This window comes from Nilaparvata lugens, chromosome 11, assembly GCF_014356525.2.
Source record: "Nilaparvata lugens isolate BPH chromosome 11, ASM1435652v1, whole genome shotgun sequence".
NCBI classification, from domain to species: Eukaryota; Metazoa; Arthropoda; class Insecta; order Hemiptera; family Delphacidae; genus Nilaparvata; species Nilaparvata lugens.
Genome location: NC_052514.1, coordinates 40,060,358 through 40,177,774, shown reverse-complemented (window position 1 = coordinate 40,177,774; position 117,417 = coordinate 40,060,358). Strand labels below are relative to the sequence as shown.

At 32.9% G+C, this 117,417-nt stretch overlaps 1 protein-coding gene across 1 annotated transcript; it reads right to left on the bottom strand.

Moving 5' to 3' along the window:
• Nucleotides 1-18,686: 18,686 nt before the first annotated feature.
• Nucleotides 18,687-113,297, bottom strand: LOC111050809 (mRNA decay activator protein ZFP36L1). The gene is made up of 3 exons (XM_022337169.2): nucleotides 112,962-113,297; nucleotides 25,063-25,313; nucleotides 18,687-23,569 (listed from the first exon to the last, which is right to left on the bottom strand). Exons 1-3 carry the CDS (start codon nucleotides 113,034-113,036, stop codon nucleotides 22,936-22,938), a joined length of 960 nt encoding a protein of 319 aa, XP_022192861.2. The 5' UTR covers nucleotides 113,037-113,297; the 3' UTR covers nucleotides 18,687-22,935.
• Between the last annotated feature and the right edge of the window lie 4,120 nt (nucleotides 113,298-117,417).

The window sequence follows — 117,417 nt, the reverse complement described above, 5'->3', positions numbered from 1 at the left end:
TCCATACAAGAGAGATTGATTGATTTATTTATTTATTAAATGGCAGGTCTTGAAACACCTATCGCATTTATAAGAATTACAATTATACAATTGCGAAATTACAAAATGAATTGATCCAGTGAAAATAAATTGAAATAGAGAAATGGATCAATGATGTTGTCTTTTTTCTTACCTTGCCCTAGCCCCTAGCTACGGGAATTGTTAATATGATGTAGAAATAACAGTACTGATTTAGTATAATGTTGATATAATTATTGTACTGGGTAGGGTATAAATTCACCTACTTTTTTTGAATTGTCTGGTTTTGAACTTATCAGCTTATAAAAAGCGTCTATTAGTCTCTATTTTCAAAAGATTAACATGAAGATGTGCTAGAGGATTACATGTGACAATATTAGAGAGAGAGTGGTGGGGAGCGAGAGAGAGAGAGTGAGAGAAATAGAAAGAGAGAGAGCGATTAAGAGAGTAAGAAAAAGAGAGAGATTGATACAGAAGAAAGAGAGAGCTATTAAGAGAGGGAAAATGAGAGAGAGGTAGAAAGAGAGAGTAATTTAGAGAGGAAGAAAGAGAGAGTGATTGAGAGAGAGAGAAAAAGGGATTGATTGATTGAGTACTTTATTTATGTAGATTACAATATATACTGGCTTATAGACTTATATACAATAGCATACAATACAGCAAAATTATAGATGAATTTACATAATATAGACTAAGAAAATAATTATTGAACTGTATATGATATAAAAAAGCAATTTGTAATATAATAACTATAGATAATTATATTGTTATGCATCTACATAAATTGGCGGAGCTTTGGACTTATCAATGTCCATTCTTCGGAAAGAATATTAAAAATATCCTCCCCACTTACTCTCTACCAAAACGTTAATTTCATTAATTCAACTAAGGATTTATTTGAATAAATAAATCTCTCCAGAAAGAATATTAAAAATATCCTCCCCACTAACTCTCTACCAAAACAATTTCATTGATACAACTAAGGATTTATTTGAATAAATAAATCTCTCTCTCGAGAGAGAGAGAGAGAGAAAGCGAAGAGAGGTAGGGAGAAAGAGAGAGAGGGTGTCAGTGTGAGAGCAATGTTTTCAATGTGATTTTCCATTAAAAAATACTATGTTACCAGAAAATTACCATGTTTCAAGTTTTTGAAGCTTTAAAAAGTTGATAAAACAAATTCCCCGTAAAATGGGGATATTCATCTTCCTTCTCCAACTGTCGTCTAGGAATTAGAATGTTGTATCTCGACCAAGTCAATATTATTGGAGATTCAAATTTCAAAGTAATATTCTACAAAACAGGCCTGTTATAACGTATAAGCAGATAGCATCTCTTGCTCAAGTTTACCATGCACATGGCTAAAAAAATATTATCATTTTTAAAAAATCCAACTTTATCTTTAGATACGTCTTTGAATAGTTAATTATCAGGCCATTGCGATAATTCTTCCGTCATCAGTCTGCTTGATAATTGATAATAGAGTAAAATATAGATTTATTAATCATTTTATATCTTGACTTTTGATTTCGTGCGTATCTTCAAAAACCACATCTTTCATGGAATCAATAATTATGAATAGTAATCTTATCAATGCATGTCATGGCTGAGCTCTTCCGGAAAATGAAATCATTTCTGTAAAAATGATTCATTTTTTTCAGCCACTAAAATAACCACAAAACTTCCTGATATGATTTCTACTTTGCAGACTCATTTTAACTGAGAATATGTATCAGCAATATGTACACAAATTATTGCACAATACTGTATACATAAATTACTTTTATTTATTTATTTATTGGATAGAGTAAACAATACAATGGTCGGTAAAGAAAACACAGGCTATAGCCCAAAATTTCTTCAATTTTCTAATTTTGTCTCAATTTTGTGTTTTACTATAAATATCGGGGCACCGAGCTTTGCTCACTAATTTTATTTATTGATAAACAGAACACAATTCTCTAAAATGATCGTGTTTATATTTCACAGCTGGCTATACGTAATCTTATGTATTTCGGCGATGCGATATTTTGATTTTTCACATACTCACTTTTTTACTATCCACAGCTGTTTCAGCCAAGGATAAATTATCCTTTTAATGTCGTTCAGCGAGTTTTCCAAAGAATGAGACCTAGTGCAATCGAATATTTTATATCATAAACCTACTATGCTCCAAATCTCGTGAAAATCGTTAGAGCCGTTTTCGAGATGCGAGATCCGTAAAACATAAATAACCACATATAAAAATAGCCAGATATGAAAATAACCAGATATAATAAAACTACAGAAATTGCTCGCTTAATATAGTAGGATTATAATATCCTAATTTTGTCTCAATTTTGTGTTTTACTATAATATATTTTTTTTAGTATAAAACATACGGTAATATTATAACTGAATGGTATTCTACTCTTATCAATTTATGTAGATGCATAACAATATAATTATTCTATAGTTATTATATTACAAATTGCTTTTTCATATCATATACAGTTCAATAATTATTTTCTCAGTCTATATTATGTAAATTCATCTATAATTTTGCTGTATTGTAAGCTATTGTATATAAGTGTATAAGCCAGTATATATTGTAATCTATATAAATAAAGTACTCAATCAATCAATCAATCAATCAATCAATCAATAGATTTAAGTAGAAATATATCCTACTATGTTATTAGTACTATAGTGAGTTCCACGTTACAATGCCAGTGGAGGAAGATAGGAGAACAGCGTTGTCGATTCTCTGCCCTGCCACTGCCTCCCATAGATGATAGCTGACACAGGTATATCTGATGTAATATTATCTGTTCATTCTTTTTTAAAATAATCTATTATATTTCATTCGTCAGGAAATTTTTTTTTTCAATAATTAAATAATACTTTTTCATAATTGAAGTTAAATATTTCGTTAATAATTAATCATATTTCTACATTGTTAAAACGATATGGCAACTTTGCGGAGCTAGAAAAGGATAGCTCTATCTGCTTTGTTGATAGATAGACAAGGATAACAACACCAATGTTGATCAAATACTGCCATTATAACGTGGACCTCACTATAATCATATTGTTAGCACTCTAGTGAGGTCCACGTTATAATGGTAGTGGATCAAGATAGAACGGCGTTGACGATTCTATGCCTTGCCACTGCCTACTATCATAGATGATGAATGATATTGGTATATCTGATATGTTATTAACTTGTTCAGTCTTGTTTAAAATATTCAATTATATTTCATTTGTCAGGGATAAATATTGAATAATAAATTTTCTTGGTTGAGAATGAATATTTTGTGCATTAATCATATTTCTACATTGTTGAAAACGATATGGCAACTTTGCGGAGCTAGAAAAGGATAGCTCCATGCTTTGTTGATAGATAGACAGGGATAACAACACCAATGTTGATCAAATACTGCCATTATAACGTGGACCTCACTATAGAATGTACAAGAACACTTAAATTGAAGTTTACTTTATAATGTCAGCATACCATTCCTTATACCATTGAGGAGTGTTTTAGAGCATTCATGTGACTCCATTCTAAAAATGACATGTTGTATGCCACTTGAGCACCGCTCAGAATTTGTGGCTTCACACAACAAAAATATAATAATAATAAATAATAATAATAATTCAAGCGATACTGAGTGCCGGTTGCACAAGAGCAGGTTAAATTTTAACCGTGATTAATCTCACAGGAACCAATTAAAGCGTTCTTTTCAAAAAGCCTTCTCTGATTGGTTCTCTTGAAATTAATTACGATTATAATTTAATAATTTGAGCAACTTAACATGTACATCCGAAACACGGACTAGATTAATTGATAAGTGATTAATGAACTTTACCCACTAAATAAGTGAACAGCTTTCCTACTACAATACAGTAGCTAGATTGTATCCTATTTTCCAATGAATTTGAGAGACAATACTATTTTTTCGTAGTTTTATTTTAATTTCTACACTACATGTACATAAAGTGTGGTCCACGTTATAATGGCAGTGGATAAAGATAGAAGAATAGCGATGCCGATTCTCTGCATTAAGTAATTATATTTTCACACTGTCAAAAACATGATTGGCATCGTTGTGGACTTAGAAAAGGATAGTACCACCGGCTTTGTCGAGTGATAGACAAGGATAGCAAAACCAAAGTTGATCAAATACTGTCATTATAACGTGGACCTCACTATAGGACACTTTTATTAAGTACTAGCCGTCAGGCTCGCTTCGCTCGCCATATCCGTCTAGCCAGGGGGCTCCGCCCCCTGGACCCCCGACTGGATTGTCCAAGAATAAGATTAGCAGGCTCGCTTCGCTCGCCTGCACTTTTATCATGTTAGACAATCCAGTCGGGGGTCCAGACTAAACGTCTGGCTAAACGGATATGGCGAGCGAAGCGAGCCTGACGGCTAGTAATATAATATTCCCAGATTGAAGTAGCAGTGCCCAATGAATTTTTCCTCGATAAATGCTTTAAATCTTCAACTTGGTGCCAACCTAACAAAGTCAACTCAACTTAATGCCAACCTGACAAAATTATTAATTTAGTTGCCAGTTAACAACTGTTTCGAAGAGGTACTCTATCTAGATTATAGTTCTATAGTAACATATGATATGGAAATTTCAATTATAATTAAGAGATTGGGAGAAGAAGAATATACATGCTAAAAGTCGAACTTTAAACCCTTAAAAACCACCCTTAGAGTTAAAATATCGCCAAAAGATTTCTTAGTGCGCCTCTAAAGGGCCAACTGAACATACCTACCAAATTTGAACGTTTTTGGTCCGGTAGATTTTTAGTTATGCGAGTGAGTGAGTGAGTGAGTCAGTCAGTCAGTCAGTGAGTGAGTGCCATTTCGCTTTTATATATATAGATTTGAGCCAAATGAGTTTGAAATTCTTGACGTAATAAGTTTGAAATGGAAACACATACGAAACGTAATAAGTAACGACCACATACATTATTTACTACGTGGGTTTACTCGTATCAAACTTTCTCCAACGCTTTAAAACCGTAATTGCTGCAAGGATGATAAATCTTACCGCAATATCCTTCCGCGTAGTCATAACCAAGTACTGTATTTGAGCAAACTAAACGGACACTGAAATGATTCAAAACTTTTTAAACCACAAACTATCTAGGCTATCGTTCACCCAATTTTGTGGTTGAGTTCACCCACAAATACTGATAAATTTAAAAAATTACGTTACTACTGTGCTTTTCAAAAAAGTTATTCGATGAAGCTGAAATTTGTTTTATGGATTTGTCGTCAGAGATTTCAAAAATTGACATGGAGATTTAAAAAATTGTTTTAAATTTAATGTTTTTTTAATAATTATCAATGTCTGGAGATTATTTATCTAGAATTATCATTTTTTGTTTTTCTCATTAATCAGAATTTCGAAATTAGTACTAGAGGTTTCTACTGTTTTTACTATGCAAGGTCTGATACTCAAAATTTTAGTGTTCTCCTAACTGGAATTTTTGATGGAACGCAGAGAGGTCTATGCTTTAACTCGGATTTTCTTTTGCATTCATTTTTGACAATTCATGCCATTTATGTGCTGGAATGTTTGTTGTATATTAAGAAAAACTTAGCCTGTCTTGCTTTGAATAGCTCTGTTCATAGCCATCAAACAAGAAATGCCTCTTCACTCAGACTGAATCAGATCAGTGTAATTATTCCTATACATTGAACTGTTTTATTGAATTTGGTACAAGACTTTATAATTACCTGCCAGATAGTCTTAAGGTTGACGATTTTGAATGTTTTAAAAGTAAAATAGAAACCTAACTTGTTGAAAAATGTCCTTATAACAGGAATGAATTATTTTTGAATATGTGATGTGATATGTATTTTATAGATATATTACATTTTATTATGTTGGTCTCAGTGGACCATATGAATAAAGTTGAGCATTTGCTTATACTTCTAAAATATGGAGCATTTGCTTCATTTTCTATGAATAAAAGTGAGCAAAACCTTTTGCTCATGCTCATCAAAAAAATAGTTTGAGCATTTGCTCAAAAGTAAAAGTTTATACTCATAATTGTATGAATAAAATAGAGCATTTGCTCAACGTTTGAAGCAATGTATCCTCCGTATGAGGATACCAGATACGATCACAACCAATAGTTGAGAACTAAAAACTCTTATTAGATTCAACCATGATATATATCACCATTATCCCTTCAAAAGATGTATTACCTGTAAAGATGTATATACCTGTTATAAAGATAGCCATCACAAAATAGGAGATAGGTATTTAAGAAGATGAGAGTGTGGACGATTATAAGAAGGCTATTGATATTATAAGAATATGCTGAAGATTATTGTAGAGATGACATTTTTCACGCTATTATTTCAAAATTCTAAACTCAACTAACTTAAAACTCAATTCATAAATAGAAAACAGAGCAGACGATACAAACACAAGCGGTGCCCCCTACTTGCATATTTAGCGCTTCCGTGAGCTATAAAAACAAAGTAAGGCTACAAAAGCGAATCAGTTGATGAAAAATCTTCAAAAAACGTGAGCATTTGCTCCAGATTTCAGGAGCATAAGGTAAGAGTATAAGGTAAAGCTTATTCATATAAAAATGAGCAAATGCTTTTGCTTCTACCTTTTGCTCATGAGCAAAACCTTATGCTCAATGATTTTGCTCATGAGCATTTGCTCTGGTTTTATTCATATGGGCCATTATCTATGTATTGTACTCATATTTTTATATTTCATTATACTATGTTTCTATGACTTTGTTATACATTGTATCGATGTCCACAACAATAAAAGACTTTGAATTTGAATTTTTGTAACGCGTAGATAGAATTCGATGAGATTTAACTGGAATACTCTTTTTTCAACTGCGCGTCGATGTAGGCCTATACACAAGGTTTTTTGAAATTATGTATTTTAAATATAATATGAAAAGAAAAGGAATTCCTTCATACTCCGATATCCATACTCCATATACTCTGACGATAGGATTAATCAGACTGTACAATTATTTTTGTAGCGTGAATGTTGATGTCGTGGAACTTTTCCATTATTGAATAGTCTAAAAATGCTGTCAAAAATAATTGAATAAAAATTATTATTTTACAGGAGCGTGTGAGCACACACAAAAGCATGCTCCTGTAATTGACCGAGCGAAGTGAGGTCTAAGATTCAAGTCTACGGTTTGGCATTTCTCTTGATGTTTAAATGTTTATATGTTGCGCATTTACGGCGAAACGCGGTAATAAATTTTCATGAAATTTGACAGGTATGTTCCTTTTTTGATTGCGCGTCGACGTATATACAAGGTTTTTGGAATTTTTGCATTTCAAGGATAATATAAAAGGAAAAAGGAGCCTCCTTCATACGCCAATATTAGAGTAAAAATCAAAACTATAGAATTATTCATCATAAATCAGCTGACAAGTTATTACACAGATGTGTGGAGAAGCCAGTCTATTGCTGTATTTTCATAAGGTGTATAGTTTCAATCAGGTACTTGTGGATGAGAATACTGCGTGAGGTCTACTGTTCACAGAACTACTAGTATATTATTTTTTATTCAATTAAAGTGGATTTTTGACAACATTTAAGTCTATTCAATTATAGAATTATTCATAATCAATAAGCTGACAAGTGGATTATTCATTGCATGCATTACACAGATGTCTGGAGAACATCTCCCACACTGTGGGAATCTGTCTCATAGTTTGGCAACAGATAATTGAGCCCCATGAGCCAATCATTTTTAGGTTATCGTTGAAGCTCAGGTTACCACTTGAATATCTACAACCACACATCTGGTATCCTTGAAACTACACGAATACAAGATGATTTCTGAGTTGGTTACCTAACTCGCAATGTCTATCTGTAGCTAGAGAAATCTATAGCTCGTAGCTGTAGTTTGTAGCTTGTAGCTTGTAGTCTGTAGCTGTAGTTTGTTTGTCTATAGCATAGAGAAACGATAGCATAATTAGATATCCCATGGTATAGGGCGTTTATAACGCAACTTTTACTGTTATCCCAAGCCGATAGTTCACATATTTCTTTCCCATGCAGCTGTGTGACGCTCACGCTGGTAGTCTCTCAAATTGTGCCGTTCCTACACTCTCACCCCAACAAAACAGTAAAAAATTGACAATAATCGACAGTAATCGGTTTGAGATAACAGTAAAAGTTGCGACATAAATTCCCTATACCATAGGATATCTACTTACGCTATTGTTTCTCTATGTCTATAGTTTAACCCCGTGGATACTGGAATACATTGTATACCCTATCAACATATCTTTGGTGAGAAAATAGGTTAGATTTTCGGAGTTCATTGTTATAAATTTGGGTAACGATTAAAAACTGCTATTTACATCAAAAATACAATACTCACATTATCTTCCTGATCCATTAACGAGCCACTAGATACCGGAAATATTCGTTAGAACTGCAAAATTCACGAGACCGGCGACACAGAGGTCACTTCCACTTGAAATTCGCGACGCGACTAAGGCAAAACAAAGGCAGAGGTGACTGGTCAAAATTTGACAAGTTATGACAGGAGACGTGCCTACCTGCGGGCCGGCAGACGCTTCATGGTTGCCGCGTGTCGTTTACCAGTTACCATGGTAACGGCGCTTGGCGGCACATTTGAAAATTTCAAAATTATTGCCGACTGAGTTTCTACACCTGTAGAGATATATTGTTGAGCATTGTTGAATGATGATTTGAATGCGGAAAAAGAAGAAGGAGAAGAAGAAGAGAAGAAGAAGAAGAAGAAGAAGAAGAAGAAGAAGAAGAAGAAGAAGAAGAAGAGAAGAAGAAGAAGAAGAAGAAGAAGAAGAAGAAGAAGAAGAAGAAGAAAGGAGGAGGTGGAGAGGAAGAAGAAGAAGAAGAAGAAGAAGAAGAAGAAGAAGAAGAAGAAGAAGAAGAAGAAGAAAGAAGAAGAAGAAGGAGAAGAAGAAGAAGAAGAAGAAGAAGAAAAGAAGAAGAAGAAGAAGAAGAAGAGAAGAAGAAGAAGAAGAAGAAGAAGAAGAATAAGAATAAGAAGAAGAAGAAGAAGAAGAAGAAGAAGAAGAAGAAGAAGAAGAAGAAGAAGAAGAAGAAGAAGAAGAAGATGATGATGATGATGAAGAAGAAGAAGAAAAAGGAGAATAATGAAAAAGAGAAAGTGATAAGTGAGAGAAGAAGTAATAATGAAGCAAGCTGATGATATTAAATGGGCTGCACAGCTGTTTAATTATTAACTCTCGTCTAGCCGCAGCGCATGCGCAGTAGCCTAATTTGCAATTTTTTTTGTAAAGGTGCATTTTTATTTCTGCGTAGATTTCCGCAGTCGACGACGACACGCATTGTTGACATTCATATTGTCCAAATTTCAAGTATAATGTTAAAATGCAACATGTGAACATTTATAATGTTTAAATGTTTTATGTTGCTCATCTACGGCGAAACGGGGTAATAGATTTTCATTAAATTTGATAGGTATGTTCCTTTTTAAATTGCGCGTCGACGTATATACAAGGTTTTTGGAAATTTTGCATTTCAAGGATAATATAAAAGGAAAAAGGAGCCTCCTTCATACGCCAATATTACCGAAAAATCAGACTATATAATTATTCATCATAAATCAGCTGTCTAGTGGACTATAATACTACCCGTTCAAAAACATCGAACATCTTGATAATGTATCTTTCCATCAACGTTGCAGACAGTTGCAGCCGGACCTGATAACAGCGCTCACACTCACATTCCGGGACGAAATGTCACTGTACGATATGACAGAAAGCTCTATATTTATTTATGATTTTTTCTAGACATTTTAAATTGATAAATTATTTGTTAATTTTTGAGAAAACATAACAACAGGTCAATCAATTACTATGACTTTGTCAATTACCTATATTGGTCTACGACAATAAAATCTATTTATTTATGTAACTTACTGGGCGCGAGGTCTACTGCTCACAGAACTACTAGTAACTTATCATTCATTATTTGTGTTTATTATTCAAGAATCAAACATTTCTAATATCAACATATTGCCATTCAAAAGTATGAAAAAGAATTATCTCAACCTCTCTCATTAAAACATAATTGAACATAATCTTTCAGGTTATTTAGAAAAATATTGAAATCTACCCAATCTGAGATTCTCACCCTGTCGTGGTCGACGACAGCATTCACGCACAAAGGAAGCCCCAGCTTAAGCTTGATTTGGAATAAAATTATTCATAACCTCAATATCTCAACAATGAGTAATTTAAATAATAATATAAGGATTAGATCGAATAATTGAATTAAACTATCTTATATCAATATATAATTAATTTTTATAATTTCATTATTTCTATCAAAATAATTCAATAGATATTTGAAAAAAATGGTTTATTGTATTGGAATCCAAGTATCTACTCCAACATTCTTCCACCTCTCATCTTCTAATTATCTTTCTGATTATTTTAGAGTCATACAGAATTCTTATCTATGTATTATTATATCTCTTGTTATTATGAGAATGTAATAAAATCAGTTATGTAGCTGTGTTATCATTTAAGATGATTTGTAAAACTGTAATTTTGTAACCATGTTACCATAGGCGACAAGCCTAGTAACAATTGTAAAATAAAATCTATCTATCTTTCTTCAAACTTCAGGGGTAATCATTTCAGATTCAATTTGTGTTATGACAGTTGTTATAGGACAGTACATACTGGTAATTATTCTCAAGCAAATACTCAATTTTCTAGGATAATTTAATGATTTTTTACTTTCCTTGCCCTACTACCAAAGGTAAGGAAAGTATTGCTTTCCAAAAAAAATTAAGGTACCCCAATTTCAAGTTTTCTATACGTTTCAAGGTCCCCTGAGTCCAAAAACATGATTTTTGGGTATTGGTCTGTGTGTGTGTATGTGTGTGTGTGTGTGTATGTGTGTGTGAGTGTATGTGTGTGTGTGTGTGTATGTGTGTATGTGTGTATGTCTGTGAACACGATAACTCCATTCCAAATTAACCGATTGACTTGAAATTTTAAACTTAAGGTCCTTATACCATGAGGACCTGACAATAAGAAATTCAATAAAATTCAATTCAAGATGGCGGAAAAAATGGCGGATAGTTACTAAAAAACCATGTTTTTCACGGTTTTCTCGAAAACGGCTCCAACGATTTTCTTCAAATTCATACCATGGATAGCTATTCATAAGCCCTATCAACTGGCATGAGTCTCATTTCTGGGAAAATTTCAGGAGCTCCGTAATATTCTTGAGAAAAATGGCTGATAATGACTAAAAAGCCCTGTTTTTCACGGTATTCTCGAAAACGGCTCTAACGATTTTCTTCAAATTTATACCATGGATAGCTATTTATAAGCCCTATCAACTGACATGAGTCTCATTTCTGAGAAAATTGCAGGAGCTCCGTAATATTCTTGAGAAAAATGACAGTTACTAAAAAACCTTGTTTTTCACGATTTTCTCAAAAACGGCTTTAACGATTTTTTTCAAATCCATACCCTGTATAGTTATTTATTAGTTCTATCAACTGACATAAGTCTTTTTCCTGGGGTACTAAAGGGAGGTCCACCCAATCCTTGAGAAATGGACTTTGTAACCTCCTTCGGTTTTTACTTTTTCTTCTTCCATATACCGTGGGTAGGTAGAGCAGTTCATAAAAAGAACACAGTCATAGTCAAGATATTTCATCTATAGAACAGCTGTTTTGACGAATTTCAGAAAAATCATCGAATTTTACAATTCACATAAAGGAAAAAGTACTCTGAAAACAATTGTATATACACATAATTATACAGTAGTCTGTCTGATCGTAGTTGCAAATATGTTGCCGTCAATCGTCATTATGTTATTCCCCTGAATTATTCTCGTTTGATAATGAGGCTTATAGTTCAATGAGCAAGGAAAGTTGTGTGAGTGTACCACACCAGATTTTTATTCCTTTTAAATTTTCCATTCCTATGCCTATAAACTCCCGAGCGGAGCTCGGTCCCCTGATATTCTACTTGAAGATAGGATTAATCAGACTATAGAATTATCCATAATCAATCAGCTGACAAGAGGATTATTCATTGCATGCATTACACTAGTAGTTCTGTGAACAGTAGACCTCATGCAGTTAAAAACTACAGCCTCCATCAGAGTGAATTATGTCCTGTCATGACGTGTCGGCGAGATAATCGTTGTGTAAACAACTAATGGCTGTTTCAATTGTTGTATCGACAATAATTATTAATATAAATTATAATTATTATCATTAGAAATCTAATAATTTTTGTAAACAACTATGCTACTCATCACTAAAATACATATCATTAAAAGCTTACCGAGTTGAAAGCAGAGAAAAGTCGGGAGAAAATAATAAGCTACTTTGAGTTATCAATATTACATGCCTCATCGCTTGCAATTAATAGTCCACACAACAGCTGATTTTTACCAAATTATATTGGGATATTGTCATTGCATGCAATTGATAATAATCCACTCGACAGCTGATTTTTGATGAATAATTCTACAGTTTGATTTTTATGGTAATATTGGCGTTCGAAAGAGACTTCTTTCCCTTTCGTATTATCCTTAAAATGCAAAATTTATTTCAAAAAACCTTGTATATACGTCGCCGCGCAATTCAAATAGTTAATTTTAGAATACTGTACCTGTTAAATTTCATGGAAATCTATTGCCGCGTTTCGCCGTAAATGCGGAACATAAAAACATATAAACTTAAAGAGAAATGCAAAACCGTTGACATGAATCTTAGACCTCACTTCGCTCGGTCAACAAATGTCTGAAAAAATTGATAGACTTTAAAACTCGAGACAGATATTTTCGAGAAAGACTGTTATCGCTGGAAGTAGAGCAGGTGGCACCAAATACTTGTGCATGAGGGAACTGCGTGAGGTCTACTGTTCACAGAACTATCAATATGATAGTTATTTCTAATAATTACTGAAACAGATGGAATTAAATAGAGAATGCATTTATTAATAATCAATTTAATTTTATAATAAAAAAATGCATTCTCTATTTAATTCCATTTGTAACTGGTTGGCCGCTATGGCTTCGTATAAAATGAGCGCTGCTATCCAGAGATTTCAGTTTGGTGTAAGGGTAAGCATTCCTGACTGGCAATTGGGAGGTACCGGGTTCGATTCCCGGGCTGGCAACTAATTTTTGGATAGTAGTTCTCATCCAATTTTCATCTAGCTGTTAGCCCTGTTGTCAATGTCTGCAGTAGCAGAGGTCTTCGGGGTGATTTTCAGCATTTATTTAGGATTTTCGTTAAATAATAATAAATTATAAATTACTGAGACATACATTTCGATTGTCGTTTACAAAAACATCCATCTAGCTGTTAGCCCTGTTGTCAATGTCTGCAGTAGCAGAGGTCTTCGGGGTGATTTGCAGCATTTATTTAGGATTTTCGTTAAATAATAATTATAAATAATAATTATAAATTACTGAGACATAGATTTCGATCGTCGTTCACAAAAACAGCTAATGAATCAAAACAAACTTTATCGTTTCAAACAAAGAACAGCGTCTGTAGTCGATTATGGTATTTTTTTCAAATAAAACCTAGAGGTTATCTACGAGGAACTGTTCGTTCACAAGCAATGCATTGATACAGCTATCAGTTCAGGTCGACTTTTTCGAGACCGATGATTTTTGAAACGGTAAAAAATGATGTAATCTGGAGTCGACGGTTCATTGAAATAGATACTCTATGACTGTGACCTTATTCTATCAGGGGTCGAGGGTGATAACAGTATATGCACTACTAAACTGTGGTCGGATTCCCTTGAATCTGTCAGTATTCCCTTATGAATAACATGGATGCTCCCCATGTAATCTGTGCTGACAGTTTGTAGTGAACAGGCTGGATGAATGTGAGATAGTTCAAGAGCTTTTAAACCTCTATGTTGTCATTTGCTGATAAGAATGAATTCTGTTTACTGAGCTATCAACATCGTACGAATGTTTTAAATATATTAAACAGTTCCTACTATGTACATATATCATGTTCATGCTCTTCATTATAATCTTGTATATTTCGTTTCATCAGTTCATCTCAGTTTCAAAAGAATTAAATGTTATTTATTGTTTTAATTTCAATGTTATTTGTTATATCCTGAAAAAGGACGGAGTAGTGAGTCAATTTTGTTGTTCAACGAACTTGACCTGTTATAAAGCTCGAAGAATAAGTGTACAAAATTTGAAGCTGATTGATCAATTGTGTTTTAGAACATACAAACAGACAGACAACGACTTTGGTCTTAAGTAAGTCAAAAGAGAGAACTCGCTAACGCCATAGCCACCTCTAATACAAGGCCCCGGCCTACGATATTGCAACGTCGCAGTGTAGGCCTTTTTCACCAATCATGTATTAGATTCTAGGCCTACACTGCGACGTTGCAATATCGTAGGCCGGTGTAGTATGCGCAGATCGCCAGTTGTGGGGAGAGAAATACCCCTCAATGACGTCATAGTTACGATAGGATAGGTGTGACATCATTTACGCGTGACGTCATTCATGGGCGTTCTGTACATAGTGGGCGATCTCCGCATACGACACCGGGGCCTTCTATTAGAGGTAGCTATGCTGACGCTCGTTCAACTAGGATTCAGTTGCTGTTTTTGGTGAGATATAGTGATAATTTATCTATACTATAATAGAGGAAAGAACTTGTATACACGTACTGACGTACGGGATACGAATGAGCACGCATCATCACGTCTCAACTACTGGACTGATTGACTTTGAAACTGATTGAATTTTGCATTTAGATTCTCAATTCACGGAGGATGGTTATAGGCCTATTTTTACTTTCCTTGCCCTATTACCATAAGTAAAGAAAGTATTGCTTTCCGAAAAAATTAAGGTACCACAATTTCTAAATTATTTCTATACGTTACAAGGTCCCCTGAGTCCAAAAAAGTGGTTTTTGTTTTGGGTATTGGTCTGTATGTGTGTGTGTTTGTGTGTATGTGTGTCTGTGTACACGATATATCGTCTCCCAATTAACGGAATGACTTGAAATTTGGAATTAAGGTCCTTATAATATAAGGGTCTGACACGAACAATGTCGATCAAATGCAATTGAAGATGGCGGCTAAAATAGCGAAAATGTTGTCAAAAACAGGGTTTTTCGCGATTTTTTCGAAAACGACTCCAACGATTTTGATCAAATTTATAACTAATATAGTCATTGATAAGTTCTATCAATTGCCACAAGTCCCATATCTGTAAAAATTTCAGGAGCTCCGCCCCATCTATGCAGAGTTTGTTTTTAGATTCCCAATACAATCTTCAGATACAACTGAAGAAGAAGAAGATCCCCAATTATCAGACTTCAGATACAATTTAAACAAAGAATTTCTAGTGAAAAAGATTGCGCATGAAAATCTCTAGGTACAATTAATGCTAGGTAACATTTTCATAACGGCAAGGAAAGTTGTGTGAGTGCGCCACACCAGATTTTTTGTTTCATCAGTTCATCTCTGTTTCAATATATAACTAGAATTAAGATACTGTTTTTGGTGAGACATAAGCCTGGTTTCCACTAGTAGAGATAGTGGTCGAGTAATGGCATACTAACTCTACCGAGCTACCTCTACTCTACTTACTTGGTCGAGCAACTGTTTTCACTACAATTGAGAATAGTAGGTAAAGTGTATTGTCTAGTGAACGGAACTCTACTCTACTCTACTCTACTGTACTCTAGTCTACTCTAGAGGTATCGAGCTACCTCTACTCCAAGAATAATGTATAGAGTAGTCCAAGAATAGTGCTATAAACCATCCTTGCTTCTACTCTACTTACTTGATCGAGTGACTGTTTTCACTACAATTGAGAACAGTAGGTAAAGTGTGTTGTCTAGTGAACAGAACTATACTCTACTCTAATCTACTAGCTCGAAACTGTTTTCATTAGCATAGTAGTGGTAGAGTAGAGTGAGAAGCGGTGGTGGGGAAAGGCAAGTGGTAGAGTACTATCACATGGTGCTATCCCACCACTCTGCTTTACTAAAAACTAAACTATAGTACTAAAGTTAAACTAAACTAGAGTACTAGCCTATAATACTCTACCATGAACGTTTTCATTGGGAGAGTTTAGCCAATACTTGCCCAGGGAATTCTACCACTAACTCTACTGATGAAAACCAGGCTAGTTGTATTTATCTATACTGTAATATAGAGCGAACTAGCTTATACACGTAGGGGATAGGAAATACATGAATAACGCGCATCATCACGTCTGAACTACTGGACTGATTAACTTGAAATTTTGCATATAGGTTCTTAATTCACCAAGGATGGTTATAGGCCTACTTTTAATTCTTCAAGATTTCATTACGTCAAGTTTTCATTTTGTCATGCTTCCAGTTTGTTATATCAAAGACAAGAAATATATGCTTATGCTTATCCTTTATCTATGGTTATATTTTGCTAACTTTGATTGAGAGTAACTTTGATAGATAAAATAGTGTATCCAACGGTTTTATATGTTCTCACTATATTCACCTCAGAACCATAGAGTAAAATTGACAAACGTTTACCGAATCACCGTATTTCAAAACATAAAAACCATTTTCCATTATAGAATTTGATATAGAGGTAAGTGCATCATCATCGATATTGTTTCTTCCTTATAAATCTAGAATTAAATACTAATAAGGCGCTCTATCATGTACCATAGCCAGCATGGTATTTATCAGAACAAATCTCATCCTATCAATCAAAAATGTACAGTGTATATATTATACATTTTCCTACAGTTACGTTGAAAAGTGGCCATTGCTGCACTGATTACAGAACGCAAAGAATCACTTTTCCGCTCTAGTGCGGGAAAAATTTTTCTGCACTCCAGATTTGCAACATGGCAACGCAAAATACTTAGTAGGTTATATGGAGCAACAGTGCAGCAAAATCAAAATGAAGTTGGTAACAGTGACTGGGCTGCTATAGTGTGCAGAGGTGCAACCAAGCACAACGCGCTAATTATTACTATTATATATTATAACCAAGGACTACATTTTTATTCAATTTGACAATAAATTAAGGATTTTATCAATAATAAAATTATACAGAAAAACATTTGATGCATTTCAGGCAATTTTACCCATAATTACCCACTTTTCATATTCAATGGTAACTGTAGGAAAAACTTAATGTGAAATACGTGCGCAAAGTTCCTCTGCTGCACTCAACAAACCATTCCGCCCTCGCCTACGGCTCGGGCGTAAACGTTTCTTTCGGTGCAGCAAACTGTCACTTTGCGCACTAGTTGCACAAATAACTATTACCAAAGCCAGCATGGTAAATATTACAACACAAGTTTACCTATACAAATATTAATAGGTATTTTAAATAGTCATTAATCGTCAGGTATATTATTTTTCAGCATAAGCAGCAAAGTATTTGGTACAATAAATTCATCCTAACATAACTACTAAGAAATTCGATAGAGACGCATCATCACGTCTGAGCTACTGAATTGATTAACTTGAAATTTCGCACATAGATTCTTAATTTACTGAGGATGGTTCTAGGCCTATTTTCAAACTCTACAAGATTCCACTCGGTCAAGTTTCCAGTTTGTCAAGTTTTAAATTAGACCCTTGCAAAGCACAGGTTACCTATTAATCCGTAATAAAACACTAGAATATTACCTGGAAATATATCTCGAATTTATTAAAAAATTACAAAGATGTTTCAACACCTATGGTCAAACGCTGAAGATGACTCCCTAGGTTTTGAAACATGTTTATAACTTTTAAATTAATTCGTGATAATTTTGTGTTTTATTATGTAACTAAAAACTGAATTTGAAGATATGAAACTATAGTCCGTGTGAACGTTAGTTTGCAGCACGGGGCTTCATCCTTTATGGCCAATGGAATTCGAATTTTCTCGGAATCCTCCAATTTTTTATAATTTTGTATAACTTATTAAAATTTCGGGCATGAATCTGCCAATTTTCTATAATTTTGTATAAGTTATTAAAATTAAACTTACTGATATATAGATGTAGTTCAAAGTCACATTTAGTGAGTTTGAGTCTCAAAGAATGACATCAAACTATACTCCGTACAAAATTACTTTGGACTTGAGAGGGACATGCGCAGCAGAGAAGGCCTACAGAGGTAGGGATACAACGGTGGCGAAGTTTCCGTTCTGAACCGGCCAGTATTCTCTAATTTCTAGTGAGTAATCAGACGCTCATGTTGAACTTACAGAGTTTCCTCTCTGGAAGCGATCAATCGACCGACTCTAATCGACAAATTGGCAACTGCGCTTCCACCAATGCCTCTATCCATCACTGTGATTGGCTGATCTCCCTCGATTTCTCTGCGCCGCATATTCCTCAAAGTTAGAAGTAATTTTGTACGGAGTATAAACATTAGGACCACTGAGTGGTTTATTAAGGTGCGTACAGATATACGCGCCGCGAACATGAACAATAATTCACTTTTAATCAGCTGATGCCAAGCTTTTTATATCTGTATCTTACAGTTTCTGTAAAAATACAGATATAGTCAGCTGATTAAAAGTGAATTGCTCATGTTCGCGGCGCGTATATCTGTACGCACCTTAATACTGTCTATGAACAGCTTACAAGTAAATTTTTAATTCAAAGGAAAATGGAATAAAACACTGATACTCGAAAAACATGTATGTATTCAAAAAACTCGGAATGATGAAGTCATCAAATAATACAGTACTGAATAATAGAAAAAATATAACTGAGAACACAAATATCTAGTATTAAATATAGAAGTATCTTCTTCTTCCCATTAGAATAAATCAGGAGTCCAAATTTTAAAAACTTGGAATTATTGTTTTCATCACAATATAAAACCATAGAATGATTAATGATTGCAATGAGAATATTGAAAGACTCTGAAATGATAAAATTTTATAATTTTTGATCTATAATAGATTTGTACATTGCACATGATAAATTTATTTACAACTGGATTTTTTACAAATGATTTTTACAAGTTCATGCAGTTAACTAACGGTTTGAAGGTGGAGTAGTGATAAATATGTAGCAAAGATAAAATCACTATTTCGTAAAAATTTATAAAAACAAATTTTTAAAATTTTGGAGTCTATTTTTTTGGTATGACGCTAATTTACTTGATAAAAAACATTTATTTGGATCATTAAAAAATAAGTGATGTTTTGTGGATGTATTTCAATAAAAGATACTTTACATTAAAAATCATATCAGATTATAGCAGAGTGTTGTCTGCAAGAGTATTAAACCAGGTTCAAATTTACAATTTCCACACGTTTTAAAAATGAAGAAGATACTTCCATTACAGTTATAATGAGTTTGATACTAAAAATACTGCACAGACATCCAACTATGGAACAGTATTATGTTTATTTTGTATTTGTGTTTGATAATTGGTTATATAAACACAATAAATAATAGAAAATCCACTCGAGAAGAATGACATAACATGCTCATTTCAATATAAATAATAAATAATAACTTTACATAAGAAATACAGTAATGAGAAACCATCATCATTATTGTAAGCTATGATACTAACATAATCATGATTTATTATGATCGATAAATGAAAATACATTTTAACACTTAGTGATATACACTTCTAGTGTGGTCCAAATATAAAAAATGATACTGAATATATTGTTTTGGGATTACTTGTTCCAATAAGATAATAAAAATATTGTATTTGAAGAGACTGCATATTCGAAAATTATAGGCCTACTGCTTCCTGAGTTGTCAATATTACTGAATACAAAAAAGTAGCTTGAGTAAATGTTCACGAACATCATAAGTATCGTAAAAAGTAATGAATAAATAACACACATATATAAAATGAATATAGAAAGAAACCAAGAATAATTAAATCAACAAAGGTACTAAATAATAATATTGAATAAATAAACGAACAAAAACATAACTAAACTCATAATAACAACCGATCTGGTTGAACATAATAATTATAGCTTAAATACATCAAAAGAAAGAAAAATGAAATCATCAACTCAATTAATGCTTTCTGATTCCAAAAATACTATTGAACTGATACATCATTCAGTCCAATCACAGGTTTGTTATACTATAATAATATATAATTTAATGGTAATTGACTGACTGTGAGTACAATCAAATTTATATATATAATAATCACAATATTATCAAAAGTACAATCTATACGAAAGATATATAATACAAAATGATGAAAAAGTGTTCAGATATACAACATAGAAATGCATCTGGATTTTTTTTGTGAATTTTTTATGTGAGTGAGGGAATTCAGTGACTTATTTAATAGAACTACAGTGCTGAGATTACAAAGGCACAGCTTTACCAAGGCACTACAGTCTTTTCCTCAAAGGCACACAGATTTCAAAAATGTCGAATCAAAATTAACTTCAACAAACAAAACTTTTGTGACTTCATACTGATTTACAACACTATCAAAAACTAACAGTACAAAACTTCAAGAAAAAGCAAATTGAAAAGCGATTATCGAGAATTGATGAACAAAAATCGATAGTTGCAACATCGAGAATTGATTAACAAAATATTGATAGTTCCACCATCGAGAATTAATCAACAAAAAATCGATAAGTTAAAACTTTGATAGGAAAACTTCCAAAAAAAATTAATTCAACTATGATAAAGAGTCTCGAGAATTGATGAACAAAAAATCGATAGTTGCAACATCAAGAATTAATGAACAAAATATCGATAGTTGCAACATCGAGAATCGATTAACAAAATATCGATAGTTCCACCATCGAGAATTAATCAACAAAAAATCGATAAGTTATAACTTTGATAGGAAAACTACCCAAAAAAATTAATTCAACTATGATAAAGAGTCTCGAGAATTGATGAACAAAACATCGATAGTTGCAACATCGAGAATTAATGAACAAAATATCGATAGTTGCAACATCGAGAATCGATTAACAAAATATCGATAGTTACAACATCGAGAATTAATGAACAAAAAATTGATAGTTATAACTTTGAGAGGAAAACTTCCAATATAAATTAATCCAACTATGATAAAGAGTCAACTAAATTTTCATTCTTTCTTGGTAAAAAATATACAGCTTGAAAATACTCAAGATTCAAAAACCAATACAGATTTTGATGGTTGAATCTCAATAGAGACTAGTCAGCTCCATAAACTTGAAAGCAGAGCTTTAATATGTACAATGAAGTTAATTCAAACCGATGATAATACAAAATTAACAAAGATGAATAAATGTGGAGAAACTGAATATGATTAAAGATATAATGATCGATAATAATAAATAATGGAAGACAACTTCAAGAAGAAAAATCACCAAAGAGCTCATTACAAAAGTACATAATCTACAAAGAAAAATTTAACATTTTTGAAGTTTCGGAGTGCACCAACTCTGTAACTCGATCTTAATTTTTTCAATAAATTTAATCAAATCTCATAATATACCACCATATAAATCAAAAGCAATAAAGAATAGAGTATTTAGAGTATCCAAGAATAGAGAGTGAATGATGGGGGAGAGTGAAGTGGACGATGAACGGTGGAGAGTAACGGTGGATGATGTCTGGGTGAAAGGAAAATACTGCATGCTGGAGAGACAGAAAGAGGAATGGTGGAGTAGGAATCATGAATGAACCTGCAGATCATGATGATAACGATTATGATTGGATATAGTCAACATTCAATTCACAACTAAACTTCATTATAAAGACAAAAATAAATAAACATAGATTTCAGACTGAAACTGAACACCAATACTACTGTTCAATAATAATACCAGATTAATGAATAACATTCCAAACCCAAAAAAGTAGAGAATAAATAAAAGTGAGTGAAATATAATAATATTGGAATAACATAGGTGCAAACGAGAGAGAAAAATTGAAGTGCCAAAAATAGAATGATAAAGATAAGTGGAATATCATTGTGGTAGTCATATCAGTGAATGAGAATACCACAAAGATATATAATATATTAGTCCTGATAACATAATAATCAAACTTCCTCCATGTTAAATCAAATAAAACTGATAAATAAATTGTAGATCAATCCTGATTACAAACTGATTAAATATTAATACTTGGATTGATAATATCAATCAAAAATGCACCTTATTAAATATAACTGATAAATATGTATGTTGTACTGATATAACCTAATAATCAATAATCAAACATGCTCCTGATATGATTTAACTTATTCCTTGATAATAATCATGAATAATCAAGCATCCCTCGTATCAAATGTAACTGATAAATTAACTGATGTATAAATTGGTACTAATTATAAACTATAATGATTGAACTTGCTCTTGATTAAATACAACCATAGTTCTTGATATACTGTTAGATATAGTCTCATAATATAGTCTTATATTCAATAATAAGTGATTAATATAAGACAACTATTTCTTGATATAATGTAGTTACAACGTAAATAGTTATTCCACTGATTCATTGACTGAGTGGAAATTTCAGTCCCATTGAGAAATTGGAAATTAAATATAGCTCCTGATTATAACACACAGCTCTTACTGAGCATAAATAATGGCCATTGATGTGACCTATAATAATAACAAACTTGCTTCAAATTAAATAAAATAATATACTTCTTGAACTAATGCTAATACTCTGAACAATGAGAAAGTTCATAGATGTGGAAGTGCACATCTAGAGATGTGAACAAGCTTAGTACTATGATCTATGTTTGAACAAGTCCTTCAGACGAATGAATACAAAACTTATATTGACTACAGTACTTTTAACTAAGTTTATGTCTTGAATGAGTCTTTGAGACGAATCAATATGAATGACTATAAAATGTAATGCAACTTGTTTTATTTTTGATCGAGTTGTTGGTGCACCCTACCTCAATTGGCTCACTGCTCACAGAGTGAGATCGTTGAGCATCCGGAGACAGTCGATCTGATTGCGACTGAGTTCGTTGAAGACGGGCAGTCGTGATTCGCTGAGCGGACTGGACGACCTTGGGAAGTCGACGAACGGACTGAGCGGGCGAACGGGGCTGCTGAACGAAAACGCTGTGTTGGCAGAAAACGCCGAAGGTGGGGGTGAACCGCTCGCCAGGCTACTAGTCGGGGAGGAACAGAGAGAGGAGGATCGCAGATCGAACGAGGACGGAAGTAGATCCGGAAGTGGGTCCGCGGAGGACGGAAGTAGATCCGGAAGTGGGTCCGCGGAGGCCGGAAGTTGAAATAGGTCCCCCGGAAGTAATTCTCCCGCCGCCAATGCGAGCATTACTGTGCGGAGTTTTTCGGAATGGCGGAAGTGACAACGGGATCCGTAGGGGCACATGCCGTTGGAGTGGTAGGTACGGCACAGTTCCGTCTTGTACTTGGGGTGACGCGTCAGCTTGCGTAAGTCCTCGGGGCCGTGTGCGAACTGGCATTTGTCGCCATACTTGCAGAATCCGCTCTCCTCGAAGGAGCGACACAGTTCCGTCTTGTAGCGAGATGTGTTCACTGCCAACGCGGCTGCGCGGCTCGGCTCTGACTGCGTTCTAAAACAAACCCAAGACAAACAAAATTTGTAGATTTCATTCATTCATATTATGTAGGGCACCTGCATCAACTTCAACTATAATAGTTCATCAAAGTTTAGTTGAAGTTGAATTTTAGCTAACAAGTTTCATTCAAAGTTTCAAGACCGATAGATATATTACTACTTTTAACATTAAAATTGCATGATTCTATCTGATACCGATTCTGTCCGATAAACTTATGAACGATTTTTTTATTCTGTCCCATAAACTTATGAACGAAAAAATTATTTTTCAGGAATTTATTTCATTTTGATAACTTGTCACAATACAAATGAAAAAAAATCAAAAGTGCCACCAGTAAACTGTTTCCAAAATGGCTTTGCACAGCCTTAAGAACGGAACCGATTTCTCCTTGCACAGTTTGTAGCATGGACAGAGAGAGAGAGAGGAGTAAGCAAGCTGCTCACAATTAGATGCTGACACAAAAGTAGGGAGAATGCTGTAAGGTAGTGGCAGTGATCAGTGAAGAGCATCGGGCCTCTCTGTCTTTGAGAAAGAGTCGAGTAAAATGTAATATCTGACATACATGGCAGTCTGACACGTCAAAATTGCCACAAAACTACCAAAACGACACTAATTTTTATTGAAATTGACGGTTAAAATTATCATAAAACTACCAAAACCACTATAATTTGTATGTACATTCGACAAGTAAAAATTATTATGAAACTATCAACTCTACAATAATTTGTATTCAAATTATTTATTTACATTATTTTTCACAACATGTGAAGAATTTCTGCATTGTCAGCATACAATTCAATATCAACATATTCAATTATACAAATCACAAATTCATAATATTATAATAATTCTGTATATTATGTACATATTCATCATAATCATAATTCATAATAATACACTAAAGGCCGATTTCCGAGCCCGAGATTTTGCTAAGTTCTAGACTTTAAACAGCTGGAGTCAGAAAATTGGCTTTCAGAAACGGGGTGCAGTCGCAGTCCACGTTTAAATTAAATTTCGAAAAACTAGAGACTTTAACACAAAATAAAATAAAGAGAAAATAGTGTAGAGTTTCAGCTATTTTGAATTATTTAGGAATGTTTCATTTCGCCAATGAGAAACGTCTCTAATTATTATAGAAAAATGAGAAAATGAAAATTATCATAAAAACTGTGACTACGACCTATTTCGGAAAGCCGATTTTCTGACTCCAGATGTTTAAAGTCTAGAGGTGCGTACAGATTTACGCGCCGCGAACATGAGCAATTCACTTTTGATCAACTGATGTCAAGCTTTTTATATCTGTATCTTACTACCGTTTCTGAAAAGATATAGATATAGTCAGCTGATTAAAAGTGAATTGCTCATGTTCGCGGCGCGTATATCTGTACGCACCTTTGAACTTAGCTAAATCCCGAGTTCGGAAACCGGCATGAATAAGTTTAATAATGAGTTTTGTATTGAAATAAAAATAGATGACAATAACCTACCTCTCAACCCTTCTGTGCGGAGCGACTGCGGTATCGTAGGGCTGTGCGGACACCTGACGGGACAGCTCCCGGTTGTCAGCTGATTGCTGCTGCGTCTGTTGGCCCCACCTCAGGTTTGAGATTTGGTTGAGCAGCTGGAGCTCGACAGCTGATAGCTGACTAGCTGACAGCTGACCAGCTGTGGGCGAGCTGATGCCGCTGGCGAGGCTGGAGTTGGACGAGCTCAGTGGACTGACCAGGCCGCTCTGCGTCTGTTGACACAATGAAACACAAGTGCAAGGTTAGTTTTTGTGATTGTAAAATAAATAGATATTTACATATAAAATTTTGCAAAATTACTCAAAAAATTCCAATTTGTAGAGATTTGAGTGAAATATTTTTGTTTTTAATCAGTTTTTAAATATCAAAATTCAAAATTTTCAGTTTAGTCATTAGTTTTGAAGTGGAAATTGAACTTTTTGAAGTGAAAGTGAAATCTTAACCTTATTCTTTTTTGAAACTTTTATTTGTAAAAATTTGGGAGAAGACAGTTTTGGGCTCTGCCTGTTGTCTTCTCCCAATTATATTATATTTATTATAATTATAATTTGTAATTGTCAATGAAATAAATAAATAAAAAAATTATTTCATAGTTTTTATTCATGAAGATTTGAGGAATGGATTATGAGTGTAGTGATCTTGAGGTGCATACAGACTTATGCGCCACGAACACTCGTATTTCACTTCTAATCATCAGCTGCTATTCTTATTATAGAGTGGATAATAATTTCATCTTTGAATGATGATATTCATATTTATGATGTTAATATTTTTCCTATCTTCCCCCCTCATTCTTTCTTTCTCCCATTATCACCCACTTTTATACCATCTACCAGCCTATTACATGGGAAATCATAGTTGGTTAGGTATTTTTCCTCCTCTCTTTCTTCAGAAAGAGAGGTAGAGAGTAAGGGCGAGACTATAGTTGGCAGGGCAGGACCAGGATGCTCTCCGATTGGCTGATTATAAAACGCCTGAAAAATCGCCCCAAGAGAGTAATATTGTTTACTAAAAAACATTTTCATCAATTTTAAATTTAGATTTACTGTGTGCTGTAATAGATTTGAACTATACTGTTGTGAGACGGAACAGGCAAGAGTCTAATCCTTGATGGAAAGAAGAAGAAGAAGAAGAAGACGAAGAAGAAGAAGAAGAAGAAGAAGAAGAAGAAGAAGAAGAAGAAGAAGAAGACATTTTCTGGCTTCAACTGTAATGAAACAAATGAGATCATGTGAAACAAAATCATGGAGAGCTCCTATAAATATTTATTAAGTTCATGCAGCTCGTTGCTAGAATATAACGATTTCCCTAACGTTTTCCCTAAGTTTTCAGACAGTAGAGTTGTATTGTAGTTAAACTTCAACGGTCTCCCTTCCAACGGGCATACGTTTGTGTGTAGATGACAAGTGTCAAGCAAGCTATTGATGAGAAATAAGATTTTCTAAGACTGAATATCTGATTGTCACACAAGCAAAAGATTGAATAGATGATTGTCACACAAGCAAAAAATTGAAAAAAATCTGGTGTGGCGTACTGACACAACATTCCTTGCCATTATGTGAATTGATCACCTGACGCTAGTGTTCCCGCGCATCTCAAGTCTACTATTCAAAGATTTCAGCCAGCTGGTGACAGGGCAATAACGCTGGAGACACACGAGGTCTGCTATCTGTTCATAGTGAATGATCTAATAGAATCAACAATAATTTGCAATTGAATAATCACATTTTCTCGAATTTAGAGTTTATTTTCAATTTTAGGTGAAAATGTTACTGGACATTGATTGTAGAGATTTTCATGATCAATCTATTCCACTTGATTTTTTTTTGTTTAAACTGTATCTGAAGCCTGATAATTGAGAATGTAAAATCGAACTTTGCAGATGAGGCGGAGCTCCTGAAATTTTTACAGATATGGGACTTGTGGTAGTTGATAGAGCTCATCAATGACTATTCTAGATATGAATTTGATCAAAATCGTTGGAGCCGTTTCGAGAAATCACGAAGAACCCAGTTTTTGACAACATTTTCGCAATTTAAGCCGCCATCTTGATTTGCATTTGATCGGAATTGTTTGTGTCGGATCCTTATAGTGAAATGACCCTAAGTTCCAAATTTCAAGTCATTCCGTTGATTGGGAGATGAGATATCGTGTACACAGACGCACATACACACACACATACAGACCAATACCCAAAAACGACTTTTTTGGACTAGGGGACCTTGAAACGTATAGAGATTTAGAAATTGGGGTACCTTAATTTTTTTCGGATGCAATACTTTCCTTACCTATGGTAATAGGACAAGGAAAGTAATATGATTGTCACACAAGCAAAAGACTGAATATCTAGTTTTCACACAAACAATAACGTACTGTACAATTGTTGTAGTACAGTTTACGTTAAACATATATATACCCCTCTCTTACTCCTTGATTAGATGACACTACATAACATAGATATAGATCACGTGCCAAAATTGTATTGAATCTCCTTTCAGCGGCATTGTATTCACAGTGAGATTCACCTAAAATTGTCAGTCATAGTTGAATGTGAAACACAGCCTTCATCTATGAGGAGTAATGACAGTAACAAATCAACCTCACTGTATCTTTTGTCCAATCTGAAGCCATTGAACCGAAAAACGTAATTAATTATGTCGCGCATGCGCTCTGATGCTTTGTTTGCTCTGAGTGAGTATGTTGTAAGTGTGAGTGAATACGTCTATTGTAAGTGTGTGAGTGAGTACCTATGTATGTTGTAAGTGTGAGGGTCGTTACACACACTCACTCACTAACAGCGTGTACTTACAACGTGTGTAGTATGTGTGAGTGAACAAGTGTAAATTCTTCTTGGGGTAAATCAAATAATTCAAATTTCAACTCTCATGAAGACTTTTGAGTGCCTTTTCGACCGAACGAAGTGAATTCTAAGATTCAAGTCGACGGTTTGGCATTTCTCTTAATGTTTATATGTTGCGCATTTACGGCAAAACGCGGTAATAGATTTCCATGAAATTTGACAGGTATGTTCCTTTTTTAATTGCGCGTCGATGTATATACAAGGTTTTTGGAAATTTTGCATTTCAAGGATAATATAAAAGGAAAAATGAGCCTCCTTCATACGCCAATATTAGAGTAAAAATCAGACTATAGGTCTAGAATTATTCATCATAAATCAGCTGACAAGTGATTACACTGATGTGTGGAGAAGCCAGTCTATTGCTGTATTTCCATAAGGTTTATTGTTTCAATCAGGTACTTGTGGATGAGAATACTGCGTGAGGTCTACTGTTCACAGAACTACTAGTGTAATATAATTTCGGTGCGTATTTGAAAAGTGTAAATTCTTCCTGGGGTAATTCAAATATTTCAAATTTCAACACTCAGGAAGCCTATTGAGTGCATTTTGTAATATAATTTTTGGTACGTATTTGAAAAGTGTAAATTCTTCTTGGGGTGATTCAAATATTTCAAATTTTGACACTCATTAAGACTTTTGAGTGCCTTTTGTAATATATAATTTCGATACGTATTTGAAAAGTAGTGTGAATTCTTCTTGGGATGCCTGAAAGCTTTGGAAGTTATCAATCATATTATTTCTGTGTTAGCTACATTAGATAATGTCAGAATAAGTGTAGGTATTATTGTTAGCAACAATATTACTTTAATAGTTGAACTGCAGAATAACAGACAGAATTTTTTTTTAATCAGGCTCTCAGGTGTCCAAAAGGAGCAATACTCTAATATCCGATTCATCAATATTGATTTCGCAACACACAGCTATCATTAGTTAATATGGGAGTGCTAGAGATTGGGAGAAGCGCAGGCCCAACCAAAATCAACCAATCAATAATCAATCAATTTATTGAGCCTGAAGATATAATCGTACATAAAATCTTCATGTCTGGAATTTTGAGTTTATTCTATGAAATGGTGAGTGTTTCATCTTAATTTATTACAAGTACAGCATTATCTGACAATAAAATGAATGTACTGTTCTAAGATAGTACAAAATACAAAACTGAATGGGGATAGTTCCCTTCTATGAATAGATGAAAGTTAATCATGTGCTACATCATGAATGAATTAATTCTACATGAATTATCAGTTTTCATTTTATTTTTTTTGTAGTTGTCTTTCTTTCTCTTCTAGTATTGCTATTCCTCTCATTTTTCACCTCCCTCACACTTCGTCTTCATACTATCGATTCTAGCTCATCATCATCATCATCTTCTTCCGCTTCCTCTTCCTCTTCTAGTTCATCATCATCTTCTTCCTCTTCGTCTTCTTCTTCTTCTTCTTCATCTTCTTCTCTAATTTCTTCTTTATCTTCTTCTTCCTGTTCTTGTTATTCTTCGTCTTCTCTTAGTTAAGAAAAAATCGTATCTTCAAGTTTATTTCACAGTTGTCTAGTCTGAAGTATATTTGATTTCAACAATCAAAGTATAATAACAACATATAATTATTAACCAAGCAACTGCTGCTACCTAGTGACTGAATCTGAAAACAGTCACTTGGAGTTGGAACTGTCGACCAATCAGGAAACAGTTGAGGCGTTTGGAGGCGTGTCCTAGTAGGTGTCAAAATCTGGAACTTGCTTCTGATTGGACCGTTGTTTCAATGCTTGAAATGGCTGTTACCAACGTAATAATGAACAAATTACATTTTTAATTAAATTGATTCCTTGCAGTTCACTTAATTTCATTTTTTAATTAAATTGAGTCCTTGCAGTTCACTGAGTTTCATTTTTAATTCAATTGATTACTTTGCAGATCACTAAATTTCATTTTTAATTCAATTGATTTCTTGCAGTTCACTGAGTTTCATTTTTAAATCAATTGATTCCTTGCAGTTCACTAAATTGCATTCTTAATTCAATTGATTCCTTGCAGTTCACTAAATTTCATCCTTAATTCAATTGATTTCTTGCAGTTCACTAAATTTCATTCTTAATTCAATTGATTTCTTGCAGTTCACTATAAATTTCATTTTTAATTCAATTGATTTCTTGCAGTTCTGTAAATTTCATTTTTAATTCAATTGATTTCTTGCAGTTCAGTAAATTTCATTCTTAATTCAATTGATTTCTTGCAGTTCACTATAAATCTCATTTTTAATTCAATTGATTTCTTGCAGTTCACTAATCAAATCGACATTGTTCTCTCCAGTAATGGAGTAATGAGTACTTCTTCGTCTTCTTCTCATCTGCTGTTTCTTCTTCTTCTTCTTCTTCTTCTTCTTCTTCTTCTTCTTCGTTTTCTTCATCTTCTTCTTCTTCAACCGCAGAAGTGGACAGACAGTAGACAGAGACAGTGACCAACTTTCACTGGTTACCTCACTTGCACACACTCCACTCTCCATTTCAACCTGTCCTCTTTCTGCTGCTTCTTCTTCTTCTTTCTCTTCCTCTCGTTCTCTCACACTAACAAATAGATTGCTTATATCTCTATCTCGCTCTCCAACTCTTTCTCTCTACATATTTTTTGTCTTCAGGCGTCCTTACGAAAGCTATTATGTTACAAGTCGTATCCTCCCAGAGTGTTATGTTATAGCGTTGTCATAATCATTATTTAAGGTGTGGCTTGAAAGAGACAACACTCTGTAGTACATAAAGTGAGACAGAAATGATGAGTTAAAGAGGGATAGAGTGAGGGGTACAGTAGTGAGAGTGGGTGAGCAAGAGATTGATTGATTCATTCACGGCCGTTATTTAATGAAGAGATTGATTGATTTATTGAGTACTTTATTTATGTAGATTACTATATACACTGGCTTTTACACTTATATACAATAGCTTACAATACAGCAAAATTATAGATGAATTTACATAATATAGACTAAGAAAATAATTATTGAACTGTATATGATATGAAAAACGCAATATTGGTAATAGCTATATATAATAGTGTTATGCATCTACATAAATAGAGTAGAAGAGAGTAAATATGTGAGAAGAGAGTAAGAGTTGGTAGTAAGAGAGAAATAAATAAATGAAGAAAAGACACAACAATAATTTACAAGTTTCTTGAATGAGAATGAGTACAAGATTATTGAATGAGAGTGAAATAGAATGAGTATGAGAGTGAGAGAGAATCAAGTTTATTGAATGAGAGTGAGAGGGAATGAGTACAAGTTTATTGAATGAGAGTGAGAGAATGAGTACAAGTTTATTGAATGAGAGTGAGAGGGAATACGTACAAGTTTATTGAATAAAAGTGTTAGAGAATGAATACAAATGGATGAGGAAATATTGATTGCTTTATTTATGTAGATTACAATATATACTGGCTTATATACAATAGCTTACAACTTACAACACAGCAAAATTATAGATTAATTTACAAAATATAAACTAAGAAAATAATTATTTAGCTGTATATGATATGAAAAAAAGCAATTTGTAATTACTATAGATAAAATAGATAATATTGTTATGCATCTACATAAATTGGCGGAGCTTTGGACATATCAATGTCCATTCTTCGGAAAGAATATTAAAAATATCCTTCCCACTAACTCTCTACCAAAACGTTAATTAAAGTGAGAGAGAGAGAGAGTGTGTGTGTGTGTGCGAGTGAGGTGAGAGAGAGAGAGAGGATGTTGTGTGTGAAGAGTGCGAAAGAAAAAGAGACGAAATATGTGAGAAGAGAGTAAGAGTAAGAGGTAGTAAAAGAGAAATAAAGGAATGAAGAGGAGACACAACAATAAATTACAAGTTTAATGAATGAGAGTGAGAGAGAATGAGTACAAGTTTATTGAATGAGAGTGAGAGAGAATGAATACAAGTTTATTGAATGGGAGTGAGAGAGAATAAGTACATGTTCATGGAATGAGAGTGAGAGGGAATGAGTACAAATGGATGAGGAAGACAAAGAACAATAAATTACAGGTGTATTCCTGAATGAGGAAATCAAGTTCTGCTGGTAATAACAGAATTACAAGTCTATTTGTAATCTTGAGGATATTTACAGTCCTGTAATTTCAAAATGGTTAGAATCAATTAACCTACCAAGTTGAGTAAAAAAGTTGGATTTCCCTATAAATAATCCTTTTCATTCAATTACTCAATACTCTTCCTATTCACAAGTTGTAAGTTGAATCTGGTTATAAACAAGTTGCATTCATGACTATAGTGAAGTCCACGTTATAATGGCAGTGAAGAAAGATGGGAGAACAACGTTGCCGATCAATGCTTGTCAATGCTTTCTATAGACGGTAGCTGATACAGGTTTTTGTTGATGTAATATTAACTGTTCATTCTCGTTTAAAATAATCAATCACACTTCATAATTAAGATGAAATATTTTGTTAATCAATGATTAATTCTACATTGTTATAAGACGATATGGCAACAGAGCAAAGCGAGAAAGAGATAGCGCTATCCGCTTTGTTGAATGATAGACAAGGATAGAAATACAATTGCTAAACAAACACTGCCATTATAACGTGGACCTCACTAGAGTTCATAGTATTTACATGCATTACAAGTATAGAGCTAGTTTTGCAATGTTTACTAGTGAACATCGTCTATTTACAGTGATTTTATGTGCTGCTAATGATTTCAAAGCTAGAAAACTAATAAAAAATTGACTGCTTCAATTAACGGTAAATTGTGAAAACAACTTGTGGTGTTGTGAAGGTCAAAGTAGTTTCAAGGTCACCCTGTTCTGTGACTGTAATCTAGCGTGATTATTTAGTTACGGTAATTTTATACTTCGTGTTTTTACATAAATGCATACCTAGATGAAAAACAGAAGAATGAAGTAAATTCTATGTGTTAATGTTACCAAACTGAGTGGAACTTCAACAAAATTTTCCATCGTCTTGTCTTCAAGATTCATTCAATAGTTATTTGTGCAACTAGTGCGCAAAGTGACAGTTTACGAAAGAAACGTTTACGCCCGAGCCGTAGGCGAGGGCGGAATGGTTTCTTGAGTGCAGCAGAGGAACTTTGCGCACGTATTTCACTTTAAGTTTTTCCTACAGTTACCATTGAATATGATAAGTGGGTAATTATGGGTAAAATTGCCTGAAATGCATCAAATGTTTTTCTGTGTAATTTTATTATTGATAAAAACCTTAATTTATTGTCAAATTGGATAAAAATGTTGTCCTTGGTTATAATATCTAATACTAGTAATTTGCGCGTTGTGCTTCGTTGCACCTCTGCTCACTATAGCAGCCACAGCAGTCACTGTTACCAACTTCATTTTGATTTTGAAGCACTGTTGCTCCATATAACCTACTAAGTATTTTGCGTTGCCATGTTGCAAATCTGGAGTGCAGAAAAATTTTTCCCGCACCAGAGCGGAAAAGTGATTCTTTGCGTTCTGTAATCAGTGCAGCAATGGCCACTTTTCAACGTAACTGTAGGAAAAAATATATACTGAATTGTAAATAGTTATTTGTGCAACTAGTGCGCAAAGTGACAGTTTGCTGCACCGAAAGAAACGTTTACGCCCGAGCCGTAGGCGAGGGCGGAATGGTTTCTTGAGTGCAGCAGAGGAACTTTGCGCACGTATTTCACATCAAGTTTTTCCTACAGTTACCATTGAATATGAAAAGTGGGTAATTATGGGTAAAATTGCCTGAAATGCATCAAATGTTTTTCTGTGTAATTTTATTATTGATAAAAACCTTAATCCTAAAATCCTAAAGTCCTCGTTGTCCTTGGTTATAATATATAATGTAATAATTAGCGCGTTGTGCTTCGTTGCACCTCTGCTCACTATAGCAGCCACAGCAGTCACTGTTACCAACTTCATTTTGATTTTGCTGCACTGTTGCTCCATATAACCTACTAAGTATTTTGCGTTGCCATGTTGCAAATCTGGAGTGCAGAAAAATTTTTCCCGCACTAGAGCGGAAAAGTGATTCTTTGCGTTCTGTAATCAGTGCAGCAATGGCCACTTTTCAACGTAACTGTAGGAAAAAATATATACTGAATTGTAAATAGTTATTTGTGCAACTAGTGCGCAAAGTGACAGTTTGCTGCACCGAAAGAAACGTTTACGCCCGAGCCGTAGGCGAGGGCGGAATGGTTTCTTGAGTGCAGCAGAGGAACTTTGCGCACGTATTTCACATCAAGTTTTTCCTACAGTTACCATTGAATATGAAAAGTGGGTAATTATGGGTAAAATTGCCTGAAATGCATCAAATGTTTTTCTGTGTAATTTTATTATTGATAAAAACCTTAATCCTAAAATCCTAAAGTCCTCGTTGTCCTTGGTTATAATATATAATGTAATAATTAGCGCGTTGTGCTTCGTTGCACCTCTGCTCACTATAGCAGCCACAGCAGTCACTGTTACCAACTTCATTTTGATTTTGCTGCACTGTTGCTCCATATAACCTACTAAGTATTTTGCGTTGCCATGTTGCAAATCTGGAGTGCAGAAAAATTTTTCCCGCACTAGAGCGGAAAAGTGATTCTTTGCGTTCTGTAATCAGTGCAGCAATGGCCACTTTTCAACGTAACTGTAGGAAAAAATATATACTGAATTGTAAAATGAATTGAATATAGATGAATACTGTATTCATCAATACAGTATAATACTGTATTCATATTCATTAACGTATCTGTAACAATAATCTTGACTAAGTATGTGTTCATGAAATCAAAATTTGGACAAATTAGGAAATGTTAGCAATTTTTCATAATCTTGTCAAGTAATTGTGTTGATTTATTTACAGTTCAAGTATACTGTATTTAGCAGTATCTATATTTATCAACACAGTATTGATATCTATTGGTATACCATCTATAAGATCTCTTCTTATAGAACACGAAGTATGTGTTCATGTAATCAAAATTAGGGAGACGTTGGCAAACATTTTTCATAATCTTGTCTAATAAAAGTTATAATGTTGATTATTTACAGTACTAGTATACTGTATTTAGCAGTATCTATATTATTATCAACACAGTATTCATATCTGTTGGTATTTTTATCTATAAGATGTCTTCTTATAGAACACGAAGTATGTGTTCATGTAATCAAAATTAGGGAGACGTTAGCAAACATTTTTCATAATCTTGTCTAATACAAGTTATAATGTTGATTATTTACAGTACTAGTATACTGTATTAAGCAGTATCTATATTATTATCAACACAGTATTCATATCTGTTGGTATTTTCATCTATAAGATCTCTTCTTATAAAACAGGAAGTATGAGTTCATGTAATCAAAATTAGGGAGACGTTAGCAAACATTTTTCATAATCTTGTCTAATAAAAGTTATAATGTTGATTATTTACAGTACTAGTATACTGTATTTAGCAGTATCTATATTATTATCAACACAGTATTCATATCTATTGGTATTCCATCTATAAGATCTCTTCTTATAGAACACGAAGTATGTGTTCATGTAATCAAAATTAGGGAGACGTTAGCAAACATTTTTCATAATCTTGTCTAATACAAGTTATAATGTTTATTATTTACAGTACTAGTATACTGTATTTGGCAGTATCTACATTTATCAACATAGTATTCATATCTATTGGTATTTTCATCTATAAGATCTCTTCTTATAAAACACGAAGTATGTGTTCATGTAATCAAAATTAGGGAGACGTTAGCAAACATTTTTCATAATCTTGTCTAATAAAAGTTATAATGTTGATTATTTACAGTACTAGTATACTGTATTTAGCAGTATCTATATTCATCAACACAGTATTGATATCTATTGGTATTCCATCTATAAGATCTCTTCTTATAAAACACGAAGTATGTGTTCATGTAATCAAAATTAGGGAGACGTTAGCAAACATTTTTCATAATCTTGTCTAATAAAAGTTATAATGTTGATTATTTACAGTACTAGTATACTGTATTTAGCAGTATCTATATTATTATCAACACAGTATTCATATCTGTTGGTATTTTCATCTATAAGATCTCTTCTTATAGAACACGAAGTATGTGTTCATGTAATCAAAATTAGGGAGACGTTAGCAAACATTTTTCATAATCTTGTCTAATACAAGTTATAATGTTGATTATTTACAGTACTAGTGTACTGTATTAAGCAGTATCTATATTATTATCAACACAGTATTCATATCTGTTGGTATTTTCATCTATAAGATCTCTTCTTATAAAACAGGAAGTATGAGTTCATGTAATCAAAATTAGGGAGACGTTAGCAAACATTTTTCATAATCTTGTCTAATAAAAGTTATAATGTTGATTATTTACAGTACTAGTATACTGTATTTAGCAGTATCTATATTATTATCAACACAGTATTCATATCTATTGGTATTCCATCTATAAGATCTCTTCTTATAGAACACGAAGTATGTGTTCATGTAATCAAAATTAGGGAGACGTTAGCAAACATTTTTCATAATCTTGTCTAATAAAAGTTATAATGTTGATTATTTACAGTACTAGTATACTGTATTTGGCAGTATCTACATTTATCAACATAGTATTCATATCTATTGGTATTCCATCTATAAGATCTCTTCTTATAAAACACGAAGTATGTGTTCATGTAATCAAAATTAGGGAGACGTTAGCAAACATTTTTCATAATCTTGTCTAATAAAAGTTATAATGTTGATTATTTACAGTACTAGTATACTGTATTTAGCAGTATCTATATTATTATCAACACAGTATTCATATCTATTGGTATTTCCATCTATAAGATCTCTTCTTATAGAACACGAAGTATGTGTTCATGTAATCAAAATTAGGGAGACGTTAGCAAACATTTTTCATAATCTTGTCTAATACATGTTATAATGTTTATTATTTACAGTACTAGTATACTGTATTTGGCAGTATCTACATTTATCAACATAGTATTCATATCTATTGGTATTTTCATCTATAAGATCTCTTCTTATAGAACACGAAGAATGTGATCATGTAATCAAAATTAGGGAGACGTTAGCAAACATTTTTCATAATCTTGTCTAATCAAAGTTATAATGTTGATTATTTACAGTACTAGTATACTGTATTTAGCAGTATCTATATTATTATCAACACAGTATTCATATCTGTTGGTATTTTCATCTATAAGATCTGTTCCAGAACATATTTCATTCATTATTATTTATTCATTTTTATCCTATATTAATTAATTCATTCAGAATTACACAACTGTAGAACATATTTCATCACTAACTTCTGAGATTTTATAACTTGATTTATCTATTTAATTATCAATAGACACAATCACAAGTCATATAAATATGATTGGGAAGGAACAACAGGCTTGACCCAAAACTGTTCCCAAATTTTGATAATGAATAAATTTGATAATGATTACATTCCCAAATTTTGATAATGAATAAATTTGATAATGAATACATTCCCAAATTTTGATAATGGATAACATGTCCAAAAAAGTAGGTTTTGTATCTACTTCAAAAAGTTCAAGTTTTAAATCATATACCCGAGAGTTATGTGTGGTTTAAATATGATCAATACAGATTAGAGAAGTTATTTGAAAAACTTTCACTATAGAGGTTAATCAAAAACTTCAATGGAAGGTTCCTTAAACATGACATTAAAAATGGAAGTTGTGGTGGACTTGAACAAAAATCTCGCTAGATCTTTCTGAACAATTTGGTATATATTTCATGATTATTGGTAGTGAAATATCTTTTTTAAAAAATAAAATAATTTTTATCAGTGCATTGTTGAAAGAATCGAACGGTAAAAACAACATAATCAAAAAAATAAAAGATGAATAACCCTAATAAACTCTCTAGATCCCTAGATCTTTCTGAAAAATTTGGTATAATTTTCATGATTATTGGTAGTGAAATATCTTTTCAAAAAAGTGAATAATTTTTATCAGTGCATTGTTGAAAGAATCGAACTGTCAAAACAACATAATCAAAAAGATAAAAGATGAATAACCCTAATAAACTCTCTAGATCTCTAGATCTTTCTGAACAATTTGGTATAGTTTTCATGATTATTTGTAGTGAAAAATATCTTTTCAAAAAAGTGTTATATTTTACTAGTGAATCTGAACAATTTGGTATAATTTTCATGATTATTGGTAGTGAAATATATTTTCAAAAAATGAAATAATTTTTATCAATGCATTGTTGAAACAATCGAACGGTCAAAGCAACATAACCAAAAAGTTAAAAGATGAATAACCCTAATAAACCAAACATTGATTGGAGAAGTAATAATAGGAGATTGATAATTATTGAAAGATAATCCAGCAATGATATAAGTTCTGTTGAAATATATTGTTAAGGATAAATAAAACTGAAAATGAGAGATAAGTGAAGAAGGTCGGAAGATTGAATTTAAAGGAACAAGACATGGAGAATTTTTATGACAAGGGCCGACAAAATTCAAAGAATAGATAGTCTAATTATTTCGAAGTTCTAGAGTTCTCTGCGTGGGAAACCTCGTTTCTGATGGTTCACAAATCTCTTATCTTCATCGTTCTCAGAGATATTAGAATTTGAAATTCAGTATCTCTCAAAATCCAAGTTTGATAAAACGCACATGAAAATACAAGACGTCTTCTGAGTTTGTGTCTTTGTTGCATATTGTCCCTATATTGAATCATCACAAGATGAATAAGTTACTGGAACGAAAATTGATTAGAACTTGAAAAAATTTATTATTCCATAAATATTAATTTTCAATCATGAAATAAAAACACAAATATATTGTCAAATTCTACCGTTTTATTTGGTACAGGACCATGGTTTCGTGACCATACAAGTCACATTTTCAAGCTAATTTTCAATTATCATGTTTGTTTCAAAAGTCAATTCGGTCAGTTTTCAATAAAGGATTAGAACGTATGCGATTAGAACGTAAGGATTAAGTCAATTCGGTCAGTTCACTTCAGATTAAATAGTTCAGGATTCAAAAAAGGATTAGAACATATTCGATTAGAACGTAAGGATTAGAACGTATTGTAATCTTAGGCCCGATTGCACAAAAGCCAGTTAAATTTTAATCTAGGTTTAATTTCACGAGAAGCAATCAGAGAAGGCTTTTTTTGAAAAGACGGCTTCTATGATTGGTTCTCGTGGAATTAATCACGATTAAAAATTAACCGGCTTTTGTGTGACAGACACTTACAAATACAACTAATCAATTCAAATTAACTAAATAGAAATATATCATGCTTTCTTCATACTGTATTTAAATTATTATAGCAAACTCAATTAGAAATACAAGACTTTGTTGACCGAGCGAAGTGAGGTCTAAGATTCAAGTCGACGGTTTGGCATTTCTCTTAATGTTTAAATGTTTGAATGATTAAATGTTTATATGCCGCGCATTTACAGCGAAACGCGATAAAATTTTCATGAAATTTGACAGGTATGTTCCTTTTTTAATTGCGCGACGACGTATATACAAGGTTTTTGGGAATTTTGCATTTCAAGGATAATATAAAAGGAAAGAGGATCCTCCTTCATACGCCAATATTAGAGTAAAAATCAGACTATAGAATTATTCATCATAAATCATCTGACATGTGATTACACAGATGTGTGGAGAAGCCAGTCTATTGCTGTATTTCCATAAGGTCTATAGTTTCAATCAGGTACTTGTGAATGAGAATACTGCGTGAGGTCTACTGTTCACAGAACTACTAGTTATAGCGAACTAAATTAGAAATATATAAAACTTTGTAGTTTATGAGAACAATTAAATATGAATGGAATAGGATATAATATAGAAACGATCTCGTACCTCGCACACAGGCGTTGCCTATGTGAGGAAACTTCTTCAAGTTTTGTATATGTTAATCGTTTGTACTTTCTAAAAAGAAGAATAAAGATAATTTCTATTTCCTACAGTTACGTTGAAAAGTGGCCATTGCTGCACTGATTACAGAACGCAAAGAATCACTTTTCCGCTCTAGTGCGGGAAAAATTTTTCTGCACTCCAGATTTGCAACATGGCAACGCAAAATACTTAGTAGGTTATATGGAGCAACAGTGCAGCAAAATCAAAATGAAGTTGGTAACAGTGACTGCTGTGGCTGCTATAGTGAGCAGAGGTGCAACCAAGCACAACGCGCTAATTATTATTCATTATATATTATAACCAAGGACAACGAGGACTTTAGGATTTTAGGATTAAGGTTTTTATCAATAATAAAATTACACAGAAAAACATTTGATGGATTTCAGGCAATTTTACCCATAATTACCCACTTTTCATATTCAATGGTAACTGTAGGAAAAACTTAATGTGAAATACGTGCGCAAAGTTCCTCTGCTGCACTCAAGAAACCATTCCGCCCTCGCCTACGGCTCGGGCGTAAACATTTCTTTCGGTGCAGCAAACTGACACTTTGCGCACTAGTTGCACAAATAACTATTTTAATATTATACATGATAGTTTTTCAACTCTCATCATTTTTGAGAGGCTTGAACAAAACTGCATCTTGAAATGGTGTGCAATTTGAAAACTACTGTAACTCTTTCAACTACTGAAAACATTAATGAAATTGTTGAACAATAAAAGCTGTACAGTATCATCTAAGTAAGATGACTATGTGCAGGTTGCACAAAAGCCGGTCAAATTTTAATCGTGGTTAATTCTACGAGAACCAACCAATCAGAGAAGCCGTCTTATCAAAGATTGGTTCTCGTGAAATTAATCACTGTCAATATTTAACCGGCTTTTGTGCAACCGGGCCTATGTAACAATAAGTAACACTGACTATTAAAGTATGAAACTAAAAACCAGATAAAGAAGTATTTCACAAAATATACATGAATCACATCTGGTGAAACGATCTAATTGAAGATTCAAGACCACTGAACAGTCTGTAGATGATTTTTAGATAATAAAAGAACAGCTACCTGAAAAATATGAATCTAGCTGCTACTCCTACATAATTTATGAATACATTGCAGTCATTTGAAAGTTTGATCATTATTCATAACGAATTTCTCTTTTCAACGGTAATGATTATTACTCTATAGTGAGATCTACTTTGAACTATCAGTATATTTTGCTTCCTATACCCATTCAACGAAGAAGACGAACAAGAAGAAGACAGAAGATGATAGAAGAAGTAGCAAAGTGAGTGGGACACTGTATTAACACAAGAATTGAATGAATAATGAAACGTTGATTATTAACTTACTTCTAATTCCATCCTTCTCAGATTCATTTAGATTTTTTCAGTGTAGAGTCCTGCTGTCATTTCGATGGTAATTTTATAGTTTCTTGTGAGCGCAGTTGCATATAATCAGATGCAAAAGTGCATCAAGAGCTGCATATATTTGTCATATGCAATGATGTTTGATCAGATGCAAAAAGTGCATTAAATGCATTAAACTAAATATTGTTTCCAATTTGAATATGTATTACAGTGGTTCATTTTATGTTAATTAGATAATATTGGGGACCGAGCTTCGCTCTGGAGTACAAAAGCATAAAAAAATCTTCACGAAAGAAGAAATTATAATAACATCCATACAGGAATCTAATAACAGTAAATTGAGATCAATTCCCAGAGGAATGCAAAAATATCCCTCATAAAGGCCCAGTTGCACAAAAGCCGGTTAAATTTTAATCCTGATTAACTTCTCGTGAACCAAATCAGAGAAGACCATTTCAAAAAGATGAATCTACTGGAATTAATCAGGATTGAAAATAACCCGGCTTTTTTGCAACCGGCACTAAGTACCTGATTGAATGATTACAAAAGTTCAACAGCTGAGTCATAATTTTGACACAGTCACACACACATGACCTCGCTCACTCACTTCCATCACCAACCAAAGGGAAACCATATACTTGATATATTTGACATGTCGTACACCGTTTGAGCTGTGCTCATCATATGCGGTTTTATACGATGAAATAACAATAACAATAACCAACAGACGACGAAATAATTATTATCAGCTGTTTTTCCAAGGATGAATAACAATTATCCTTTTAAATGTCCTTCAGCGAGTTTTCCCAGGAATGAGACCTAGTGCAATCGAATCTTTATATTAAAAACCTACTATGTTCTGAATTTCGTGAGAATCGTTAGAGCAGTTTTCGAGATCCGGTGAAATACAAACATATAAACATCTAAACATCCAAACATCTAAACATATAAACAGAAGTTGCTCGTTCAATAGTATAGGATTCACTTCCAAAATCAAGAGTAATGAAAATGCATCCGAAAAAAGCATATTAATTTACATGAAGAAATTGAAATTATTATAATGAGTGTTTTATAATTATTTTTCAAGCTGTTAGCATTGGCTGAATGAAAAGCAGTGATGTTTTCTACAACTAATGCTGACTGTTTAAAGTGTATATCATTACATATGAAACTGAAGAACTGATAGCTTAAAGTTTCTATTCATATTTTATGATGGGACGGAGAGATTGAAGTAGTACTTACATGAAAAATAAACTTATTTAAGCACCGACTTGAACCGTTACTTGAGGAGGACTCGATAATCAAGTTCACGAGGATATCAACAAAGGATGATATTATTGAATCAATCTACTTTGAAATACAGTAAGGATTCGGTTAATGAGAAATGTTAATTATTTGAATGTCCAACAGCTGAATACTAGAGGTATTAATTTATATTGAATACAGTAGTAGTAAAACTGTGAGCGAAACAGTCAAAACAATGAAATGCAGAATATCTGAATATTGAATCATATCCTGGAAGGTTTGATGAGAATTCAGGTTAATTAGACAATGAATCATTAATAGTGTATTATTATACTGAGGGGTAATTCTGAACCAATATTATTACATTGAAATCAATAGAGAATCAAGGATATAACGATATAGTCCCGTTATTTAGGAGGATAATTTCAATCTACTGTATTCAAACTTCTTTCACATGAGTAAAAGAAAAGCGAAAAGTTCAAAGATGTAAGAGGAAGGAGGGATAGGAAATAGAGAGGGAAGAAGAATAGGGTGGTGAGGGACATATTAGAAAAAATTCAACTATTTTCGACTTGAAAATTAATTTTAACTGATAGCTCATCCTTTAATAGATTCTTGATTGAAGAATAGAAATTTTCATTAGCTAAAGCTCTAATACCTGATGGAATAATAAAGTTTTAAAGAATAATACCATAGAGAAACAATAGCGTAAGTAGATATCCCGCGTTTATGTCGCAACTTTTACTGTTATATCAAGCCGATAACTGTTGATTATTGTCGAATATTACTGTTTTGTTGGGGTGAAAGAGTAAGAACGGCACAATATGAGAGACTTCCAGTGTCACACAGCTTCACGGAAAAGAATTAAATGAGCTATCGGCTTGAGATAATAGTAAAAGTTGCGACATAGATGCCCCATACCATGGGATATCTACTTATGCTATTGTTTCTCTATGATAATACTTTGTAATAAATATCTTTTCGATTTTTCAAAGACCTCAATGTGATCAAACACAGAAGCTACGACTTTTGGTGGAGGATTCTTGGTTGAAGAGTTTAAATTTTCAATAGCTGAAGCATTACATGATTGAGAACAAATCAACACTGATAAATTATTGTATCGACATTTAAATCAAAAGATAATCAAGGATATTGATAAAGTCCCGTTATTAACATAATAACATTCTTAAAGTACCGTAGAATAATAGTTATTTGTTATCTATTGATATGGTATGCAATTATTTAAATAGCGTGATTGTAAAAAGTTGAAATATTGTTAATGTAAGAGCAACTCTTTGTATGAGCTAACGCCTTAAACAAATAAACTTATTTATGAGTGAAAAGCACCACTTTTTCTCCCTGTGGGAAAAGTTTGAAGCCCGAGGCGAAGCCGAGGGCAACAATTTCCCTGAGGGAGAAAACATATTTTCCATTCTTCAAAAGGATTTCCAAACCTCAATGTGATATAATACACAAAAGCTATGACTTCAGGTGCAATATTATCGTATGCCGGTGGATTAAGTAGAAGTCGAAAAAACAATGAATTGAAATGACGTCGAATTTTTGTGTGAAATGAAGCATGCTCTCACGGTCAGTGTCACAGCCACTGTCAAGGTCACATACCTCTCTCACTCTCACACACACACACTATCACTCACTCTCTCTCTCTTCTTGCTCTACCTCTATTTACTGTGCAATCACATTCATGATAGCTTTGTTCCTATCGTATTCGATTAGCCTTCAACGAAAGTCTCATTGATTTGGCAAAATAGTTTAATTTTCAGACATGGGTATTATTCAATAAATATTAATATACAATACACACGGTTATCAGGATAATGTTAGCAATAATAACAAACAATCACTGATACAGTAGCCTACAGTTTATCTATTCGGATAAGTAATTACTGTTACTGATAAACTTGAATTTGAAATAAATAAGTTTATTTATTTAATAAACATAGTCTTACTGGGGAAATTCCACTCAATCAATATGTTCTTTGTACTGTTTTTGTAAAAATTCAATTCTTATTTTGTTGAATATCAAATATAAATATGTACATGTATTGTATGCCAGGTGGAAATAAACGAATTGAATTGAGTTGAGTTAAAAACATTTATTATGTCCAAAAATTTCATTAAAATTGATTAATTTATGCCGCAAATAACTGAATTATCTTTGGAATACAGTAGTAAGATATGTTTGTGTCGAGTCCAGTACAGGACAAACTCGAGAAGTGGAACGAGATATATACTGTTTATTATTGACAGTAGGCTATTGAAGTTCAATGAGATACTATTACTATATGAATAGAACTGGGATCAATGAAACATAAAGAGCAAGCCAGGGTGAGGGTATGCATAGATGTCTATTTATTTATTTGAATGTGTTGTAGATTAGATTAGAGTTCTTTATTTATGTATGTTACAATATTTACTGGCTTATACACTAATTTGAATTGAATGACGGTATAGCTATAGTATAGCTATAGTATAACTATAGTAAGACTTCAGTCCCTGATGAAATTCGTATTTTTTCATTTGATAACGATATCACACGATACCAAGAAGAAATTCAATGTAACGGTAATTCATTCATGATAACAGGGCTACATCTTCAACGAATTTTACAAAGTATAAAAAATTAATCAATGAGAATAAAGATTGAATGCAATTAAAATAACGAAATAAATTAAAATATTGTGAAGCAACTTTATAAGTCGGTGGTGTTTCTAGTGTTCTGATTTCACCATCTAATTTACGAGTAAGTTTCTAGAAACATGGACATATAATAAAAATTTGCAAACATGAATCATAGTTTTTCTATGGTCAAGGGTCAAGGGTAACACCACAGCCTGTGTCACATGACAAAATTTATGCGCATGCGTAGCCACAGGTTACAATTTCAGTCACGAGTCACAAGTACAGAGTATACAATGTGTATTTATGTATAGGTTAAGAGAATAAAGATTGAATGCAATTAAAATAACTATCATTTATAATATTGTGAAGCAACTTTATAAATCGGAGATGTTTCTAGTGTTCTGATTTCACCATCTAATTCACGAGTTAGTTTTTACCAACATGGACATATAATACAAATTTGCAAACATGAACCATAGTTTTCTATGGTCAAGGGCACCACCACAGCCTGTGTCATGTGACACATCTATTGCGCATGCGTAGCCGCAGGTTACAATTTCAGTCACGAGTCACAAGTACAGAGTATAGAATGTATATTTATGTATAGGTTTAATATAGATGGAGTATATTCTGTGAGGAGAACCTGTTTGGAGGCTGTCATCAATTATTGCAGGCTACAGGACACGTAATAGCAGCTACTTCATATCCGCATAGCATCAGTAACAGAGAAAGTAACTACTAAATAATGCTCTAGGCTAGATTAAATATACAGTAGTGGTACTATATATAGGATTTGAAGGTATCAGAGGTGGAGAGATGGTATTAGTTCAGTTTGTTTGTATCTTTCTTCACAGCTTTTTGTGTAGTTGAGAAGTTGATATTCATATTTGAATGAAAAAGACTAAGAAAATTGTCAAAAAACCACTGATTTATTGATAATTAGAAAGACTGGTTTCGGTTATTACACCATTGTCAATCTCTGATAAACTGGTTTATCTCTAATAAACTGATAAACACATTGTCTGAGTTTATCAGACATTGACAATGGTGTAATAACCGAAACCGGTCTTTCTAATTATCAATAAATCAGTGGTTTTTTGACAATTTCTTCACAGCCATTACTAGTAGTTCTGTGAACAGTAGACCTCACGCAGTATTCTGAATGAAGATTGGTTGCAATTTGAATAACGATAATATAACTACATGAATCGGCAGTGTTTCAAAAAATAATTGTGACATAGAGGAGCTATAAGCAATGCCAATGTACCTAGAATGCATTGTATCCTAGGTATATTGCACTATACTGTGTTACTGTAGACTGTAGATAAATAATATTTCTAGATGCTGTGATGCCAATTCTATCCGGTAGCTAGGTTTCACTTTCTGTTGAACAGCTGATATAGGATAGGAAGACTGAAGAGAAAGATGGAGAGCAATAAAGAGAGGAAACTGTAATCGGTAGACTGCATTTCTTGTTTGTACAGGAAACGAAGCAACCGGGAAGGAGAATAGAAGTTTTAACATGCGAAAAAAAGAAAGAGAACCAGCACAGGAATGGAATGGAAAACGAGTGAACATGATTGGACTTGATCGACATGAGAGGAGAGATCTACTTTATCTCTAAAACTTGAAAATACTTGGAACATTCCAGGAAAATTGAAGAGTTCATGGCAGAGAAAACATATACTAAGATTAATCTTCAATTTTTTATTGTTAGGAAATGTTGAAAATTAAAACAGCTTGTGAAAGATGGAATATGAATCAAACTAATGCAATTTGCAATTGAAACTTAGATTGTAATCCTATTATATTAAGCAAGCAATTTCTGTATATATTATATGGTTATTTTTATATCTGGTTATTTATGTTTTACGGATCTCGAAAACGGTTCTAACGATTTTTACGAAATTTGGAACACAGTAGGTTTATGATATAAGGATTCGATTGCACTAGGTTTCATTCTTTAAAAAACTCACTGAACGACATTAAGCTAGAAGGATAATTTATCCTTGGGAAAAAGATGATAATTTCATCGTCTCTCGATAACAGAAGATGCGTGTGCCAGTATGGGAGAGAGACAGAATTATTTCCAGCTGTGTAATCATAATCAATCAGCGAGAAATTTCATCTAGCTAGACAATTTAATCGATTTGATCAACATAATCTGATTTGTTGACATGTCATGATAATCCTCCTAATCATAATTTTCAAAGTTGATCATTATTTGAAAATTTCAAGTGATTAGTGAGTGTTATTTTGTTATTCAATTTGATTTGTATATAATCTAAATTAATTTTTTTTGTTTTCAAATGTTTGAACAGAAAATTGAACCTGAATTCAAGTGTATGGAACATAACCTACATTCTGGACTATTTATAGTGTATAAATCAAAATTCGGGAAAGAAACAGTTTTGGGCTGTGCCTGTTAGTACGTCCCCAATCATTTTAAAGAATTGTGTTCGGTTTATCAAAAGTTAATAAATAAATAATGAGCGAAGCTCAGTGCACCGATATTATGTGTGAAAATGAGAAGAGTTCTTTCACCTCCAAAAATCATCACAATTTTTTCTCTCCTTTTTTTGTAAATATTCTACACCTGATAATATAATTCAATAATGGCTCAACTAAAAATTATGTGAAGCAAGTAATAATAATTTATACAGAGTCGAGCTGTGTGTAGTGGACCAGTACGTGTAAAGACACGAGTGAAACAATGTCTGCAACACCGGATATGAGGCGCCAACTGTTTGTTGGCCTCTATTGTGAATGAGTCAGTCCATCTGAAGGTACTGATATAATACATATTATTTTTTATGAATGCAGAGAAATGACCATGATCAGTTATATTACAATTGGGTGTAAAGGATCAGGTGTAAAGAGATCATTAACCCTCTTCGGAGTTGTAATAGAATAGAATGACAGCCTATATTTTATACCTGGGAGGGCGAAGTTAGGGCGCAGTCGGCCCTCTCTTACAGAGGTAATACAGAACATAAATATAATTATAATAGTTTTATTGTTGATACTCAGATGATGAGATGATACTGCAGTCTATAAGGCATAATCACAGAGAAGACGTAAGAGTAAGTAATTTCTTCTACTTTGTGGCATAATATCATTGTGATATGTACTGTACAATCATTAACTAGTAGTTCTGTGAACAGTAGACCTCACGCAGTTTTCTCATCCACAAGTATCTGATGTCACCTGTTCTAGTTGATGATTCAGTTGAATCACAATTCACAGTTCAATCATAATTTTCTCTTAAAAACTATTATTTGTTTTCTCCAAGATCAAAAACTCACTTATGTTAATAAACTCAGTTCACGTTTGAATTTGAATCCCATATGATAATTTATCAAGTTCCGTGATAATCTTTCCATCTGATAAAAATATTTCTCAACAATTATTAATTTTTTTCAATCAAGAATATTATAATTTCTTCAGCATTATCTAGTTCATTTAACCATTTTTTATTTCATTTTTAATCACCTATTAAATCTGTTTTGAGTTGTGAGAATATTGATACTGATGGGCACGCATCATAAAAAAATATTGAAACCCTACCTTATAGAAATAGACACGGCCAGACATTTGTATAAGGCATGCGATGCATAATCCATTTGTCAGCTGATTGATTATGAATGATTCTATAGTCAGATTAATCCTATCTTCAAAGTAGATTATATATTTAGTGATATTAGAGTATCCAGGAATTCCTTTTCTTCTCATATTATCCTTAAAATGCAATATTTCAAAAACCTTATGTATATATCGACGCACAGTTGAAAAAGGAATATTCCTGCCAAATCTCTTTGAATTCTATCAACGCGTTTGGCCGTAATCGCGTTACAACATACAGACAGACAAAAGAAAATCCGAGTTGAAACATAGACCTCACTACGTTCGGCCAATTATTCACATAAGTATCATACATATTATATCAAATATAATCTATTCACATGAATATCATTTTGATATGTACTGTGTAATCATTACATAGTAAGTACAGTAGTTGTTTGATCTGAACACTCACATATCTAATTATCTCTGCTAATTTTTCTATGATCGGACGGTAGCTTTCTCCAGTAACTGTGTGACTTTTCGACATCATCCAACAAAAATGAATGTCGGAGCCACCTGTCAGGTGTTGTGACATAGTAGACCTTTCTAGCATCCACAGGTGAAGGCACTTTTCTAATAATTACTTCCTGAATATTGAGAGGGCAGCTGACTGATCAAGACACTTGCTCCTTCTTCCGTCTTCTTCTTCTTCTTTGCAATGTTTGCTTCTTCCTTTTCTAGCAGTGGAAAGTAGGTCATCTATAATAATCGCACAGCCTGAGGAAATGTTTTGTGAATTTCAATGAGGGACATGCGCACTGTTAAATAATAGGTGGACTTCCTTTTCAATAAGTGTTGTGGTGAACCGAAAAACCGATATAGCTAACTATAGTAACCACATTTTATAGGGAGTAGTTTGTTCCAAAATGGTATTTCGTTGTTCAATTCATCGGAAATAAGTAGTGGTTTGAACCGTTGTTCAATTCATCGGCTGTGAATTAGTCCACTCAAGTTGGCATTCAATTACTTACATTTATCAATTATTACGATTAACATGTAATTGACCGAACGTAGTGAGGTCTATGTTTCAACTCGGATTTTCTTTTGTCTGTCTGTATGTAACGCGAATACGGCCAAACGCGTTAATAGAATTCTATGAGATTTGGCAGGAATATTCCTTCTTCAACTGCGCGTCGATGTATACACAAGGTTTTTAGAAATTTTGCATTTTAAGGATAATATGAAAAGAAAAGAAATTCCTTCATACTCTGATATCACTATATAAATATAATCTACTTTGAATATAGGAATAATCAGACTAAAAAATATAATTCATAATCAATCAGCTGACAAGTGGATTATTCATTGCATGCATTAAACAGATGTCTGGCCGTGTCTATTTCTATAAGGTAGGGTTTCAATATTTTTTATGATGCGTGCCCATCAGTATCAATATTCTCACATTTGTAAAACAAAAATTTAATAGGTGATTGAAAAGGAAATAAAAAATGGTTGAATGAACTAAATAATGCTGAAGAAATTATAATATTCTTGATTGGAAAAAAATAATTTTAAAATTGTTGAGAAATATTTTTATCAAATGGAAAGATTATCACGGAACTGGATAAATTATCATATGGGATACAAATTCAAACGTCTACTGAGTTTTATTAACAGAGTGAGTTTTTGATCTTGGAGAAAACAAATAACAGTTTTTAAGAGTAAATTTTGATTTAACTGTGAATTGGTAATAGTGAGTAGGTTTTTGATTTTGTATTCAAATTTTTCAAATAAGTGCAATATTTTTCAAGTTGTTAATTTATTGTGATACAATCATTCTGTGATTCATTTAGAATATAACACCAACCTTCAAAATTCAAAATTTTCAACTCATTATTCCTGGACTGAAAATCAAGTGATGAAGCAGTGTGTGATTACATAACCTTATCTTTTGGACAAAATTAACATTTTATAAAAATTTTTGGAGAGAAATAGTACAGGCTCAGCCTAGTTTTTCCTCCAATGTCATAATTGTATTATTTTATGATTATAGTGTTTTATACAATAAATAAAATAAAATTATTCAACTGAATCAACTGGAACAGGTGGCATCAGATACTTGTGGATGAGAAAACTGCGTGAGGTCTACTGGTCACAGAACTACTAGTGTTATAGTGTTTGATTGGAAAATTAGACAACATTTTATAAAGTGGAGAAAACATAACCTATTTTCTGGACTATTTTAATGAATCAAAATTGGGGGGAGGAACAGTTTTGGGCTGTGCCTGTTGGTCCTCCACAAATTATTTTGAAAAATTAAGTGTATCGTTGAATCAATAAAGGAATAAAATATTATACTTCATATTCTGTTAAATTCTAATCCTGATTGAATGCTACGAGAACAAACCAGAGAAGGTTTTTCCGAAAACAAGTCATCTCTGATCAATTATTATTTAACGAAAATCCAAATTAAATAATGCTGTAAATTACCCCGAAGACTTCTGCTACTGCAAATATTGACAACAGGGTAAACAGCTAGATGGAAATTCGATGAGCGCTACGATTAAAAAATTATTAGTCAGCTCAGGAATCATCATCTCTGATTAGTTCTCGTGGCATTTAATCAAGTTTGAAATTTAACAGGCTTTTGTGCAACCAGGGCTAAAACTGTTCCATTCCAAAACTTAATTACTGAGGCAATTTTTGAATGAAAGGGTTTGTCATTTATATACGTTACTATTTCGTTTAGAATCAATCTTGTCTAACTGTTTTAAGAGAATCCTCAGCATCTTTCAAGGCTATATCAAATGAGTCTTCCTAAGATTGATTTTTCCCAAATTTCATTCAAAATCAATTATTTAAATCGACGAGACATTTTCTAATAAACTTATCATAGGGGGAACAAAGATTTTGAGAAATTTATTCCGATTTTGGCCCCTATAATTTACAAATTTTGTGAAATTTTTCCCCCAAAAGTAAGGGGGGAACAAAAACCACAAACAGATCCAAGGAAGCAAATCTATGTTCTCAAGAAGAAACAAAACTAACGAAACTACAGTTAAAATATAATTGATCATTAAAGTTAAAATATAATATCAGTTAAAATATAATAGATACACAATAGCAATAATAATTGATGTTTCCTATGTCCAATCTTCTATCCTTTTCTCTCTGATTAATTTCTTTCCCAACATTACACTCTTCATCTCTTACCCACTCATACTCTCGCTCTCACTCTCTCTCATTCTTTTCCAAATTGTAAACACGTGTTTTCCTGAGAGCGCCGCTCTCTACAATAGAAGCAACTCTCATCAATTTTGATGATCTGAGAACCAATTTGAAGCTGATTTTAGGTTTTCGTCAAAAACAATGACACAATGACGTAAATTGTGTGATTCTACAGATTGAGATAGTGAATTCAAATTTTCGTGAAAAGTATTTAGATTTTTTGTATGGATTGATGTTTGCATGAAGGAAATAACTATTATCGTAATTTTTTATTTGAAAAATATGTAGCAAATGATTTTCACATTTATAAATAGCAAAATTACAACTTGCAAGTAAAATTATTTCCTACAAGTAGCATGTTAAGTTTTGTACCATTATATATTACTTGAAGATAATTATAATTTTTAATTTTATAATCTATATATTTATTTATTTATTTATTATTATTATTAGATAGAGCGAACAATACAATAGTCGGAAAAGAAAAAACAGGCTATTGCCCAAAACTTCTTCAATTTCCTGATTTTGTCACAAATCGTCCAAATATTATGTAGGTTATGTTCACTTCAATTTCAACACCAAATCTTCAATCTGAAACTATGAATCAGAATAAAACAAAGAATTTCAAATTTAGATAGATTGATAATGAAACTTCCGTTAAAACAAAAACTAAACTTCAAATATTCACAAAATATAGAATAAAATCACTTAAATTTTGAGCTCGAAAATATCACTTTCACCATAGCTACAACAGCTGTTTTTGTTGAAGATGATATTACTTGAAGATGATTATAATTTTTAATTTGATAATCTATATAATATTATATCTTAGAGAGCGTGGAGATGTTATACTGGAATCTATATATATAAAAGCGACATGGCACTCACTCACTCACTCACTCACTCACTCACTCACTCACTCACTCACTCGCATAACTAAAAATCTACCGGACCAAAAACGTTCAAATTTGGTAGGTATGTTCAGTTGGCCCTTTAGAGGCGCACTAAGAAATCTTTTGGCAATATTTTAACTCTAAGGGTTGTTTTTAAGGGTTTAAAGTTCGTCTTTTAGCATTTATATTCTTCTTCTCCCAATCTCTTAATTATAATTGAAATTCCCATATCATATGTTACTGTAGAACTATAATCTAGATAGAGTACCTCTTCGAAACAGTTGTTAACTGGCAACTAAATTAATAATTTTGTCAGATTGACATTAAGTTGAGTTGACTTTGTTAGGTTGGCTCCAAGTTGAAGATTTAAATGCATTTATCGCGGAAAAATTGATTGGGCACTGCTACTTCAATCCTGGGAATAATATATTACTAGCCGTCAGGCTCGCTTCGCTCGCCATATCCGTTTAGCCAGATGTTTAGACTGGACCCCCGACTGGATTTTCCTAACATATGATAAAAATGCTCAAATGGAAAATGCAGGCGAGCGAAGCGAGCCTGCTTACCTCATTCTTGGACGATCCAGTCGAGGGGTCCAGGGAGCGGAGCCTCCTGGCTAGACGGATATGGCGAGCGAAGCGAGCCTGACGGCTAGTACAATATAAAGTACTGCTCTAGCAAGTTTATACAGTAAAAATTCGAAACAAGATAGAACTAGACGATTTTGTACAGGTCGTCATCTTATATAGGTTATTATATCGTTGTTTATCATAAAACCAATTCTTCAATTTTCAGTTGAATTCATTCTAGATAAATAAATAATAAATAAATAAATTTGTTTTATTGACCAATAAATACATTTGTACAGTACATTTCAGGCCTCGTCAAAAGTTCAAGATTACATGATGTAAGTCACTAGCATAAATACATTTTTCGTCAACATCTTATTCTTAATAAAACTTGAATGAACATTTTCAATAACATCAGTAGGTATAGCAAGATCATTTTTTTCAATTATTTTATTTATGAGTTGTTCATTTTCCCTGTGGTATCACGTATCATTATGAATCTAAATTTCAATGATCAAGTCACAAAAGAAGTGGACTGCATTCCTATAGCACTGCTATAATACGAGGAAGAAGGAAGGTTTGGCAGAAAATAACTTGTTGAAACGAGAAATAGACAAGTTTTGCAAAAAGTTGACTTGATCAAGTCACCTCCATTAGCCAATCATCGTCCTGATTTACCTGGTTTCCTTGTGCAATATTAGTGGACAATTCTGTCTTCCTCATCATGCATTCTTGTGTTTTTTACTTCCTCTACAGACTACAATATATTATTGTATTATCATCCCCTCTTTCACATAATCTCCTCAATTATCTACCTTATTCATCTTCCTCTATTGATAGAGAGTTAGTGGGGAGGATATTTTTAATATTCTTTCCGAAGAATGGACATTGATATGTCCAAAGCTCCGCCAATTTATGTAGATTCATAACAATATAATTATCTATAGTTATTATATTGCAAATTACTTTCCATATCATATACAGTTCAATAATTATTTTCTTAGTCTATATTATGTAAATTCATCTATAATTTTGCTGTATTGTAAGCTATTGTATATAAGTGTATAAGCCAGTATATATTGTAATCTACATAAAGTACTCAATCAATCAATCAATCTATTTATTTTTTTTCAAACTCTCCTCATTTGTATACATCTCTCTTATTCATCTTCTTCTACTGACTATCTCCATTTTTTATTTTCTTCTTTTCAATTTCTACGTCTCCCATTCCATTTATTCATCTACTTTTAAATTTATTTATTAATTTTTATTCATCTTCACGATCTTCATTTATTCTCTTTACTTTCTTCTCAACCTTTCTGTCTTTCTACTCATAAATTTGTTGTTGAAATACAAATCAGAACATAGATCTAGAAACATTAGAAAATTAAATGGTTATGTCTAACAGAAATTCAAGAATACAGTTAGTCGAAATGAGAATAGTCACAATAAAGATATATGGAAACGATATTTAGTACTCAATAATATAAATGTTATAGAATCCTCAAGTAAAAATGAATACACTGATAAATTCACTTCTATAAGCAACAATAGATGTAAAGCTTGTTAAAGTAAGTTAGGGTTGATATCTTATACTGAACATTCATCGATTGTATAATCTACTCATTCTAATTCACTATGATTAAAGTAAGTTAGGGTAGATATCTTATACTGTACATTCATTGATTGACTGTATAATCTACTGATTTAAATTCACTATGCTTCTAATACTAATTTAAATCACTGATATACGGTATAATCTACAGATACAAACAGATTTGATCAACGACAATTTTTCAAAAATGCAATACTGCCCTTGTTAATACATCAGAGACCAGTGATAAATGTTTTATTGACTTACTACTAGCTGCTGTGCATCAGTACATTTCCCAAACAGAAAAGATTCATGGTTTGGATTTCTCACCTGGAAGCAAAAAATGTGAAATATTAGTAAAAAATGCAATACAAACTGAAATATCGAATTTGAAAAAATAAGTTTGGAAAAAAGGAAAGAAATAGATAGATCTACAATACGAACAAAAATATTCATGAGTCAAATGAAACAAAGCTGCTAATAATATAAGTTACAAAACAACTGAGAGATATTTTTTATCATTAACTTCAATAGAAACTAAAATATTTGATTGGAACAAAATAAGATTGGAAAAAAGGACAGGAATAGATCTACAATACGAACAAAAGTATTCATGAGTCAAGTGGAACAGAGCTGTTAAAAATACAAAACAACTAAACAATTTTTAAAAGCAGTTTTATAGAAATGTAGGTGAGGAAAAATGTTGTGTATATCACGAGTGAAAAATGTTTTTTCTCCCTCAGGGAAATTGTTGCCCTCGGCTTCACCTCGGGCTTCAAACTTTTCCCTCAGGGAGAAAAGACAGTACTTTATAAATATACAAATAACTATTTATCAATTGACGTGAAAATTAAAAAATCGAAGTCCCCTTCCATTTTTATTTTATTCTATTCTAAGTGAGAAATAAAATGAAGTTGATGGAAGGGGACTTTAATTTTTTGATTGTTATCTGAATACAAGTGTCCCTTACAAAGAAAGTGGAAATTTATCCCTTGTTGTTCTAATTAACACAATATAAAAACTTTTAGTACCCTTTTATTGAAAAGTTTAGAATATTTCAACGACTAGTTCCAACCATAGGTCATTTTCAAGTTCATATGTCATATAAAAGTTTTTATATTGTTTTTATTTTAATCAAGTAGCCCATAGTCTATAAGCGATGTGATTTCTTGTTGTTCTACTAAGTTGAAATGAGCCCACACTGTTTCAAAGATTAGATATGTATTATTTTAGAATTCCTCTTCAAAATTCTAATTTATATTCCAAGTTCTGAAAGTTTTCTACAAAGAAATCTTCAATCAGAACAAATCACGACCACACTCAACCAAAAACGCTACAAAACCAGTCAAATATCCAAATTTACATTTCTGATAAGAATGACCCTCCAGTCGCCACTTCACAGATGGTTTCCTGTCAAACATTTTTGGCCTTCAAAAAAAAAAACAAACGCTAATTTTCGTGCGAGAACAGCCAAAATATCAACACCAAGATTATAGTTGTATACCGGAAGTATATGAATTTCATACTCATCTAGTACATATATGTACAGTATATAAAACAATGCATTACTCATCAAGGACTGTTGACCGTAATTGTGTTTCATTACTGCCACTAGAATATGAATTGGAAGCTAAAATTTGACCTGAATTGTTTAGGGACGAATTAAAAAACAATAACAAAGCTGGTAAGATGCTTTTTATACTGTCAGCATGTAGAAAGAATTGTTATTTTTGTCTGACCGAAGTAGTTCTCACTCTAGTAGAATAACTATAGTGAGGTCCAAGTTATAATGGCAGTAGAAAAAGATAGAAAAACAGCGTTGCTGATTCTCTGCCTTGCCAGATTATATTCATAAATAGTTGAATAACAATCTGGTATTGTTGTGGAGCTAGAAAAGGATAGCTCTCTGCCTTGCCAGATTATATTTCTAAATAGTTGAATAACGATCTGGTATTGTTGTGGAGCTAGAAAAGGATAGCTCTCTGCCTTGCCAGATTAAGTTTCTAAATTTTTGAATAACGATCTGGTATCGTTGCGGAGCTAGTAAAGGATAGCGCTATCTACTTTGTCGAATGATAGACAAGGATAGCAACATCAATGTTTTTCAATTACTCACATTATAAAGTGGATGTCACTATAGAACTCACATCATATGCATTCATATGTAGTACAAAACTTCATAAATGTAGGTCTACAGTATATACTTAGTCCAATATAGAGTTGCCCTAAGCAAGAAGTTAGTGTATATATACTTATTGTAGGTCTACTAAACTAGTAGTTCTGTGAACAGTAGACCTCGCGCTCAGTAAGTTACATTGACCTGTTGTTATGTCTTCTCAAAAATTAATAAATAATTTATCAATTTAAAATGTCTATAAAAAATCCTAAATAAGTATAGAGCTTTCTGTCCTATCGTACCGTGACGTGTCCCGGAATGTGAGTGTGAGCGCTGTTATCAAGTCTGGCTGCAACTGTCTACAACGTTGATGGAAAGATAAAATTTTAAAGATGTTCGATGTTTTTGAAAGGGTAGTATTATAGTCAACTGTCTACTAACGTTGATGGAAAGATAAATTTTCAAGATGTTCGATGTTTTTGAACAGGTAGTATTATAGTCCACGAGACAGCTGATTTATGATGAATAATTCTATAGTCCGATTTTTACGGTAATATTGGCGTATGAAGGAGACTCCTTTTTCCTTTTATATTATCCTTGAAATGCAAAATTTCCAAAAACCTTGTATATACGTCGACGCGCAATTGAAAAAGGAACATACCTGTCAAATTTCATGAAAATCTATTACCGCGTTTCGCCGTAGATGCGCAACATATAAACATTTAAACATTAAGAGAAACCGTCGACTTGAATCTTGGACCCCACTTCGCTCAGTCAATTAAACATATTGTATATTTCAGTATAGTTATTTTCAAAAGAAACTTATTGGCTAATGCTAATATATATTATATGCCAGTGAATGGTATACTAACACTATACTGGGGTCCACGTTATAATGGCAGTGAAGAAAGATAGCAGAACAACGTTGCCGATCCTCTGTCTTCTCAATGCATTCTATGGAGGTTAACTGATACCGGTTTACTGATGCAATATTAACAGTTTAAAATAATCAATTATATTTTATCAAGCAAGAAATTATTTTTTTCAATAATTTTATAATGAAGATGCAATATTTTTCAAGTAATTATTAATTCTACATTGTTAAAAGACGATTTGGCAACAGAGCAAAGCGAGAAAGAGATAGTGCTATCTGCTTTGTTGAATGATAGACAAGGATAGCAATACCATTGTTAATCAAACACTGCCATTATAACGTGGTCCTCACTATAGTGGAGACAACTATATGTATTGAAAGTCATTTTTATTTTTGGACACCACATTCGAATGTTTATTGATCCATCCTTGTTACTTATTAAGTTCACCAATGAATGATTAATTGGGCAGACGGAAGTCTATTATTCGTTCTAGAATCAGTGGATACTAGCAGTAGCTCTATAGTCCTAGTATAGTGTTCTTTGAATGTTTCTAATTTTTATTGAGTTAATATTAACTCTGTAGTAGAGATATAAATGGATGTTTTGGAATACAGTACTGAATTCATAGGCAACGAGTGGTCTAGATGTATTGAATACAGAAATTTTAGTTTTTAGTAAACACAAAAAACGTGTTCCAAATTCTGTGGTAGAAGAATAGAAGAATAGGAAGAGGAGGAGGAGGAGGAAGAAGAAGAAGAAGAAGAAGAAGAAGAAGAAGAAGAAGTAGTAGTACTCATTACATTCATTACTCCATTTCTGGAGAGAACAATATCGATTTGATTAGTGAACTGCAAGAAATCGTTTAGATTAAAAATGAAATTTGTTCATTATTGCGTTGGCAACAGCCATTTTAAGCATTGAAATAAAGGTCCAATCAGAAGCAAGTTCTAGATTTTGACACCTACTACGACACGCCTCCAAACTCCCCAACTGTCTCCTGATTGGTCGACAGTTCCAACTCCAAGTGACTGTTTTCAGTCACTAGGTAGCAGGAGTTGCTAGATTAATATTATACATTGTCATTTTAGTTTGTTGAAATTAATGATACTTTAGACTAGATTACTGTTAAAGAAACTTGAAGAAACGTTTATTTTTTTAACTAAGAGAAGACGAAAAAGGAGAAGAAGAAGAAGAAGAAGAAGAAGAAGAAGAAGAAGAAGAAGGAGAGAAATAGTAAGGAGAAGAAGGATGGTTAGAGTTCAAAAATATTTTTTCCCATTATATCGGGGCACCGAGCTTCGCTCGTTATTTTTATTCATTGATGAACAGAACACAATTCTCTAAAATGATCGGGTTTTATATTTCACAGCTGGCTATACGTCATCTTATGAATTTCGGGGATGCGATATTTTGATTTTTCACATACTCGCTCACTCACTTTTTTACTATCCACAGCTGTTTCAGCAAAGGATGAATTATCCTTTTAATGTCGTTCAGCGAGTTTTCCCATGGATGAGACCTAGTGAAATCGAATCTTTATATCATAAACCTACTATGTTCCAAATTTCGTGAAAATCGTTAAGAGCCGTATTCGAGATCCGTTAAACATAAATAACCAGATATATAAATCTATATATATATATATATATATATATATATATATATATTTACAGAAATAATTGCTCGCTTAATAAAATAGGATATTATATTAAAAGTAGCCCTAAAGAAAGAAAATATGAGAAGGACTAATTATTATTATAGCATAATAATCTTCCATTTATGACTATAACTTACAATTCATTATAATCCTACAGTCACGACTAAATTACAAAGAAATCCCATTTCTCGTCACATCTAATTTCCATATTACAATTGACATAAAAAATGGTACGAACTTTCTGCACTAAGAATATTGTAGGTATATAACTTACTACTTACAGACCCAGTTAAAAGAATACAATCTTTATAGACTTTAATCTATAGGTATGATGGTCTATTAAATTTCTGGACCAACACTTGTAGATAGCTTATCACTTATAGGCCTATTACCACATATTTATAGCTGTTGAGTTATGAAAAATTTAAACTATATTGAATCTAGGTTTGATGGTCTATTCAATTTTAAATGTCCTAAGAAACAGGCCACAGAGTTATTTAATTTCGACATAATTATAATTGCTCCAACATGTAAAGTTGCCAACAATAATACTTTATTTCAAACTATGCGGAAGAATATTAACCTTACATCCAGTTTTTGACATGCATTTTCGTGATGAGTTTTTGTGACCTTACTGAACTCCTTCCTTCTCTATTTCCTTTCCCTCTTCACCTTCTCTATTTTCATCTTCTTCTTCTTCTTCTTCTTCTGGTTGTTCTTTTCCTTTATTTTCTTGTTCTAGTTACGCTTGCCTTGAACCATTAACGCCTCCTTGTTCCGTTTTCTGTTTTGATGTTGATGATGATGATGATGATAACTTCCTCCATCATATCCCGACTCTGGATTTTGACCTTGAAACAGCGAGAGAGCATAAACTACGTCGTTCTCTCTTTCTCGTTTAGCCCGCATCCACAGATTCGCTTCAGCTGTTTTACTTTTGCTTTTCCATTGTAACGAACAGAGAGAGAAAGAGAGGGAAATCGAGGATTGAGAGAGAAGGAGTGAGCAAGGGAGAAGAAAATAAGAAAACTGTTGTGGATTCGAGTCGTGACCTTGGAATGATTGGACGTGGTTATTGGAGCTTCACATTTCTTCTATTTTTACTCAGATTGTGTCTAGTGAAAGGAAGTTTTTTTTGTGGATGGTCAAGGATTTGGAAATTAGAAAAATGGAAATCCCTTCCATTGCTCACGCACAAGTCTTGGGGATCATCATCCCAATACCCGAGAAATAAAAGTATATTTTGTAGTTGAAGACTCAATCATAAAGTTCATCCTATACTATTAAACGAGCAACTTCTGTTCATATGTTCAGATGTTTATATGTCTATATGTTTAGATGTTTATATGTTTGTATTTCACCGGATCTCGAAAACGGCTCTAAGGTTTCTCACGAAATTCAGAACATAGTATGTATACAATATAAAGATCCGATTGCACTAAGTCTCATCCCTGGAAAAACTCGCTGAAGGACATTAAAAGGATAATTATTATTCATCCTTGGAAAAACAGATTATAATAATTATTTCGTCGTCTGTTGATGATGGAATTGAGTGAGCGAGTTCATGTGTGTGGGACTGCGTCAAGATTATAACTCAGCTGTTGAACATTTCTAATCATCCAATCAGGTACTTAGTGCCGGTTGCAGAAAAGCCAGGTTATTTTCAATCCTGATTAATTCAGTAGATCCATTATTTTGAAATGGTCTTATCTGATTTGGTTCACGTGAAGTTAATCAGGATTAATATCTAACCGGCTTTTGTGCAACTGGGCCTTTGTGAGGGAAATTTTTGCCTTCCCTTTGGGAATTAATCTCAATTTACTGTGATTTGATAGAACATTTCTGTATGAATGTTATTATAATTTCTTCTTTCGTAATAAATTTTTTGTGCTTTTGTACTCCAGAGCGAAGCTCGGTCCCCGATATTATTTTTTGAATCGAGAGAACATCATCTTGTATCATATGATTCGAAGGAAATCAAACCATCATAATAATGAATGTCTATTATTCACTTTCTTGGTATATTTCACTTTCTTGGGCTACTCGTATCAAAATGGAAAATCTAATTACTCTGTCTTCAACTAAATTCACTTGAATATTTTTTGTATTTGGTAATAATTTTGTACTTTATTCCTTCGATACATCCTACGAAAATATATTGAGAATGAACCATTTTTCGTTTCATTGTCATTTTTCCAGCATAAAATTAAACCAAATTTTTGTTTAGAAAGAACTTTCTCAATGAGTATTCTTGATATTATTATTATTTTGTTCTTCATTCCTTTGATACATCCAAAAATATATTGAGAATAAACCATTTTCCTTTTCATTGTCATTTTTCCAGCTTTGAATTAAACAAAATTTTGTTTAGCTAGAGCTTTCTTAATAAGTATTCTTAACATTATCATTTGTACCGCAATTCTAAAGATCAAAATGCCTACTGGAGGTGCATTGTTTGGAAGTTCTCCATCAAGATCTCAAAACAGGAAAATATTGAGAATAATTTTAATGAATACAACTATATAGCTAGCTAAAAGAGCTGACTCAATCCTATTACATTAAGTGAGCAATTTCTGTATTTATATATCTGGCTATTTTTATATCTGGTTATTTATGTTTAACGGATCTCGAAAACGGCTCTAACGATTTTCACGAAATTTGGAACATAGTAGGTTTATGATATAAAGATTCGATTGCTCTTCCTTGGGAAAACTCGCTGAACGACATTAAAAGGATAATTCATCCTTGGCTGGAACAGCTGTGGATAGTAAAAAAGTGAGGTGTATGTGAAAAATCAAAATATCGCATCCCCGAAATTCATAAGATGACTGTGAAATATAAACACGATCAATTTAGAGAATTATTGTGTTCTGTTTATCAATAAATAAAAATAACGAACGAAGCTCGGTGCCCCAATATTACCTACAAATACTACAGTGTTGCCAGGTCGTAGGGTCATAGATTGGATTCTACTAGAGGTGTCTGCGGTAGAGAATTAGTTCTAAAATTAGTTTGAAAGAGTAAATAATTTTGTGATAATGGAGGCAGTGAATCATGCGATATAACTGTAAAGTTTTGAGCCGTTTAGTGAAATCTTGTTACTCATAACCATAACAACAACTACAACCCTAATTTTCCCATTACATCACAGGGTTATTGTCGTAATTCGGTCTTTACTGGGTCCTATGCGCAGTAAATGGTTTGTGGCTTAGTGGTCTTTCATTTATTATGTATTACAGTAATATAACAGACAACCATGGTTTGTATCTGTGGTAATATCCTTTGATGTCATTCAGGAAAAATTGTAGCTCTTATCCTCTCATGCATTAAACTTACCTCAACAATCTGTGATTGAGATAGAAGAAAAAAAATTAAAACGCCGAGTTACTAGGTTTTATCTACTGGTATCACCAAGAAAAATCATAGATTTTTTCCTCTCGTATGATAAGTCTCAGAAATTTGTGATTGAAATAAAAGATGATAAAAAACGTCGATTTCTGAACACTATTACAACATAGGTTCAATTGAATTTCAAATAGAGTTGTTTCAATCTGCTAGAAATCTTGAGGAAAACAAGCAAAAATACTGTTTCATATTATTCTGGTTGCAAAATATCCTGTACCGTAAATTAGAATGTACGTTGTAAAAAATTTAACCAATTTTGTTTCCAAATTGCTTTACTGTGTCCTATTACAGTTTTCAATTATTTTTTGCTGTTTATTTGGTGGTTGGAAGAATATGATTTTTTAGGGATTTGTTGTTCAATCGATAAAAATATACCAGTGAGATTATTTTTATATTTACATGAATTTTTCAATGATCATCTATAATATCGTCGCTGGTTTTAGGAAACCTCGTATGTGTTGAATTTCATTTTTTCAGGAGAGCAAAAAACAACTTAAATTTGCTTAAATTATTTTTATATTTACATAAATTTTCCAATGATCATCTATAATTTATAATAAAGGAAAGAATTGACTTTTACACTTACGGGGTAGGGAATACACGGATAACGCGCATCATCACGTCTGAACTACTGGACTGATTAACTTGAAATTTTGCACATAGATTCTTAATTTAGGGAGGTTGGTTATAGACCTATTTTCAGTTGATCAAGATTTCATTACGTCAAGTTTTCATTTTGTCTGAATTTATCAAGGTTGGTTATAGGCTTATTTTCAGTTGTTCAAGATTTCATTACGTCAAGTTTTCTGTTTGTCTAAATTCAATTTATTTGTGCTTCTAACAGACACTTGCGAAGAACGGGTTGCCTGCTAGTAAATAATATGGGTACAAACTAATGGGTATGTGAAATCTGTATTAAATACTTGTGAACGTTGAATAAAAAAATTTATAAAGGTGCGTACAGATTTACGCGTCGCGAACATGAGCAATTCACTTTTAATCAGTTGATGCCAAGCTTTGTATAACTGTATCTTACTGTTTCTGTAAAAATACAGATATAGTCAGCTGAATAAAAGTGAATTGCTCATGTTCGCGGCGCGTATATCTGTACGCACCTTAAGATTTACATAACTTTTATGGGAGGGGAACCCTTGCAAAAAAATTCAACTCACCAGAGAAACGGGATGAAACTAGGGGAATACCTAGGTTTAGGTGAGATCCGAACCTCTCAGTAAATTATAATTGGTTAGATTACGATAACTAATAATATTATAAACAATACAGCTCACAGTTCTGACAGAATGACAATTACTGAGCTTCATTACTAAGATCTGAACTCTCCATTCAACAAAAATGTACAGTTATCAATCTAATCAGTACAATCAATGACTTTTGATGACAGTTAGGATGTCAACTATACTACTACAACCTATTCGACTATACAGTGATTGGTTAGAGTTCAATGACCTCCTACACTGTTACAATATCAAACCGATAAATATACGGTACTGTCTTACAGAAGCATTATCAACATAAATAAGTTTGATTAAAATCAGAACTGTATTGAACCTTACGAAAAAATCCTGAAATCATGTTATTCAGAATGATGCATGAATAGCCATCTCATTCAGCACTCTATCTAGCAATCAAGTCTAAGCAAATTTACAAAAAAAACATGATATGTATGGCTTCAACTTATTATTACTAGAAGTTCTATGAACAGTAGACCTCACGCAGTATTCTCATCCACAAGTACCTGATTGAAACTATAGACCTTATGGAAATACAGCAATAGACTGGCTTCTCCACACATCTGTGTAATCACTTGTCAGCTGATTTATGATGGATAATTCCATAGTCTGATTTTTACTTTAATATTGGCGTATGAGGCTCCTTTTTCCTTTTATATTATCCTTGAAAAGCAAAATTTCCAAAAACCTTTTATATACATCGACCCGCTATTAAAAAAGGAACATACCTGTCAAATTTCATGAAAATCTATTACCGTGTTTCGCCTTAATTGCGCAACATTAAGAGAAATTCCAAACCGTCGACTTGAATTTTAGACCTCACTTCGCTCGGTCAATTATTAGTCATTTTTGACTCAATTAACATAGTTTTTACAAAATACCTACAAATGGAACTTGCAAATACCTACAAATGAAAATTATGGGACTGCTGATTTCTGTTTCAGTTCAAACCGCATATAATTTTGTCCATTATGGAATTGTCTGTCATTAGTTTCACAAAATATTAATTTGTTGTAATGAATTCACATGACTCCTTTTTTATGAAATGTTCATTATTGTAAGACAAATGAACATTTGTCTTAATTTTTAATGTTAATCTTCTAATGAATTTAAAAAAAGTTCATCTTTTTAATAAGCAAATTAATCATCTTTACAATATAATCAAATTAAACATCTCAAGATGAACTTCTACGTGTCATCAGAGCTCTAAATATCAGTAGAAAACATTTGAACCTCGATTCAACTTCAAATTTGATTACACTGATGTAAACAATTGGAAATGATTATTGTTTACAAACAGTACAACATTGTAACCAAGTAGAAACAAGTAATGAATCTTCAACATTCCTTGTTAAAACAATTAACACAAGTCCATAACACTGCTCAACAATAAAGACGATCTCACAAAATACTTTACTTGAAAACTAGTTCATTCATGCACTTATCATAAAATACAGAAACTGGACTAACGACTCGAAAACGAAAACTGACGTAAATTATTGTATAACAGGCTAGTTTAATAACGATGTTTAGAGGTGTTTTGTATGTGTTACAGCGGTGGGTAACTGTAACTGCTACTATGTAACAGTTATCGGGAACTGCTACGTCACCGATCGCGTCAGCACTGTGACGAACAGTAGTCGTAATAATAATTTCACCGGCAGTGACTTTCTCCTTTAGTTCCTCACCTGGCGAGACGGTAAACGATTTTTGTAATATTGTTGGAGAGAGACAGAGAGAGTGAGAGTGAATGTGAGTTTCAGAGAGAGGGAGACAGAGCTAGAGAGCTTCCAGCTTCCAATCGACAATCGACAGCGGTATAGACGGTAGACGATTTGATATTATTATAGTGGAGAATAGAGTGAGGTTGTGTGTGAGAGTATGAGAGAGAGAGAGAGAGAAGAGAGAGAGAGAGAGAGAAAAAAGAGAGAGAGAGTGAGAAAGGAGATTGAGTGAGGGAGTGAATGTGAGTTTCAGAGAGAGGGAGACAGAGCTAGAGCATCCAGAGCTTCCAATCAACAGCGGTATAGACATTAAACGATTTTTGTATTATTATGGAATACATGGAAGAAGGGAGGAAAGAGAGGTTGAGAGAGAGAGAGAGAGTGAGAGAGTGTGTGTGTGATTGAGCGTGATGGAGGGAGTTTGTGTGTAAGTGAGATTGATTGATTGATTGAGTACTTTATTTATGTAGATTACAATATACAGTATACACTGGCTTATACACTTATTAGCTTAATAGCTTACAATACAGCAAAATTATAGATGAATTTACAAAATATAAATTAAGAAAATAAAAATAATTAGTGAGAGAGAGAGAGTGATAGTGATGAGAGAAACAGTTACGGAGAGAGAAGCCGTGAGAAAGAGGATAGAGTGTGCGTAAGAGTGAGTGAGAGAGAGTGAGCGAATGAGAGAAACTGATTCGGAGAGAGCAAGCAGTCAACTGCGGTAGCATTGAATCAGGAAGTATTTTTGTGATTGGAGAGGAATTTGATGAAAATTGGTAGGAAAATTTGGATGATTTCTGAAGGATGAAGCAGAGGGAGGTGATGATGATGATGATGAAGTGTAGGAGGAGGAGAAGGTGGAGGAGGAGGAAGAGGAGGAGGAGGAGGACGAGGAAGAGCAAAAGAAAGGAGAAGAAGTAAAATAACTTCTCTAAAAACAAAGAAAATAGGGAGGAAGAAGGATGTGATAATGACGAAGATGATGATGAGGAAGATGAGGAGGATGACGAGGAGGAGGAGGAGAAGGAGGAAGATGATGAGCAAGAGAAAAGAGAAGACGTTTGATTTTTTTCGAAAACAAAGAAGATGGAGACGAAGATGAATAGAATGACTTTTCATTTGATAACGTGGAGAAGTTTGGACAGTAATGTCCGTCCACTCTACCAACTCACCATGAAGAATGCTCCATAAGAATGAATATGAGAAATTAATAAGAAGAAGATAATATAGAAAGTATAATAATATATTGATAATATATAATAGATAATATATTGCAAAAGTCCGCAATAAGATACCTGGAGGGGCTCAAATTTCCACAGACATGTCGGGAGTCTTTCAGTAGCCTAAGTATTTTAACTGTTCCATCATTGTACATTTTCAAATCAATATTACAAGTGAAGGATAGGTTGAATTCATTCCAAGTTAACTCAGATATTCATGGCTATAACACTAGAGGAAGGAATAACATTTCAGTTGAGAGACATATGCTGTGTGTATTTGAGAAAACACCTACTTATAGGGGACAAAAGTTTTTTGCGAAACTTCCGGCTGATTTGAGAAGTATTGTTGAAGAAAAACAATTCAAAACAAAACTATATTCTTTTCTCAGTGAGAAGGCTTTCTATGAGGTTGACGAATTCTTGTTAGAATGAAAAAAATTATTATCTAAATTTTGCAAATTTTAATGAATTGTTAAATGTTATTAGAGTTTTATTTTAAGATTGATATTTTATGTTATTATGTTATTTATCTGTGACGTTTTTCAACTGTATTACATTGTTTTTGTTATACTTTTGTTGAGAATAAAATATTATTATTATTATTATAGAGAGAATAAACAAGAAAGAAGAGTGAGAGTAAAGTACACAGAAGAGTAAGTAAGAAAAGAGACAGTTGATGAAAAATAAAAGTGAGAGGTTTTATGTGAAATTCATGGAAAATGAATTCATGAAAAATCTAGCAGGTGTACTCAGCAACATCATGTTCACTACTACCTTAGATTAAATAAATAATTTACACTAAATAATATCATAGAGAAAAATAGCATAAGTAGATATCCCATGGTATAAGGCGTTTATGTCGCAACTTTTACTGTTATCTCAAGCCCATAGTCCACGTAGTTCTTTCCCGTGACGCTGGTAGACTCTCATATTGCGCCGTTCGTACACTCTCACCCCAACAAAACAGTAAAAATTGACAATAATCGACAGTAATCGACTTGAGATAACAGTAAAAGTTGCGACATAAATTCCCTATACCATGGGATATCTACTTACGCTATTGTTTCTCTATGATAATAATTATATACTTTCTTTATGCTACTACACAAGAAAACTTTATTACAGTCAGAGTTATCAAGAACTTAAACTTGAAAGAACTAACAATAAAACTTTCAAGATAAGAGTTGGAAGGCGAAGGAAATTATTCACTTGTTGTAGTGTAGAGCTAAGATTCATTCTGAAGACATGATTAAATAAAATAAATAATTAATTAATGTTTATTTCCCAAAAAAAACTAAAACTACAACATCAATTACACAAGATATTAGATAAATGACAATATTACATACAATAGTTAGTTACAAAAAATTCTTATAATGTGTCCTCTACTTGTTTAGTTTTTTCTGTGTGGAAATTGACCTACTCCACTATGGCGTACCATGTTCTAGAGTAGGTTTTGTTAGTTTTTTGTGCGTATTAATAATTAGTTAGTGTTTAGTAAGTCATTAGGTGGTTAGTTGTTATTTGAAATAATGTTTTCTATGTTCTGTCTTCCTTTGCTCATCAACCAATTGTGTACTATTGTTTTGAACTTTCTAGGATTATGGCATTATATAGCCGGGAAATTTTAATAAATGACTCAATAATTGAGTCATTTATTAAAATAATGAAGTGATAATAATTATAAGTGATAATAATTATAATAATGAAGTGACTCAATAATTTTAAAAAGTATACTCAGATTTATATTTTTATTTATATTCATTCTGAAGGATTTGACAATCAGAACCATGAAACAAGGAGATTCAGTTTTGAGAAATTGATAGAGGGAGCTTTCTCACGACACGCGTCGGGCTGATTCAAAGAATTATTGAAGTCGCTTCAAGGAATTGAAGATATTATTTCGGCGCGCCAAACAATCAGAGAACGAGGGAAGCGGGCACCTTACAAACATTCCACAAATCGACACAGTTGATGCAGAGTTGTCAATTTGAATAGATTCAGTCATATAGGCTTGCATGAAAAGATTGGAATTTCGCACAATTTGGCAACACGGATATTTTCTTCAAGTCTAAATTCATTTTATACAAACTTTCAACAGTTTCTTATTCATTTACAAAGACAACTTTCTACAAGTATTTTAATATTACAATATGAAAATTTCTTAGATATAGCATTTATTCAAATGCTAAGGAATTAATAAATGCTAACTAGTAGTTCTGTGAACAGTAGACCTCACGCAGTATTCTCATCTACAAGTACCTGATGAAACTATAGACCTTATGGAAATACAGCAATAGACTGGCTTCTCCACACATCTGTGTAATCACTTGTCAGCTGATTTATGATGAATAATAATTATTCAATAGTCTGATTTTTACTCTAATATTGGCGTATGAAGGAGGCTCCTTTTTCCTTTTCTATTATCCTTGAAATGCAAAATTTCCAAAAACCTTGTATATACGTTGACGCGCAATTGAAAAAAGAACATACCCGTCAAATTTCATGAAAATCTATTACCGCGTTTCGCCGTAAATGCAAAACATATAAATATATAAACATTTAAACATTAAGAGAAATGCCAAACCGTCGACTTGAATCTTAGACCTCACTTTGCTCGGTCAATTAATTTAAATCTAGCTGTTCACCCTGTTGTCAATATTTGCAGTAGCAGAAGTCTTCGGGGTAATTTGGATTTTCGTTTAATAATAATTATTAATATTACAATATTTTATTCGGCAACACGGATATGTTCTCCAAGTCTCAACTTAAAACTTTTTCATAGGCGAAGAAGCATTGGAAGAGTCATCCGTTTTTCAAAGTAAGTTTACAAAGTTTACTAAAGCTGCGTTTACACCAAAGTTATTAACAAAATGTTAATAACGTACTCCTTATAGATTCTATTAGATTGAACATAACTTATCATACACCTGATGAACATATGTGTTTGTAAAGTTCCGTTCAATCTGATAGAATCTATGGGGATTAAGTTAGTAACATTTGTTACTAACTTTTTGTGACTAACATAACATTTTGTTAATGACTTTGGTGTAAACGGAGCAAGTAAGAGGTTGACATGTGACAAGAGTGATAACTGATAAAGGACAGATAATAATAATATCGAGTGATCAGGTCTGGTGTCAGAGTTTTCAGGTCGCAACTGATCAATTTCAGGGCCTCGACATGACCTAACGACTGCTTTTTAGGCAGCCGGGACAGACTGTTAACGTGTCCATCCCAAACATGGTACAGATAAACTCTGGGCGAAAGAGGCAAAGAGTGAGATATAAAGAGATGGAGAGAAATAAGAGAAAATGGGATTCAGATTTGAATTTTATATTAAATAGATAAGAATAATTGCAGGTTTATACATTATAGTGAGGTCCACGTTATAATGGCAGTGGAGAAAGACAGGAGAACAACGTTGCCGATCATCTGTGTCTTGTCAATTGCTTCTATAGACGGTAGTTGATACAGGTTTATTGATGTAATATTGAATGTTCATTCTCGTGTAAAATAATCAATTATATTTTATTAAGCAAGAAATTATATTTTTAATAATTTCATAATGAGTTTTCATAATTAGGATGAAATATCTTGTTAATTAATTACATTACTTATTAATTCTACATTGTTAATAGACGATCTGACAACAGAGCAAAGCAAGAAAGAGATAGCGCTATTCGCTTTGTTGAATGATAGACAAGGATAGCTAATCAAACACTGCCATTATAACGTGGATCTCACTATAGTTTGAAGTGAATAACCAAATCTTATAGAACTCTCAGTAAAGTAGAATTGTAGCTTCTAAGTTTGTAAAGCTCATGGAGCATCTTTTTGAATTAATTACTGTTGATTTTTCTGTACTAAAAATTTATTTATTGACCGAGCGAAGTGTGGTCTAAGATTCAAGTCGACGGTTTGCCATTTCTCTTAATGTTTAAATGTTTCGATGTTGCGCATTTACGGCGAAAAGCGGTAATAGATTTTCATGAAATTTGACAGGTATGTTCCTTTTTAAATTGCGCGTCGACGTATATACATGGTTTTTGGAAATTTGGCATTTCAAGGATAATATGAAAGGAAAAAGGAGCCTCCTTCATACGTCAATATTAGAGTAAATACAGACTATAGAATTCATAATAAATCATATTCATCATAAATCAGCTGTCGAGTTGATTATAAATTGCATGCCATGACGCATACAAATCAATATCTCAATGTAACTTGGTAAAAAAATCAACAGCTGTGTAGACTATAAATTGCATGCCTTATTGCATGCCTCATTGAATGCAATTTTTATGCACTATTAAATTTAATAGGATGCAAAGAACTTATAACAGCTTGTCTGGGCGCCTAGATGTCTTCTGGTTTTCTTGCGCTAAATTCCAGAAAGCGTTATATGATCATTAAATCTTGTGTAAGCATGATCTGATCAAATAAATAGTTAGTGTATCAGTGTGGATGTGCTTATGGTTTGGGACGTCGTTATATCTGCGCGAGGTCTACTGTTCACAGAACTACTAGTATAGCTAATCAAACACCACCATTATAACGTGGACCTCACTATAGTTCATGATAACTAATATCAATGAATCAATGAATTTTACAAAATTACAAAATGGGGACTGGGGAAAAGAGAGTGAGTGAGAGAGGGACTAAGTATGATTGATAGGACAAGCTGCTCGTTGTGACCTTGTAAACCGGTCGGTTGGGACTCATCTTGTGAGTTTATATTTGAAATTTCGACACAGTAACAAGTTGGTCGCGGATGAAGTCGGAAAACCAGAATCGTGATTACAAACATAATCGCCGACGACTAAAACCACCGACCAGAGCCGGTTGATTATGTGATATTGTGAAACACACACACACACACAACACACACACACACACACACACACACACACACACACACACACACACACACACACACTGACAGGTGCGTCCCTTCACAACTCTTACATCCAATATTACAACTTTTTCTTTCTGTTTGACTGTTTCTCTCCAAGTCTTGGTAGGTTGGGAGTTGAGTCTGCCGTATGTTATGAAGAACTTGGTCCTTCTTGGAGTCCTTTTACTTTCTTCTTCTCATCATCACCGTTCTTACATATCATTCTATTCTTTTCTTCTTCTTCGTCTTCTTCTCCTCCTCCTCCTTCTTCTTCTTATTCTTCTACTTTCTCTCGTTTCACAGTTTCATTTCCATTCACCTCCTCCCATTCTCATTATCTTCTTTTTCTGTTTTTCCCCCTATTTCACTTCTTTCTCATCATGTTCTTCTTCTCCCTTCTTGTTGTTCGTCTAATATAGGTAATCGTGTATATAGTACACGTTTTAGAGGTCTTACCCACCCAAATCATAGTCACATTACTTGAGAAGACCCATAATACATGGGGATAAAAATGTTCAATGCTTTGCCACATAGAATTCAAGCCAGTGCTTTCCATGATCGTTTCAAAGAAAGCCTTGAATTTATAGTCTCTTGTATATTTGCCCATATAAAATTGAATTTTTCTTCGAACAAAATCTTCACTGAAACTTAATGCTATACATATCCTAAGAATAATAATAAATAAAACGATACATATCCTAAAATGTATCATCCATTCATCTATTGATTCATTCTTCATTGTTTCCATTTATATTATGTTGACGTTTCAAATATCACTAGAGCTTTGCTAAATCAAAAGTGATTTCATGTGAAAATTGTGCAATAAATAGATTAAATAATAAAATCAATCTAGCAATCAATTATATTCCTATCTCCTTCTTCTTCACCTCTCCAATTTTCATCTCTAAATAAAAAAATCACTTTTCTATCAAATATTGCATCTGTTTTGTGTATTAAATACAATAAAACATTAAATAATACATAAAACTGGTGCAATATTTTATAGAAAAGAGTGATTTTTTCTATTTTTTATTCTATTGAATGCATTTTTCATCATCAATGACACATTATATTTCACACAGTATTGATAGAAGAAATTCTTACGCAATAAATACCTAGTTCCAAGATAAACAGAATTTCTAATAACTGCCTACCAAGTTGTAAATGTCAAGGTGATTTCTCAACACTTTTTACTAGGACTGGTTTAAAATTACAAGTTTTATTGCTTGAATATGTTATTTTCGATAACAACTTACTTCTTATTTGAAGAAAACATACTGCACTCTGATTCTAATAATGAATACGTTTGACTTGATTCCTTCTACTCCGAATGCTATTAAAAAATAGGCAAAATTCGAATCTTTGCACAACTTATAACCTACATAGAATAAATGTAATCGAAAATATAAGATATTATCCATGCATTAAATCACTTTTCACATTTGAATCGTTACATGCACTACTCATTTACCATGTATCTAGATACATTTATACAACGATGTTTAAAAACATCGATGTTCAAAAACATCGATGTTTACTGTTCGATGTTTTTCACTTATCGATGTTAAGGTGAAAAAAACATCGATGTTCAAAAATCGATACCCATCCCTAATTTAAATCAGTACAAGAATGATGATTTCACTCAATTACACAGGAGAACCAATAGGAGGACTGTAGGAGAGCCAATTAATTGTACTTACTATCAGTGGATCATTTCCATTATTGGGATCAGTGAAGGATACATACCTGAAAAATAAGAAGAACTTAGTCAAGTATATTGTATAATGAACAGACGTCCAACTCATAATTAGAATTGGATTGAAATTGAAATTATCATAATTCTTCTTCTTAGAAAGTACAAACAATATACAATATACATATAGAACACTTGAAAATAAACATCACTGTTAGCTGCTATTTAAAAACCTGAATTTTTACTGAGGATAATGTTCTTCATACTCTATTACCATAGCCACCTCTAATACAAAGGTATTACTCCTATAATTGAAAATGAAAATCTGGGTTTAGACCAGAGTTATAAACAAAATGTTAATAACATAATCCTTATAGATCCTATTAGATTGAACGGAACTTGACAAACAAATATGTTCATCATGTGTATGATAAGTTATGTTCAATCTAATAGAATCTATAAGGATTAAGTTATTAACATTTTGTTATCAACTTTGGTGTAAACGCAGCTTAAAGCTTTAGTAACTTTTTTAAAATTATTTAATTACAACATGTTTTGTCTATGTCTATATGATGGGATTATCAAGACTTTATATTCAAGAGTAGCTCTATAATCAACAAAATTATTACTCCTTAACAAGAGTTTTTTTTTCAATCACAATTTGCAAATATTTATCTTAAAACACTCAAGAAAGTCAAGTTTAATATTTTGAATCTTGAAAATATTTCACACGAATATTGCAACAAAATTAGGTCAAACCAAACAAGTACTGTATTCACTGTTTCTGGTCACAAATTTTAATCACACCAGATAAGCTCGCGTACTCATGTTCAAGTGATTATATTTTTTACTTTCCTTGCCCTATTACCATAGGTAAGGAAAGTATTGCTTTCCAAAAAAATTAAGGTACCCTAATTTCATGTTTTCTATACGTTTCAAGGTGCCCTGAGTCCAAAAAAATTATTTTTGGGTGTTGGTCTGTGTGTGTGTATGTGTGTATGTGTGTGTGTGTGTATGTCTGTGAACACGATAACTCCATTCCTAATTAACCGATTGACTTGGAATTTTAAACATAAGGTCCTTATACCATGACGATCCGACAATAAGAAATTCAATAAAATCAAATTCAAGATGGCGGAAAAAATGGCGGATAATTACTAAAAAACCATGTTTTTCACGTTTTTCTCAAAAACGGCTCTAACGATTTCCTTCAAATTTATACCATGGATAGCTATTTATAAGCCCTATCAACTGACATGAGTCTCATTTCTGGAAAAATTTCAGGAGCTCCGTAATATTCTTGAGAAAAATGGCGGATAATGACTAAAAATCCATGTTTTTCACGGTTTTCTCGAAAACGGCTTTAACGATTCCCTTCAAATGTATACCATGGATAGCTATTTATAAGCCCTATCAACTGGCATGAGTCTCATTTCTGGGAAAATTTCAGGAGCTCCGTGATATTCTTGAGAAAAATGGCGGATAATGACTAAAATTCCATGTTTTTCACCGTTTTCTCGAAAACGACTCTAACGATTTTCTTCAAATTCATACCATGGATAGATATTCATAAGCACTATCAACTGGCATGAGTCTCATCTCTGTGATTTACAAAATTACAAAATGGGGACTGGGGAAAAGAGAGTGAGTGAGAGAGGGACTAAGTATGATTGATAGGACAAGCTGCTCGTTGTGACCTTGTAAACCGGTCGGTTGGGACTCATCTTGTGAGTTTATATTTGAAATTTCGACACAGTAACAAGTTGGTCGCGGATGAAGTCGGAAAACCAGAATCGTGATTACAAACATAATCGCCGACGACTAAAACCACCGACCAGAGCCGGTTGATTATGTGATATTGTGAAACACACACACACACACACACACACACACACACACACACACACACACACACACACACACACACACACACACACACACACACACTGACAGGTGCGTCCCTTCACAACTCTTACATCCAATATTACAACTTTTTCTTTCTGTTTGACTGTTTCTCTCCAAGTCTTGGTAGGTTGGGAGTTGAGTCTGCCGTATGTTATGAAGAACTTGGTCCTTCTTGGAGTCCTTTTACTTTCTTCTTCTCATCATCACCGTTCTTACATATTATCATTCTATTCTTTTCTTCTTCTTCGTCTTCTTCTCCTCCTCCTCCTTCTTCTTCTTATTCTTCTACTTTCTCTCGTTTCACAGTTTCATTTCCATTCACCTCCTCCCATTCTCATTATCTTCTTTTTCTGTTTTTCCCCCTATTTCACTTCTTTCTCATCATGTTCTTCTTCTCCCTTCTTGTTGTTCGTCTAATATAGGTAATCGTGTATATAGTACACGTTTTAGAGGTCTTACCCACCCAAATCATAGTCACATTACTTGAGAAGACCCATAATACATGGGGATAAAAATGTTCAATGCTTTGCCACATAGAATTCAAGCCAGTGCTTTCCATGATCGTTTCAAAGAAAGCCTTGAATTTATAGTCTCTTGTATATTTGCCCATATAAAATTGAATTTTTCTTCGAACAAAATCTTCACTGAAACTTAATGCTATACATATCCTAAGAATAATAATAAATAAAACGATACATATCCTAAAATGTATCATCCATTCATCTATTGATTCATTCTTCATTGTTTCCATTTATATTATGTTGACGTTTCAAATATCACTAGAGCTTTGCTAAATCAAAAGTGATTTCATGTGAAAATTGTGCAATAAATAGATTAAATAATAAAATCAATCTAGCAATCAATTATATTCCTATCTCCTTCTTCTTCACCTCTCCAATTTTCATCTCTAAATAAAAAAATCACTTTTCTATCAAATATTGCATCTGTTTTGTGTATTAATACAATAAAACATTAAATAATACATAAAACTGGTGCAATATTTTATAGAAAAGAGTGATTTTTTCTATTTTTTATTCTATTGAATGCATTTTTCATCATCAATGACACATTATATTTCACACAGTATTGATAGAAGAAATTCTTACGCAATAAATACCTAGTTCCAAGATAAACAGAATTTCTAATAACTGCCTACCAAGTTGTAAATGTCAAGGTGATTTCTCAACACTTTTTACTAGGACTGGTTTAAAATTACAAGTTTTATTGCTTGAATATGTTATTTTCGATAACAACTTACTTCTTATTTGAAGAAAACATACTGCACTCTGATTCTAATAATGAATACGTTTGACTTGATTCCTTCTACTCCGAATGCTATTAAAAAATAGGCAAAATTCGAATCTTTGCACAACTTATAACCTACATAGAATAAAATGTAATCGAAAATATAAGATATTATCCATGCATTAAATCACTTTTCACATTTGAATCGTTACATGCACTACTCATTTACCATGTATCTAGATACATTTATACAACGATGTTTAAAAACATCGATGTTCAAAAACATCGATGTTTACTGTTCGATGTTTTTCACTTATCGATGTTAAGGTGAAAAAAACATCGATGTTCAAAAAATCGATACCCATCCCTAATTTAAATCAGTACAAGAATGATGATTTCACTCAATTACACAGGAGAACCAATAGGAGGACTGTAGGAGAGCCAATTAATTGTACTTACTATCAGTGGATCATTTCCATTATTGGGATCAGTGAAGGATACATACCTGAAAAATAAGAAGAACTTAGTCAAGTATATTGTATAATGAACAGACGTCCAACTCATAATTAGAATTGGATTGAAATTGAAATTATCATAATTCTTCTTCTTAGAAAGTACAAACAATATACAATATACATATAGAACACTTGAAAATAAACATCACTGTTAGCTGCTATTTAAAAACCTGAATTTTTACTGAGGATAATGTTCTTCATACTCTATTACCATAGCCACCTCTAATACAAAGGTATTACTCCTATAATTGAAAATGAAAATCTGGGTTTAGACCAGAGTTATAAACAAAATGTTAATAACATAATCCTTATAGATCCTATTAGATTGAACGGAACTTGACAAACAAATATGTTCATCATGTGTATGATAAGTTATGTTCAATCTAATAGAATCTATAAGGATTAAGTTATTAACATTTTGTTATCAACTTTGGTGTAAACGCAGCTTAAAGCTTTAGTAACTTTTTTAAAATTATTTAATTACAACATGTTTTGTCTATGTCTATATGATGGATTATCAAGACTTTATATTCAAGAGTAGCTCTATAATCAACAAAATTATTACTCCTTAACAAGAGTTTTTTTTTCAATCACAATTTGCAAATATTTATCTTAAAACACTCAAGAAAGTCAAGTTTAATATTTTGAATCTTGAAAATATTTCACACGAATATTGCAACAAAATTAGGTCAAACCAAACAAGTACTGTATTCACTGTTTCTGGTCACAAATTTTAATCACACCAGATAAGCTCGCGTACTCATGTTCAAGTGATTATATTTTTTACTTTCCTTGCCCTATTACCATAGGTAAGGAAAGTATTGCTTTCCAAAAAAAATTAAGGTACCCTAATTTCATGTTTTCTATACGTTTCAAGGTGCCCTGAGTCCAAAAAAATTATTTTTGGGTGTTGGTCTGTGTGTGTGTATGTGTGTATGTGTGTGTGTGTGTATGTCTGTGAACACGATAACTCCATTCCTAATTAACCGATTGACTTGGAATTTTAAACATAAGGTCCTTATACCATGACGATCCGACAATAAGAAATTCAATAAAATCAAATTCAAGATGGCGGAAAAAATGGCGGATAATTACTAAAAAACCATGTTTTTCACGTTTTTCTCAAAAACGGCTCTAACGATTTCCTTCAAATTTATACCATGGATAGCTATTTATAAGCCCTATCAACTGACATGAGTCTCATTTCTGGAAAAATTTCAGGAGCTCCGTAATATTCTTGAGAAAAATGGCGGATAATGACTAAAAATCCATGTTTTTCACGGTTTTCTCGAAAACGGCTTTAACGATTCCCTTCAAATGTATACCATGGATAGCTATTTATAAGCCCTATCAACTGGCATGAGTCTCATTTCTGGGAAAATTTCAGGAGCTCCGTGATATTCTTGAGAAAAATGGCGGATAATGACTAAAATTCCATGTTTTTCACCGTTTTCTCGAAAACGACTCTAACGATTTTCTTCAAATTCATACCATGGATAGATATTCATAAGCACTATCAACTGGCATGAGTCTCATCTCTGTGAAAATTCCATGAGCTCCGTAATATTCTTGAGAAAAATGGCGGATAATGACTAAGAAACCATGTTTTTCACGGTTTTCTCGAAAACGGCTTTAACGATTTTCTTCAAATTTGAACCATGGATAGCTATTCATAAGCCCTATCAAATGACATGAGTTTTTCACCTGGGAAAATTGCAGGAGCTCCGTAATATTCTTGAGAAAAATGGCGGATAATTACTAAAAAACCATGTTTTTCACGATTTTCTCAAAAATAACTTGACTGATTTTCTTCAAATTCATACCCTGCATAGTTAGTTATTTATCAGCTCTATCAACTGGCATGAGTCTCCTTTCTGGGAAACCAATGGGGGGGTCCACCCCATCCTTGGGAAATGGACTTAGTAACCTCCTTCTCGTGCATGAGGTAGGTAGGTAGCGCAGTTCATAAAAAGAACACATAATCGAGATATTTCATCTGTAGAACAGCTGTTTTGACGACTTTAAAAAAATGATGACTAAAAAAATAATCGAATTTCACAATTCACACAAAGAAAAAGTACTCTAAGAACAATTATATATACACATATACAGAAGTCTGATCGTAGTTTCAAATATGAGCAAGGAAAGTTGTGTGAGTGTACCACACCAGATTTTTTCCAAAAACGTTCCAATCTATATGACATGTCACATGCATTAGTATGTACAGTGCAATGTACAGTCGTAAACAGGAAGAAACAAGATACTAACATTGTATGTTTCTCTCAGAGAAGAAACATTGTTTATGATAAAAATAATAGCAGTGCCCTATGTGAACTAAGAGATAAGAGTGGTCTTGTATTGTATGGCTTCAACACAACTGAATACAAGTTGAAAAGAGGAATAATACGGGTGGGAAAAGATAGCGAATAATAGAGAGAAAAATGTTGATAAAAATAGAGAGAGAGGGGGAAGGAAAATATATGATTTATATTATAGAAATTGCAGTTCAAGCAACTGCTGGAATATTTTACTGTACAATAATTATTTCAAACATTTATTCAATGGTATCAAATTATTTCATTATCAATTTCCTTGGTCAATATCAATGTAGTAGCAGAAGTCCTTATAAGTTCTATTTTTCTATTTTTCCTTAGAAGTTCTATTTATTTCATTAGATTTCATTGGATATTTATACTATAATAAAGTAAAGAACTGGCTTATACAAAATACGGGATACGAAAATTATGTTTGACACATCATCACGTCTGAACTACTGGACTGATTAACTTGAGATTTTGCATATAGATTCTTATCTAACCGAGGATGGTTGTAGGCCTATTTTCAATCCTCCAAAATTTCATTACGTCAAGTTTTCAGTTTGTCAATTTTCAAAATAGACCCCTGCGGAGCTCGGGTTACCTGCCAGTCTGAAATAATTATTATAGGCCTACAGAAAGAGGGGAAGATAGTTCCTTTACAGAGGTTGAACAGAGAATGAATGAGGTTTGGGAATAATTAGAAATTATATGAAAAGAGAGAATAATATAGAGGAGAATTGAATTGAATATATTGCCAAAAATTACAAATTAATACATATTTTTACAATAAAATATAAATAGTATTGATTGTAACTTAAGAGCATCAATAACATGACTATGATACTTGGTACTGCCAACATAAGATTCCTAAAGGGAAGAAGAGAAGAGTGTTTCTGTACAGTGCAGAATTGTTCCTGCACATGGGAAAAAATATGGGAAAATTTTTCTACTGAACTTTGTTGTGATATCATTACTTTTTGATTAGATGAGATAGAATAAAATTAATGTTTCCAGATTTATGTTACAAATTTTATTTAAAAATAGAGATATTTTATTCGATAAAAATGTAGGTTATCCAAGTACAAAGATAAGATATAAGTTCATGCAGCTGCATATTGAACATGTTTAAAATGGATTAAATTTGAATTTTTGTAATGTAAAGATCGAAGAGGTTGAAATTGATTTTTCTGAAATATTAGCTCCTATAACTATAGGTATTATAATACCACAATATTATTCTTGTTAATTTAGTCTATGTTTCTACTACTAGTAGTTCTGTGAACAGTAGACCTCGCGCAGTTATAATCCACAGCTTCCTCTTATACTGTCCATCGGAGTAAATCCTGTTTGTATGTCGTGACGGCGAGATATCGGTGTGAAAACGGCCAATGGCTGTTTGGGTTGGTGTTTCAAAAATTTTAACATCAAAAGCTAATCTCCTTCAAGACATACTACTGGCAACAGGACAGCCCGAGTTCAAAGCAGAGAAAGGTCGAGAGACAATACCGTGTTATTTTAGTTATTAATTGCATGCGTTATTGCATGCAATCAATAGTTCATTTAACAGTGCATAAAAATTCTATTCAGTGAGGCACGCAATTAATAGTCCACAAAGCAGCTGATTTTTTACCATATTACATTGAGATATTAATTGCATGCGCTATTGCATGCAATTAATAATCCACTCGACAGCTGATTTTTGATGAATGATTCTGAAGTCTGATTTTTACGGTAATATTGGCGTTCGAAGGAGACTCCTTTCCTCTTTGTATTTTCCTTGAAATGAAAGATTCCAAAAAATCCTTATGTATACGTCGACGCGAAATTCAAAAATTTGGTGTGACGCACTCACACAACTTTCCGTGCCGTTATGAAAAATGATCACCTGACGCTAATGTTCAAACGCATCTCAAGTCTACTTATAGACAAAGATCTGAGCCAGCTGGTGACAGGACAATAACGCTGGAGACATACGAGGTCTGCTATCTCCTCATAGTGAATCATTCAATAGAATCAACAGTTGGCAACAGTTTGCAATATTCGGATAATCACATTTTCTCGAATTTCGTGCTTATTTTCAATATTAGGTGAAAATGTTACTGAACATTAATTGTAGAGATTTTCATGCTCAATCTTTTCCACTAGAAATTTTTTGTTTAAATTGTATCTGACAATATTACCTAATTGGAAATCTAAAATCAAACTTTGCATAGATGGGGTGGAGCTCCTGAAATTTTTACAGATATGGGACTTGTGTCAGTTAATATAGCTTATCAATGACTATTTTAGGTATGAATTTGATAAAAATCGTTGGAGATATTTTCGAGAAAATCGACGGAACTCAACGTCCTAGCAATTTGATGAAACTTTTTTCAACTTTCTGCATGCCTGTGTGAACCATTCAGTATGAAACATTGATATAATAGACACGTGATCCCACATATGACACACGTATCTTCAATTTTGTTATTGTTATAATCCACGCGTGTCTTTGCCCACATGGGGTGGTGACTTGATAGAGGGGTAACTGCGTCCAATAGGGGTGAAAAACATTGCGCACAATTTAATAGGCCCTCATGTCTTCAATTATTACCCTGCTGGTTACATCAAGATATAATATATATATACTTCCTATAATATTATATAGGAGGATCTCGTCCCTTGGAGAAGGAGAGGGATAAAGATAGGGATGTATATATATATATATGATATAATATATACTTCCTATGATATATAGGAAGTGCTGATCCCTTGGAGAAGGAAAGGGAGAAAGATGGGGATGGATATATATATGTAGGAGATGATATATACTTCCTATAATATATAGGAAGTCCTATCCCTTGAAGAAAGGAGGGAGAAGAAGATAAAATTAGTAAGAAAGGGTGAGGTAGTATTAAGAATAGGAAGTTTGTGAAATTCACTTCATATTGACAGCAATATTTAGTATAAGTATAATATCAAGCCTACCAATTCAATGATGACAGTTTGTAATGAATCTTACAAAGTGTATTTCTCAACAACTAGTTCCTACTTGTTGATAATATAAAGCCGCGTTTACATTAAAGTTATTAACAAAATGTTTATAGCTTATAGATTATAGATTCTATTAGATTGAACATAACTTATCATACACATGATGAACATATGTGTTTGTCAAGTTCCGTTCAATCTGATAGAATCTATAAGGATTAAGTTATTAACATTTTGTTAATAACTTTGGTGTAAATGCAGCTTAAGTTTCTGATGTTGAATAAATTCTACAAGTTTCTACTAATAGATGAAAATAGATACGGTAATACTTTGGACAAAATTAAAAAATAACTCCATAAATACAAGTATTTGAAGTAAAAAAATCACAAGTTAAATTAAATACAAAATAAAAGGAAATATACTCCTAGAAAAATAAAAAAAGAGAAAAAATTGCGTTTAAAACAAATGAACATTAAAATATCAAAATGTCTTCATCTTACAAACAAGGATTAGACTATAACGTGTTCCGTCTCACATCTAGCCAATTATTCAAATAAACATAAAAAACCCATTATTGCCACCGCTTGCATGGTCTGCCAGAATCTCTTTTGCCTACTGGCTGATAATTATAGACTTTAAAGGGTATTCTTTCAGCTGACATTCTTTGAACATGCTCCCTCCATTGATGCCAATTTTCCGTAACTCTTACATTCATGCTGCAGATGATCAAAATATATAATATCGAGTGACCTGGCACTACCTCCGTAAACAAAGCCATAGTGCATGACAGGTGGTTGATGGTAACGTCATCACAGGTAGATCTCCTACACTAGCTGATATAGATCAGCTGAAATCAACAAATTTCTATTGGTGTAGGAGCCCTACCTATGCTGACGTCACCAGAATGCACTATGGCTTTGTTTACGGAGGTAGTGGACCTGGCCGGCTAAGGTCTGGTGTCAGAGTTTTCAGGTCGCAACTGATCAATTTCAGGGCCTCTGACATGACTTGACTGCTTTTATTAACGACATACAGATGATCAAAATCATGCTGCAGATATATCAAAATGTTTGGAGAGAAATACTACAGGACCTACTGGGCCATGTACATAATTTTATTATGATAATATTTTTTTGTACAATAAATAAAAATAATGATGATTGATAATGTTTATGACAATAATGAAAAACCAAGCAAAACATGGATATTGTTATTTTCAGGATTTATGGTGTTGTTTTTGACCTGCCATTCTAGGCACTTTGCAAATCTCCTCTCTTTATCCTTTGTCCTTTTCCTTTGTTCGCTTCGTCCTTGTATCCCCCTATCACCTTCCTTGTCTTTTACAACTCCCCTCTGACAACTTTCCAATTCTACCTGCTCTCAAAATTCTCCCCTTTTTTGTCTCTTTTCAAAACGGTGACCCTACTGACGCTGTTTCTCTCCCTCTAAAAGCCAGTATTGACACAGTACTATATAGTAATACAATACTGTAGTATGGTCACGTTTTCTACAGGGTATTAAACTATATATTCAGCCGTCTTTTACTGACTTGTGGAGCCCGAGTGTCGTCAACACAGATCTTTGGTTTTTCTGGATTTTTTTTGTAACTTGTCAAAAGATGGAGACTGGAGACAGTCTACTATTTACTATGTACTACAATACTATTCAGACTCCCCTATCTCTATCACAGGGTGATGCTTATCTTCTGCTCTCTCTCTATAATTTCTGTCTTTCTCCTTCTTCTTCGTTTTCTTCTTCTCCTTTTACGTCCTTTTCTTCTGTCCTGTAGTAATTTTCCACTATACTCAGTCACTGACTGGCACTGATTCGAATACAAATTCATTTCTTCACAATAGCCAGGACATTTTTCTACTCCTTCTTCTTTTTCTTCATCACCAACAACTTATTCTTCTTCTTCTTCTTAATCTTCAACATCAAAATCAACTTCTTCTTCTTCTTCTTCTTCTTCTTCATCATCATCAACTTCTTCTTCTTCTTCTTCTTCATCAACAATTTTTTCTCCTTCTTCATCATCAACTTTTTCTTCTTCTTCTTCATCAACAATTTCTTCTTCTTCAACAACAACTCCTTCTTCTTCTTCTTCTTCTTCTTCATCATCAACAACTTTTTCTTCATCATCATCATCATCATCATCATCATCATCAACAACTTCTTCTTCTTCTTCATCAACAATTTCTTCTTCTTCAACAACAACTCCTTCTTCTTCTTCTTCTTCTTCATCATCATCAACAACTTCTTCTTCTTCATCATCATCATCATCATCATCATCATCATCATCATCATCATCTTATCCTCTTTCTCCTTTTTTCTTATACTTTATTTTTTCTTTACCATCCACTTGTATTTTCTTTATTTTACTTTCTTACATGTATTCAATAATATTTCGACTGATGCAGCCTATATAGCAGTCATGAATTCTCTCAAATTTCACGTTTCCATATTTTTCCAAATTTCAAGTTTTCAATGATAAGAATTCACAAAAACTTTCCATAAGCTAATTAAAAGATATCTTTAAAATTGATCAATACTTGATTCGTACAGTGATCATGTTTTAAAATAATCTTCAAATTGTCTTAGATTTCAGAAAGTTTGCCGAAATTTATTAGGAGTCAATGAACTCATTCGAAATTCTAGATAAGTGTTTACAGTTTCTCTTGTAGTCATTGAATAATCTTTAATATTTTGATCATTTAATTTGGTTCTTTATAGGGGCTACTTCAAATTAAAATCATTATTATTCTTTATTTATTGTTTTTACAATGAAGCACAGATCGGGAGAGAAAAACTAAGAATAACTTGTACTATTTCTCTACAAAATTTGGGTAAGTCCGAAATTAAATTATTACTACTTCAAATCATTAATCCTGGACCGAAAATCAAGTGACGAAGCAGTGTGTCATTTCATGAACTTAACCTTTGGACAACATCATTCTATCAAAATTTTTGGAGAGAAATAGTACAGGCTCAGCCTAGTTTTTCCTCAAATTTCATATTTATATTATGATAATAGTGTTTTGTACAATGAATGAATAAATAAAATAAAAATACAGTATAATAAAATCAATAAAATCAGACATGCGTTTACAGAACTGTAATGGAACCTAATTTACTTGCGAATAAATCCCCATATTTTCTTAATAATTTAAAAACTTAAAATTGTATAATTCAAATTCTAACCTTATCTTGGACTTTGTCACCTATAAATTTGGAAGAAAAATAGCACAACGACTACCTTATCATTTTATCTTCTATAATGTTATTGCATTAGTGTCATTCGCATTGTAAATTAATAAATAAATATATGACAACAAAATTGTTATTATACTTAAAAACAAGAGATTGTAATTCAAACTCTTATTCAATTTTGAACTTAACTAACCTTTCTCAAAGGTTTTGTTTCTTCAAGTCTCAGGCACTTATAACATTCAATTTTCTATTTAATGTACAGTTTCCTGATGCATGACTCTCAATTTTTTCTAAATATGAGGGAAACTGAAGAAAGAATTTATTTGAAAAGCTCCTAATTGTCGCTTCAAGGTTTTCACACACTTAAAAGCTAACTCAGAGTCATTGACGTAGCAATTTTTACATACAAATGCAATTTTCTTGAGGAAAAATAGACGACATCACTTAGCAATAATTAGTTTATCTATTGTAGTAAGTACTCGGAATGTTAAAACTAATGCTAAAGTATTGTTAGAGTGGTCAAGCTATGTTTTACTATAGATAGAGTTTGACAACTGAGTTTTTACTTTATGCAACAGCTTCTAAATAGTAGCTTCCAGTAAGGAATATAAGTTTATCTACAATACGAATTTTACTGTAGTGGAATACTATTTGTAATGAAGTGTGATTACTGTATTTTGAAATTGTTTTCATGAAACAAATGAACATCTATTCTATTCTATTCTATACTGCATAGTGTATGAATTATTGGTAAAGGCCCGGTTGCACAAAAGCCGGTTGAATTTTAACCCTGAGTGACTTTACGAGAACCAATCAGAGAAGCCGTTTTTTTTTTTTTTAAAAAGACGGCTTCTCTGATTGGTTCTTGTGGAATTAATCACAGTTAAAATTTAATAGGCTTTTGTGCAACCGGCACATAGTCTCTAATAGAGTATTTTGATAGGGCAAGTTGAGTTGTTTAATTAATATCGAAATTATTAGTACCCTCTTTATACTTTTTTATAAAAACAAGACAAGGTTCGAGCAGTCATGCCATTTTCAAGTGTCTGTGATGAATTTGTATTTAACTTACTTCAATTTATAATTCATTTAATTCATCCAAGAGAATGGAAACATTTTGACACTTCAAATAACATGAGTGCTCGAAACTTGTCGTGTTTATATGAAAAAGTATAGACTGTACTATAGTGAGGTCCACGTTATAATGGCAGTGGATAAAGATAGAAGAATAGCGATGCCGATTCTCTGCATCAATTAATTATATTTCTACACTGTCAAAAACATAATTGGCATCGTTGTGAACCTAGAAAAGGATAGTAACACCGGCTTTGTCGAATGATAGACAAGGATAGCAAAACCAAAGTTGATCAAATACTGTCATTATAACGTGGACCCCACTATAGTAATATCTATAAAAATCTTAGTATAATATACTATCGGAATAAAGTAGCCTACTATATTATATTGTAAAATATATTGACATATTAATTGATGAATGTTTGTATAGCATGCATGACTATTTTAGAATAGATTGGAATCGTTTTATGAGATTCATATTTTATTGTATTGTACTGTTAATGACTAATCTTAGTGTTTTGTGTTTGTTTTATTTACTCTAGTGTTAAAAAATTGACCAATGTATCCAAAGTCCATGTATTCATGTGAATATTTTATGACCAATAAAATTCTATTCTATTCTATTCTATTCATACATTATAATACAGATTACTACATCTTATTATATTAAGCGAGCAATTTCTGTATTTATATATCTGGTTATTTTTGCGGATCTCGAAAACGCCTCTAACAATTTTCACGAAATCTGGAACATAGTAGGTTTATGATATAAAGATTCGATTGCACTAGGTCTCATCCTTGGGAAAACTCGCTGAACGACATTAAAAGGATAGATAATTCATCCTTGGCTGAGTGAACGAGTATGTGAAAAATCAAAATATCGCATCCCCGAAATTCATAAGATGACATAATATAGCCAGCTGTGAAATATAAACACAATCATTTTAGAGAATTGTGTTCTGTTTATCAATAAATAAAAATAACGAGTGAAGCTCGGCGCCCCGATATTTTTCTGAATATAAGATACATTTAAAGTATGGGAAGACGGAGCATATTTTTCTGTGAGAGTATTTTAGTAAAATTTCTCCAAAAACTATCCAAAGGTTTTTTCAAAATTTTCTAATCTAAAATGATATAGCTCATGAGCGAGTTCTTCAGCCCAGGGGGCTCACTATTTATAATATGTTATTGGCATATCATAATTCAGTATGAAGATAAATGTAAGGACACTAAAGTATAATTAAGTATGTGAAAGGAACCATGAAAATAGTAAAGTATAAAAATAGATTGGAATGATTGAAAGATGTGATTAGAAAAATGATGAATAGAGATGTTATCACGTGCGTGGGGCGTGGCGAATGTGAAGTAAAGAGTGGAGAAGATGTGTGAAGTGGAAGGAGAAACGAAGACAGAATATCCCAAGGTCAGACTGGCTCCAAGAGAATACCCTACAAACAAAGTAGAGAATAACTCTCTCATACACTAATACACTAGTAATGAATGAAGTAAGGACCTAGTACAATTTATCAGTATTCGATGTACCCTCTCACTTTATCTTGTATCTTTCGTATCTTACTTCTCTGACCTTCTCTCTCTCCTTCAATCATATCTCTTTCTCTCAGTTCGTCCAATTGTTCTTCACGTCCGCTGGCAGTCATGCATGCTTCACTCGTTGTCGTCTCTGTGTTTGCTCCTTCCTCTTTCTTCTTCTTCTTCTTCTTCTTCTTCTTCTTCTTCTTCTTCTTCTTCTTCTTCATGTTCTCACATCTTGTTTTCTTCTTCTACTTCTTAATATACATTTCTTTTCTTCCTCCTCCTCCTTCTTTTTTATCTTCTTCTTCTTCATCAACTTCACCTTCTTTTCATCAACTTCATCTTCATTTCATCAACTTCATCTTCTTCTCCTTCTCATTTATCACCACCATCATCATCATTATCATCACCATTATCATCTTCTTCTTCTTATTTTTCATCTTCTTCATAGTTTACTTCTTAAATAAAATTCTTCGTAAATGCGCAACATATAAACATTTAAACAATAAGAGAAATGCCAAACCGTCGACTTGAATCTTACTTCGCTCGGTCAATTATATACTTTGAGACTCTCTATGTAGGTAAAAAACCGGTTCACATGTTCTATGTAATAGCACTGACCGAAAGTGAAAACATCTTTCCTTTTCTTCTCTGTCTTCTTCTTCTTCTGCTTTGACCAGGACAGGTCCTTGTTTGCTCCTTGTTTTTTTTTCTTTCTAAGTTTATTTGTGTATGTACATATGTGTGTGTGAAAACAGCAGAAAGAAAGAGAGAGAGAGAGAAAGAGAGAGGAATAGAAAGAATTTGATATGTTTTTATAGGAATTATGTTGACAGGATTGAGAAGGAGGGCTAGAGAATTGGATAGAGATAAGATTTGTTCCTGTAAACTTCAAAGGAGCATAGAATAAGAGAATACAGATTTATTGGTGTAAATTTGTGGATTTGAAAAAGAAGAAGAAGAAGTGGAGGAGGAGAAAGAAGAAGAAGTAGAAGAAGAAGAGAAAGAAAAAGAATGTAATGGGATAAAAGGTACATAGAGAGAAGATAAGATAAGATAAAAGTACAGAAGATAAAAGAAGAAGATAAGATAAGAGTACAAGACAGAGAGAAGAGACACTAAGAATAAGAATGGAAGAAATGAGAAGAGGAAAGCAAGCAAATGAAGGTTGGAATAGAGACGTAGGGGAAGGAATTAATATTGAAGAAGAAATTGAAAGATTAGGGAGAAAATGAAGGAGTTGAAAGCAAAGAATAAAATAAGGGTTGTACAAGAGTACAGTGAGGAAGAAAGAATAAAGAGGAAGAAGAAGAAGAAGAAGAAGAAGAAGAAGAAGAAGAAGAAGAAGAAGAAGAAGAAGAAGAAGAAGAAGAAGATTGAGATGGAGATGAAGGAGTGGAGAAAAAGAAGAAGAAGAAGAACAACAACAACAAAGTAATGATTATGAGAAGAAGAGAAGAGGAACTGATAGCTTATTGTATGATAAAGATGGATAGAAAAGAGTCCACCAATTCAGTAATTGTAATAGGATTGAATGATTCAGAGAAATCCAAAAATTGTCTCAACCTATTTACTTGAAAATGTTTGAGTATTTAACTCGGTTGTCCAGTAATTTTATCAAACTCTAGTTACTACTTAAATACTGAAAACATTGGTTTAACCTAGCGAAAGCGGTATCTTACTTTGTGTACCTATTCGTACTTGCAGATAAATTATTTATTTATTGGATAGAGCAAACATTACAATAGTCGGAACAGAAAAACAGGGTATTGCCTAAAACTTATTCAATATTTTGTCTCAAATCATCAATCTGAAACTAGAAATAAAATATAACAGACAATTTCAAATTAAAATGGATATATAATAAAACTTTCCTGAAGACATGAAACAAACTTACTAGTAGTTCTGTGAACAGTAGACCTCACGCAGTGTTCTCATCCACAAGTACCTGATTGAAACTATAGACCTTATGGAAATACAGCAATAGACTGGCTTCTCCACACATCTGTGTAATCAGCTGATGATGAATAATTCTAAAGTTTGATTTTTACTCCAATACTGGCGTATGAAGGAGCCTCCTTTTTCCTTTTATATTATCCTTGAAATGCAAAATTTCCAAAAACCTTGTATATACGTCGACGCGCAATTAAAAAAGGAACATACCTGTCAAATTTCATGAAAATCTATTACCGCGTTTCGCCGTAAATGCGCAACAAAAATCATATAAACATTTAAACATTAAGAGAAATGCCAAACCGTCGACTTGAATCTTAGACCTCACTTCGCTCGGTCAAAAAAACACATGAATTTTGAGCTCAAAAATATCACGTTCACCACAGACAATCTATTATGATGGGTTAAATTGCACAAGTACATTTTTTATTGGTAAATAGTACAGGTAGTCACAAACTTTAATCATTCGGCAATAGAATTTACGACTAACATAAGCTATAATTTAGCTGATAATATGCTAATGCCAAATTCGTAATACTAGATGAAATACTGTATCTCGCAATATAGTTGGCATTTGAATGGTGTTATGGGGAATTTCCACTGGTTTCAGAAACAAGTTTTCGACCACAGAGAGTAAAATCAAGAGAGAGAGATAGATAGTTAGATAGTGATAGAGAGGGAATGAGAGAGTAGATCCATGACTGCCTTCAGAGAACGTCTGATACCAACATCCAAAAAACGTTGATCAACCAATCTGAGACTTATACAATCTCAGACCACTACTGTACTACTTTTTTCTGCCTTTGCCTCTTTTTCTTCTTCTTCTTCTTCTCCTGCCTCTTCTTCTTCTTTCTTTCCTGATATTCTTCTTTTCCTTCATTTTCTTCTCCTTTTGTTCTTGTTCTTTTGTAACTCCTTCTTCTCCTCCGCCACCGTATTTACTTCCTCTCACGGTTCCAATTGCTATTAAGCGAGTTCCAAGTTGTAAATTTGCATTTCAAAGATAATATAAAAGGAAAAAGGAGCCTCCTCCATACGCCAATATTAGAGTAAAAATCAGACTATGGAATTATTCATCATAAATCAGCTGACGAAGTGATTACACAGATGTGTGGAGAAGCCAGTCTATTGCTGTATTTCCATAAGGTCTATAGTTTCATTCAGGTACTTGTGGATGAGAATACTGCGTGAGGTCTACTGTTCACAGAACTAGTAGTTATTCCTAGATCAAAAATCAAGTGACGAAGCAGTGTGTGATATCATAACCTCAAACTTTGCACAACATAACTTTTATCAAAATTTTTGGAGAGAAATAGTACAGGCTCAGCCTATTTTTTCCTTCAATGTCATATTTATATTATGATTTTAGTATTTTGTACAATAAATACACTGTTGAATACAACTACAGTATAACTGTATAAATCAACAATATATATTTCAATAAACTATAACTGTTGGAGGGAGGGTAAGCAGGTGATATTTAGGAGAAATAACTGATGAGTATGTGTGTAGGTTATGTGAGGTGCATTCTATGTGAGGGAGAGTCCCATACAATGAACAAGTGTTCGTAAGAGGGTGCAGAAGAAAAGATGGTAACCACCTGCACCGTTATATTTGGGGAGTAAAAGGGGTCTCAGTCTTGGCCTTGAAATCCCCTCCGGTTCCTTTCACCCACAAAACATCTGGATCCCTCGGGACATTGGTGACAGATGCCCCTGTGATAAGCATGGAAATTTCGAGACTGGGATCTGATGTATTCACTTGGAAATGTCAGCAGTAGATGATTGGGGAGAGTTGGTGTAATATTTATAAGGGATAGGTGATTTGCACTTGTATCTCAGGTTTATATTTTTACTTTCCTTGCCCTATTACCATAGATAAGGAAAGTATTGCTTTCCGAAAAAAATAAGGTACCCCAATTTCTAAATTTCTATACGTTCAAGGTCCCCTGAGTCCAAAAAAGTGTTTTTTGGGTAATGGTCTGTATGTGTGTGTGTGTGGTGTGTGTGGTGTGTGTGTGTGTGGTGTGTGTGTGTGTGTGTGTGTGTTGTGTGTGTGTGTGTGTGGTGTGTGTGTGTGTGTGTGTGTGTGTGTGTTGCGTTTGTGTACACGATATCTCATCTCCCAATCAACAGAATGACTTGAAATTTGGAACTTAAGGTCCTCACACTATAAGGATCCGACACGAACAATTTCGAACAAATCCAATTCAAGATGGCGGCTAAAATGGCGAAAATGTTGTCAAAAACGGGGTTTTTCGCGATTTTCTCGAAAACGGCTCCAACGATTTTGATCAAATTTATACTAGAATAGTCATTGATAAGCTCTATCAACATGCCACAAGTCAAATATCTGTGAAAATTTCAGGAGCTCCGCACCATCTATATAAAGTTTGATTTTTACTCCAATACTGGCGTATGAAGGAGCCTCCTTTTTCCTTTTATATTATCCTTGAAATGCAAAATTTCAAAAACCCTGTACATACGTCGACGCGCATTTAAAAAAGGAAATACCTGTCAAATTTCATGAAAAACTATTACCGCGTTTCGCCGTAAATGCGCAACAAAAATCATATAAACATTTAAACATTAAGAGAAATGCCAAACCGTCGACTTGAATCTTAGACCTCACTTCGCTCGGTCAAAAAAACACATGAATTTTGAGCTCAAAAATATCACGTTCACCACAGACAATCTATTATGATGGGTTAAATTGCACAAGTACATATTTTATTGGTAAATACTGCAGGTAGTCACAAACTTTAATAATTCAGCAATAGAATTTACGACTAACATAAGCTATAATTTAGCTGATAATATGCTAATGCCAAATTCGTAATACTAGATGAAATACTGTATCTCGCAATATAGTTGGCATTTGAATGGTGTTATGGGGAATTTCCACTGGTTTCAGAAACAAGTTTTCGACCACAGAGAGTAAAATCAAGAGAGAGAGATAGATAGTTAGATAGTGATAGAGAGGGAATGAGAGAGTAGATCCATGACTGCCTTCAGAGAACGTCTGATACCAACATCCAAAAAACGTTGATCAACCAATCTGAGACTTATACAATCTCAGACCACTACTGTACTACTTTTTTCTGCCTTTGCCTCTTTTTCTTCTTCTTCTTCTTCTCCTGCCTCTTCTTCTTCTTTCTTTCCTGATATTCTTCTTTTCCTTCATTTTCTTCTCCTTTTGTTCTTGTTCTTTTGTAACTCCTTCTTCTCCTCCGCCACCGTATTTTCTTTCTCTCACGGTTCCAATTGCTATTAAGCGAGTTCCAAGTTGTAAATTTGCATTTCAAAGATAATATAAAAGGAAAAAGGAGCCTCCTTCATACGCCAATATTAGAGTAAAAATCAGACTATGGAATTATTCATCATAAATCAGCTGACGAAGTGATTACACAGATGTGTGGAGAAGCCAGTCTATTGCTGTATTTCCATAAGGTCTATAGTTTCATTCAGGTACTTGTGGATGAGAATACTGCGTGAGGTCTACTGTTCACATAACTACTAGTTACTTTATGATTTTAGTATTTTGTACAATAATTAAATAGATACACTGTTGGATACAACCGCAGTATAACTGTATAAATCAACAATATATTTCAATAAACTATAACTGTTGAGGGAGGGTAAGCAGGTGATATTTAGGAAAAAGAACTGATGAGTATGAGTGTAGGTTATGTGAGGTGCATTCTATGTGAGGGAGAGTCCCATACAATGAACAAGTGTTTCGTAAGAGGGTGCAGAAGAAAAGATGGTAACCACCTGCACCGTTATATTTTGGGGGAGTAAAATGGGTCTCAGTCTTGACCTTGAAATCCCCTCCGGTTCCTTTCACCATCAAAACATCTGGATCCCTCGGGACATTGGTGACAGATGCCCCTGGTGATAAGCATGGAAATTTCGAGACTGGGATCTGATGTATTCACTTGGAAATGTCAGCAGTAGATGATTGGGGAGAGTTGGTGATATATTTATAAGGGATAGGTGATTTTCACTTGTATCTCAGGTTTATATTTTTATATAATCATAGAGAAATAATAGCGTAAGTAGATATCCCATGGTATAGGGCGTTTATGTCGCAACTTTTACTGTTATCTCAAGCCGATTACTGTTGATTATTGTCGATTTTTACTGTTTTGACCGGGTAATAGTATATGAACAGAGCACAATATGAGAGACTACCAGCGTCACAGAGCTTCACGAGAAAGAACTAGGTGGACTATCAGCTTGAGATAACAGTAAAAGTTGCGACATAAACGCCCTATACCATGGGATATCTATTTATGCTATTGTTTCTCTATGATATAATGCTATATTCTTATTATATTTCAAAAACTAAGTACACATTTTCTTAAGGTGCGTACAGATATACGCGCCGCGAACATGAGCAATTCACTTTTAATCAGCTATATATATCTGTATTTTTACAGAAACTGTAAGATACAGATATAAAAAGCTTGGCATAAGCTGATTGAAAGTGAATTGCTCATGTTCGCGGCGCATGTATCTGTACAGAGCAGTTATTACAACAGTTTTTCCATGCATTCATTCATAACATCAGCTGAGACTTTTTGGGAACTTTCATACAGACAGTCCTTCATCAAAGTTAATTTGAACTTGGATAGATGATATAGCATTCAATCTGAATTTGAACTTGGATAGATATAGCATTCAAACTTAATTTGAACTTGGAGATAGTTATAGCATTCAAACTAAATTTGAACTTGGATAGTTATAGCATTCAATTTCAAACTAAATTATTTGAACTTGAATGCTTGATGTGGTGAAGTGATCTAGTCTCTAGTGGACTCAATCTCTAGGTCTTTCTCATAGTCGATTGAAGACTGTATAGTTCCCCTTTAGGCTCCCCCTTTCAACCCACCCCCCACACTATATCTTCAACTCTTTCAATGCAATGTTAATCATGTGCTGCCTCTCTCTCTGTATGGGCCGGCCAGCCTACGTTCCAACTTTGGAGCATCTTCTTCAACAAGCAGTAGGATCTACTGTAGTGAAATTCACATTATAATGTCAGTAGAAATAATTATAGGAGGGCATAGTTGCCACTTTCCCTCTTATTTTGCCTTGTATAGTAGATAGCTGTGATTCAAGTTATCCCGGTACCGTATGATCAAACTCTATCGTTTATTAATTCACGTATAATTATATCGTATCGATTCTTTTGGTTAATGATCAATTATACAAGTATAATAATTATTTATCTATGTATATAAAAGCGAAATGGCACTCACTCACTGACTGACTGACTGACTCACTCGCAGAACTAATAATTACCGGACCAGACGTTCAAATTTGGTAGGTATGTTCAGTTGGCCCTTTAGAGGCGCACTAAGAAATCTTTTGGCGACATTTTAACTCTAAGGGTGGTTTTTAAGGGTTTAAAGTTCTTTTAGCATGTGTATTCTTCTTATTCCAATATCTTAAAATTATAATTGGAAATGTCCATACCATATGTTAATATAGAACTATAATCTAGAGAGAGTACCTCTTCGAAACAGTTGTTCTGGTAACTAAATTAAAAATTTTGTCAGGTTGGCATTAAGTTGAGTTGACTTTGTTAGGTTGGCACCAAATTGAAGATTGAAATGCATTCATCGCGGAAAAATTGATTGGGCACTGCTACTTCAATCAGAGCTATTCCTGGGAATATTATATTACTAGTCGTCAGGCTCCCTTCGTTTGCCATATCCGTTTAGCCAGACGTTTAGTTTGGACCTCCGACTGGATCGTCCTAACATATGATAAAAATGCTCAAATGAAAAATGCAGGCGAGCGAAGCGAGCCTGCTGATCTCGCTCGCCTGCCGATCTCATTCTTGGACGATCCAGTCGGGGGTCCAGGGGGCGGAGGCCCCTGGCTAGACGGATATGGCGAGCGAAGCGAGCCTGACGGCTAGTAATAAAATAAAGTAAAGAACTGGCTCATACATGTTCGGGATAGGAAATTCACGAATGAAGCATCATCACGTCTGAACTACTCAACTGATGAACGATTGAAATTTTACAAATAGATTCTCAATTTACCGAGCATGGTTATAGGTCTATTTTAAATTCTTCAAGATTTCAGTACGTCGAGCTCCTTATTAGTCGCTCGCGAAGCACGGGTTACCTGCTAGTCTATACTAGTCTTTACTACAATAAAGTGGAAAACTGGCTTATACACTCATGAGATAGGAAATACATGAATGACACATCATCACGTCTGAACTACTCAACTGAAGTAGTAAATGGGAAAGAAATAGTTCAAGGAGTATCCTAAGTTTTTCTCTTCCGATCAGTGCTTCATTGTGAAATTTATAAATGAATAAATTGAATAATTAACTAACCTATATCTCCTAACTAAAATTCTCCTAGTATTACAAGATACAAGATTCAGGTTTGTTTTTATGACAAATCATAAAATAACATGTATCAATCATAAAAATAAAACCATAGAGAAACAATAGCATAAGTAGATATCCCATGGTATAGGGCGTTTATGTCGCAACTTTTACTGTTATCTCAAGCCGATTACTGTTGATTATCGTAGAATTTTACTGTTCTGTTGGGGTGAGAGTGTATGAACAGCACAATATGAGAGACTACCAGTGTCACACAGCTTCACGTGAAAGAACTACGTGGACTATCGGCTTGAGATAACAGTAAAAGTTGCGACATAAACGCCCTATACCATGGGATATCTACTTACGCTATTGTTTCTCTATGCCTATATTAAACTAAAGAATCGGCTTATAGTCTACAACATGTAGGGGAAAATTCAAGAATGACGCATCATCACGTCTGAACTACTCAACTGATCAACTTGAAATTTTGCATATCGATTCTCAATTTACCAAGTATTTTTATAGACCTATTTTAAATTTTTCAAAATTTCAGTACGTCAAGTTTTCAGTTTGTCAAGTTCCTTATTAAACGCTTACGAAGCACGGGTTACCTGCTAGTCATGAATAAAACTAAATAAAAAACGTAGGGCGATAAACGATGTTTAAAAACATCGATGTTTACTGTTCGATGTTTTTCACTTATCGATGTTAGGATGAAAAAACATCGATGTTCAAAACATCGATGTTTTGTCTTTCGATACCCATCCCTACTAAATAGAGCTTCACAGAGCTTCAAAGTATAGGAAGGCTCTTAATACCGTACGTTTTCATTCAACCAATATTTAAAAGGCCGATGTTTACAGTTTCTTATTAGACCCTTGCGGAGCACGGGTTACCTGCTAATCTCAAATGAATTTTATTATTTTATTATATTATATTATTATTTTATTTGAATTTATTATATTGGGAGAATGAGATTCTTCTCATCAGACTTTTCAATATTGAAGGAATCGATCGATCCCGTTTTTTATTCATAGTTGAACATTTTCCATTGTGTTCTATTCAAAGCTACATTGAACCACATTCAAGATGCTGTATGCTGAGCTTTTATAAATTGAGACTCACCTCAAACTGACAGAACTCCTCATTAAATTAAATTAATGCTTACCATTCAATCAATACTGCCGGTTTGAAGTGAATCTCGCTAAACTTGGTACTCAGCATCTTGGACAATAAATTTTAAAATTATTGCATTTTATTTCTCTCATAGTGTCAACGTTTTGTTACATCAACTAACGTAGTAACTAGTAAGAAAATACTTCCTTCTTCTTCTTCTTCTTGACTTCTTATTCTTTTTCTTCTTCTTGACTTCTTCTTCATCTACGCTCTTCTTCTACTTCATCTTCTTCTTGCCATAGTTTTCACGTTTTTGTTGAAGTACTAAGTTATCGAGTTTACTTCTAACTAGTAGTTCTGTGAACAGTAGACCTCACGCAGTATTCTCATCGACAAGTACCTGATTGAAACTATAGACCTTATGGAAATACAGCTAGACTGGCTTCTCCACACATCTGTGTAATCACTTGTCAGCTGATTTATGATGAATAATTCTATAGTCTGATTTTTACTCTAATATTGGCGTATGAAGGAGGCTCCTTTTTCCTTTTATATTATCCTTGAAATGCAAAATTTCCAAAAACCTTGTATATACGTCGACGCGCAATTTAAAAAGGAACATACCTTTCAAATTTCATGAATATCTATTACCGCGTTTCGCCGTAAATGCGCAACATATAAACATTTAAACATTAAGAGAAATGTCAAACCGTCGACTTAAATCTTAGACCTCACTTCCCTCGGTCAATTATTGAGGAGTTTTATTAATATTTATTGTCCATCATTTGTGGTATAAATAATACTTATTTCACATTCTATTGAGTTCACAATCATCGAGAAATGAGTATTTTATTTTTGATTGTATGCTGATTTCAAGAATCGAAAAATCATCTTCAAACATTTTGCAAGTATATTTGCCTGGTTATTCAGTACCAGAATTTGGGAACTTTATAATTTATTCTTGATTATTCATTACTATACTTTTGTACATCTAATCAATACTTCCTACAAACCTTTAAATGATTGATAGGGATTTAGTACTTATAATATGAACATAATTTATTTGTAAATATCAGGTTTCATTGCTCTTCAATATAATTATCTCGTATAAAATCAAGTACTTTACACTTACTTACCTCAAATATAGTTTATATGTGTATCACGTCATAGCAGAGAAAGGATTGTTACACTCTATGGTTACAGCTTACAATAAACAATCAATGTATAGCTATTCTATGATTTCAATTATGTTTGTCAAGTAAGTTAAATTCATGTGTATCATTCATATGTCATATCAAATTCTACACTTGCTTTCAGTATCAAGTTCATGTTTAAAAAAGCAGAAAATTCAGCCAATTAAAACTATCAACTTTTATTAATTCATCTTTTAATTTTTGAGTTTTGAGAGTGCACATCTCTCCATTTTTTCTAAGGATATCATAGGTTAGATGGTTACTGTTGAGGAAAATTATGATCTCCCATAAAGTTTCCAAAAGCAGATCCAGAGTTTCACAAAAAATCGATTCATGGAAAGAAATCGGTCGCAAAATCCATGGGAAAAGTGAACATCCCGTCTTTCTCATATCGATTGAAAGCAGAGTTGAAGTATTCATTGCAGCCTTATCTCTAGTTAGCAACGTATAGATTCCCTTTATAACTCGCAAAGCAATTATTCGTTTAATGTTCTTGAACTCATTAGAATTCCATGCACCAATTGGATGGACTTGGAATGTTTTCGATTCAGCCGTGAGAACAGTAAACAAAAATGGAAGTTGTATCTGCCCAGTCAAGGATGGAAAAGTAATATTATTGAAAATTGAGATAATAGTGAAAAGGACAATACTTTTTATGATTTGGTGATTGATAAAATTTGACTAACAAATAAATCAACAATTTTTGGTAATATTAATTGTGTAAAAATTATTAAAACTTGTCAATTTTTATATTATTTTTCTGTGTATCTATATTTTGTTTATCAAGTACTTGACTATTGATAAAATTCAACATCCATAGATTATTTACCATATATCAACAGAATTGTTTCATTTGTACTGCTGTTATTAGATTTAAAAAATTTATTTCTCATTTTTAGATCTCATGGCTGGAGCTCAAGGCTTTCTTTTTCCAGTCACGCCAAAAACTATTTAATTTTATGATTATTTTGTTTGTAAAAATATTTCTTGTATTTGGCAATAAATTCATTATTCATTATTCAAGTAGTGAATTTCAATTATCTTAAAGAAATTCTGTAAAGGAGTATATTATAACAAAACAATGTGTTTTGAGTTTGTAATCTATAATACAAAGAATAATATATTATTATAATATATAATATATCCATGATAATACAGGAAGAATATTGGCTTATACACGTAAGGGATAAAAAATTCACGTATGACGCATCATCACGTCTGAACTACTGGATTGATTAACTTGAAATTTTGCTTATAGATACTTCATTTACCGAGGTTGGTTATAGACCTATTTTAAATACTTCAAGATCTGAGTAAGTCCAGTTTGTCTAGTTTTTAATCAGCCTCTTGCGGCGCATGGGTTATCTGCTAGTTAAAAATATTCTCTGTATGGGTTTCATGACAAAATTGTAATACAGTCTACAGCTATATAGATATTACGACAATTCATTAATTTATTTATTTATTTACAGTGCAAATAACACTAATGTAATAACATTGAAAATTAAAATAATAAGGTAGTCCTTGTGCTATTTTTCTTCAAAATTTATAGGTGACAAAGTCCAAGATAAGGTTAGAATTTCACGTGTATAATTTTTATAAAATTTTGGTACAAAATAAACATAAAAACTATAAATTTTGAATTTAGATGGCTTGAATTGATAAATTAATCAGAAATATTCCACTCAATTACCACTTTCAACGAATTACCAATTACCAATTTCTCAATATTGAGCTATTTGAGAAATTTGGAACTATTCAAGAAACACAAACTCGTAAACACTGATACAATAATAAGCTATTACTGTATTGTAAATTGGGAAGTTAGATAAATTTTCAAGATTGTACGAGATTGGTGTTTTTTCAATGAGGACAAATCATAAGGAACAAACTAGAAAACAATAAGTTAATTAAAACTGATCAAATAAAAAAAATTTCTCCAAGTATTACGAGATACGAGATTCAGGTTTGTTTTTACGACAAATCATAAAATAGCATGTATCAATCATGAAAATAAAACCATAGAGAAACGATAGCATAAGTAGATATCCCATGGTATAGGGCGTTTATGTCGCAACTTTTACTGTTATCCCAAGCCGATAGCAGAACGTAGTTCTTTCCCGTGAAGCTGTGTGACACTGGTAATCTCTCATACTGTGCCGTTCATACACTCTCACCCCAACAAAACAGTAAAAATCGACAATAATCGACAGTAATCGGCTTGAGATAACAGTAAAAGTTGCGACATAAATTCCCTATACCATGGGATATCTACTTACGCTATTTTTTCTCTATGATAAAACATAAAAAATCGAGGCCCGGTTGCACAGCAGTCGGTTAAATTTTAACCGTGATTAATTTCACGAGAACCAATCCGAGAAGGCCTTTTTGATAAGACGGCTTCTCTGATTGGTTCTCGTGGGATTGATTAATCACTATTAAAATTCAACCGGCTTTTGTGCGACCGGCACTAAGTTGATTGATAAATTGGATGTGAATAAGTTTACAAAAATAGTCTCAAAAAATGTTAGTGTTTGACCTTGAGTTATTATTTGTCAAAATTCCATTTCAGTTGTTGATGGCCGAAACTATTCATATTTTTATTTCTCAAATCGTCAACCCCCTAATCGTCAACTATACTGGACTGATGTATAATTGAGGTTTAGCAATAATGTTTCTATGCATTTAAGGAACAATTTGGGAAAGTTATTACCATGAATTATTGATCTAATGAAGGGTATCTGTGTTTTGATGACAATTACCACAAATTATAGCAAGTTAAACCGTTAGGAGTTCAGGTGGATAAACGTTGTCTGTAAATATATTATTTCGTGGCTCCCTTTTGGATTCTATTTTTCTGGTTTTATATCATCTTCTTAGTTTCTCTCTCCTTTTTATCATCTTCTTCTTTCAGCTATTATCCTTCTGTAGATTTCCATTCCTTCAAATAAAATTGACAAATGAAGCCTCATGACTACTTCATTTTTATTTTCGTCTTTGTTACATTTCATCGTTTTTTCTTTCTTCTTCAATATTTTATGAATTCCTACCTTCTCCTTCTTTCTTCAATTCCTTTCATTCCATCCTTCTCTATCCCCTACATCATATCTTCTCCTCCTTCTCCTATCACTCGTCGTTTCCTACTTCCCTTTTTCTCATAATTCTGAATTAATTCTTCTTGTTTGACCTCTCAGACTTGTCTGAGAGTTTTTCAAATTGCTTTATACTTTCTCTTCTTGATCTTGATCTTCGTCTTCGTCTTCTTCTTCTTCTTCTTCTTCTTCTTCTTCTTCTTCTTCTTCTTCTTCTTCTTCTTCTTCTTCACCCTTTCTTCCTCACTGTACTCTTGTACAACCCTCTTTTATTCTTCGCTTTCAACTCCTTCATTTTCTCCCTAATCTTTCAATTTCTTCTTCAATATCAATTCCTTCTCCTATGTCTCTATTCCAACCTTCATTTGCTTGCTTCCCCCTTCTCATTTCTTCCATTCTTATTCTTAGTGTCTCTTCTCTGTTTCTTGTACATTTATCTTATCTTTCTCTCTATGTATCTTTTATCCCATTATTTTCCTCTGTGAGATTTCTTCTTTTTTAAGTTAGTTAAATCTCATTTTTTCAATGTCTAATTCCTCTCAACGTATCCTTCCTTTTTTCTTCCTCTTTTTATTTCCTACTTACCTCCTCATCCTTCTCCTCGTCATTCCCTCCTCCTCTTCCTCTTCCTTCTTTTTTATAGTTCCAGCTTCCCTTCTCACTCTCTCTTTTGGTAGAGAGTAAGTGGGGAGGATATTTTTAATATTCTTTCAGAAGAATGGACATTGATATGTCCAAAGCTCCGCCAATTTATTTAGATGCATAACAATTTAATTATTATCTATAGTTATTATATTACAAATTGCTTTTTCATATCATATACAGTTCAATAATTATTTTCTTAGTCTATATTATGTAAATTCATCTATAATTTTGCTGTATTGTAAGCTATTGTATATAAGTGTATAAGCCAGTATATATTGTAATCTACATAAATAAAGTACTCAATCAATCAATCTCTCTTCTTTTGTATGCTTATCAACTACATTAATATTGTTTTTCATTCGTTGCAAATGAAGGACAGGTCTTTCCATTTTTTTCATATTTTCTTCACCATTTACATCTTCTTTCTCTTCTTCTATATCCTCTTTTCCCTCTTCCTCTTTTTATTTATTCTAGTCTTCCACTCTCTCTTCTTCTCCTCCTCCCACTATTTCCTCTTCTTCAACATTCGTTGCGAATAAAGAACAGGTCTTTACATTTTTTCATATTTTCTTCACCATTTACATCTTCTTTCTCTTCTTCTATATCCTCTTTTCCCTCTTCCTCTTTTTATTTATTCTAGTCTTCCACTCTCTCTTCTTCTCATCCCACTATTTCCTCTTCTTCAACATTCGTTGCGAATAAAGAACAGGTCTTTCCATTTTTTCATATTTTCTTCACCATTTACATCTTCTTTCTCTTCTTCTATATCCTCTTTTCCCTCTTCCTCTTTTTATTTATTCTAGTCTTCCACTCTCTCTTCTTCTCCTCCTCCCACTATTTCCTCTTCTTCAACATTCGTTGCGAATAAAGAACAGGTCTTTACATTTTTTCATATTTTCTTCACCATTTACATCTTCTTTCTCTTCTTCTATATCCTCTTTTCCCTCTTCCTCTTTTTATTTATTCTAGTCTTCCACTCTCTCTTCTTCTCCTCCCACTATTTCCTCTTCTTCTCCTCCTTCTTCATTTTTTCTCCATCTTCTTATTCTTATTCTAATCCACTTCACGCTAACCTAGTAAATAATTCACTATACTGTAATCGCCCACCTATTATAAGTAACCGATTCATTTCTTATAAATATTTTCTTCTATTAACCAGTCAGTCTAAATCGAGATGTGTTCAGCCTGTAAAACTCAACACGCTATCATCGATTTGTGTTCTGTGTTTTGTGTTGATGTCTATTTTTGTATTGAATTGTTTTTTCAGTGTATTCTTGTTAGTTGTTAGTTGTTGCTTATGCATGAAATAATGACCCGTTATTTGGGAGGCCGATTATTCTTTGTTTCGTGAAGGCTGGCTGATTATTCACCTCAAGGGTGTCTATGAGACATCGACGCAGTATAAGAAATAGACAAAAAAAACACTCTTCGAGACTCATGTCACGTTCAATGTCTTCAATTGTTTGGATGGTACAATTCGAATAACTTGGCACCAATCAGGTCCTGATTATAATATCCAAACTAATTTTCATTCATTTTTTCATAATAATTCATTTATTGTATAAAACACTATAATCTTAATACAATTGGAGGAAAAAACTATCCTTCTTACACTGCAACAACAATCATGTCCTGATTATTGACCGAGCAAAGTGAGGTCTAAGATTCAAGTCGACGGTTTGGCATTTCTCTTAATGTTTATATGTTTTTATGTTGCGCATTTTCGGCGAACCGCGGTAATAGATTTTCATGAAATTTGACAGGTATATTATAATCAACAACAATCATGTCCTGATTATTGACCGAGCGAAGTGAGGTCTAAGATTCAAGTCGACGGTTTGGCATTTCTCTTAATGTTTAAATGTTTATATGTTGCGCATTTACAGCGAACCGCGGTAATAGATTATCATGAAATTTGACAGGTATGTTCCTTTTTTAATTGCGCGTCGACGTATATACAAGGTTTCTGGAAATTTTGCATTTCAAGGATAATATAAAAGGAAAAAGGAGCCTCCTTCATATGCCAATATTAGAGTAAAAATCAGACTATAGAATTATTCATCATAAATCAGCTGACAAGTGATTACACAGATGTGTGGAGAAGCCAGTCTATTGCTGTATTTACATAATGTGTATAGTTTCAATCAGGTACTTGTGGATGAGACTACTGTGTGAGGTCTACTGTTCACAGAACTACTAGTAATATACCTCCAAAGATTTTTTCGAAAATAGTTTTTTCGATTTTGGATTTCGGTTCGGTATCTTTAGGTTGCTTAATATACTATAATTTCTATAAGAAGTTACTCATATAGTAGGAAGTGGAGATGTAAAGCTGCGTTTACACCAATATACCTTTTATTCTATTAAATTGAGCATAACCTATACACATGATGAACATATGTGTTTGTCAAGTTGCGTTCAATCTAATAGAATCTATAAGGATCAAGTTATTAACAGTTTGTTAAAAACTTTGGTGTAAACTCAGCTTTACATCTTCACTTCCTAAATTCAGTTGTATTGTTCAAAACTATCCCCAACTAATTTTGAATTTGAATGAATGTATTTTTGAATTGGCATGGAGTCGGAGTAAATTGAACGATTTTACACTTAATTTTGAAGATGAAGAACATCTTCATCTTCAAACATCGGCATGAAATACCCTTTTTTTTGAAACATCTCAAACAACTAGTTTTCAGTTTTTTTCTAGTTTAGAAAAGGGTACTTCAAATTTTATATTGTTTTTATTAATTTTAATAAAGTATCCCAAACAACTGAAGTGATTTTACATAAAAAGTGTATTTTAATCTAGAAAGATAAGTTAGTACTGAAATGCTACTTCTTTTAATCTTATTTGAAAAATTATTCCCTCAAAATACATTGGCCTACCTACCTATGCTCACGATATTACAACACAAATACAAATAAATTCTATTTCCATTAATATACAAATAAACAATCTAATCAATAAAATGTACATAATATTCAAAAATACAATATATGAAATTTACTACAAATATAAATAAATTGCATTTTTTCGGAAATTAACCTACTCAACTATAGGAAACCCATGTTCTAGAGCAGGTGATTATCAAAAATATCAAATTCTATGACTATCAATTGCCTGATATCTTACTATTTCTATCTCTTGTATCTCGAGATAGAAGATAGGTTGATAGGAAAGTATTTTCTCAGAAATTTTATCAACTACTGTCTCTGGAGATTATTTTATACCTTATAATACATCAATGATACCACATTATCATTACGACATCATATTATCGCTGTATTTTATAATACTGTTTCTTGAGATGGAGTTCATTCAGGTTGATAGAAAATGTTTCCCCGAAAATTACTGTCAATAATCGGAAAAATTATCAATACTCGAAATTTAGTGGCAATAATTTAATTGCCAATTACTAGAATATTTTGTCAAGTACTGTATGTGACTTAATATTATACTATGATACAGATATATTGAAGAAATATGACAGGTCAATGATATCTCAACATTTTTATCTCAAAGATCTGAACTTGGTTGGTTCGGTCTAGTTTCGTAATATTCCACTGAAATATTTCAAATAATAATGGTGATAAACTGAGATGTTAACTGGCATCCCAATCACCTCTTATCAAAGCAAATAGCGCAGTAAAACAGATGCAATGAGCGTAAACTAATTGATAAGCTACATTAAAATACTAAAAAACAAAGTGTCTTTCAGAGAGTTTATTGGTTTATTGCTCCACTATCTGTCTCTAATCTGTCTCTCTCTCTCTCTCTCTCTCTCTCTCTCTCTCTCTCTCTCTCTCTCTCTCTCTCTCTCTCTCTCTCTCTCTCATTTGGTAGAGAGTTAGTGGGAAGAATATTCTTTCCAAAGAATAGACATTGATATGTCCAAAGCTCCGCCAATTTATGTAGATGCATAACAATATTATCTATTTTATCTATAGTTATTACAAATTGTTTTTTTTTTCATATTATATACAGCTCAATTAATATTTCCTTAATTTATATTTTGTTAATTCATCTATAATTTTGCTGTATTGTAAGCTATTGTATATAAGTGTATAAGCCGGTATATATTGTAATCTACATAAATAAAGTACCTAATCAATCAATCAATCTCTCTTTCTCCCTCTTTTAGTCTTGTATGAATATATTTCTCACTTTATTTTGTTTTCATGTGTTATATTGGTTTGAATTTTAGCTCTTAATTCTATTGCAATCATCTATTTTTTTCATAGCCATAGTTTTGAATCTCTATTGAAAAATCATTTTTGTAAAAATTTATTTTGTATTAGTTATTAATTTGAAGCTTACATTTTGTTCTTTTTTAAAAAAATGTATATTATAATCTTGATTTTGTATTTCATAGTATTAATTTGTATGAAATGTCGAGGGTTTTGTGGACCTGTAGTCCTAACTCCGCCCTCAATAAAGGCAATCAATCAATCAATCTTTCTCTCTCTTTCCCTTTGTCCTGCTTGCAATGAATTGCATGCAATGAATTCTTCAGCTGACTAAATCACAACAATTTTTTTCTCATGTACTTTCAATGTTATCTGTTAGCCTATATCCTGAAAAAGAACGAAGGAGTGAGTCAATTTAGTTGTCCAACAAACTTGACCTGTAAAAAGGTTCGAAGAATACGTATTCAAAGTTTGAAGCTGATTAATCAATTCGTTCGAAAGTTATTGTAGAACATACAAACAGAAGGACAACGACTTTGGCCTTGAGTGATTCAAAAAGTGAGAACTTATCTACTTTTTGTGTAGTTGAAAGTTGATATTGTGGTAATTATTCATATTAAAAATAAAAACTAAGAAATTGTCAACACAGATTTATTGATAGTTAGAAAGAGTTTATCAGAGATCGACAATGGTGTAACAACCAAAACCGGTCTTTCTAACTATCAATAAATCTGTGTTTTTTTGACAATTTCTTAGCTTTTATAATTAACATCAATAATTACCACAATATCAACTACTCAACTACACAAAAAATAAAAAAAGCTCTCACTTTTGACTCACTCAAGGCCAAAGTCGTTGTTCGTCTTTTGTACGTTCTACGATAACTTTGGAAAGAATTGATTAATCCGCTTCAAATTTTGAACTCGTATTCTTCGAACCTTTTGACAGGTCAAGTTCGTTGTACAACAAAATCGATTCACTCCTTATTTATTTATACCGTACACTTGTATACATGATTATTACATAATATATCTATCACAGTTATACGGTATATGCTTGTAACTATTATATAAATACTGTTTCTATATACGAATATCATTTGTTGGAAACATATCAAATGATGATTAAGATGATAGCCTAAGTATAAACTTATTTGAATGAAAAAGACTAAGAAATTGTCAAAAAACCACAGATTTATTGATACTTAGAAAGACCGGTTTCGGTTATTACACTATTGTCAATCTCTGATAAACTAAAACTAAATACAAGAGCATTATGAGAGCAATATATAATACAAGAGCAATACATTCAATATGGATAATTACCACAATATCAACTTCTCAACTACACAAAAAGTGGAATACAAGAGCAGCAGAATTTATACTATTAGGCAAGAAAAAAAATTAATGAATAAACTTATTTATGTATACCATACACTTATTGTATACAAGATTATTATTTTAATTAGCGAATGGCTTGAATTGTGGGGAGACCCGTCCGAAGAAGTTCCACTTCTTATCAAGAGTATAGATGATAATAATTGTCACTTATTTATTATAATTGTGATAAATTATAATTATTATAATTTATATATAATTGTCACAATTGTTTATTGAAGAGGTTGGAATGGCATTTGAATGCTGTATCTATTAGAGAGACACGGAGGGACACCGGAAGTGGAGGGAGACCGGAAGTAGGTTGACATTGACCCTTTAACATTCGAATGTGTTATCATTGCGAATTGAAACAAAACAATGATTGGCCAAAGACGACAGCCTTGTCTAGGAAAGGCTGAGGACAGATCCATAGACGCTGATTTGCATCTAATTGAAGATATTTACTTTAAACTGTTTGGATTCATTGTAAATAGCATCAAAGCTTTCCATTCAACGTATGCTAGAAGTTGGAAGTGAATCTCAGAATATGTGGTTTCTGTTTTTCAGTCACTGTGATGAGTAAAAATGTACCATAAATGTTATCTAGATTTTTGGATTGGAGATTTCAATTGTTTTTGGTCATCAAAATTAATTCATTACTACTATTGTATTCAATGTTCTGAAAGAAGTACGGTATCATGTTGAATATTAAATACACTAGAGTAGGCCTAATCACAGAGAATCATTACTACTCTTATTATATTTTAAATATAATAAGCTTACAGTAGCTTATTTATTCAATGAACGTTTTTTTTCTATTCTAATCTATATCAAATTTGGTAGAGAGTTAGTGGGGAGGATATTTTTAATATTCTTTCCGAAGAATGGACATTGATATGTCCAAAGCTCCGCCAATTTATGTAGATGCATAACAATATAATTATTATCTATAGTTATTATATTACAAATTGCTTTTTCATATCATATACAGTTCAATAATTATTTTCTTAGTCTATATCATGTAAATTCATCTATAATTTTGCTGTATTGTAAGCTATTGTATATAAGTGTATGAGACAGTATATATTGTAATCTACATAAATAAAGTACTCAAATCAAATCAAACAAGACTGGTTTCAGCTACAGTAACTATAAAACCAGATGTTTATATAGTTACTGTAGTTTTAGCGAGAATTTAAGTAGCCCCATCAAAATACTTGATTGAAAAATACAGTAGAGTATTTTTGATAAGTGGAGGGCAAAGTTAGAGAGATTATGCGCAGATATGTTCATTAATTGAATGCATAAGTATTGAATATAATCAAGTTTACTTGAATAAATCAAACATACACAGTATTTTATATGAGATAAAAGTGATTGAAACTTCATGAACCGAAAATTTTAGAATCGAATTAAAAATATTGGATTGATAGGAGGTATAGTTATTTGTGCAACTAGTGCGCAAAGTGACAGTTTGCTGCACCGAAAGAAACGTTTACGCCCGAGCCGTAGGCGAGGGCGGAATGGTTTGTTGTGAGTGCAGCAGAGGAACTTTGCGCACGTATTTCACATTAAGTTTTTCCTACAGTTACCATTGAATATGAAAAGTGGGTAATTATGGGTAAAATTGCCTGAAATGCATCAAATGTTTTTCTGTGTAATTTTATTATTGATAAAAACCTTAATTTATTGTCAAATTGAATAAAAATGTTGTCCTTGGTTATAATATCTAATACTAATAATTAGCGCGTTGTGCTTGGTTGCACCTCTGCTCACTATAGCAGCCACAGCAGTCACTGTTACCAACTTCATTTTGATTTTGCTGCACTGTTGCTCCATATAACCTACTAAGTATTTTGCGTTGCCATGTTGCAAATCTGGAGTGCAGAAAAATTTTTCCCGCACTAGAGCGGAAAAGTGATTCTTTGCGTTCTGTAATCAGTGCAGCAATGGCCACTTTTCAACGTAACTGTTGGAAAATAATATATAATACAGCAGTATTATATTATTTTATCTACTACAATATAATTATATCATCACATTCACGGTAATACAAAATTAGAACACAGTCATAATAATAGTTATTTGTACGCAATAAAAAAACTCCAAATTTAAAGTAATATATAAAAACAGCAGTCTTTCCTCACTCAATTGAGTATTGCTAATAGTGATTAATGGATAGTAAGGTTTTGAATAGATGCAATTTAATCTAATATAGGCTATTCAATAGACCAACAGTTGAAGATTTAAATCAATTCATAAGGACATTGACATCTACAACGATTCATATTGCTCTCCAAAGTTCTTGAGTGATGAAATAGACTCAATCAGAATCACACAAGTAGGCTACATTCACAATCATAGAATGAACTAGGCTAGATATTTTGAATTTTCGAAACAATTTCAAAACATAGGGTGAAACATTCATTGTCAAAAACAAACGAAGTCTATTGAAAAACACACTGATGAAAAGTGTAAGAAGGAGAAGAAGAAAAAGAAAAAGAAGAAGAAAAAAAAAGAAAAAGAAGAAAAAGAAAAGGAAGAAAAAGAAGAAAAAGAAAAGGAAGAAAAAGAAGAAAAAGAAAAGGAAGAAAAAGAAAAAGAAGAAGAAGAAGATGATGAAGAAGAAGAAGAAGAAGAAGAAGAAGAAGAAGAAGAAGAAGAGAAGAAGAGAAGAAGAAGAAGAAGAGAAGAAGAAGAAAAGAAGACGTTTGTTTTGAAAAACCTATAACCTAAAAGTTTTCAAAAAAGAAGGAAGTAGATATGATTAGAATCGGTGTCGATAAAAATGGTGTATTGCGGTGCAAATCATCTCAAGGGGTAGCTGGCTAAATGCAGAACAAAACTCTCAATTTCAACGAGGCTAAACGAAGAACAAAACTCTCAATATTATTGTCGTTTATACGCAATTAATTTGCAAACAATCAAGCGCAATTTCGCTCAATCGTGGGATTTGTTAGACTATTATCGGAAAATCAAATAACTTACTTGAAACAATAAAGCGTGAAATAAAACTCTTGTGAAAATTGATCGAATAGAATGGGAAATTGTAGGACAATAGAGCTATTTCCAGTTCCTAGAATATGTTAAAGATCACTATCGGAAATTGTTAGAATGTAAATGTCATCGATTGCATTAATAGTACTTGAATAGCCTGTAAATGTCATATCTACTTCAATGTATTTCTATTTATTACTAACTGTATTCCTATTAATGTGACAAAAGGTATTAGAAGATAAAGTATTAAATTTGGATCCGAAAGAAATGTGGTTAAATTTGGAGTAGAGTACATTGAAAACTATCAATTATATTGCTCTATTTATGATAGTAATAGATCTTGGAAATGCGATAAATTTGGGAAAATCCCAAGTACACTAATTGAAAAACCAGAAATAATGATAAAAGATTGATAAAAGAATCAAGAATATTATTTAACTCATCTCTGGCATTGGTATTTGTTCCACTCATGGTCTATTTACTCCTATCAGTTAAGTTTGAATCTAAACAAATTATGAAAGATTATTTCTCTATCTAAAGATTATATTAATAATCTTTAGATTATTAATTATAGATTATTGATTATTATTAATAATCTATTTAAAGATTATTTATCAAGCAATATAATTATTGATAGTTTCCAATGTACGCTACTCCAAATTTAACCACATTTCTTTCGGATCCATTCTTTTTTTTCAAAAATTAAATTATGATAAGAGAGATGATTTGAAACACTTGAGGAATTGAATAGGAAATCGGAGAATAATCCAAAATCAATGTTTAGAAGATTAGGGCTTCACTTCTGCTCAAAGTTGAACTAATTTTGGGGATAAAAGTATTATTTTGCAATGAGTATTTTAAATCGTAAAATTGATTGATTTCAATGAATCTACTCATGAAACATTGCTGGAAACTTGAAAATTTAATAACTTTCTTGAAAATGGTAAACTATCAAAAATACTATACTTTCTGAATATGTTAAGGTAAGACGATAATGATACTGTATTAAAATTGAAATATAACCGGCATAAATATCTCTGAGTATGTTAATGATAATATAGATCGATATAAATAGTATAATTTGATTCCACTTTCAGAAAGATCCCCAAAATCTTAGACCTTGAAAAAACTTCAGCTTATCAGTTTCAGGAAGTACACTCATTGCAAAGTAGAGTTTTCAACAACAAACTTTTAAAAAACTACACAGGTCCTACCTGGTGGTGCACAATTCAAGCTGTGCTAATCCTCATGAATTGGAGATTCAAAAACAGTATACTATAATATAATATGAAAGTAATTAGGCTTCTCTAAAAGTTAGGAAACAAGACATTGTAAACTGGGGGTGCATTTGGGTTACAAGTTCTCTCCGAATTATTTGTGATTGTATTTTTTTAATTATAGACAAAACATTGATGACAGTGATTCTGATAACAATTTTAATAATTTTTCATGAATTTTAGACTCACCTGAAGTTGCCAAAGCAGTTCAAAATCGTTGACTGTGGTGGATGGAGACGAAGGCATGTGTGTAGCTGGAGACATTTTTCTCGAAAAAAATCACAATTGCACAAATTCACTGACACAAAACAATCACTTGAATTTCGACGGTGGTATATCTTTAGTCAAAAAAGCAAAACCTCCGTGATAAAAGACCCAGTAATTCACTACGTTGTTTGGTCAACACGTATGACTACGAACGGTCTCTAAGATGTAAGTTGCGCGGATGTCTCTCCAAGACTGACTTGAAGTCACTTCTTCAGGATAAAACTCTTCCCCATACGCCGAACGCGGAAATGAAGTTTTTCCCTTCCAGGTTCAGATCTGCTCTGTGGATTGGGGACTGAGCATGCGCAGTTGGGTTTCCACTACGGAAAGAAGTGCTCTGTTGCTGATTTTGCAACGGAATCGGTTGTGTTGCACAGCACACAGAACTGCTCTGTTGCAGATTAGTAGAGATTTGCAACGGAATTAGTCAACACTATTCTAATCATACATTATGAATAAACAATTTACAATAATCTATAAATTATATGGAATAGATAATCTATAGATTCTATAGAATCTATCATAGGATAAACGATCTATAGATTCTGCATATTCTATAGATTATATTGATTGTTTATTCTATGACTTTCTATCATATCATTCTATGACATTCTATAGTGAGGTCCACATTATAATGGCAGTAGATAGAGATGGGAGAATAGCGATGCCGATTCTCTGTATCAATTAATTATATTTCTACACTGTCAAAAACATAATTGGCATCGTTGTGGACCTAGAAAAGGATAGTACCACCGGCTTTGTCGAATGATAGACAAGGATAGCAAAACCAAAGTTGATCAAATACTGTCATTATAACGTGGACCTCACTATAGAGAGATGATTCTCTTTTAGCAGTGTCAGCATTGGGTAAATTGCTAGCATTCATGTTATCCATATGAGAATGCTGATAGTTTAAAGTGAATCTCTCTGTAAAGTAGAATTATTGCAGCTTGTAAGATTGTGAAGCTCATGGAGAGTCCTTTTGAATTTAATCACTGTTGACTTTTCAGTACTAATATTTCCAAAGATTTATTTGTATTTTCAAAAATAATTATTATTTCTGATTATAGACTGGAGCTGGTGAAATTGGAGAAGGCAGCACTTGAAGGTGAAGCTGTAAGCTCACATGGATAAGTTAAGCGACATGCTCACGGTTCTCCAGTTGGAAGGGTGACGACAGCTTGAGGTCAGCAACGCTAACATACAGCCACAAGCTTTAACAAACACTTCTAGGTGTTGGAAATTACTGAGATATTGCAATTATCCAAATGCTAATGAATTAATTATTATTAAACGAAAATCCAAATTAATAAATAATCCGAAGACTTCTGCTACTGCAAATATTGACAACAGGGTAAACAGCTAGATGGAAATTCGATGAGCGCTACTATTCAAAAATTATTTGTCAGCCCGGGAATGACAAATAATTTTTGAATAGTAGCGCTCATCGAATTTCCATTTAGCTGTTTACCCTGTTGTCAATATTTGCAGTGGCAGAAGTTTTTGGGGTGAATTACAGCATTTAATTTAGATTTTCGTTTAATAATAATGATTACTTCTGGGTGGTTCGGAAGACACCTAAAACGGTAGACCCTATCAATTAATCTTTCATTTCTTGTTCAGAAAACCCTTGAAGCATCAGTGTTTGATGGTAGTTTGGCAACTGAGTTTGGATAGTGATTATAATGTATAGATATGAATTTTATCAAGTATTGGAAATGAATTAAATTAATATTTAGAGTTGTCATAATGTTTGAGTTTGTCGTAATGTTAAGAGTTGATATTATCAATGTTTCTTTAGCGGTGTATTTTCCTTAAAAATTTTCAAATAACTCATTTTTCTTCATAGTTTTTGCGTCTTTTTCAGAATATAGCAGCGGTTTCTATGATGTTAAAGCTTTTATCCCCACAACCTATCAGTGTGAAATTCTTAATACAGCAACAAGTGTCAACTTGACGGAAATACCACCATCAGCACAGGGGTTAGGGATGAGGATTTTCAATATGTTCAGCTCCTAACTAGTCCTAATAAAGCTGCAGAGTCAAAAATTGTGTCCAAATTACATGGTCGAATGGTCAAGTTGCTTTATTAAGAATATCACACTCAACACCAAAGCTGCTATAACAATTGATTGGAAACATAAAATGGTGAAATGATACATTGAAGAGAATTGAATCCTCCACAACCCAACGTTCAGTACTTATTTTTACAATGCTTTGTTGTTGAGTAATAAGCCCTGAAAGTGCAAAAATTTGGAAGAAAAACTGTCTTTTCAAAGACTTCACACTTTTAAAAGTGGATATCTCGAAAACTAAATGAGATTTATTTAGCTTAATTTTTGTTCAGTTAGTCATGTCGTTGAAATGCATTGTTTCCAAGATACATGCGTGTAAGCCAGAAATGAAAAACGAAACTTTTAAACCACCCTCATCCCTTAATCACAAGGGGTAGGGATGAGGACTTTCGATATGTTCACCTTCTAACTGGTCCAAACAAAGCTGCAAAGTGTTCCAAACTTTCCATCTAAATTTTCCTGTCAATTGATCTATTGTTGTTTAACTGAAGATTCTACACTCAACACTAAAACGGCTGCAACAATCGCAGGGAGATGCGTACAATAATGAAATAATACATGAAATCAATGAGATGCTCTATGAGCTCATGGTTAGCACGGATTTTTTCAATCAATTAAAAAGTTATAAGGCCAAAAAGATGAAAAAATCGGTTCCGGAAGGGGGTTTCTTAAAAATGTGACATCTTCGAGAGCTCATACCTAAAAAACTAAATGATATATGAAAAAATGTTACAGATGAAACTTGTAGGCCAATTTGTAAGCTTCAATTTTGTATTCGGAAAATTTCCGAAAGATGCATATTGCTCGAGATATGTGCAAAAAACCAAAATATGGTACTTTCATACCACCCCTACCACCTTAGCACAGGAGTGAGGACTTTTGATATGTTTACCCCCTTACTATCCTTGAAAGAGCTGAGGGATCAAAAATTGTGTTTCAAACTTTTCCCTCTATACCTTTCTTTTGAGCATTCGTTGCCTGGACTAAAAAACAATGATGAAGGTAACACTCAATGCTTTTCTGGCACTTGATACAAGTGATTTGCATCTCCAACGCTACCTGTTGGAGTTTTTGGAGCCTATTTTCCAAAAAACCGAATGCTAGCGCTACCTGTTGGTGAGTTTTGTAACTAGCTGCATTCGACTGGCGCTGAGCTTTTGAAAACAAACAGCTGATTTTCTTTATGTGAAGTGTAAAGCTGAAGTGGTGACCAGCGCAAGTTTTGAAATTTATATTCTTCAAGAGAGATTCCTGATTACCTTTGGAAATGTTTTGTGATTAATAGTTTTGAACATTTTCTTCTTATTTTTCAATTGTTTAAAATATTATGTGAATTTTACTTCAACTCTATAATGCCTCTCTACACTTGCAATTCAACTACAACTCAGCGCTTCATTTTTTAAAAAGACAAATTTTTTTGCTTAATTAAACAATCAACTTTCAGTTTTATTTGCTGAATTTTAGCAACAAAATCCTAATTATTTGAAGGTAAGTCTTATTCTATATTAAATACCCAATTCTTGTGCGTAATTAACTAGGGAGCCATGCCCCATGGGCTGGAGAACTAGCCTAATACAATTTTTTTCTTATTCACTTTCAAAAGTTATCCTTTTATGTCCTCAAAATGGATGAAGGACGGAAGAAGTGAGTCAATTTTGTTAGCTAACATACCTAGGTTCTTGATCTGCATAATGAATCAAAGAATATGGTATGTGTTGAAAATTTGAAGCTGTTTGATGGAAGCATTCAAAAGTTATCGTCGACCCTACAATAGTAAGGTCCACGTTATAATGACAGTATTTGATCAACTTTGGTTTTGCTATACTTGTCTATCATTCGACAAAGCCGGTGGTACTATCGTTTTCTAGGTCCACAACGGTGCCAATTATGTTTTTGACAGTGAAGAAATATGATTAATTAATGTAGAGAATCGGCATCGCTATTCTTCTATCTTTATCCACTGTCATTATAACGTGGACCTCACTATACTCTAAGGGCCGGTTTCCGAGCTCGGGATGTAGCTAAGTCCTAGACTTTAAGCAGCTGGAGTCAGAAAATTGGACATAGTTTTTATTTTCTCATTTCAATAATTGGAAACGTTTGTCCTTGACGAAATTAGACATTCCTAAATAATTCAAAATAGCTGAAACTTTACACTATTTTCTCTTTATTTTATTTTGTGTTCAATTTTCTAGTTTTTCAAAATTTAATTGAAACATGGACTATGACAATGACTGCGACTACGCCCCGTTTCGGAAAACCAATTTTCTGACTCCAGCTGTTTAAAGTCTAGAACTTAGATA

Excerpts from the sequence above, each read along its gene's own strand:
- LOC111050809 (XM_022337169.2), bottom strand. The coding sequence starts at position 113,036 with ATGTCTCCAGCTACACACATGCCTTCGTCTCCATCCACCACAGTCAAC. Across the intron at positions 25,314-112,961 it reads AACTGCTTTGGCAACTTCAG|ACGCAGAGCGGCCTGGTCAG; the intron begins GTGAGTCTAAAA and ends TTGTGTCAACAG. Across the intron at positions 23,570-25,062 it reads CCGCACAGAAGGGTTGAGAG|AACGCAGTCAGAGCCGAGCC; the intron begins GTAGGTTATTGT and ends GGTTTGTTTTAG.